The 144,179-nt window shown below is 37.0% G+C and overlaps 1 non-coding gene across 1 annotated transcript; it reads left to right on the top strand.

Annotated features, from left to right (window-relative positions):
- Positions 1-125,848: 125,848 nt before the first annotated feature.
- LOC122726995 lies at positions 125,849-125,956 on the top strand. Its single transcript, XR_006352980.1, has one exon. It is a non-coding gene; the product is annotated as a U6 spliceosomal RNA (small nuclear RNA).
- Positions 125,957-144,179: the final 18,223 nt, after the last annotated feature.

The following is a 144,179-nucleotide window of genomic DNA, read 5'->3' as shown; positions in this document are numbered from 1 at the left end:
ACACTTACTAGCTGTCACACTGGGCAAATCATTTAACCCTCATTGCCCTGCAAAATAAAACCAAACAAAAACCAAACAGCAACAACAACAACAACAACAACAACAACAAAAACAAGAGGCTATGAGCAAGTAAGTGTAAAAGACAAGAAATTGTGATCAAATTGGGGATCAGAGTTCAAGATCAGAGATAGAATAATTATAAGTAATGGTCTTGATATCTTTAGTGAGGCCTGAGGTAGAGTAGAGTTGGAAGATATGGGAGTTTAGGAAACTAATCAATTGAGAAAACAAGGTATTCAGTAGGACATCTGAATGAATATTGAAGTCATTAAAGGGTGAGTTCAGAGGATGGAGTGGGGAGGGACTGTGAATCAGGTATGAACCTTATTGAGAAGGGGGAACAAATTACCTGGAGTTTGACTAATTATAGCAACAAAGATCTGGACCAGGTGATAAAAACATATGGAGTGAAGTTCAAAGGAGGAGACAATGCTAAAGTAATTGTAGCAGAACTGTTGGCATGCTGTTTGCTTCCCATTGTTCCCCTCTTTCTAAAGGAAATTTAGAATTTTTCCTGCATGTTGATCCATTGGATGTTTGGCATGCTATTTTCTATTTCCAGTGCTCCAAATCTGATTTGTTTAAAACTTGGAGGCACCACAAGCTCCACTGCCTCCATTCCTTTCTTTCTCCTAATTAATCCCTCATTTTCTGGCTTCACTTTCTTTCCTTCAAAGTCCTGACCTTCTAGTTAACACTTCTTGAACATCATGTCTTCTTGTCTTTATATTCTTCTTGTGCTGCCTGTCCTCTACCTTTGGGGAACAGTGGGGACTGAGTAATATATCAATTCCCCAATGGGACATGGTGTATGAGGAGGGTGCCAAACATTGGAGAGTGTAGCGAGTGATGAGACATTTTTAGGAGATGATTGGTTTTCATGAACATCAGAAAACAGTAAAAGTGTTAGAGAGAGAATTCTAGGATGAAAGGGAATTTGTTAATAGAGCAGGAAATAAATGATGTATTTGTTTTATTTTTAAATCAACAAGTACAGGATGAAGAAGTTAGAAAGCAAGCAGATTATGAAAAAATGCATGGCGGTTTTCAATTGGCATGAGCTCAACATGGGCCAACAGGCTTGTGTAGTCTTAATGGCATTAATAGTTTGATGTTCAAGACAAGGTGTTAATTCTTCTAGTGTTCTTCATCTCAGTTAGACTACACCTGTATTGTATTCGGTCCTGGATGCTTCTTTATAAGAGAGCTTGAGAAAGGTGAAAGTTTTCAGGAGAGAAAGGTGACTAGAGTGGTGAAGAATGTGGAAATAATGTCATATGAGGAGCTGCTGAAAGAACTGAGGCTGCTTAGTCTAAAAAAGAGAAGATTTAGGAGGAAGATGATAGCAGTCTTTGAATAGCTGTCATGTGGAAGAAGCATACATTCTGCATGGCTTCAGAGCATCTGGACACCATGTCATTTGGACTGAAGAAACTGAGCATGCTTGCTTAGAGCAAGAAGACCTGGGTAAAAGGGAAGATGGGCATGATAGTGGTTTTAATATTTGGACAGTGATGTGGGAGAATGAATGACTATAATTGTTTATGCCTAAAGAAGGTTTGGGCTCTACTTAAAGATTAGATTTGTTATGTTTGGTCACAGAGGGCAGAATTAAGAGTGATAGGTAATAGTTGTAGAGACAAATTGAGGGCTCACAAAAGGAAAAAAAATTCCTAATAATTAGAGCTGAGTGGAATAAGCAGGCCTGGGATGTATAGGTTCCTAATTCATTGCAGCTAGATGACCATGGGGCAATATTTTTGAGGATGCTATTCATTAGGTATGGTTTGGACCAGAAGGTCCCCAATAACCCAAGTTATAATATCTCTAAACTTCTACAATTCTGTGATTTTTTGACAGAAAAAGAAGCAAAAGAGTTGAGCAAGTTTCTCTCTGTCATGTGTTAACCTTATTCCTTTTCCTTCAAGCAGTGACATATTTCTTTGTCCTTTTTACTAAAACAAAACAACTTTAAAAGGCCTTTTTTTCAATCCTGAAACCTTCATGATTCTTCATACATGTTTCTTGAATTATTGTTGCTCTTTATCTTCATTGATGAAAATTAGACCCAGAATGATAATTTTCCTCATTAGTTTTCTGTCCTTTGAGAGAGGGAATGGACTATCAGTGACTATTGTTCTCTAGTTTTTTTTTTCAGAGTGAGGGTTTCTGAAGAAATTATCTAAATAGTTGTAGACAAGTGTTGCTCTATCTTGTCCTTTTGCCAGTTTTGATATTCTCTTTTAGACATTGGAGAATGTGTCCTCATATTGACCATTCATATCTATTTATCTATCTACCATCTGTCTATCATCTATCTATACATGTTCCTTCTCTCTCTCTCTCTCTCTCTCTCTCTCTCTCTCTCTCTCTCTCTCTCTCTCTCTCTCTCTCTCTCTCTCCCTCCTTCCCTCCCTCCCTCCTTCCCTTCCTTCCTTCCTTCCTCCCTCCCTTCCTTCCTTCCATTACCCAACCTGTCAGGTCCTGCTGACCAAATTTCTCTATTAATGTAAACTGACATCTGCAATTTAATCTGATGCACTAAAAGGGTTAAGTGACTTGTCCAGAGTCTTGAGACAAGTATTGATCAGAGATAAGATTTGAACCCAGATATTCTTGACACAAAGGACATTTCTTTATTCACTATGCCTTTTAATCTTTTAAAATGGGGGAACGAAGCTATTTTAAACTATAATTACAGAATATTGATAACTGATTTAGTATTTCTAACATAGTTTTCTTGTTTTTCTTGTTAAAAGCTGGGAACTTAGGGTTGTCCATGAAATATTTACTGACATTTTTTAAAATGTCATTTTCTAATCCCCATTTATTTTCTTCCAGTGTTATAATTTGTAGGCTTTCCTTGCTCAGATCACCACATTTCCTAGGAAGCAGAGGGACTCTTTGAAACAAGATAGATAATTCAGTGTCATGGCCTAGAGTAGGACTAAGTTTGCAGATGAAAACTCAATATACATGTTGAGTTAGTTACTGTATGGGGTAGTTAGGGTAGGTGTCAGGCATGCCTTGTGACTTTTGACATTGAGTTTCTTTGCCTGGGGCTTGCTTCGTACCTTCCTTTAGACACATCTGCCAGCATTAAGCATCTACAATTTAGTAGTTTGGATAAGCACCCAGACATTCTGACATTTAAAAAAAATGATACCATATATGGGCACCTTACCACCACCATCATCATTATCATCATCATGATATCATATTTTCTAAGTGGCCAAATGTGTCTTACAGTCTATTCAGTGTAGTTTAGAAGATTAGTTGATTCTTGACCTCAGCCATGACACTCAGCCATGTACAGTGGTTTCAGAGACATACATTAAAAGGACATGTTACCGTTCATATAATTGTATACTAAACATAATGCATGATGCAGCAGCAAGAGGACACACGTAATTTAATATTTACATTACTTACAAGCCTTAGTTGAGTTTTCAAATTGTGGTGTGAATGTGCATGTATTATTTTTGTAGCACACCAAGAGGATTATAGTTAATAGGATTATAATTGTGCCCTCATCCTGTCCTAACTGCATCCAGTACAAAGAGATTAATAAAAACACACCTTCTCACCTTCTGTGCCTGCATGTGCCTGGGATTGACCAGGGATACCTTCTTGAACTCTGACCTTTGGCTAGCTTGAGCACATAGGAAACCATCAAATATCCAGAGGAATTGTTGACAATTTCCAGTCAACATTAATTGCTCAATGTTCCCTTGGATTTCAGCCACATCTTTACCTTTGTGTCCTTAATCACAGACACCCTTTGGATAATATGTCACACCTGGGACAAGAGATCATTTACCACTTGCAGATGGATTAGCATTACAGCTCACTTAGATAAATTTTGCCTTAGCCTGGGTCCCAGAGGCCCTTATTTTATAGTGCAGTTATATCCATTAAAATTATGACTTCCAAAATTCCGTTGTGTTTTATAGCTCCCATGAAATATTTATGACCTTTACTGCTTAAATAGACATTTCTAAAGATTTATTGCAGAAATGATTCAGGAGAATGGCTGAGGATAGGTACTGCTGATGATGTCCTATTAGACCTGGTGTTTAAGTGAAATTTTTTTTAAAAAGCAGAAAAATATTGTTTTCAGTTCTGAGTCTTTAAATATAACATAATGTGATGTGATAGTTTTATCATAGAAAACTTGTAGATAGCATCACTGATATTATTTAATAAGTACCCATATTAGCCATAATAACAACCACTAGAATAATAATGGTAACAATGATGCTTCAGACTATCAGGTTATAGTGAAAAGAATTCTGAATTTGAATCTAGCAGAAGCATAGGTTAAAACCCACAGACTAGATGTTTGACCTTGGACATGCCACTCAACAACTGAGTCTCAGTTATTTCACTTGCAAAAATACCAATCCTGCTTACATCATATGGCTATTATAAGTATCAAATGAGATAGCTTATGTAATCATAAGCTTTTTAAACCATAGAGTTAAATAGTTATTAGCTAATATTAGAATTTTGTAAAATTAGTTTTACTAGCTCAACAAAGTTATAAAAATCATTAAAATCTTTAATCCTTTCAAGTCTATTTATTTGTAGTATCACCATGAACCAATCTGTCCTAGGCCAAAGTGCTTAAAGATTGAAGATTTTGTGTGTGCAGAGGCTAGTGTCACCTTAGGTCCAGTCTAATCCACACCATATACGTTTACCTAGATTCTGAATGAGCAAATAACAAGGAGGTTCTTATGTGCTTGATGATGGTACAGTTGGGTTGAATCATTCTCAATTGAACACAAGATCAATATGACTTGATTAGTAGGGTCTTTAGAGGTAAATCCCTAGGTCCTTTGTTCTCATCTTTATTTTTATCGATATTTATTGATATCCTAATTGACATTAGGATATAATAATAGTTAGCACTCATATAGATCTTCAAGATTTGCAAAGTAATTTACAATATTACTTCATTTTATCAACAGAATAACCCTGGGAGGTAGATGCTATTATTATTCCCATTTTATAGATCAAGAAACTGAATCAGACAGAGGTTAAATGATTTTAACAAGGTCATATAAGAAAAACATGTCTGAGGCAGGATTTAAATTTAGTTCACCTGGACTCAAGGTCTAAAACTCTAGTCATTATGCCATGGGATGTTTATCGGACTTTAACATGATGCAAAAATGGAGGAACCACTAATATGCTGAACAATCATACTCGTCCTGCCTACATTACAGGGCTATTGTGTCAAATGAGATGAGCATAAGAATTTTGAGAGAGCTCCATAGTACAGAATCTCACTTCAGTGTGGGCAAGATTTCTGTGAGTCCACAATCCACTTATGTCAGAACAAGATCCTACATCTAAAAGGCTTTTGAAAGTCCAGAATGGCATTATTAAAACCATTTTTTCACTTTGAAGAACTTAGCTCTTGACCCAGAAGAGTACTGTCATCCTGTCCCCATTTCTGGCTTCCTTCCTTGTTAAATTTCAGCCTATTCCTTCTTAGTGTGACTCTACTTGCATTTTCATTGGATCATAAAGCTAGGGCTCGAAGGGACCTCAGAAACCGGACAACAGTCTCCTCACTCAGACCATTCTAGATCACACTTTGTCTTTTCCTTTGTATGGTGACTCTCTGAATTCTAACCCAGACTGGCTTTAACAATGTCTTTGAGAAATCTCCCAACTTCCTAGTGTTAAATTGAATCTAGCATGGACTTCAATCTTATTTTCAGCAATTTCACGAGTACTGTTAGTCTCTAGTCATGTACATATATTCAACTAGATCCAGTGTCAATTTCCATAGACAGGAAGTATAACCCGCCACTTCTTAGGACCTACCCTAACCTACTCTTTTTCATCCCATTCCCTAAATGACATAGGTGAAAGCCTGTTGAAGAAAAGTGCAGGGAACTCTACATATGGAGGATGGCAAGTAGAGCTTGGCAATAGAACTTCAACTGTTGAGCTTTTAGATCCAGGACAACTATCTTTTAAGGTATATAGATATGTGTGAATTTAGAGCACTGGCCCTGGATTCAGGAGTACCCAAGTTCATATCTGGCCTCAGACACTAGCTGTGTGACCCTGGGCAAGTCACTTAACCCCAATTGCCTAAAAAACAAAAGATATGTGTGAATTTGAATGATGTAAAAATATATCACAGAAAACCATCAAAATTAATACTTATTATAGATGTTGGAGAAATAATGAAGTGAAAAATAATTGAAATGTTGTTGATCATTATAAAAGTCAGACTCATTATTTTCATTTATATCAAGTGTTTACCAACAATTCTAAGATACCATATAGCATGCCAACACATGGATCAGGTTAAACTATTCAATTTTATTGAATTAGAACAATAATTTCTATGTATGAAAGTTCAATGTTTTGAGAGTATTGTTCATGTATTGTTGCTATCTGATACTAATATAAAAAAAATAGTGGAATGCTGCCTCCCTGGTGCTCTATCCCCATTGGTGGGGGTGGGATGTAGTAATACATTCTAGTGATTGGGGAAGCCATCCTGCAAAAGGAAACTTTTGTTATGTGGGAAAAAGATATAGGGTCTAAATCAGAATTGAAACAAGCATAACCAAAGGTTGGGATGAGTTCAGAATCAAGGTTTCAAGGGGAATCAAAATTTAAAGGAAAGAGAAAGGCAGTGTGGGGCAGGGGTAGATATGTACATAATTTGAAGGCAATAATTAAGAGCCATAGTTGCAGTTAAGGTGCAGCTATGGGGCTTCTCCCCAAGCACTGACATTTTGACATGTTTCTTTCCAGCTTCAATCCAGAAACCATGGCTTCATAGTTGTCTTGACGGCCCACATCCTAATAGGGGTTTGGGATGTATATGGGAAGAAAACCCTAGAAGAGGAAAAGGCAGTAGAGTTGTTGGCAGAGGTTGAGGAAGTAACACTAGAGTATGGGCCAGATCCCCTCAATAACAACAACAACAAACAACAACAACAACAACAACACCTGAACCATTAGCCATGCAGTTTAGTGGTTGAACTTTTCTATCAAGTCCCAAATGCCTTCCTCTCAATCTTCCTTAGAAGCACAGGCTAGATTCTCTACTGAGTATAATTTTTATTGCATTATGTTCTGAAAATAGGTCATTAATACCTGTTTTTCTGCATTTGTTTGTAAGGCTTTTATGCCCTAATACAGTTAATTTTGTGAAGATGCCTTGCAATCTGAGGAACATATATATTCCTTTTAATTCCCATTTGATATTCTCCAGATGTTTATCATATCTAACTTTTCTAAAGTTCTATGCATCTCTTTAACTTCCTTCTCATTTATCTTATGGTTAGATTTATCTAGATCTGAGAAGGGTAAATTGAAGTTTCCCAGTAGTACAGTTTTACTACTTCCTTTTTTAAACTCATATAACTATTACTTCAAATATTTGGATGCTATTCCATTTGGCATATAAATGTTCAGTCCCCTTATTTTCCCTGGATAGTGTTGCCACCCCATGTTCAACAACCACTGTTGCTTCTTCAGTGCCATCCTTCTGGCCATCCTTTATTTTAGTGTTGCTAGACCTTTCATTCTGTCTTCTTAAGCTGCCTTGGGATGGAAACATGACTCACTGATTTTTTTTGTTGCTTTTCCTGTTCAGAATTCTTTTGGCATGTGTTTAAGTTGTAGATGGAGTGTTATGGGAAAGTTTAGCAAAAATGCTGGCTTCATTGTACCATCTTGGCTCTACACTCGTGACAGATTAGGCTCTAAATAATTCTTTCTTCATTTCTCCATCCCCACAAAAATCTCCACAAAAAAATACCCAGATTCTGGGATTTCTAGTTATAACTTGGCTAGGAGTATCATCCAAATAACTCTGATAAAATCTATTTCTCTTTTTTCTAGGGCAATGAGGGTTAAGTGACTTGCCCAGGGTCACACAGCTAGTAAGCGTCAAGTGTCTATGGCCGGATTTGAACTCATGTCCTCCTGAATCCAGGACTAGTGCTTTATCCACTGTGCCACCTAGCTGCCCCAAAATCTATTTCTTAGATGCCTTTTTGACAGGGACAAGTATTTTCCTTGAGTCATAGTTAGGTATATTATTCCCTTCCTTCACTTTTTTGCCCCTCACTCTGTTTGGGATTGCAAGATGGTGGCTTCCTTATTGACCTTGTTTAATCTCTAGTCCCTGCTGCAAAGTCAAGTGAAAGAGTGATGCATCCACTGGTTTGCAGCTACTACTTCCAGCCCTAGGGCTTCAGAGAGCTTGTACAATTCAGATAACAGAAAATTTGACTGAATCCTACAATAGACCTTTGGAAAACTTATTTCTTAATAAAAGCAATTGAGCTAAAATATGATGAACATTAAGGAGAAATTATCTACATCCAGAGAAAGAATTGATAAATAGATGTATAAAATGGTTTTACATATATAATGTATATATACATATACATGCATATACACACACATATACATATACACATACATATATATGTAATACATACACACATATACACACAAACACACTTGTGTCTAATGGTAGCTTTTTCTGGGGCACGGGGTAAAGAAAAAAGTCTTATGATAACATCATTAAATATTTAAAAGGAACAGCAAGTCGCACACAATAGATTTGCAGTTTTATGGGCAATGATCTTTTTAATTCAACTGTTATGGAAATGCTTGTGTTACTTAATAAGTTAAAAAGAAAAGAAAAAAAGAAAAAAGTTACATTAGAGGCTTAAAAGGTACAGCATGCTTCCCTCCCTATACCTTTCAAAGCTTCTTGTATTCATTGCCTTTGCTTCCTCTCTTCTCTTCGGGGACATTACCAGAGCAGAAATAGATAGCTCTTCTCCCAACAGCCTGATACTTGACCTCAGTCCACCCAGAACTCACAAAGTTCTCCCCTTATCAACATTTGTGGGACCAGATCCCTCTTTGGGGGATAAAACTTGCTGCTGGATGGACATGTCCACTCACACCTCTTGTGGTAAGATGAAGACCACAATTTAATTATTATTGTTTATTATTTTATTACGTATTACTACCTTCTCACTGAACTCTAAAGACCATTTAGTCTTATCAATTACCCTGGCACTGTACCCTTGAGATCACTAGACATTGCCATTTTCCCTGTAGCTGAACTACCCTATGCATGTTGTCTCCACCAATTAGCATGTTAACTCTGAGACCAGAGATTGTCTCATTTTTTTACCTTCCCAGAACTTAGCAGAGTGCTTGACATATATTAAGAGTTTATTAAATGTTTTTCCATTCCATTGCTAGGCATAGATGGGGCCTATATTATTATATATTAATTGTCCCTCTTTCTCTTCCTCACACTCTACATATCCTACACCAGCAAGGCATTTTCATTTTACAGGCATAGAGATTGAGACAAAAATATGTTACATGGAGCAATCTTAGCTCATCCAGCAAGTCCATCAGAAATGAAATGAGTGAATTAGTGTTATATTTTCCAATGTTTCCTAGGCTGCCATATGATAGATGGTATGGATCAATTGGTAAGCTCTATTGCCTAACTTTTTAATAACCTTTAAGAAGTTTGATGATAATCATTGAAAAAATTTATAAATTTGTGAGTGGCCAGGAGCAAAGATAGATGTTTATAAAGTAATGTGTGTTTATAGAATGCCCTTCCACTAAAGAACTGAGTAGGGTTAATGAGGATACATACCTCTAGATAGGTAGAGTGATATCTCAGATTGAACCTAAGATTTTACTGGTATAGGGAAATTTGAGTGAAGAAATTTCTTTTACGAATGTGTATTGGCACTTATTTTTCAACAGAGTCTGAGAACTATGTAGCACATTCAGAAGTTAAGTGACTTTCCCAGGGTCATATAGCCAGTATATGTCAGAGGTGACACTTGGATACAGATTTCTCTGATTCTGAGCCCAGTTCTCTATACACTATGCCATGCTTACTGCCCACATAATAGAGAGAGTCCTAATTCTGGAGTCAGAGGACCTGGGTTCAAATCCTAGCCCTGACATATTTTACCTTTGTGACCTTGGGCAATTCACTTAACCTCTCTAGACCTCAATTTCTTCATCTGTAAAAGGAGTTCATTGGATTAGATCAGAGGGTCTTTACCTTTCTGACAGACATAGAAACTTGTGGCAGTCTGATGAAGACTATGGTCTCCCCAGAATTATTTAAAATAATTTGGGGAGCACACTCTGTCATACTACCTTGGACTCTAAGGAGAGTGTTTTTAGACTTGCAATATTGCAATCAGATAAGTCCTCATCACAGTGAGACTGGATAACTAGTGACTTTTGAATATCCTCTCCTCCAAGTTCTAACTCTAGAACTACAGCTTATTAAAGAGCCTCATGAGTTCATTTGAAATATGAGAAAAGTTTGCTAAAAGGGGATTGGGAGAGAGGTGGATAGAGTGGGTTAAACTCAAGAGTTCAGGGTTCTTTGTGCAACATCTTTGGTTATATGGGACATCTCAGGGATTGGTACTATCACTGACCAACACCTCTCTTCCAAAGTTACCTTAAAGTGAAAGAGTGAGAGGGTGGGTGTTGTAAGCATACATGGTATGACCTTTTTCCCGTTCCCACCTCCTTCAATTACTATAGGAGAGTGCTGGTCATTTTTTGTGGTGGGTGTTCCTGAGAGGTGGTATGTAATAGTAGGAATGAAGACAACCAACAAGTATTTATTAATGACACCTTAGATGGCAGGCTCTCTGCTGGGTACTGGGGATATGATAAAGAAATCAAAAAGAAAAAGGCTCCTTGAGGAGCTTATATGGAAGACATGACATTCTTTCCAGATTTTAGGAATATTGTAAGAGATGGAGAACTGGGCTAATGCCCAAATCAGATGTGAATAGAAGAGGAAAGTGACGGAGACAGATGTATTTTTCTTATCCCTAGAACTGGCAGTATCAAATGTTGGCAGATGAGACATGACAAATTTGAATAATAATTTATAAAAGACAAGAGAGATGAAAAGAGATGAAAAAGAATTTATTAAGTGCTTACTATATGCCAAGAACTATGCTCAATCCTGGAGAAAATACATAGAATTGCTCTCAAGAACCGCACGTTCTGACAGGGGGAGAGTTATGTAGCAGAGTTTAGCTGTAGGGCTGGTAGCTAAGGGTACTTAGGGAAGAATGCAGGGCACATAGCCATGGGGTCTTTTGGATAAGGTAGCAAGACAAATGATAAGATGCAATGACCCTTAGGGTTCAGTAGGAGGACAAATGGAAAAACCTAGTGGAGCCTAAAATGGGAAAGAAAGAAAAGAGAATAAGAAGGAAAAATTAAAAAAAAAATGGGAACGTAGAAAAGGAAGAAAAACCCAGGAGAAAGGAAAAGGAGAGTGAAAGAACATAAAGATATAGAAAAGAAGGAAATGAAAGTATTTAAGGTAAATTTAAAGAAGAAATATGTAAAAAGGCCTTATTTTCAGCAGGAGGACTCTAGTATTAGAAAGTTGGTAGTGGTGAGAAGAGGGAAAAGGATGGAAGGATTAAATAGTATTTTTGGCTAGGTATTTATGTGCTGAAGAGATCCAGACCTCGCCAGCCATCCCAGTATTGTGAAGATGCCCGTTCTGGTTAACCTCCCTCAGGGACAGAATTAACGGTGTGGTTCCACCTCTGGGCCACTCCAGGTCCCACCTAGAATTGTGCTGGGCTAGAAAAAGACATTTTTGGCAACTTCATCTAGAAGCGACGTGCTTGTTATGGGTTTGAGTTGGCTGAAAAAGCTGTCTCTGGGGCACTCACAAAGAAACCTGGGTGAAAGGAGATGCTGGGAATATGGCCAAGAGCAGCCTTTATGAGATTCTAGTATATGACCCAGGATCTCTGCTATTTCAATTGATGGACTTTTATAGCAATCCAGGAGGTTGCCGGAGAGCCTGGTTTTTAAAGACCTCTGTTGGTGTTATTTTGACTGTATCCTATTGTAGTTTTTATTGTTGTCTGATGACCTATAAAATATATTAGGTATATGTATGTATGTGTAGATAAGCTGATCCGTACATAAGTAAAGCCCCCTAAAGTAGAACATTTTATTATCCTTGACTGCTTTATAGCACTGTCTGGTATACTGTTAGTAGCACTATCCCCTTGTTCTTTCATGTCAAGGGATTTATTGAAGGAAGGCACAACAGTTAATGACTAATATGTGATTTTTTTTAAAAAAGCTATACTTAATAATGATGGAAAGGCATTGCTGTCTTAAAGCAGATATTTTTTTTAAAAATCAGTTATTTTTCTTACTATCCAGACCTATATATTACACATCTATCCTTATTTCTCATAAACATTGTGGTGCTAAATCATCATAAGTCAAATACATATAAATACAGTCATCCTTCAAGTGGATATCACTTGAGAAGTATTCCTTTTCCTTTCTGTCTCTGAACCCCTGGTCTTACCAACATGAAAGGCAGTATGAGATGTTAGATAGAAAGTAGGACAAGAGACACAGATGGGAAGACCAGCATTCAAGTCCTGACACATACTGGCAGTGTACCTTTAGGCAAGCCAATTTAACTTCTAAGTGGCCTGGGCTACTCTTTAAGTTACAGAGAAAGTGCCCTCCTGCAGTGGTAGGTAGTGACTCCTCACCTTCATGTTTCCTATATGAATGAAATCAGAAATCCAGTCCCTGACTCTCTTAATAAAACTATCAAACCTAGCATGATCTGATTCTAGTAGCCATGCCTTTTGTATCATCTGTATTATTATTATATCCTGAAACCTGTTTTCATTCAGAAAAGAGTACCTACCAAAGGTGAGGCTAAAGATAGATATTTTCTATCAAATCATATTTGAAACTTTTGACAATGAGTGACAGCTCCACTTTCAACTGTGGACAAAGCACAGCTGTAATGGACAATATTCACTAAAGATGAAATGTCATCTCTGCCCACATTACATGTAGATGGAGAAACTAAGTTTAAGAGATAAGTGACTTATTCATGTTCACACAGCATTGTGTTAGGAATTACCATCTGTGCAAAATAGCAGAAATGGTTCTCTATCCACATCTACAAGGCTTCTTTTTTGTTAATTGCAGAGTGCAATAAACTCATTCAACTAAAATATCCTTTTATTGTTTTGTTTTTTATGTGGTTGAAAAAGAATACAGCACTATATGTGTGTGGCATGTACCAGATGATGGCCTCTAGTGCAAAGCTAGAAACTTAATGAATACTGATTGAACTCAACTATTACAATGAGGTTGAATTGGCACACAAGGGCTATCACATGGAACATGCTCAGAGCTGTCATTCCTGGTTATGGATCAACTATAAGGGATTAACTTTGAACCTTGCTTCTGACCAATGCTGAAAAGACCTTACAATTTGGTGTGGTTACAGAGAGCACAGGTTTGGTTTAATATTTGTGGTCATTGTTTTTCCTTTTTCTTTAAATGGAAAAAAACCATACTTGTTTAAATGCCTAGCAATAAAATGAAATTTGCAACACACACACATCATTTCTCCTATCTGCTCCCAAAAGAAACTCTATACACCAGAGTAATGGAATCTCTTGGTCAAAGATTATAGGCATTTAGTCTCTATCTTTGCATAATTACAAATTGCTTTCCGAAAAGAGGTGTATCAATCCACAGTTATGCTTGTTGAATCTCATAAGCTCCCATGAACTCAATCATCTCTGTGTGGGTGATTATTAGTTCCACTTTTTTTAGCCCAAACTTCTCTCCTTACTTTTAGATTCACATCTCCAACTGTTTATTGGACATCTTAAATTCGATGTCCTATGGATATCTTTAAAACTGAATTCATGATCTCCCCCACCCCAAGACCTCCTAACCTCTTCACTTCCTTATTACTATTAAGGTCACCACAATTCCCCAATTCATCTTGGCTTAAAACCTAGGTATCATCTTCGATTCCTTATGTTATCTCACCCCCCCCACCACCACATTAGATCTGATGCAAAGTTTTGTTAATTATACTTTTGTGACCTCTCTCAGATCTTAAGCATGTTACTTTCTCTCCTCGGATACTACAACCATCCTAATGCAGACCCTCTTTATATCATGCCTGGAGCATTGAAAAAAAAAATTTTGTTGATCTTTCTGTCTTATGTCTCTCCCCACTCCAGTCCATCCTCCACTACCAAATCACCATCCTATCAAATTTTCCTTCCTAAAGCACATATCTGACCATGCCACTCTCCCCTCTAATTATCTAAGGTATGGGTGAATAAGTTATGGTATATAAATGTGAGAGTATTATTATGCTTTAAGAAATTAAGAAATAGATGATTTCAGAGACAAGGAAAGAATTATATGAACTGATACAGAGTGAAATAAGTAGAACCAGAAGAAAAATTCACACTACAATATTGATATTATAAAAATGAAGAATTTTGAAGACTTTTATAAATTGATTAAGAATGAAATGAGCAAAACCAGGAGAACAATTTAAACAATGACAATACCACTGTGAAGAAAAACAACTTTGGAGCTATAAGAACTATGATCAATCTAATGACCGTCCATGATTCTAAAGGACTCACAATTAAATACATTATTCTCCTGACAAAGGTGACAGATTTATGGTGCAGAACAAGACATTTATATTTTGTACATAGCCAATGAGGGAATTTGCTTTGCTTGGCTGTGAATATTCAGTATAAATAATTTGTTTTTCTTTTCTTTATTTTTTTTTCAATTAGGTGGGAGTAGGAGGGAGAGAAAATAGATATCTACTAATTACAAGTTTTAAAAATTTATAGGTTCTGGAAGAACTACACATGTGCAATGTTGTGTGCAATTTCAGATAAGATCATTATTGTTAATTTTGCTTTTTTAAAACTTTGTTTCAAGGGATTTCTCAAGAAATAGGGGGTAATCTGATATGTTATAATGTATAAAACAAAACACATCCATAAAAGTTTTTAAAAACCCTAAAAGTAGTGTATTCACTGTAGTATCAACTGAGTTCCAAGAACCTAGCCTAAAGAAACACTTTCAAGGACCCAGTGAGACAGAAATGTTTCTATTGACCAGCACTTAAATGCTTATTGATGGGTCACAGCCAGAGGAAGTAAAGATCAATCAATATGAGAAGGGATATGGCATTACTGAGATGTTGGGGAAAAGTCAGGTCATAATCTTGTGTGTCAGGCTAAATTTGAGGAAGCAGTTAAGGTCAAAAGTCTAAGGAAGAGGGTGAGCTTAATGGTCATTGGTTAAAGTTGGGCATAAGGTCTATGCAGAAACATTGTCAGGATTAATAGTTGAGACAGGGGCAGTTAATATTCATATGTTAAAGCCAGATAGGAGAATATAGGTGTAAGTTTGGTAAGAATACATGGGCATGACTATTCTCAACAATACATTAATCCAAGACAATCCCAAAAGAATATTGATGAAACATACACTATCCACTTCCAAAGAAAGAGCTGATATTAATGGAACAGATTGAAGCATGGTATTCTTCACATTCTTTCATTAAGTGACTAATATGATGATGTTTTGCATGATCATAAATGTATAACCCATATTGGATTGTTTGCGGCCTCGGGGAGGGGAAAGGGGAGAGAAGGAAGGAGGTATAGATATTGGAACATAAAAATCTAAATAAAAATGTTTAATCTGGAAAATTTTTTTTAAAAGGTGGGGAGGGGTGTGCTGGGAAGGGTTCAGGAGGTATATATGTATTTATATACACACATAAATATATATGTTGTGCATATATGAGTTATTTAGGTCTTATTTATATAGTAATTATATTTAAACAAATTTGTCAATTATGTTATTTATATAAATTGATGTGTATGTTATTTATGAAACAATTATTTAAAGACTTAAAATACTAAGTTATATGTATTAGAATACATCAAGGTATATCTAAATATACTAGTGTAGAAAATTTACATGACATATGCCATATATGTGTATGTATATATTATATCTATGTTTGATATATGTATAAAATAAAATTATATGTTGCAAATAAAAATAAAAATTTTAAAAAGAATACATGGGCCAAAGATCCCTATACAAAGGTCCAGCTGTGAAGAAGGAAACTGGCAAAAAATAGAATTTGTATCAATAGACTGGGGAAAATGCCTTAGGATCTGGAACATCCAGCAGAGGTGGCCATTCTGTGCAATCAAGTCTGGGATATCAGGCAACAGTGATGGAGGAGCCAGGGAATAGCCTGGGGTAAAAGAATGGGAAACAGGGACAAATTAGCTCAGCAATGGTTCAGAACCCAGACACAATGATTGGTCAGCAGAAAAGGACTCTTAGATAATAAGAGACTGAATAGGAAGGGTAGGACCCAGCTATTGAGACACAATTATAAGTACAAGGGGACCTGAAGAAAGACTGACTGTGATACTGTGACAACTGCTTTTGAAACAGGGGTTTACTATATGCTTTTTGTTTAGGACAGAGCTTTGACCAATAATTTTGGTAGCTGGGGCAAGTCTTACTTGAGGTGTAAAACCTAAGGAGGAAGAGAACCCCAGGATGCAGGGAAGTTTCTATCTTGCTTGGGGGGAGACACTCAACTGAGACATTAGAAGGCTTAAGGAGAAAGAGCATCCTGGGTCTAGGCTGCTCTTAGAACTATTGAGCAATGAGTAGGTAGACTAGGAAACACACTCCTGAAATAGTATTGTAATAAATGGTTTGTGCCTTGGACAAAACCACTTAGTCCTACTCTAGTTGTGGCTTTGGAAATAGAATTAGCAGATCTTTACCCACAAGGAGGGGTTGGTTTTTTTCTTTTCTTTTCTTTCTTTCTTTTTCTTTCTTTTTTTTTTTTTTTGTGAGGCAGTTGGGGTTAAGTGACTTGCCCAGGGTCACACAGCTGGTAAGTGTTAAGTATCTGAGGCCAGATTTGAACTCAGGTCCTCCTGAAACCAGGGCTGGTGTTCTATCCACTGCGCCACCTAGCTGCCCCTAAGGAGGATTTTTTAGGGGCATCCAGGCAGCACAAACAATAGAGTGTAGGATCTAGAACCAGGAAGACCTGAGTTCAAATACAACTTCATAACTTACCAGCTGTTTTACCCTGGACTAGTCACAATTTCCTTATCTGCAAAAATGAGGATGGTCGCAGTGCCTACCTTTCAGGATTCTTATAAGGATAAAATGAGATAATATTGGCAAAGTACTTTGCAAGCTTTTAAGAGCTACATAAGAGCTAGCTATTATTATCATTATTTGGTATATCTGATAAGAAAGTACTACAGGAGTAGAGAACAAAGTGATTTTTAATAGTCTCTCTCTCTCTCTCTCTCTCTCTCTCTCTCTCTCTCACTCATTGTTTTTACCTTTGAAACTGGAACTCAGAATTCCTGAGACCTTTCACATTGTTGAGTGCCCATCATCAGTCTGAGGCTGTGCCTTCATGAGCAATTTGTTGGGCTTATTTTAAGTGAAATGAATAGTTAGGACAGCCAAACATCTGGTTTCAGTTTTGTTTGGTCTTTACAGAATTGATCTATTGCTTGAAAAAGGAAAAGGCAGGTAAATCCACCATAAACAGCAGAAATGGTTTCTTTATGAATTGGATTGGACAGAACTGGGAGCAATGTGTGGGAGTGGCAGAGAAGTAAATTTCTGCTCAATGTAAGGAAAATCTCACTAACAAATAGAGCTATCAAAGAGGAATGAGCTGTCTCAGGAAGCAGTGAGCTCCTCATCACTGGAGATCTTCAAGTAAAGCCTGAATGACCACTTCTCAGCCATATGGCAGAAGTTTTTGTTTCTTATTCTGGGAACAAGGTTAAATTAGGGTCCTTTTCACTCAGATTCTGTGACTTTGTTATACCTGATTCTGTATGTTATTTGTTCTCGTCCCCTAACTAAAAATGCCCTGCCACATAATCACTCTGATCCTTTTTCTTTAAATTTAGTCCATCAATTTGAATTCAATAAACATCTACTGTGTTCTTTCTGCAAAAATCTAGGAGGGGAAGAGCTTCAAAGGGTGGATATGAAGGTAAGGTAAGACAGAATTCTTATACAAATTATAGTTTACTGGGGTTGGACTGGGAAGATGATATCAATAGAAATAGCCATGGTCCCTTCTCATTCTATACAAAAAAAAAAAATCCATAGAAATTTCATCAGAGGAGTGCAAATGTTACCCATATCAAAGCCCATTGGTTTAGACTCTCAATTCATTGGCAGAGATCAGTGACCCAAGCCTTCATGAAGAGCAGGGAAGAATTGGTGAGAGTAGGAGAGAGGTGAACTCCTCAGTTTGTTTTGCATCTTCTCACTTGCTTAATTATACTTGAGTCTCTTCAGGCTTTAGGCACTGTAGTCATATCAGACTTCTGGCCTCCAGCTTCAAGAAAGAAGATGGATGAAGCCAGTCTCACTTTAGGTTACTAAAGGAAAATACTCTGGGAAGAAATTGACATGAGGGGAGTGGGTGGTCTACATAATTTCTCTATCCCCACTTCATTACATTAGAAATTTCTGGGAATTCCCCCTTGGGTGATATCTACGACTTTCTCTCTTAGCTGAGCTGAGTTACATTGCTTCTACGGGGAGAGCATATATTCTTATGTGTATACTTTCTCTGATTTCTGTTTTGTTATGTATTTGGACAAATGGGTTTCTTTTGGCCATTTACTATGTGTATTTATTGTGGAAATAGTATTTGGTGGGAAGGTAGTCAAATCTTAGCTATGAAGCTTGGGCCCTATTCCCTTTGATTAATTAAGATCAATCAGATATCATGGAAGAGGGGAAGGGAAGGTGTGATAGAATTTGGAACTCAAAACTTTTAAAAAACTGTAACTGGGGAATTTTTTTTAAAAAAGAGAAGTTAGCAAGAATCTAAAAGTCATGTGAACTAGAATAATAATATTTAAGGGAGTGGATAGATTTGCTTCTAGCCTGGTACCTCCTTTCTCTGAGGAAAGTGACCAAGTATTAGTCCCAAATTCCTGCCAGAAGGAGAAGTATCCTTTAGATGAAGCTAGAAGGAGAACAGACCAAAGGTGTCAGTCCAGTGATACTGCCATGCTACTTGTGTATGTGTGTGAGTGTGTGGTGGGGGAGGGTCATCCCTTGCTATTCAAAGTGCTATGAAAGATCACTTGGGAGAATCAGGTAAAACTTCTTGGAGGAGGTAACATTTAAATTAGACTTAGAAGAATAACAAGGGGCTAATCAAGAACTTCACATAGTACTTGGGGCACTTAGACACTAAGTAGGCACTTAATAAAGGCTTATTTCTATTCTTCCTTATGAGTATATGCCGATGCAAGGCTCACTTGGATTCGGCAACATAGCTGCTAATCAGAAAGGGTCCTCTTCATCACCTGGTAAGAAGATTATAATCAGTTACAGAATATCTACACCTGTTCCAAATCCACATGGGGACTGCAATCAGCTGAGCAGTTTTATACATGCTTATAAGGACTGAGCTCATTGGCCAGTTCTCCATTCCAGAAAAAAAAGAAAAAAAAAGGTTTGCTTTTGGTTTTGTTTGGATGGAGGTGGCAGCAGCAGTCAAGGCAAAGACATGCTTGTGTAAAAGTGTGGGGGAAAGTTAGTTCAGTTCTTTCCATCATGTCCAGAAGTGTATAATCATTGTGCCCTTCTGGGTTGTAAGAGAGCAAATCTACCTCTGCTTAGATTCTCTCCTTTGGTCTGGCTTTTGTCTGTGAGGGGGAGAATGGTTTCCAATGACAGCATGGGAGGATTGTTGAATTTTTGTTGAGGGTGAATTCATTTAACACTCAGAAATGACTTTTCTTTCAGGAGATAAAATACTTTGGAAGGAATCATAGCACAGTTCCATTTATTTTTAACATGTTTCTCTTTTTCCTGCAAATAATAATGCCTTATAAAAAATTAAAGAGGAAAGCTGTATTTCTTTAAGGATTTGGCTCATTACTATTTTTCATTGACCTGATGGTATTTGGGTATGGAGTTCTGGCACTTATCATAGATGCTTGCCCATGTTACAAAAGCTGTGAAATGGAAGCCATGTGTGAGCTAAGCAGTGAAAGAAGGTCCAGGTTCATCCATCTGAAGACAGACAAGCTCTTCAGGAGTGAAATAACTTTAATACATCTAAATACTAAGTTATTTGCACATTCTTAACATGAGATACTCAGTAATACGGTCTGTTCTAAAAAAAATGTGCCTCAAGGCAAGTCCTGGCCATGTACTCAGAGCCAAACAACTTCATTTCTTAGTATTAGCATCTACAAAATAGGGATAATAAAAACTTTTTCTACCTACCTGGTGGTACTGTTGTTATTTATTGCAAAGTTCTTTGCAAATATTAAGTGCTATAAAAATGTGTATCACATAGCTTATTCTAGGGACTCCTTAGGTTATATCAAACATGGGCTTGGTTGCCTTAATCATCTCAAGAGTCTATATGCGATAAAGAAAAGAAGAACTTTGAATCCTAGAGTAGAAACAGGTGAGTTACAGTTAACTATATGTGTATTTTTATACTTTGATTAGCTCTCTTTAATGTTTCTCCTTAAAACTTTCTTGCTTCATATTGTAAGATGATCAGCTATGGATAACAGCTATTCTCAGATATATGATTATCCAAGACAACTCTGAAGGACTTATGATGAAAAATGCTATCCCTCCCCAGAGAAAGAACTGATGGTGTCCAAATACTGATTGAAGCATGATTTTTTAAACTGTTTTTCTTGAGGGTTTTTTGTCTGTTTTCTTTCACAACCTGACTAATCTGGAAATGTTTTATATGACTACACATGTATAACTTATATTGAATTGCTTGCCTTCTCAAAGCGGGGTGGGATGGGAGGAAGGAAGAGAATTAGGAACACAAATTTTTTAAAATGGATGTTAAAATTGCTTTTTACATGTAACTGGGGAAAAATAAAATGCTAAATAAGAATAAAAGCAAATCAAATCAAATCACTATTGGAGGGGAAAAAAAGTTCTTGCTTCTAGGAGAAAATAAATTTGCCTTTTTGTCAAATGGAAGGAGCACAGAGATCTCCTTTCCATATTTGATGAAAGTTCAAAGGAGATCTGAAAATCCAAGGACAAAACAAACAGGATAAGAAGGAGCATGATTTGAACTTCAAAATATTCGTCAACTATCAATCAACATACATTTATCAGGCACCTACTATGAGCCAGACTTTGGGTCACATTTGGGGATGCAAATACAAAGAATGATGCGATTTTTACTCTCAAGGAGTTTATATTCTAATGGGGAGACAAGTGTATGTACACATACATACATACATATGTGTGTATAAAGAAATAGTTATAATAGTTAAATATAAGGTAGTTAGAGAGGAAAGACATTAGCAGGTAGGGGCATCAGGAAAGCCTTCATAAAGAATGTGATACTTTTGATGCATTCTGAAAGAAAAGATTGATTACATGAGGCAAAGATGAGTAGGGAGTGCCTCATAGGCATGAGAGATAACTAATATAAAGCCAGAAATAGTGGGAATGGAAGGAATATTGTGTATGAGGAATGTAAAGAACATTTTGGTTAGACAGCATTGTAAGGGAAAGAGAATAATGTTCAATGTGACAGAAAAGACATGTTGTTAAAATGTTTCCAAAGCAAAACAGAGGAATTTATATTTTACCCTAGAAGCAATAGGAGGTCATTGGATATATTGAGTGATCAAATCTTTGCTTAAGGAAAATTTGGCAAAGTCAAGTAGGGAGGGATTTCGGACAGGGAAACAATTATGAGGCTGGTGAAACAGCCCAAGGGAGAAGCAAAGAGGGCCTGAATTAAGCCAGTAGCTCTGTGAGTAGAGAGAAGAGATCAGAGGCAAGAAATACTATGGAAGTGTAGCAGAAATGGCAAGATCTACCAACTGATCATACATGTGGAATGAGAAAGAGTGAGGAAATGAGGAAAATATGAAGATTACAAACCTGGAAAACTATAATAGTGGAGCTTTCAACAGAAATAGGCAAATTTGGAAGAGGGGAAGATTTGGGGAGAAAATGAGTTCTTTTTTGGGTATGTTGGGTTTGAACTCTCTCTAGTAAATACAGTTTGATATGTCCAGTAGGGAACTGATAATGTAGGGCTATAGCTCAGTGCATATATTCATCTGTGAGCCATTTATTTAGAGAGGATAATTAAAGCCATGGAAGCTGATGTGGTCAACAAGAGAGTGTAGAGAGAGAAGTACAAGGAGCAGAATAGAGGTCTGTACACAATGTTCATCAACCTGACCAAAGCCTTTGACACTGTCAGTCAAGAGAGATCGTGGCATATCAAGGCAAAATTTGGTTCCTTGAAGAAATTCATCAGTATTGTATACCAGTTTCATGATGGCATGCTTATAAACATTCTAGATAGTGGACAGTGCTCTGGCACTTTCCCAGCTAACAATGGAATTAAGTGCTGTACACTTGCTTCCATGCTTTTTAGTATGATGTTTTCAGTGATGTTGTCAGACACTTTCAATGAGGACATAAAGAGCATCATGGTCAGTGTCCACACTGATGCTAAATTATTTAATTTTAAAAGGATATAAGCCAAGAATAAAGTGGAGAGTTGGCACTCAACTTTTTTTTCACAGACGATTGTATACTCAATATAGTCTCTGAGGCTGAAAATCAATACACTATGGATCGATTCTCTGCTGCCTGTGCTAATCTTGGTCTAACAATTAACACCAAGAAAGGTTCTTCACTAGTTAACACTATATCATCTATACATGGAACCATCAATTACAACAAATGGAGAAATTCTGAATGTTGTAGATCAATTCACTTACCTTGGCAGTATATTTTCCAGAGATGTACACATAGATGGTGAGGTTGGTGTGTGCATCGCCAGAGGCAAGTCAGGGTTTGAGAGGCTTAGAAAGAAAGTGTGGAAGAAGAGGTATTAGGGTGCATACCAAACTGAAGGTGCATAGAGTTATTGTGCTGATCTCATTGTTTTTATACATGTGAAACTTTGGACAGTCTACCAGCACTGTGCCAGGAAACTGAACTGCTTCCTTTGAATTGTTTTAGGAAGATTCTGAAGATCACTTGGCAAGATAAGATATCAGACACAGGTCTTTTTTTGAGCTAAACTGTGTAGGGGCCAAATTTAATATGGGGAGAGTTAATTGGGTGGCTCAAGAGTTAATTGGGTGACTCCCTGTAATACTGGGGTTCAGAAAATAATGAGGGACCTTTAGGTCCAAAGTTTCCTCTCTTCCAAACTGCCTTTTTTAGTTATTTCTCCCAGGCCAATAAGAAAGGAGATTAACAGTCTCTTTTCCACAAACAAATCAGGTTTTATTAATGGGAATAAAATATATAATGAAGGTGAAATTAATAAAGCCAAGGACAAGGGAATAGGGGAAGAAAAATGGATAAGCTCCCTGGCTCTAGCAAAGACTGACACAATTCCCAAAGTTGCTTCCAGCTCAACTAATTCAAAGAGCTGGCCTCATTTCTATTAACTCACCACCTGGGGTCCATAGTTTCTATAGGAGTCAACTGAGCAGCCCCTCTCCAGTCAACTCTCAGAAGCTCACTCACAGGGAAGCGAGCTCCTAGTCTCAGCGTTCTCTTTTCTACCTTTTCTCTCCCTCCCCCAAAAGGGAGGTCCTTCAAGTTGCAAGGCTGAGATTGGTCCCCCTGGTGATGTCAGTAGTATACGGCACTCAGGGCAGGCCAGGTGTGGCCTGTATCTAATTATCTCAAGTAGGTACTTAGTCGGTTTCTCAAACAATACTAGATCAATCAGGTGGGACCCCTGGGCATCTGCCAAATTCCATTATTTTATCACAACTGCCAAACATTCAAACTCTACTGCAGAGAGTGCAACTCCCATGGACTAGTCATGTTGTTTGAATTCCAAATGTACACTTTCCTAAAAGACTCTTACATGAGGCAGGTGCTCCTGTGATAACCAGAAGAAGCAATATAAGGAAACACTCAAAGTCTCTCTGAAGAACTTTGGTATTGTATATTGACTAGATCACACCTAGACTATTGTGATTATTGTGACACCTGTAGTACAGGAAGGATATTGGGCAGATGGAGTAATTAAAAAAGGAGTGCAATCAGGATATTGAGAGGACTAGAAAATATGCCAAACAAGGACAGGGGATTATTAGTCAAGAGAAGAAAAGACTTGAGGGGACATGATTATTATCTTGAATTTTCCTTCCCGGGTACTTGCATTTTTTTTGCCTTTAAGGATAGTTTTAACATGGAAGAAGAATTCTAATATTTTTCTATTTGCTTTGCTTCCTCCACTGAGAAGAGGTAGAAGCAATGGCGGGAGGGGGGGCGGAGCTGTGGGGAGGGGTGTGGAAGGTTAAGAAAGGCAAACTTTAGCTGAATGTAGGGACAAACTTCCTAATAATGAAAACAATTCAAAATAGAAATGAATTGCTCTGTTAAATAATGGATTCTCTTTTTTCTGGAGGTTTTCAAGTAGATGCTAGATGGATTGATCCCTTGTTTGGGATGATCTAGAGGGGATTCCTGTTTAGGTAAAGTTTATACAAGGTGATATCAGGCTCCTTCTAACTTTAAAACTTGCCAGTGTTTGCTTAGTTGGCTTAGACTTTCAGAATGAAAGGTCACCTTCACATCACATTAAGGTAACAGAGTAAGACTTTAGTGGGAATTCCTTAAATGTACCTTTTAATATTCCATCAAGCTTATACCAGTCTACACTTTTCATAATAGAACATGGATTTGGAGATACATATCATGTATGTATGTGTATATATGTAAACATAGAGTGACAGACATAGATAAGTGTATGTATGTATATCTGTGTACATATATGTATATTGTATAAACAATCTTTCCTTTAATAAAGAATACAAGTGACAAGGTCCAATCATCATTTCTTGGAAATGAGGAAAATATTTATTAAACTCACATATTTTAAAAAGTATTAATTATTATTAATTTTTAAAGTATTAATATTCTTCAATCAGATGAAAGACTACACATTGACCTAGCAAAAAATATGCCTGACTCAGTTGAAGAAAGGTTTTTATATGAAGAAAACTTTTGATAAGACTTAAGGATTTCCTTTGAGATAAAAGGCCTTTAGATTGTAGGATCATTGATTTAGAGATAGAAGGAACTTAAATTGCCATACATTCCAAACCACAACTCCTTCCAAACTTTACAGATATAGAAACTATCTGTCCAAGCCTATTGTAGTATTTGAAATGATATGCCATACTAGAACTCAGGGACTAGGTAAAATAGATTATACCAAGAAAAGTTATACTGTTCAGGTAATACATTAGTAGTAAATGCTTAAATATCTTAGGAAGTTGATTATAAAGTACCATATTTTGTCATGCATGATTCACCCTGTCATTAAATTTCTGTGTCCTCTTAGAAAATGTTGTGTTGAAACAAATATGTGATAAAAGATGAAGTTTCCAGACCAATGATCAATTTGTAATTTAGGAACTTAATAAATGCAAATGTATAGATGCTACTGTTATGCAAAGGAAATAGACAAAAAAATAAGAAGCAGATTTTTAAAATAGGGTAATTACATAGTTCTGATTGAGGGATTAAAACCAATTCTGGTGAGATGAAGCCATAGAAAGGTGACATTAATGGATAAATGTCATATGACCAAGAGATTCATCCTCCAAGAAGAAGATTATGATATATTTAACTAATTAACATTCCTTATTCAAAGATCCTCAGTGTCTTCCTAATGTTTCCAGGATAGAATGTAAAACCATTATTGTTTAAACATCCCTTCCATCCCATTTAAGCTAAAATCCACCTTTCGATCCTTCTTTTATATTAATGTGCTTTCTTCACTCTTTTAGCCAAAATGAACTACAGTATACTCCTTGTGCAACGAATTCCAGCTCCTACTTCTGTGTATTTGTACTATTTTTCTTCTCATACCTGGACTGCATTTCCTCCTCAGCCCTGCCCTGTGTATGCTTTAACTTCCTTCAAGGCTCAACTCAAGTTCTCCCTTCTTTTCAAAGGCTTCCCTGATTCCCCAAGGTATTAATACTTTTTCCTTCCTGATATTATCCTATTTGTTTATAAGCTTGCATGTTGTATTCCCTTCTCTCCTTTATCCCCCATCCCCAACATCCAAAATGTACATTCTTGCAAAGCAAGCATAATTTCATTTTTGTCTTTGTATTCCCAGTTTCTACCATACTGCCTTGCACACAGAAGGCACTTAATAAGAGGCTTATTGAATTAAATTAATATTCAAATGTTTAATAGTAATTAAACTCAACACTAATTTCTAAAGTAAAGGTAACAGAAGTGCATATGGATTCAAACATTCTAATGATATGGACAAGCCTATGAGACAAAGTATGTTGAATTCAAACAATTGGTTGTTTTAGAAACAACTGTCTGAATTATTTTGCAGTAACTGAAATGATTCATTAAATACTGATAATTCCTTATTTTAAAAATGGGTTTTATGAATTTCAATCAAACTTTGGTTATTCAATCCTATTGTGTTGTCTAGGTGTAGACTAAGACTATTTAAGGAAAATAGTCTCATTTGTTTGTTAACACTAAAAACCCACAAATTCCTTACTTTATTTATTTTACCCAGGCTACAAAACTATTTTCACATTCTCACCTTTCTCCCTATATAGTGTAACGATTGGAATGATGCCACCTGCTGGAGACTTACTGTAGAAGAGTTCCGCCCATGAAGTGAAGGTCTTTGAGGGCAAGACCAGGAGTCTTTTCTTTGGCATCAGGAAGTGACGTCTGCTTGTGGGAGGAAGAAGGAAGAGACTGGTGCTCTTTCTCGGTCGCTCTTGCCTTGGGACTCTGGTGGAGAAGGGAGCTAGAAATGTGCTCTCCCTTTAATAGATAGGAATCTAGGCCTTTCTCTCTCTCTTTACCAAATTCTTATTCTCCTTAATAAATGCTTAAAAACCTAACTCTTGCTAAAGCTTATAATTTATTGGCGACCACTCATTCGATATTTTAGAGAGACTAGCTAGAATTTTAGCCCTTAACAATAGATTCATCCTTCCTTTTCCCCTTCTATCCATTTATAAACCACTGCCTTTGATAGAGTTGCAGAATTCTGTACTTTTAAAGAAATGAAGCAACATTAAAAGGCTGACAAATCACTTCAGTATTAGATTACATCCTGAATGGTAAAGACTGTGGTTTCCAATATGGGAAAAGTGGAAATTTTCTTGGTTTGGACATAGGCATTTAGCAATCAAAGAGTAAACATAGATGCTCTAGTGTGTTTACATCAGGAACTTTATCTGTAAGTGATGGACTAGTGCACCTGAGAATTGGATGTTGCCATTTGTGTTTTTATTTAAGGGAAATATTGATCTCTTAATTGCTAATCTAATGGCCTTTTCTAAGTCCTCATCCTTTTCAATCTCGCTTTAGCCTTTGACATTGTTGATCACCATCTTTTGATTGATTTTCTCTGTTCTTTAGATTTTTGTGACACAACTCTCTCCTGTTTCTCCTCCTACTTATCTGACTGCTTTTTTTCAGTCTCCCTCGGTAGATCCATATCCAAGACATACCCTTTCACCATAGGTGTCTCACAGGGTTCTGTCCTGGGCCTCTTTCCCTTTGCCCATTATATTATTTCACTTGGTGATCTCATCAGCCCCCATGGGCTTAATTATTATATCTATGCTGATCTTTTTATCCTCAAATCTATTTATCCTGCCCCAGTCTCCCCAGTCACATCTCCACATGCCTATCAGTTAACTCAAACTGGATGTCCAGTGGATTTTTAAATTCAAAATATACAAAACTGAACTCATCTTTCTCCCAAAGCCTCCCTCCTTCCAAACTTTTCTATTGCTATAAAGGTGCCACCATCTTCCATGTCTCCCAGGCTCACAACCAAAGTTTCATTCTCTACTCCTCACTCCCACCCCCATACTCTGTTTGTTGACAAGGTCTGTCAATTTTACCTTTGTAATATATCTTGAATACACCTTTTCCTCTTCTCTGACAGTGCTATCCCCAAGCTTGAACTATTCCAATGGCCTGCTAATTGATGTCTGTGATAAATCTCTTCCTATTCCAATTTAACTTCCATTCAGCTATCAAAGTTATCTTCCTAAAATCATTGATTATGGACTGATTATGTCAAACCCCTCTTTCTTCCATTTTAATAGACTCTGGTTGTTGTTTAGTCCTTTTTCGGTACTGTCTGACTCTTTGTGACTCCATTTGGATGTTGTTTGGGGTTTTCCTGGCAAAGATACTAGAGTGGTTTGCCAGTAGACAGGGAGAATTTGAAAATAAATAAGAATAGAAATGAAAGAGTGGGAGTTTGTTGGAGGAGATGTGTTGGAATGAAACTGCTTGTGCAGGTAGAAGAGTTGAGTAGGGCCATCTCTTCTTATGAGACAAAGGTGAAGGAGGAGGTAGTGGCAAACAGCATATGAGTAATATAAGATGAGTAAAAGGGGAGAAGAGGGAGCTCAGGCCAAGGCATTTATTTTTTCTGTGAAGGAACTGTTGATGGAGAGTGGTTTGGTGAGAAAATTCCATAACCATTTTGATTGGGTCCTCTATAAATTTATGTTATAAGACCTCAACTGGGCCCTCACTGTGATACATCATCCTCCTTATCAACTCACCATCCCACTCTCCACCAATGGCTCTTCAAAACCTTTTGATCTCTTTTCAAACCTCCCGAGTCTTCTGTTTTCCCCACCCTTTCAGCTGAAAACACTGACTCATGGTTGACAGGAAAAAAAAAATGGAGGCCTTCTAGGAATTAGTTCTAGCTCAAAACCTATAATTCTTTCTTGACGTCAGGCTCTCCTTTGCCTATCTTGCTTTTTTCCTCCCCTCTCATCCTTTTCCCTGCTCTGTTTCCTTATCGGAAAAATAAGGTGTTTGCTTTAGTGCTTTCCATTTCTAAATCTTCTTGTATCTCTTTCTGCTTTGTAATCACAAGTTGTTCAAATTCAGTGTGGAGCTAAAAATTGCTTGGGTCCCCATCCAGTGTCTACTTTATTGGTATACTAGGCAGAAAACATAAAACAAATGGAGAAATTTCAATTAAGTAACAAAAAAATGAGAAAAAAAGACAAGCAATAAGATCATTTTCCATCCCAATTTATATATGATTATAATCTCTCATCGACTTACATATTTCAGAAAGGGAATGCATCTTGAGATTACTGACTTAAAAGTGATGGAATTCAAGTCAGGAACTGGGGTCAAAGCCAGTGTCAGATACTTCCTAATTGGGTGAGTCACTGTCTGCCTCATTTTCCTCAGTCATAAAATGGGAATAATAATATCACTTATCTGCTAGGAGCATTAAAAGGATAAAATGAGATATTATGTATAAACTTTTGCAAATTTTAAAGCACACTGTAAAAATGCTAGCTATTATCATTATCTCCAGAAAACTCAGGCCTTCAATTAATGTGGGTTCAAATAACATATGGGAAAAGCATCTCCTATTTATACTTTCACATCTTCATCCCATGGTAACCACTGGTACCTTACAGCTTATTGTCACTGCCTCCTATAGCAACTTGGCATTGTTTCAGAGTTGTCTGGATACTGCTACTCTACTTTTTTCAATAATACTAATAAATAATAATTATATAGAGCTTACTATATACTAGATACTATAATAAGCACTTTACAGTTATCTCATTCGATCCTCACAATTCTGGCAGGTAGGTATTATTATTATCACCCCCATTTTATAGTTGAAGAAACTGAGGACAACTGAGATTAAGTAACTTGCCCAGGGTCACACAGATAATAAGTGTCTAAAGCCAAATTAGAACTCAGGATTTTCCTGACTTCAGGTCCCACACTTATTCACCATCAATTTACTGAAGCCTTTTGCTCCAGTTCCCCTCTTCCATCCTCTGTAACCCTGTTGATTCTCCATGAATCCTTTGATGCCTTCTGGTGAAGCTCTGCCCTGATACCACTTCTCACCAGTGCTTCTCTTACTGCCACTGCTGCTGTTTCAGGGAAGGGGAGACTACCTTGAGTCACTTTCCTTGGGACTAATGAAGACATTTTCAATCCTATTCTCAATTTGGCTCTCACAATGCTTTAAGACTTTTTCTGAGTTGCCATTCTGAAAGGAAGATTCCTTCAGCCCATGCCTTTAGCTGGGTTAGAATGACTGGATTCCATTCATTTGTTCTCTGTTTTAGGTTTTAGTCATGGTGTCCTCCAAACTTTCACCCCTTCATGAGGAGTTTCTGGGAGTGAAGTTTAACAGTCATACCCCTTTGCATTTGTTATTTTTATAATTTACATGCTCTCCTCCACTTCCTACACCCATAAATAGCATGTGGCATTGTAAATTGTTTTGAATCTTCAAGAAGCCTGAAGGAAGGGGGCAGCTAGGTGGCACATCAGATAAAGCAGTGGCCCTAGATTCAGGAGGACCTGAGTGTAAATCTGGCTTCAGACACTTGACACAGGCTGTGTGACCCTGAGCAAGTCTCTTAACCCTCATTGCTTCCCAAAAAGAAGAAAGAAAGAAAGAAAGAAAGAAAGAAAGAAAGAAAGAAAGAAAGAAAGAAAGAAAGAAAGAAAGAAAGAAAGAAAGAAAGAAAGAAAGAAAGAAAAGAAAAAAGAAGCCTGAAGGAAGAACTAGAAATACTAAAGAGGAAAGGCACAACTTGGGCACATGGCTTATGGACCCTATCTACCAAAGCCAAAAGTGTTTGTGACCTGGGGCAGCTAGGTGGCGCAGTGGATAGAGCACCGGCCCTGGATTCAGAAGTACCTGAATTCAAATCTGGCCTCAGACACTTAACATTTACTAGCTGTGTGACCCTGGGCAAGTCACTTAACCCCAATTGCCTCACTAAAAAAACCCAAAAAAACAAACAAAAAAATCAATCACATGAAATTGAAAAAGCTTTTTGGGGCAGCTAGGTGGTCCAGTGGATAAAGTACCGGCCCTGGATTCAGGAGTACCTGGGTTCAAATCCGGCCTCAGACACTTGACACTTACTAGCTGTGTGACCCTGGGCAAGTCACTTAACCCCCATTGTCCCACCAAAAAAAACTTAAAAAATAAAATGAAATAAAAGTGTTTGTGACCTGCACCAGTAGAAGGTGTAACCATATCAAAATAGATCTTTTAAGCATTGAAATATTATTATTACTATTAATTATGTACTACTGAATGGGGATAGACCTGGATCAATAGGTATGTAATCATAGCTCTACCACACTAAGAAAGAAATTGGTCAAATGAATTATTTGCCATCCTGTTAACCTCCCTCCCTACATCTGCTGCAGCCCAAGCAATGGTTAGTTTATTGAGTTTTTAACTTTTTGTTCTTTGTTTTTTGGGAGGAGAGGTGCTAAGACAGAATCAAAGGCCTCTGGGTATACACTCTTTCTAACTGGAATATAGCCTGAAGTATGAGGATCAGCGGGATTTTCTTATGCCTTGGTTTTCACTGGGAAAGTAAGTTGTTTATAAATAGAAGAAAAATTATCAAAATTGATGTTTTCATATGTTTTATAGAAAGCATAGGTCACTGGATTGCCTATTGACTCCCTATTTCTCTCCCTTATCCATGTCTGAGGAAAATTCCCTGTTCAACCTAAGCAACTCTAAAAATCCACACTGGTGACCTGGTGAATGTGTGCTCTGCCAGGATATAATTGACCTTCATAGAACTAGCCTTTCATCCTTTAAGCTATTTGAGTATCAGAAATATCACATATGCCCAGTTGTTTCAGTATCAGAGATTCTAGGAAATCTAAAGTTGCTCTTGAAGAGATGCTTTGTATTTCTCATGGCCCTCAAACTGCCCTTGAAGAATAGTTGATTGACAGCATGATACTCAACTTCATGTTTTCTGCTCCCCTCTCTGCCTTTCCCAGGGTCTATGCGCTCTTCCTCACTTATCTAACATGTGACAATCTACATAAAATTTGACATTATCTGTCATAAAGGTCTGGGTTATTTGTGTTCATACTACCCTAAGAAACAAATTGGTTAAAAAAGCTATATGGCATCATGTTAACTTCTCACCTTCCAAACTCAACCAATGGTTGGTTTTACTGATGTTTTCACTTTGTTAACTGGTTTTATTGATTGCTAAGTAAACAAAGCCCAAGAGGTTGGTTTCCCATGTTTTGGCCATGATTCATATATTGCCTAATATTGAGAACTTGCCCTTTCTGTTTCTTAGTTTCTCTACTTATGAATCCATTGATGTCCCTCATAGAAAATAGAATGCCTAAGTATTATTATACTTGAAGCAGAAAATACAATATAAAATATTTTCTGTTTTATGAGAAAGTGCCTTGCACATTAATTATAGACTTTTAGGAGGTCTTTATTGTTTCACAAAGCATAAACCATCAAAGATAGGGTCCTAGACCTAAGAAGCTTAAGCTCTAAGTTACTGGTAAATAAAACCCAAGATAATAGTCAAACACTGAGTCAGTCTCATGAGTTTTGGAGACATCAGCCTCAGGTTATTTGAAAAGAGTGGGACTTTATCTATTCCCCCTCCCATCCCCTGCCAATACCACCTCCACCCCCAACCCTCCTGCAGGGACTAATAGAACTGGGTATTAACTCTAACATAGAAAACCCAAGTAACAAAGCTAAAAATGGACTGGAACTTTAAATGGGTACTGTATTAGCCTTTCCTTCAGCAACTTCTCCCTGAAAATTGAAAAGAAAGAGCCGCACATACACTGTGAATGTGATCTCAACTTATCTGGGCTTTGATTAAACATTGCCTAAGGAAGATGATTGGTGCAAGTCTCTGATACAATTCAATTCAATTCAACAAACATTCATCTGGTTCCTACAATGTGCTGGGCACAGCGTCTGGTACTGGGAATCCAAAGACAACAATGAAACAATCCTTGTCTTCAAGGAACTCACAGTCTACTGGTGGGAGACAAAAGGTACCAAGATAAGTTAAGTACAAAATGATATGAGGTCAATAGAAAGTACTTTGGGGAGTTAGAGTAACATCCCAAACTGAAGGAATCAGGAAAATGACTCTTGTGGGAGGGTGAGCTTGGAGAAGGGGGATAGGAATTCTCAAAAGCACGGTTGAAGAAGATCATTCCTTCTTGAGAGAGTAGATAATTTATGCAAAGGTGTGGAAGAATAAAATGGAACATTATATACTAGGAATGACAAGTAGGTTAGTTTAGCTGGAACATAATAATTCATGTTGACATATACAGGGTTTTAGAGGCTTTGGGCATGACATGCATCACAGGAACATAGAAATTAGAGTTAGAAGGAAGACCAAAGGTCACATAGTCTTACCCCTTTATTTGGCAGATTAAGAAACTAAAAACTGTGAGTGCTGCCTTTGATAATTTACCTTTTGCAGTCAGGAGCCATTTTATTGCAAGATGAGCACATTGCAAAATCAATTTTTATTCAAATATGAAAAGTGATCATCAATGCTTTTAATTAGATTTTTTTGGTAGTAGTTTCTTTCTCTTTCAGAATATTCTGACTTTGATCTTTCATATTAGAATAAGAAGCAAAATGCAGCCAAAACTCTAAAAGAACTTTGCTTTTAAAAGCTTAATGTTTTTGTGTTGAACTTTTTCCTCCAGGAAGTAAATCCTTAGCATCCATCTCCAAATGCCATCTCCAAAAACATAGGCATACTTTCTTTCTAAGTATCTTTAATAAATACTTCATGATCTGTGTTACTTTCATATAGGTTTAAGAAGTGACAGTGCTGGAATCTGTTTCTTTCTTTCTTTGTCTTGACTAGACAAGGTAGAAACAGCTGCTCTGTGAGTTTTCCCACATGGTCTGCCAATGAATGGGGAGAAATCCCTCTGTGTAGCACAGAGGTAATTCAATCTCCATGCTGGATCCGACCTGGGCCATGTCTGAGTTGAGGCTGAATGTTGTATTAAATTACATTTGGTGTTTTTTGTTATACTGTAGGAACTACTGTTTACACAAACCACCCAACCTACAGAATTGCACTGAGTACATCAGGGGAACCAAAACTACAATCCTGTGGTCAAAGAGGCAGTGTGTTATCTATCACACTCTCTCTCCTCTTTTCCACAATTCCCAGTCATTTTGAATTCACTTGTGATATTTGTTTTAAAAATATTTCAGATTTCTAGTAAAACCTGATGTTTCTGGGAAAATTAAGAGAAATTGTTAAGACATAGCCACCTCTCATTCTGGACTTTCTTTGAAAATCTCAGGACTTGGGGGCAGCTAGGTGGCACAGTGGTTGGAGCACCAGCCCTGGAGTCAGGAGTACCTGAGTTCACATTCGGCCTCAGACACTTGACATTTACTAGCTGTGTGACCCTGGGCAAGTCACTTAACCCCAATTGCCTCACCAAAAAAAAAAAAAGAGAGAGAAAAGAAAGTCTCAGGACTAATCCTATGCAAAATTGTGTAATAGATAATGTTTGTCTTTGGCACCTAACCTAAACCCTGACCCACTGTTTTTTTCTTTCTTCCTATTCTCTTCTTACTAACTTCTGCCTCAGTTTCTCTTTCATCTAGAGAAAAATAAATCAGAGAGGTCAAGGATAAGCAGGGATAATTCCTTAATGTAATTGAGTTCAGTATTCCAAGTCTTTCATCAGAGAAATATATAAATGAAACAAAAGTGAGGAGTGGAGGAGATCGTCACATCAAAAGAGCAAGGGAGAACAGGTGGGCTACCAAAAGTACTAAGCTGGTATTCCCAAACTGTTAGGAGAACTCAACGAAGGCTTCTTCAGTGCTGGATAGAACCTCTGTGATGAATTAATGGAAATGCGAGGTTGAGACTTACAGAGTGTGGGTAGTCATGGATGGACTGGAGGACTGCAAGCTGCATCATTGGAGGGAATCAGTCAGTCAATCAACAAGCATTTATTAACTACAGGCACTCTGTTTAAGTGAGACATAATGAAAGGAGCTCATATTCTAATGGGGGAGAAAATGTATAAGATATACACAGTGCAAATACAAGGTAATCCTGGAGAAAATCCGACTTTGTGGGTGGAAAGGGATGAAGAAACCAGGAAAGGCTTCTGAAAGAAGGTGAGATTTTAATTCCTAGGAGTATTCCAAAAGAGGACCTCAAGGAAGGGGTCATGGGATTATAGATTTAGAGCTTATGGGGACCTTAAAAGCATCTAATTCAATGCCCTCATTTTACAGATTTGGACACTGAGGCCTAGAGAAGCTAGGGGATTGCCAAAGGTCATGCCAGTAGTAAAGATCAGAGTTGGGATTTGAACCCAGGTACTTTCACTCCATTATCTTCCCACTCTGTTAATATATATATATATATATATATATATATATATGTGTGTGTGTGTGTGTGTGTGTGTGTGTGTGTGTGTGTGTATATATATATATATATATAGAGAGAGAGAGAGAGAGAGAGAGAGAATGAGGGAGAGAGCAAGAGACAGAGACAGAGAGGGGGGAAAAGAGAGAGAGAGAGAGAGAGAGAGAGAGAATGAGGGAGAGAGCAAGAGACAGAGACAGAGAGGGGGGAAAAGAGAGAGAGAGAGTTGCTTAATCTACACACATTACAGTATGTTGGGGATGGAGAAAAGTATAAGGCACAATGTGAGCCCTTGAAGAACCTTTATGGGGGACCGAGGCCACAGACAAAGAGAAACAGTAGCATTAGGCCCCATAAGGAGGGGCAGGGAGGTATAGTGAAAAGAAAGTTGTATTTGGAGTCAGGAGACCAAGAATGCCTCTAATACTTATTGAATGATTCTTGTTATTTCATTTTTTCAAGTCTTCAGTTCTTTCATGTATTAAATGGCCATGATGATATTTATACCCTGTATCTTGAAAGGGCTGTTGTGAGGAAAGCCTTTGTAAACTCTGAAGTCCAATATAATTCTAAACCATCATTCCTTTTTTTTTTTTTTTTGGCTGAGCAATGGAAGGTTAAGTGACTTGCCCAGGGTCACACAGCTAGTGTCGAGTGTCTGCGCCCATATTTGAACTCAGGTCCTCCTGAATCCAGGGCCAGTGCTTTATTCACTAAGCCATAATTCTTGTATGATTAGGGGTACAAGAGCACAGTGCTGGAAGAGTTCAAAGGGCAGAGATGTCTGGCATTGTGGGCTAGAGTGGGCAAGGAAGGCTCCCTCTGGTCTCTCATTAGGATGTAAAGTCCTAGCAAGTAGTAGGAGACTGTTATTCTTTTTCACTCGTATCCCTAATACCCAACAGAGTGCAAGGAACATAGAATGTGCTTAATAAATGCTTGTTGATTGACTGATTCATATTTGACCTGTAGAAAATCTGTTTATGAAACAAGAAGTTTAATGGTTGGGTAGGGCCAGGTGGAGCTTGTTAGGGTAGGAAACCACACACTGGAAATTAGCTGCCAATTAGCAAGCAGGTTTCAGACAGTGACAGTCTGCTGTTTATTTGAAAAAGTAACCCACATTAGCAAAAAGTAACTTTTAATTACAAAGGCTCTAAGACATATGCTCTGGCTTTGATGGTCTCAGAAGCAAGAGAACATTTTCAGCTCCTCTGGAGGTGATGAAAATTAAGATCTACAAATACAGTCAATGCAACTTTGTGAGTGGCAAGAATTTCTCTGTACAGAAATAAGAAAGAAAGTCACTGACTCAACCTTAAAAAGGCTGAATGCTTTTAGAACATTTTTAAGAAGGGAGAATGATGTATGCTTCCTTTTCTAATACTTATTTAAATTGAGGGTTTTCTTTATATATCCCCTTCCCATTTTCTTTCATGGTAGTAGAAAGGACAATCCTGAGTCTAATCCCTGTTTCTATACCTTACCTACTCTGAGACCTCAGGTAACAGTGGGACTTTTCTGAGTCCCACGTTTTTATTGAAAAAATAAAGGCTGACTGTACTTGTCCCATCACCTTTACATGGTTGCTATAAGAGTAATAATAATAATAATAATCATTAATATTTATGTAGCACTAGAGAGATTAGGTGTTACAGTAGATAGAATGCCTGGCTAAGAGTCAGGAAGACTCTTCTTCCTGAATTCAAATCCAGCTTCAGAAACTTACTAGCTGTGTGAACCTGGGCAAGTCACTTAATTCATTTTCCTGATATGGCAAATGACTCTAGTATCTTTGTTGAGAAAACCCCAAAAGGGGTCATGACAAGTTGGACATTACAGAAAAACAAACTAAAAAACAACACCATATAGCACTTCCTATGTGCTATGCACTGTGCTAAGTGATTTACAAATATTATCTTTTTTGATCTTTAGAACAAACCTGGGAAATAGATACTATTATAATCCCCATTTTACAGATGAGGAAACTGAGGCAGAGGTCTACCAAATTGCCCAGGATCACACAGCTAGTAAGTGTCTGAGGCTAAATTTGAACTCAGGTTTTCCTTACTCCAGGCCTAGCTTTCTATCCACTGTACCACAGGAGCTCACACATCTGAAGAACTTTCACAAAATTAAAAGCATGTTAGGGAGTTATCATAAGGGCTTATTGAGTTACAAAGTCTTATTTCCGGTACTTTTAGGTCATACTTTCTTCACTTTCAGTGGAGTTGACAACTTTCTTCTGTGTGTTGTAAGGACAAATAAGACAAACACATGGTGCAAATGGGAAACTCTTGACAACGTGTTTGGCCACGGGTCGTCTATGTGGCTAGATTAATCCTTTTGTTCTGGGGCTTTGCAGCTTCTGTTCGCCTGTCTGTCTCCTGTTGAAGCTCCCTGACTGCTCTCTGCATACCACAAGCAACAGAAGAGCAGGGTTTATGATAGGAAATCAAATTAGTCTGAGTGTAATTGGGTTGCTATAAATACTACTTTAAAGATAAGATTTAAAATCAAATTATCACAATAATGACTGATAATTGACATTGCATCAAGGGCACAGATATTTGTCTAGTGATTTCTTAGTATTTAGCAACAAAGTGACTGGATTTTAATCAACCATTACAAATTTAAGTAAATTCTTTCTATCTTTTGTTTTTTCTTTTTAAAGTTTATTTTTTAGGCAAAAGCAGATTTTGTAGAGAAATGCCTGTAGTAACTCTAGGGGGAGAACTCAGGGACATTTTTCTATACATATTCTTTTTAGGGTTTGTCACATGGAATGAGGCAGTTCCCATATGGAGAGACCTGCTTCCTCAATTTCAGTGTTTGTCATTGGGAAAAAGGCCAAGATGACCCCTCTTGCTCCTGGATCATAGACTTGTCCATTTGTAATCAAAGGTACTTTGTCACTGTTGTTCATTTAAGGTAGGAGGAGAATGAGGAACACTGTCTGCCAAAGTGGTAGCTTTCCAAACAAAGATAGTTCTTTAGAAATATTTTAATGTACTTCTAAAATATGCTTAACCAGAGTTTGGGGGGTTTTTTGTCTTAAAATTATGTTTAGATTATGGAATAATTAATAAATTCTAGTTTTGAGATTTATTTTCCAACTCCCTTCCATCTTAATTCCTTTTGAGCTTTCTTCTTGATTTCGTTGGAAACATATTAATGTCATATTAGGCATATGTGCACATATAAGCACTCTATACTTATTTTCCATTTTTAAGATCTTATTATTTCCTATAAAAACTCACTTGTCTTACCCAACTCATATGCTAAGCTCATTTCATTAGGCATCAATAAAGGAGTTTCCAAATATTAATTTTAACTTCATTTCTTAGATGTGTGGGTCAGAGACAGAGAAAGCTTAAGCAATTTGCCCAAGGTCACTGGGTAATGCAATTCAAGTGCTAGGTCACTGTAATTCTCTGCTACTGCACATTTCCGTGACAAGGTTATGAAAAGCAGGATTATCCAGAGATTCTCTTTGCAAGCAAAACACATGGTATTCATGGCCTCCCCATGGCTCTTTCAATTACCAAGTGTCTACGACTATGCCAGTGAGGCCATACCCCTAGCTGCCCTTCTTTGGCTTCCTTCACCTGAGAATCTGTGGTTGTTCTGGCTAATGGTACTTACAGACCCTTTATAATGATTAAGTGGGATCAAGGAGTAATTTTACTGGAATGGAGAGGCAGCAATGGATAGCCAAATGGCCTCAGAGCCACAAAGATCTGGGTTCAAGTCCTGCCTCTGTCTCTGTCTCTGTCTCAGATGCATGATAATCAAGTTACTTAATCATCCAGGTAGGGGCAGTAGATTTCAGGCTGAGCCTGAAATCAGGAAGAAGTGAGTTCAAATCCAGACTTAGACCCTTGACTAGTTATGTTTTGTTCAGTCATGGTGGTAGCTTCTGAATCTTTGTGACCCCATTTGGAGTTGTCTTGGCAGAGATACTGGAGTGATTTGCAACTTCATTTTTCAATTTATTTTACAGATAAGTAAACTGAGGCAAACAGGGATACGTGAATTGCCCAACATCACACAGCCAACAAGTGTCTGAGGTCAGGTCTTTCTGACTCAAGGCCCAGCACTTTATTCACTAGCTGCCCAACTAGCTGTGTGAACCTGAGCAAGTCACTTAACCTTTGTGTGTTTTAGTTTCCTCAACTGTAAAATGTGGATGACAGCACTTATCCATCTCTCAGCTTTGTTGGGAGAATCAAAAGAGATGATGTTTGTAAAAGGCTTAACACAGTGACTGATTTAGAGTAGGCTCTATATAAATGCATGTTTCCTTCCCCAACTTGGTCTCTGAGTGCTCTAGGCAATTGTCAAAGAATATACCTTGTAGAGAAGGTAGAAGGTGCTATTTTGCATTGGCAGAAGGACTTGCCTCTTCCTGGTATTCCTTGTAGTAATGAAGTAGCAGTTGTTGTGTCTCTATTCTCTCCTCATTCCCAATTCCCAGCAGATTGTAAGCTCCTAGAAAGAAGTTTCATCTTTGTTTTCCCAGTGCTCAGAACAGTCTTACATAGAGTAAGGACCGAATAGATCTTAATACCTTCGAGCTGGAAGGGACCTTGGAGACCATATGATCCATCCAGTCTGTACTTCAACAAGGATCGGAATTACAACATCTTTGATAACTGAGCAAGCCTCCAGACATTTCCTGAAGGCCTCTAGTGAGGGGGATCCTACTCCCTACTGAATAAGCCTATTTCACTAATAAATATTGGTTGAATTGAATGAAACTGAATTCATTCTTGCTACTAACTTGGCTCCTTATTCATGTATGACTTTGAATGTCATTTGGTCTATCTCAGCCTCAGTTTCCTTGTAAAATGAGAAGGATGGCGTCCAAGGACCCTTCTAGATCTAAATCGCGTCTCCTATGATTCAAATATTGTATTTTGTCTTTCACTGATTACCTGTTAGTGAATGGACTTAATGACTAAGCCATAGACAGAAAGACTATTGTATTATTGTGTATGTAGTATTGTATATGTAATATGTATTAATGACTAATACATAGACAGAAGCCAATTAGGAGTCTTATTAGGATCCATTGCCCTGCCTCTCTGTCTTTAGACTAGCCTAATTTAGCAATGTACGTACAAATACAGATAATAAGCTAGGCTGTAGCCTTTGAGCAAAATCACTATTTATGGAGAGAAATATTTACTGATTAAAGATTATCTCTTTTGTACAGAAGGCAACAATTCTCTCCCACTTCCTCACTGCCCAAGAGGTTGAAATCAGTTTTAGAAGTTTTCAAAGGAAGCCAGCCAAAACCAGCCACATCACTTTAGCTTATTGTCTTTAAAAATGTCAGCACAAAATGTACCATAGCACAACTCATCGGAATACTTGTTATTATTTCTTCTACTAAATGAGATAATATCTATAAAATGTTTAGCAAAGGACTTGGACTTGGCACATAGTAGGCACTGAAAAAATACATGTTGCCTTCTCCCATTTCCCCATTAGAATACATGTGCTGAAGAAAGAAGAGGGCATTATTTCCTCCCTGGAAACTTTCAAAGTGAGTGGCCAGCCAAGGCAAATTGGAGGGGCCTAACAAAAACACCTTGGTGAGCAACTCCCGAGCCAGTCTGCATCAAGATGTATTGGGCTGAAGACAGTGATTTGATTCAGTGATTGCAACTTTCTCTCCCTGAAAATTGGAATTTTATTTGCCTTGTGGTGGGAAGAGAATTTTCCTTTACAATTCTGTCTTTACTGACTAAGTAAATGTGGGGAGTAAAAGTTCCCCATGCTGTTTCAAGTCTTGGATATTTCAAGTATGAGTCTTTGCCTAATCAATCAAGGGTCCAAGGCCCAATTAGAATCTTAATTTTACCAAGGAACTTTCAAGTAGGTTACAGTGGACTCCATCTGTAGATCTCTTCTCCCATATGAGGTCAGAAGTCCTGCAGAATAGCAGCTAATTGCTATCTAGTCATTTTATTTGTATCACGGGTTTGCTCCTAGATTTGAAGTCCCTTGAGGGTAAATATGAGGTCTTCTGCTTCTTCCAAGTCATAGAATATGAGAACCAGAAGAGATCTGAGAAATCATCTAATCTTGGGGTTCTTAGTCCATGGTGAGGAAACTTTAAAAAAAAATTTGTTTCGATAACAGCATTTCAATATAATTGATTTCATTTGTACTTTCATTCATTGAAAAATATAATTCTGAGAAGGGGTCCATAGATTTCAACAGACTACCAAAAGGGTACATGACACACACAAGTACACACATAAAGGTTAAGAAGCCTTGATTTAATCCTTTCCCTTTCTTTTAAAAATGAAAGAAGGGTGATTGGCCCAAGGTTAATAGGCTATTTTTCAGTCCTTTATTCTGTCTCCCTCATATGCACCATTTGCTCACAATGTTAGCTATTCCTGTAGTGCCCTTTCTATCCATCTTCACCTGCTGAACCTTTGACCATTATTGAAAGTACAATTCAAATACCACTGCCTCCAGAAATCCTTTCTAGACTTTACATACAATCTTAGATTTAGTCTCTTTTTAGTCTTTTTAGTCTTTAGCAAGAGTCCAATGAGTCTAGCTCCTTTTGTTTTATAGATGAAGAAATTGAGGTACAGAAAAGTTAAGTGACTTGACCAAAATTTGAAAACTGACATTCCTGACTTCAAGTCCAGTGCACCAACCGGTATAGTATTCTTCCTGAAAATGACCTTCCTATTCAGAATTCATGTACCACTGTGATTTATAATGCTCTAATGTACTCATCATGTAAGGTTCTATCTTAGAGGTAGCTATTGTTGTGTCCTTGTAAATAAGCTAGATGAAAAGCTCTTGAGGGCAGAAACAATACCTTATCTCAAATTTATCTCTCCCCTTGAGTTTATTATGATTCTTGGCACTCAGTAGGTGTTTGATACATATAGGTGATTTGACTGAGATTGATTTAGTGGTAGACAAAGATGAAAACTCAGATCTTCTGACTCCCAGACTAATATTAATTTCACTATACTACTTTGACATTCATCATAACGTATAGCACAATGATCATGAAATCATTTGGTTATATTTGTCCTCTTCTTCCAGAGAAGGAATACTTAACCTTTTTCATGTCATAGACACCTTTGCCAGTCTGGCAAAGTCTATGGACCATTTTTCAGAATAATGCTTTTAAATGCATAAAATATTACCAGGGAAGCCAAGAATATTGAAATATATCTATCAAAATCATATATATATATGTATATATGTGTTTGTATGTATATAGGTATATATATGTGTTTGTATGTATATACATGTATGTATATAGGTATATATATGTGTGTGTGTATATATATATATACACACACACATATATATACCTATATGCATATCTCTGTGTGATATGGCATTTTATCCTATCAAATGAAATACTTTTTAAAAATTCACAAAGAATAAGCTTAATGAGAACTTATATTCTCTCTACATCTTTCAATTTATTATGAAATGATAATTATGTAGTCCATTGTTGAACATTACTAATGAAAGCCTATTTGTTCTCTCTTAATACTCTTAAAGGGGATGCCATCTATTTGCATACAGATGACTTTCACAGAGATTTTTTGTAGGTGGGAGAAGGTAAATCATCAACTCTTTTGCCAAACACAATCTTGGAGAGCTGTCTGAGGTACTTAGATGTTACTCCACTTCTGCAGGGAGATAGAGAGATAGGGCTTGAATGCAGATATTCCTTCCTTTGAGTACATAATGAGATCTTGGGGGCTAGAAAGATCTAGTGAAGGTTTTATTTTATTTTATTTTATTTTATTTATTTGTTTGTTTGTTTGTTTGTTTGTTTGTTTATTTATTTATTAGGATTTGGGGTGGAGGGAGTTCATGAGCCAATCTGGAAGGCAGCCATCAAGGAGCCAAAAGATAAGGGGAGATTGAAGAAAGAATGAGATGAATGAAAGGGCAAGCAGTTTTAATACCCTAGTTAAATATGACCCCCCTCTTCACCAACCTCCCTCTTCTTCCTTTGCAAAACCCTTTGTCATGTTATTGTTCGAATGGAAGGTATTTATTGAGAAGCTGCTATGCACTTAGAATTACAATTGGTGATGTAACTAATTTTAGGAGAGAATGCATTATACAGTCACTATTGTATATGTTTCATTTGTTACCTGGGAATATTGTTCTATAAGGTAACTAGCCAGAAATAGTAGTGGAAGACATAAACTTCCAAATGCACCTTGGAATGTGTGTTGCTAGGGACTTCCTTTAGTCTCTTGCTATTTATGTTTCTTTTCCTTTAAAAAACAACAGTTTGGGGCAGCTAGGTGGCACAGTGGTTGGAGCACCAGCCCTGGAGTCAGGAGTACCTGAGTTCACATTCGGCCTCAGACACTTAACACTTACTAGCTGTGTGACCCTGGACAAGTCACTTAACCCCAATTGCCTCACTAAAAAAAAACCAAAAAAACCACCACCAACAACAACAAAAAAAAACCCAGTTTACTGGTTTCCTCATTTTAAAAAAATGAGTCACAAGTTTTGAGTGGTATTTAAAAATGAAAAGCCTCAAAGCCTTGTTCACTCTTTTATCTTCCATGATGAGTTGTTAAATAGCATGATTGTCAGACTTATATTATCGTCAGGGACAGTATTCAGGCTACTTGTTGAGCCAAACTAGATTCTGGAAGACTAGAGAAAGAGTAAAAACTAGAAATCACATGAACCAAAACATATTCTGGTCCTGGATTACCTGCTTCTCCCAAACTCAAACTTAAGTTTGTGGACTTGTGATAGATTTCTTCCCCTGCACAGTTGAGAGAGGGAGAGAGAGAGAGAGAGAGAGAGAGAAAATCTGAGTTATAAGGAAAGTTGGCCTAAAGAAATGATCATCTCCTTTAACACAGAAGGAAGAATCTGTGTTGTTTTTTTGTTGTTGTTGTGTGTCTGTTTGTTTTTTAATTTAGACTGCCTGTTATTTACAAACTAGATGCTATCTGCCATTTGTAACAAGACGGGAAACACCTAGGGTGCTAGAGAAAGAAATCACATGGAGCATCTTCATATTAGGAGACTAGGTTTGAAATACAGTATTCTCATTCTAGAGATGGGGATTTCTATGGCCCCATAATCCCATGAAAGCCTCACCAGGGCTACTTTCTTGGTTTCCATGTTGACAAAAGCCTGGTCAAGGATTCCAGGTTAGGAGGCAGTGAGTAAAGGGGAAATACCTTCTAAAATGTCCAACTTGAATTTATATTTCACCTGGGATGCCATACTTTAAAACATTTTGCTCCACAGAATCCACTTCCTGAATTTCTTCCAGGAGGTCAGCTTTCGTGTAATCTTGTCCAGAAATAAACCTACTCTTCATTTTCTGGATGTTTCTAGATCTTGTTGTTTTACTCCTCTCAGTCCAACCGTTTTGATCTGGCCGGGTACCTAGGTGATTCAGTGGTTAAAGCCTTGGGCCTGGAATCACAAAGGCCTGAGGTCAAATCTGGCTTTAGACATTTACTCGTTGTATAACCCTGGAAAAGTCACTCAACCTCTGTCTATCTTAGTTTCCACAAATGTAAAATGGGGATCATAAAAGCATTTATTGCAGTGATAAAGACCTGCTATCAAATCTGTCCTCAGATATCTGCTGGTTGTGTGACCCTGGGCAAGTCACTTAACCTTTGTCTACCTCAGTTTCCATAAGTATACAATGGGAATCAAATAGCACTTACCTCCCAAGGTTGTTATGAGAATCAAATGAGATAAAATTTGTAAAGCACAGCACAGTGCATGTTACACAGTTCATGCATAAGAAATCCTTGCTTTGGGTCAGGTAGGTGGTACAGTGGATAAAGCACTTGCCCTGGACTCAGGAGGACCTGAGTTCAAATTCAGCCTCAGAAACTTACTAGCTGTGTGACCCTGGGCAAGTCACTTAACCCTCATTGCCCCACGCCAAAAAAAAAAAAAAAATCCTTTCTTTTCTTCCTTTATTGGTCATCTTCCCCATTTAGAATGCAAGCTGAGGCCAGAGATTGTCTTGCTTATTAGCATTTGTACCTTTAATAATTAATGTGGTATCTGGTACATAGTAAACATTTAATAAATAGGTTGTTTATTCATTATGAAAAAAAACCAGACGGCCAAAATCAGACATGACCTTTCCATAGCCTTTTGTTATCCTACCAATTTGGTCACCTGTATTTGGAATTTTAGTCTAGGTTTGCAGTATCATAAAAGATAACATTACATGCTGAGTGACTAGAACTATGGCTGCTTCAGATATTTTTGTCATTTGGACATACACCACATAATGGATTTGAATGTAGAAACCTAGAAAAGGTTTAAAAAGTTATCGAAGCCAAGTTCCTGTTTGACTCATGATTCTGCCTCTGTTTTCTAGGCTAAGAAGTTTGGAGATACAGTTCTTTGATTTTTCTTAGTTGCTTTGAGTCATACAATCTTAGAAGAAGAAAAAAAAAGAACACCAAAACAATTAATTCTCTTGACTGTGAGTTAAATGTTTTCTAGAGAAGCTGTATAGTGGGCAGGGGGAAAAATCATTTGAAGCAGGCTACCTCTCTCACTCTATGGTGAAAATTCAGTCAAGACCTCGATAGGAGTCCGATAGGAGCTGTAAAACTGTGGTTATTTAAAAGTGCAAATCTGGTTTATTTTTTAAGTATTAAAAACAGACATTCCCCTTGGCAGCTGTCAGAAGAAATGTGTCTTAGCAAATTTCCTGACTAAGCTCAAGTATTCAGCATTACTTAAAGATTTTGAAGCTATGGCCCAAATTGTAATTAGCATACTTGTTACTGGCACTGAATTCCTTCTTTCCAGGAAACAGATGTAATAGCAAAGCTGAAAGTGATAAAAGTTTCATTCTTCATCAGTATGAGAAACCAGTGAATGATACTTTTTCATTCTTACCATTGTCATTCATAGTACCAAACCTCACCAATGTTACTCATTTAAGTGTGACTGGAGAGACAACAAAGTGCTGAAAATGAAGATCCCCTTGCTGATGGTGACAGAGATTAAAATTTGATCTGTGTCTTCAAAGCTGTGATATCCCAGAGAGATGCCTGGTTTTGGCAGGTAGGAACTCAACTGTGGCATTTTGGAATTGTAATGCTAGCTTCAATTCGAAATATTAATATTTATTTTAGAAGTGACAGGCAATCATTGGAGGGTACTCCAGAAACTTTGTACCTGTCAGCATACAATCAAAATAAATGTTTTATTTCCTTATTTCTAAGTGGAAATCATTCATTTGACTTTGAAGGGGAAGGAAGTTTCACTATCCTGTCAGGGAGTTATTTTTAAAAAATGTATTACTTATAACTTTTGCTTTTTTACCACATCTTTATTTACTATTCTATCCTTCTTCGATGTTCAATCCAGAGAGCTATCTCTTATAACAAGGAATAAAAAAAAAGAAATATTAGTTCAGTAAAACTAACCAACACATCAAGTGAGTCTGAGAGTAGATTTCAGTGTTCTATACCAATAGTCTCCCATCTCGGCAAACAAAGGAGGTAGATGGATTTTCTTCTTTGGGAATAAACTTGGTCATGATAATTTCACAGTACTCATTTTCCATTTTTGCTTCTGTCCTATTTATTTCATTTTCCATCACTTCATATGTAATTCCATGCCTCCATGTGTTCTTCATATTCATGATTTTTTATGGACCACCAATGTTCCTAGGGCAGCTAGGTGGTGCAGTGAGTAGAATGTCAGGCCTGGAATCAGGAAGACATGAGTTCAGATCCAATGACTGGTATTTACTAGTTTTGTGACTCAAGGCAAGTCACTTAACCCTGTTTGCTTCAGTTTCCTCATCTGTAAAATGAGCTGGAGAAAGAAATGGCAAACTACTTCAGTATCTTTGCCAAGAAAATCCTAAATAGGATCACAGAGTCAGGACAGAAACAACTGAAAAACATCATTCTTCAATTTCACATATTCCAATTTCTTTACCTATTCCAAAATCAATAAACATCTATTGTGTAACTTTTTGCTATTATAAATACATTCCCAAGTATTACAGAATGTAAGGCCTAGGAAGGAAGGAAAGTACAGACTCACCTTTAATTTCTATCCCTATTTTTTTTGGGGGGGGAGCAGGGCAATGAGGGTTAAGTGACTTGGCCACCGTCACACAGCTAATGTCAAGTGTTTGAGGCCAGATTTGAATTCAGGTCCTCCTGAATCCAAGGCCCGAGCTCTATCCACTGAACCACCTAGCTGCCCCCTATTATCCCTATTGCCCACCACTGTGCCTAAGGCAAGAAGGTGCTAGATAAATGTGAATTGATTGATTGAATGAATATTTTGCCTTCTTCTTCAGGTAATGTGACATTATTCAGCATCATTTACTTTTCCAATGAAGGCATTGATCTGCAAACAATAGCAACAATTTTAGTTATACATTAGTGACATAATTATTATTATAATCATGTTTGTCTAGATTCATTAATGAAGGGCTAAAAAAAAAAACTTGGGTGTATGAAATGAAAGTTTTACACTCACTGAAACATCTAAAAAATAAATAAACCCCAAAGATAAGATCTCTTACTTTGTAACTCAAGAGCACTTTTATGTTCTCCTACAGATGGCTTACACTGCTGTGAAACAGCATTAGTCACTTTTAATGAAAAAGACAACTCATTTTTACTACTGTTAAAATCTCAGCTTGATCAAATTCTTCTGTCAAGCCTAAGTACAAATATTTTCTGGTTTTATAAATAATCCAAACATAAAAAAGTTGCCAGTGGCTCAATTATCTGCCAGGGGGCTTATTTGTACCTTCCTTTTTAATCTTGGGAAGATACCTAGAAGAACTAATCAAGACAATTTAAGATCTCCACTATTAGGAGGGACTTAAATCCATCAAGTCTTTATAAGGAGATTATAAAAACCTGTTGGAAACCAAGTAGGGGGAAAAAAAATCTGTCCAAGAAGATCAAGCAATTTAGGGAGCTGAGAAAAACAAAATTTAAATTAAGTGAAAAGGGAGATATTTTTTCCCCTTTCAATAAATCATCAGCTTTTTAATAGAGTTGCTGCTAAGCAATCAGTTTAGGAATACACAGTCTGGATGTTTTTGGTTGAAGTTCAGAGTAGAGGGCTTCAGGGAAAGTAGAAGCATTGGTGTAGGTTAGACACTACAAAGTCAGGTATCTTTCAAATAAAAAAAGTTATTATTAGTCTGTGTATTGGAGCTAGAATCAGAAAGTCTACGTGGTTGTATCAAGGAGTACTAGCTTTTTTTTTTTTGGTGAGGCAATTGGGGTTAAGTGACTTGCCTAGGGTCACACAGCTAGTAAGTGTTAAATTTCTGAGGCTGGATTTGAACTCAGGTCCTCCTGAATCCAGGGCCAGTGCTCTATCCACTGCACCACCTAGCTGTCCCCAAAGTACTAGCTTTTGGACATAGTTCATGATAATATTTGTTCTAATGACATCCAGGAGCCTTTTTTGCTCCCTTTGAATCTCAGTCCTTTTTAAGGTCAATTTATCTGCTAGCTAGTCTTAGATTTAAAGAGCTCTCCGTAATAATCTCTGTCTAGGTCTTAATTGATTATTTCTGCTAGGATGGGTCCGGGCTTTGAATTAACTCAAAACTCAGGGCCCAGCCTTTTGCTTGTTGCAAAACCAAATCCTGAGAGAGCTCTACAGGGGGATCCTTGTATGACATGGATTTTATTTTTCTAAGATTAAAGAAAAAACTTGTCAGTTACAGCCATATGTAAACGGCACTAAAACAATCAGTTAATTTTGTTCATCGAGGAAACTCATCAAATGGTTGTTGTTTGTGATGTGGAAGGCACTGCTGTCTCTTAACAGGACTTAGAAGGGCTAAAACTAGGGTGAAGTAACTAGGGCTTTTCTTTTGGTGACCAAATTTAGAACTGACAACACATTTGGTCCTTTTCTTTTCATTGTTGTTGGATCTCTGATTTTATTAGCATTGAGAGCTACTAAGGAGGAAAGCCAGGTCCCTGATTGTGTAGAAAACAGAGTGTAACCCCTAGCTAGCAAGAATAATTAGGTAAAACAGGAAGGTCCCAGGTCCCAGGTTGGCATAAGCAACTTCCACTCCCATTCCTTACTTGGCTAAGGAATGATCTCAGTCAATGTCCGAGGGATACCTTCCTCCTACCACTGAAGAAGTACTTTCTCTTATTTGACTGAAATATAGTTTGTGCTGCTTGTTCCAGGCACAAAAATTCATATTTATTGATTTGAGGAGTGATTTCTCTTAGTCAAACACAGTTATGAAACTCCTATGGGATCTCACAAGTTATGTATGTGATTAGGTTCAAACAAATGATTTAAAAGTTTAAAATCTAGTCGATCAACTCAAAAAACCCCATAACTGGATTGATTATTTTTTTCATTCTATTTGTTGAGTTTTTGACTGAATGATTTAGATTAATTACCTATTTAACTGTTGTGTAGACAGCCATGATTGCAAGCTATTTCCTAATATTTAGTCTTAGTTGTTCCTTTTATTCTTCTATTATCCTCCTTCCTTTCTACTTATCCCTTACTCAATTCCTCTCCAATACTTAATTTAATCATTATTTGAACATCTGTATTACATGTAGAATGTTTTCATCTTTCTTCGAAACCATTAATGTTTTCCTCTAAACTCCAAAGCGTTTTGTATATGCAGAAATATTCAGAACTTCTGGAACCAGACCCCTCTTAAAAATGATGGATTATAGATTTCACTGCCTTTAGAAGAATCAAGTGAAATTGAAAACTGTTTCATCTATTGCACTAAGGAAATAAAAACACAACTGAGTTCTTGTAATCTAACCTCCTAGATGAACTAAGGACTTTTCTATATGATACCAATACAATCAGTTTTAAAGTAACTACAAAAGCAAGCTTTTTTTTTTAAAAAATAGGTGATATGCAATCTCCCCCTCCCTGCAGTTAACAGTTATTTGATTAAATTAGACTTATTCTGCTTAACTCTAACCCAATCCAATCAGTTCAACAAGCATTTATTGACCACCTACTATATACAAAGTACTGGAGATACAAGAAACAAATCAATAACAGAAACCAGAGGGCAGAACTAGGAGCAATAGGTGGAATTTTTACGGAAACAGTTTTCACCTCATTTTATTTTATTTTATTTTATTTTTTCAGGGCAATGAGGGTTAAATGACTTGCCCAGGGTCACTCAGCTAGTACATGTCAAGTGTCTGAGGTTAAATTTGAACTCAGGTCCTCCTGAATTCAGGGCTGGTGCTTTATCCACTGTGCCACCTAGCTGCCCCCCACCTCATTTTATAAAGGGGAAAATGTAATTATTAAAACTTCCCAAAAGTGGCAGGGAGAAACCATCATGAATCCTTCTTTTTTTTTTTTTTTTTAGTGAGGCAATTGGGGTTAAGTGACTTGCCCAGGGTCACACAGCTAGTAAGTGTTAAGTGTCTGAGGCCGGATTTGAACTCAGGTACTCCTGACTCCAAGGCCGGTGCTCTATCCACTTCGCCATCTAGCTGCCCATGAATCCTTCTTAAATAGAGATCTTCAGGAAGATAATGGATAGCCATATGTCAGTAATGTTTTAGTGGGGATTCCTGTTCAGGAAGGTATCTGAGGTCCCTTTGAATCCTGGGCTTCTTTAAAAATAAAAAAAAATTGTGAAACAAAACAACAGCAACAACTACAATAAAAACTATTTATCAGTAGATGCTAAATGTCAAATTACTTGAACTCTTCAACTGGCAACTGAATTACCCTTTACTGGGGACTTTGTAGGCAGAATTAATGTTCCGTTAAGAGTTTGACTAGATGCAGTTTGATGCCTCTTCCAAATCTACCATTCTATCAATGCCTCAAACTCATGTTGAAGAAGCATTTTCAGACTATTAATCACCCTTTTTTGCTATTGTAGTAGATGCTTTGCATGAAGTAAAAATAAACATATCACAAAATCATTTGGTACTCAATTGGAAATTCCCATGTTCTCCAATGGGGAATTTGTGGGAAGTGTCTTCTTCAGAAGTAAGGTGGCGTAATGTATAGAGTACTGGCCTGGAGTCAGTAAGACCTGAGTTAAAATTTGACTTCAGACACTGACTAGCTGTCTGACCCTGAGCAGGTCACTTAACCCTGTTTGTCAATTTCCTCATCTGTAAAAATGAGCAGACGAGGAAGATGACAAAACACTCCAGTATCTTTACCAAGAAAATCCCAGATGAAGTCACAAAGAGTTGGAGGACAGGACTGAAATTACTGAACAACAGTAACAATGGGTCATCTTCTCAATATATTTGGGACTCCAATTTAGACCCACAACCTTGAATTTTACATGAATGACCTCTCAGATCATTCTCTGCTTAGGTCTTCTTTTATAGCAGTTCATTAGCATTAGTGTAATCAGCTGTTTAGAGTGCAAAGTCTACATCAATACAATGAATTTTATAATTCATCTTGGTCTAGTGTCAAGAGATGAAGGTTAGTAGTCAGGAGATTTGGGTTTTAATCCTGGAGTTATCATTAACTAGATGTATGATATTGGGTACGTCATTTCTCTAGGGCTTCATTTATTATCTATAAAATAGAATGATTGGGTCAGCGAGGTGGTGTAGTGGATAAAGCACTGGTTCTGGATTCAGAAGGATCTAAGTTCAAATCTGGCTTCAGACACTTGACACTAGCTTCCTGACCCTGGGCAAATCATTTAACCCTCATTGCTTCCTTCCTCCCCACACACACACACACAATTTAGGAAAAAATAGAATGAGTATTGTACTAGATAAGATTAATGTGATAACATGGAAAGAGCTCTAGTTCTGGAGTTAGAGGACCTGATTTCACAAACTTATTCTCATGTTTATTGTTTTTGTCACCATAGCCTCTGATGTTCTTTCAGGCTCTTAACCTTTTTATGTCATGGACTCCTATAGTAGCCTTGTGAAATCTGTGGACCCCTTCTCAGAAGAAATACTTTTAAATGAATTTAAAAATAACTAGAATTACCAGGCAACCCACTTGTTTAGAAATAATGATGTTGTTTGTTTGTTTGTTTTCATTCAGGCTCATGGACTCCCTGGAATCTATCCATGGACTCAGGTCTGTGGTTCCCAGGTTAAGGACCTTTGATGTAGATCTATGATTCTATGATTCTTGTTAGCTCTATGATTCCATGATTTGAACATAATTGCTAGTACTGTTTAGTTCCTGAATCTGGCCTAATGTGATTTTCATTCCAGCCTCTTTTGTGCCAGGCTGACCAGCTAACTCTTCTCCCTGCTCTTTTGAAGATAACTTGTTCCCTTGTTTCATTTTTCCCCCTTCTAGGCTCCTTGTACCACCCTTGATCACAGGTCTAACTTTTTATTTTTTTGGTCCAATTTTGTTTGGGTTTGCCAGGATTGGTAAACCTGAAAGCTCTGAGTCTACAATGAAAATCCCCGATCCAGTCACATAATAATTGTATTATCTTGGATTGTGGTGTTCGAAGCCCAAGCCATGAGACACATTATATTTTATTTTTATTTGGGGGGGGAGGGGCAATAAAGGGTTAAGTGATTTGCCCAGGGTCAACAGCTAGTAAGTGTCAAGTGCCTGAGGCAGGATTTGAACTCGGGTCCTCCTGAATCCAGGACCAGTGCTTTATCTACTGCACCAACACATTTTAGATGACAGACCCTGCCATCTATTTAGAGGATATCTGGCAGGGAACATGCCTGTTTTGGTCCAGTAAAAGTAGTAGGAATAAGGGCGATTTGTGTTGGTGAGAACTAAGGAAACAGAAAATGTAAGATTTCTCTTTCTAAGCAAACAGATGAGTGAAGGAAATACATTCTCTAAACCCGGTAAGACATTGCTTTTTATTTTTTCTTTTTCCTTCTCTCCATTGTACAAAATACAGGAATTTTTAAAAAAGCTATTGCAAAGCATGATCTACTCTAGTTAGGAATTCTTGAGTGTGGCATATTTCACCAAGAATTCTACTAATTATTACAATGATAAGATCAGAATGGGAATAGTATTTATACATAGAAGACATCTCTAGGTACCACAGTCTCAGGATGCTGAATACATTTTTTTTTCTCCTATTGCCATATCCTGAGGGCATGACTAGATAAGCAACCCAGCTGAATGGACTTAACATTTCATTAAAGGTTTTATAGCACCTGTTTACACCCAGTCATTAGCAGTTGTTCCCTTTGATCTGTGTAAATTAAGAGAACAAGCCCAGTTTGAGCATGAGTTGAATTTTGCTTCCAGCTCTAACTCTCCCCTCCCAAACCCTTCCCCCAAGCCCCTATGGCAGTCAAAGATGTTTTCAAAAGTTTGTCTCATACAAAGTAGCACTTATGGCCATAGTTATGCTCCTGTCATTCCAGCCGGAGGAAGTAACATTTCTAGGTCAGTGATTTCTTTGTTTTTTCCTGCATTCTTGGCCACTTCCATCCTCTCTTGGATGTTCGTAATGTGCCAACTGTGCTCTTTGGCTAAAGTGGGAAATGATCCCAACATAAAGAGAACATCCAGAAGGTCATGGTAGCATTTCAGGTGAAAGATTCCATGTTCATTCATTGGGCCCACCTTTAGTCAGCTTCTACTGGATATTAAGGCAGTGCAGCTTAGTGGTCAGAGCATTGGACCTGGAGTCAGGATAGACCTGAGTTTGAATCCTACCTCAGATAGGCATCAGCTTTGTAACCCTAAACCAGTGGACTTGAAGCTCTTTTTAGTTTCATGTATCCCTTTGGCAGCCTGGATAAGTCTTTCTCAGAATCATGTGTTTAAAGGAATAAAATAAAATACATAGGATTACTAGAGAAAAAGTTTATTGAAAATAGAGATGCAGTTTTTTCCCCATTAATTGACCTCCTGAAAAAAAAAATACACCCATACATACATATACACATACACAAATATGTATGTTCATACACATGTATGTGTATACACACATGAGTATGTATATATGTCTATATGTATGTATGTATGTATATGTGTATTATGTGTGTACATATTACATCTTGACTGAAGGTTGGAATGCTTTCCCTCAGCAAACTCTTAACTTTGCTCACCCTCCATTTCATCATTTATAAAATGAGGATAATAATAGCATCCAATTCATTGAATTGCAATGAGGGTCAAATGAGATTTTGTATATGTGGTTATTTATTTATTTGTGTGTGTGTGTTTATTTATTTGCAAAACTTTAAGTGCTATATAAAATGGTTGTTGTAGTTGTCTTGCTGTTGTTGTTCTGATCTTGTAGTCAATAAGATCTGAGTTAAAGTCTAAACTCTGACACATTTTGGCTGTGTGATGATGGAAAAGTGACTGAACTTTCCAGCTCTTGCCAGCAATACTCTACAGGGTTTCTTAACCTGTGGTTCATGGATTCCCCTAAGGGGTCTATGGGTAGATTTATGGGGGTCTGTAAACTTGAAAGGGAAACAATTATATCTTGATTTCAATATTTAAAAACTTTATACTGATAAGAATTTCCTAGGCCTCACTGGACTGCCAAAGGAGTCCCTCACACGTGTACACAAATACACACACATACACAGACAGGATTAAGAAACTCTGCTTAAAGAAAATGTTACACAGGAATTACCATCTACATCAACAGAGGTACTTTCCACATTAGAATTCCCTCACCTTGATGAAGTCATACATTTAGGGCTGGAAGGAATGTTATAAGTCATTTGAGGTCCAACTCCATCCTCCCTCCCTTTCCTCCATTTCACATAAAATTGTGCTTACCATTTTTATAGCACTGAACAGAGAATGCAATAATAATATCAGCACAACTGTAAAGCACAACATTAATATGTTAGTACTATTGTCTGACATTCAACTTTATTTGGGAACATGAAGAATATGGAGTAGTGAGGAAGTCATCATTTATCCTGGAAATGGGGCAAGGCCTCTGATGTTTTCCTCCTAATAATTGAGAATCAGAAGAATTTCTCTCAGTAGAATGACTGAGAACTGGAATTGATTGGGCAATATAGTGTTAGAGGTGGGGTATAGTAATGCAACTAGTTGTTGTTGTTGTTGACAATCCTTCCTTCCTTATTCTTGGAGGACTAAGGACACATAATGAACATGCTGTTTTAACTTGCATGTGAATTGGATTTGAGTGAGGCAGAGCTTCATAAAATCATAAAACTCACTCTTTCCTCCAGTCATCAGAGTCCAGTGGCAAAACAAAGTTAATCATATCTGGATTGGAGAACCAGGTTAAGCATAAGTGATTGAAATGGAGATCTCTAGGAAGTGACTTGATGCTCTGCTAGATTGCAATATGCTAACAAAGTAACTTCCCCCTTAGTAAAGTTGATCATTAACATTTTTGTTATTTTGACTACAGAATAATGTTTAGACTTTAGAATTACTATGCTGCTTTTACCAGCCTCTCGTGGGATATGTTTACTCCCACCCCCCACCCCCACAATCTCAGTACATTTCCTCTGCAGTTACCCAACTCATCTGCTCACTTGCCCACTCTCCTTAATGTCATGTGCTCATCCCGTCCTTCTTCTAGGGCTTAATTTTCACTAGATCAGATAGCCACCAATATTGCACTTAGTTTAGGGACCTGTACTATGTAGAATACATAGCACTGAGGCATAATGGGGAAGATATAAGCACATACTCCTTCCATGGCAAACTCATACGCAGCCCTCCTTTTCAAAATATACTTTGTCCTAGCTCTCTTTCTCTCATATTCCTTCAATCTTCTACTACTTACTGAAACCCAGAATTATCCTGAAGACAGCACATTTCAGAGATGAATTGCAGACACTGTGGAAATTGTTTTTCTTGTTCTCACTTCACTGTCAGTTCATACAAGTTTTCCCAGGTGTCTCTGTATTCATCATATTGATTATTTCTTATGGCACAAAAATTCACAGAAGAAAACAAAAAGAAGTATAAAAAGCTACACAAATAAATAGGGCCGACCACTTTGTACCTGATTTATTAAATAACTCATGTAGATCATAGCATGTATATATCTTCAACCTGTATGTAACAGAAATTCGTGATTTCATATAAGCCTTTTTCTAGTTCTTCTTGGTATATTGAAATGTTTAGGTGTTAATAGTTATTAAATTTACAGCATAAAAAAAGATAGGCATTTTACAAAAGGGTCCATCATCCCCAAGGATGGCAACTTCTCATACTCCCTAACACTCAGAACCAAGAGGATGGGGCAAATTCTTTGCTCAAGATCATTACATTCACTACACGTCTCCCCTCCTCAGCTTGATCACTCAGAAACCACTTTTTTTTTCCTTTTAAATTCACTCCAACCTATATGATTTCTTTTCACTGTCATTAATAAGCCTCCAGTTTCTTTTTTCTCTTCCCTAGCAAGTTCAGTATCTGGCTTATGATCGTCTTTTCTATCCTAACAGGAGTTGCCATAAATTATATTTTAACCAGTTCTTCCATACCTATTTGAATTTGTCTGTTGGTGTTGGAATTCCTAGTTATGGCTCTGGAGGTTACTATCAAAAGCAACAAACATAAAAATAATAAAATGTATGAGTTAATATCTATGTGACCCTATTCTTTATCTATATTTTGTGATTTGAGGCAAAATTTTAGGAAAGGCTATTTCTTTTTCCTTGTGTAAGTTGTAACTATTAGGTAGGCTTATGATAACAGTTAAAGTTGACATGGAATGTATAAATCTTTGGCATTTCTGTATTTTTAGATCAGGATATAATATTGTAAAAAAGAAATAGCATGGATTAGTCCAGACTAATGCATCTTCCTTCATAATTTTGCCCCAGATTTTGCAACATGACAAAGATATCCTATGGCGCTCATCACCAAATTCTGATAGGAGCTGAATGAAACTGATTTTTAAAAAGTGACAAATTAAATGTTTATTCCCACTCCATGTTATCTATTGCTTCCAAAGAATTGACCAGCTATTTTGGGAAAGATAGCTTATGTATTGTATAATAGGAGCCTTATTATAGGGCTTACTCTCCCTACCCTCTTTCGGGGGCAGCAGGTTGTTTGAAACCGTATCCTTTGGTATTCACTCTTGTGTTGTATCCCTGGAATCTTGGACTTGGGCTTTGAAGTGGTTACAAGCCTGAAATGAATGGTTGAACTGGTGGAAGTAAAAAAAAAAAAAATCAGTTGTTTCTAGTCTTACAGAAAGTAGTGAAACGTCTCTGAAAAATTTAAAAAATCTTAACTGAGAAGATAAGTTGTGTAAAGAATTAATTGTTATTTGAGGTTTTTATGCCTCGGTGCGCACTGGCCTGGGGCTCTGCAAACCACATAGTGCTCCACCCACTGGTAGTAGCCCTTGCCAGGGCTCTGGTACCTCACATCATCACCACTTGCCCACGCCTACATGGGCCTGGCAAAATTATAATGATTGGAAGCCTAGTGAGGGCAGTCATGTGACTGTCAGTGGCCATCCCATTGGCAGGGGCTATATGGGGTGTTTCTAGGTTTGGGGGAGGAGAATTGGGCATTCTAAGTGGAAGCTGGAAAGGGACAGGCATTCTGCTGTGTATTTTCAGCTGATTCCTGGGCGGTGGTATTTTTTCAGGTATTATAATTTTCCTTTCCCCATTTTATTTCCTTTCCCTTGATCCTACTGATCCTGTCTGTGTGTGTGTTTTTTTTTAAGTTCGTTCTTGTTAAAATAAATCTTGTTCTGTTTTGAGGGAAGCTGCTGGTTTCCTTCCTTGTCCTAATATTGTGGTGAGCCGCTTAGCTAGCACTCCCCAATTAAAAATTGGTCCCCACAGTTGAAAAGTAGACAAAGGCTTTCCACCTCTCCTTTTGTATTTCTCTTCCATCTACCTCTTATATGGCAGTCAATTCCTTCATGATGTGATGGTCATAACCATCCCTTCCAGCAGTATATCATGAAAATTTTACTTTCATTGGATAATGTCATGTTTCAGAATTATTATTTCATTCCCTTCCTCTTTACAGTATCAAAACTACTATTAATTCAATGTAGTATATAATTTCAATGTATGTGTGTGTGTAGGATAGGTAATCAAAGGTATTTCCCAATCAATTTGAAGAGCTTATCCCTCTTCTTATAGAATATGAGTATGCTCATTGATCTTTCATAAGAGGAGAGTGATAATCTCTCATTAGATTTCAGAGATTAATTCTGCCCTTCGAGATGAATTGACTGGGTTAGAAGTGCTAAGGAGCATCCTATGAGATAGATTAATGAATTTGGTTATAAGATTTTGTTGTCTATGATTCTTGAGAGAATGGACTCATTAGAACCATTTCTCTATGGTGGCATATTAAAGTGGACATACTTGATTTAATCTTTTTTTTTTCCTTCTCTATTTAAAGGATAGACCAGAGTTCAGCAATAGGGATTTGCAAATAGAGTTGGGAAGGGAAGCTTATGCACATATATAGTATATATACACAGAAGGACATGGAAGTTACATGTACTCACTACATTTTCTTTAGAGAAGAGTACCTTATAGTCAATTTCCCTAGCCCCCAAAATGGTAAAAGCCAGGGCAATATGGAGTATCAGCAGTTTCTGCAGAAGTACATGGAAGTAAAGGAAAGTAGCAAACTGGGAAACAATTTTTACAAGCTGTTGTTTCTGATAAAGACCTCATTTCTCAAATATATAGAGAACAGAATCAAATTTATAAGAAGACAAGTCATTCTCCAATTGGTAAATGGTCAAAAGATATGAACAGGCATTTTTCAGATGAAGAAAATGAAAAAAAGTTCTAAATCACTATTGCTTAGAGAAATGCACATTAAAACAACTCTAAGATACCACATCACACCTATCAGATTGGCTAATATGACAAAAAAAGGAAAATGATAAAATATGTGAAAATAAGAATACTAATGCATTGTTGGTGGAGTTGTGAATTGATCCAACCATTCTGGAGAGCAATTTGGAACTATGCCCAAAGGATTAAGAAACTGTGCATACTCTTTGACCCAGAAATATGATTACTAGGGCTGTATAAGAAAGAGATCATAAAAGGGGAAAGAAACCACATATACAAAAATATTTACATCAGATCTTTTTGTGGTGCCAAAGACTTGGAACTCAAGGGGATGCCTATAAATTAAGGAATAGCTGGAAAAAGTTGTGGTATATGAATGGAATACTATTGTGCTATATGAAATGATGAGCAGGTAGATTTCAGGAAAAGAAAAAACCTGGAGATTGACATGAACTGGTGCTGAGTGAAGTGAGCAGAACCAGGAGAACATTGTACACAGTAATAGCAACATTGTATGATGATAAACTGTGATAGACTTAGCTCTTCTCAGGAATACAATGATCTAAGACAATTCCAAATGACTCATGATGATGAAAGTGCTCTCCACATTCAGAAAAAGAACTATGGAGTCTGAATACAGATAGAAGCATACTATTGGGGCAGCTAGGTGGCACAGTGGATAGAGCACTGGCCCTGGATTCAGGAGGGCCTGAGTTCAAATCCAGCCTCAGACCCTTGACACTTACTAGTTGTGTGACCCTGGACAAGCCACTTAACCCCAGTTGCCTTGCCAAAGAGAGAGAGAGAGAGAGAGAGAGAGAGAGAGAGAGAGAGAGAGAGAGAGAGAGAGAGAGAGAAGCATACTATTTTCACTTTTTTTTGTTTCTTCTTTCTTGTGCTTTTTTCCCCTTTTGTTCTTTCACAACACAACTAATGTGGGAATATATTGAAAATGATTGTGCTGTATAACCTATATTAGATTGCTTACTGTCTTGGAGAGGGAAGGAAGGGTAGGAAGGAGAAAATTTGGGGACTCAAAATCTTACAAAAATGACTTTGGGGGCAGCTAGGTGGCACAATAGATAAAGCACCGGCCCTGGATTCAGGAGGACCTGAGTTCAAATCTGGCCTCAGCCACTTGACACAATACTAGCTGTATGACCTTGGGCAAGTCACTTAACCCTCATTGCCTTGCCAAAAAAAAAAAAACTTTGAAAACTGTCTTTATATGTAATTGTGAAAAAATCAATACTATTAAGAAGGAAAAAAAGTACATGGAAATTGCACATGTTTATCAATGTGACTTAACCTGGGAGAGTTCATAGACAATATTAATGAACCTTAGCCTCTTGTTTAGAGGAAGGGTCTCTAATTTTCTTGATATCAAGGAATTTACTGATCTAGAAAAGTAGCACTATTTCTTAGACAGTATTTGACTTGAGGATTGCATTTTGAGTTGTTTGTCCTAAGTTTTTGAAGAAGACTGTGACATCAGGAGGTGATGTCATTACTTTCAGTGAAATGGATTTAAGTCAGGGAGGGCAATGCAAGGTCACCAGCCTCACTGTCTCCTCCAGAGCCATCTGGGTCCAGTAACAACATATATATCAGGATGACTGGAGATGGACCCAGATGTTTGAGGCAATCAGGGTTAGGTCACTTGCCCAGCCAGGATCACACAGCTAATAAGTATCAAGTGTCTGAGGACAGTTTTGAACTCACATTCTCCTGTCTCCAGGACCAGTGTTCTATCCACTGTGCTATCTACCTGCTCCACATTTAGAGTAATTCAAAATTGAAGAGTTAACTATCTCAACTTCTAGAGAGAAAATGGAGTTCCTGAGCAGGAAAAAAAGAAAGAAAGAAAGAAAATCATTCACCTGGCTCTCAATGCAGGAAAACAACAAAGGGTTATAAAATTGGGGAGGAAAAGATAAAAAATTTGACCCTCAACATGATTCTTATAATTTTTTCAGACAATGCAGGCCTGATGAGAAGATTCTATTCAACAACCAGTTTATTTACTTGCCTTCCATGTTGCTCAGACTTTTTAGTCTTGTCCAACTCTTGGTGACCCCATCTGGGGTTTTCTTGGCAAAGATACTGGAGTGGCTTACAATTTCCTTCTCCAGCTCATTTTACAGATGAGGAAACTGAAGCAAATAAGGTTAAAGGACTTTCCCAGGGTCACAAAGCTAGTAAGTACCTGAGGCCTGATTTGAACTCAGAAAGATGAGTCTTCCTGACTCCAGACCCAGCACTCTATTTTGCCACTTAGCTGCCCTTATTTTCTTTCCAAAGGGAATATAAACCATAGGGAGAGACAATTAACATGGGAGGAAGTGTTAAAATGCTGTGGGAGAGAAGGATTTCTCCAGAATTTCAGGTTGTTATTCTGATGGCAAGCTAAATTTCCTTTCCTTCCCAAGAGGTCCTTATGAATAACTATGAATCATTTATGTATTTTCCATATCTATTTATGTTCCCTTAATACTTTTCACTTTCTGAATTTTTCTGAGTGGTGAAGCAAAGCATTTTCAGTCATTCATTGAATAAGCATTTACTAAGTGTCTAATATGTTCCAGGCATTGTGCCAAGTGTCAGGAATACAAAGAAAGACAAAAGATAGCCCTTGAGAAGCTCATAATCTAATAGGAGAGACAATATGCAGACAAATATGTACAAAGAAGTGATAAACAGGATAAAGGAAAAATAAGCAATAGAGGAAAGACACTAGAATTAAGGATTAGGAAAAGTTTCATGTAGAAGATGATATTTTAGTTGGAACTTGAAGAAAGCCAGGAAAGCCAAGAGATGGAGATGGAGGAGTCTAGACATGGGGGACAGTCAGAGAAAATGCCTAGAGCCAAGAGATAGAATGTCTTTTTTGGAGAACAACAAGGAGTCTAGTATCATGGGATGGAAGCATATGTATGTGTGTGAGCATGGTATAAATGGTAAGAATATTGCAAAGGTAGGATGGAGGCTAGCTTATGAAAAGCTTTGAATACCAAATAGAGGATTTTGATTTGATTTGGAAGCAATAGTGAGCCACTGGAGTTTATTGACTAATGGAGTGACATGGTTGGACCTACTCTTTAGGAAAATCATTTTGGTAGCTTATAGAGGATGGACAGGAGTGGGGAGAGATTTGTGGCAGGCATATTGACCAGCATGGAACTTGTTACATTAAATGCTCACATGGTGCCTGGAAAACTGTTACCCATATTTGTGGAAACCCACAAACTTTTTTTTAGATATCCCTAGAGAAAACTTACTCTTGGTACATAAGAATCAAAGAAAAGAATGTCGTTTAGAATCAGTCTAGAGACTGGACCCAGTCTATGTAAGTTCAAAATTTGGGTGTCAGGAGGCCAGGAATTATATCAAGTAGGAAATAAGAGGAAAAAAATCTAATCAAATGTTGTTCTCTAACATGTGAATTGCCATCACTTACCATGTCCAGGATTATTTGTATGTTACTTGAAATAGAGCTCTAATTGGTGAAACTTTAGGCAGTTTAATAAAATGAAGTGAAGAATTCCAGGCAATGTTGAGAAAATACTTTTGGCCTATGAAGACATTCCTTGGAACCTTGACAGACTAATATAGTAAAGTCAGTTTTATTATTGAGTGTTTGAGGAACACTTATTTTTAGGTCTTAACATTTTTGGACAATTCTAATTTATTGAGATTTCATATATTGAATCAATAGCTGATCCTCTTTAACTTTTAACTATTGATACCTGCAAAAATATATGACAACGTTGGGGCATTGCATAGAGAACTTTATTATTGTAAACTCAATGGCTTGGATTTTTTGCAAAGTATTTCAAAATTAAATTGATATTTTTCAGAGTGATAATAAAAAAGATAAAGTAATAAATTAAATTAATCACAAAAAAATTCCTCTTGAAACTTATATATACGGAGGGTACTTTTGAAAAAACTACGTGCCCTAAGTAAATCGAATGGAAGAGAAAGTGATCCCATTATGAAAATATTAGAGTTGTGCTTAATACATTTCTGAAATATTTCTCAATTAAAAACTATCCATGGAGGCAGCTAGGTGGCACAGTTGATAAAGCACCAGCCTTGGATTCATGAGTACCTGAGTTCAAATCTGGCCTCAGACACTTGACACTTATTAGGTGTTTGACCCTGGGCAAGTCACTTAACTCTCATTGCCCAGCCAAAAAAAAAAAGAAAAGAAAAAAAAACTATCCAGTTTACAAATGAAACAAGTAATAACTTGCATATTTATTATCTAAATAGTCTATAGAAACAACCTTCATTTTCTTTGAAATACCTAAATAGTTCTAAATGTGAATGGATAAGGAATGCATTTGTCATAGACAAATAATTGGTTTTATTCCTTATGACAAGAACAGTTAATAGATGTCTTGTAAAATGGTATGTTGAAAGATGAGTTTCGAATGTGAACATCTTATGATGTTTTGACTATGTGTAAATAAAGAGTTCTCTGGTTTATCAAACAAAGCAATACAAATTATAACCACCATTCATAACCTCTTATTTGTGTGATTTGGGGTTTTCTGCTCTAGTTATTATAAAGAAAAAATTTTGATCTCAATTAATAGTTCAAAAAGAATTACAAGAAGCAAGATCATCAAGGACATGATGTTTTGAAAAACTCTGTGCTGAAAAACAAGCTTACCCATCATATTCATATTACTATTATGGTTGTTAATTATAGTATAAATGTGAAAATTATATAGCATCTAGTTATATATTTTGCATGCTATTTTTATTCTGTTAAATCTTAATTGTATGGTATTCTAATTATAATAAATTCTTTACTTTATTTGAATAAAATGTGAGCAAAGAAAATTGTGTAAGTCATTTTATCAAAAGTGTGTTAGATGATTATTTTTTTTTTTAAAGTGAGGGGTCACTAGGATTTTCCAACATAAAATTTAGGAGAAAATGCTTTAGAAGAACTCGAGCTATTGTGGCTGACTAGCCCTTAAAAATGAGATTATATGGAGAGGGGTTGGAGATGAGGAGGTGGGAGTAAAACTAATTAGCCCTGAACTATGCAAGATAAAAGAATTCTGCCTATAGAACTTGAAGCAAATTATTCTTCCTGATCATGCTTTGCCCACCTACCACTGAGGCCAGGGACCTGTTTTTGTTGTCCTTGTTGTTTTCCCCCTTTGTTTATATCTTCAGCGCTTAGCATAGGGCCTGGTACATAGTTCTTAATAAATGTTCATTAATTGTTGACCATTTCTACAAAAGCTTTTTTGTTTTGTTTTGTTTTTTGTTAGTCTAGCAAGCTGATGTATTTGGGACTTTAGACAAATGTCTCCCTTTCAGACTGTATTTCAGAAGATTAGGATGATTCTTGCTCATCTAACTACTCTTTCTAGCCACATTTTACCCTTTTAACTGACTATATCACCATTAAGCCCTGGATGAGACTTTCTCTTGACAAATAGAGAAAATCACTGGGAGACCTCGAATTCCCAGATTGAGAAAAGAAGGTTTGAGATTTACAAAATCTCTAACAAAAAATGTTCTAGTCAGCTGTTGTCTTCAAGGACATCCACTAGAAGATGTGTCAATCGGGGCAGCTAGGTGGTGCAGTGTATAAAGCTCTGGCCCTGGATTCAGGAGTATCTGAGTTCAAATCCTGCCTCAGACACTTGATACTTACTAGCTGTGTGACCCTGGGCAAGTCACTTAACCTCCATTGCCCCGGGGGGTGGGGGTGGGAGATGTGTCAATCAGTAGTTTTGATTCATTCTAGGAGCAGGGAAATGGACCCTTTCTTTGGCATCTAAGGAACTGCTCTCAACCCTATAAATGTAACCCAGAACAAATGAACTTGAAATATCTGAAGAAGCAAGATCCCATTCAGTTCAGGGCAGTGTACTGATAAATGTTTAACAATTAGCTCTCTGAAAAAAAAAAATGTAAACATGGTGCACTTTTAAGTTTAATATGAATCATTAAATACTTCTTCCTTCACTTTCTTAAATCTATACAATAAAAAACCAAAAACCAATCTGTAGTATTTGGCGATTTCCTAGGTGTAAAGTCTCATATTGAATAGCTGGCTGGAGCTGGTTGCTTCACACCACTATATCACAGTAAATTATCCACAACAGGAAGCAATAAGCACTTTGGACAGACCTCCCAACACACACTAATTGTTCTTCCCAGTTATCTTCTTAATCCATTGCCTGAAGCCCTGAAGTTTCCAGTAGCCTCACAACTACTTCTAGACATCCTGGAGATGTTTAGGTGAGGATATAGAAGATGAACTTACATATCAGTACTTTTATTCAATTATAAAAGAAGACAGTTATTTTATCTACCTAAGCCCCAGAGCATTTCTGATTCCATCAAAAAAAAATGAGGAAACTGAGAAGAAATAAAATTTTCAATAATAGTTTTCAATTTGTATTAATATGAAATTAATAATATGAAAATACCAGCTTCTCATAAAAACTTAGATAGGAAACAATGTAGAAGGTTTGACTTGAAAACCGAGGAAGTACATGAAACATGGTAATGAGGAAGCTTAACAAAATTCCTGGTTTGCTTTTAGCTCATTTAAGGAGTTCATTTTATTCTACTGTAAGGGGCCTGGGGGGGGGGGGAAATGTTGCCAAGATTAGGTATAGACATTTTTTAAAAACAAATCATCAAGGGGCAGCTAGGTGGCGCAGTGGATAGAGCACCGGCCCTGGAGTCCGGAGGACCTGAGTTCAAATCCAGCCTCAGACACTTAACACTTACTAGCTGTGTGACCCTGGGCAAGTCACTTAACTCCAATTGCCTCACTAAAAAAAAACAAAAAAACAAAAAAAAACACAAATCATCAAAGGATCAGAACTGACTAAACAGGACCTGTATACATCCTTCAATCCATCTGTTATTTCATTATCCAAATTTTTCCAATCAACTGAATTTTTCCCTAACCAGAAACTGACCAGGGATTAACTAGACATACACATCCATAAACACATCCACAAACACATCCACATATTCACATCCACACATGTGCACATGCATACACATACACACAAGCGTGCATGCATGCACACATGTACACATACACATACACTAACACATACACGTGTAGGTAAAGAATCTAGCCTCTGCTTAGGTGTTAGGATATTTTCCTAACTGGGAGTTTTGAGTGGTTGTACCTGAACTCAGAACTTTTCATCTAAAGTAAACCTCCTAGAAACAAAGAAAAAGAAGTCAAGTAGATTTTAGGGGCCATTAAATTCCCTTCCCCAGGCTTAAAATGAGATAATTTTCTCAGACTCTCTTTGATTTGGATTGGGGTCATCAGCTTCAACAGAGTGCGTTGAGGATATTTCCATTACCAGATGAATGGGCAGAGAATTCAGGGGACAATGACACTGTTTCTTTTAGGGCACTAGAAACACACACACACACACACACACACACACACACACACAAATATATTTTTAAGAACGAGCTAGTTGTGGTACTCTGAGTTCAGAGAGAGGAAGTCTACCGGCCACTGGATGAGAAAGCCAGTCATTTTCTTTAAAAAAAACCCAAAAACTTATTATTGCCTTTTTAAAAAATTACATGACATTCCATCACATGCATTTCTGAATATAGGTGCTCCACTCCTCTCTGTACCCCCTCTACCTTGCCCTACATCAAACCCCCTCTGTTTTAAATTATTTCTGGTTTTCGTTTAACTGGTCTGCTCCTCAGGTCTACTTTTCTATTTCTTTAACCAGTACCAAATAGTTTTAATGATTACTACTTTATAATATAATTGTAAATCTGGTAACACTTCATTCCTACTTTTTCCACTATCTCCCTTGAGATTCTAGACCTTTTGTTCCTCCAAATGAATTTTATTATTAGTCTGTCTAGTCCTATAAATTGTCCCCTTGGTAATTTGTTTGGTATAATATTAAATCTGTAAGTTAACTTTATAATAATCATCATTTTAAAAATTATATTGATACTGCCCAAACCATGGCACTGAATGCTGTATGTCTCCACTTATTGAAGCCTTCTTTTATTTTTGTAAAGCCTCTTTTGTAGTTATATTTATATAAATTCAGCATGTGTCTTGGTAGATTAACTCACAAATTTTATGCATTTTGTAGTTATTTAGAATGGAATTTCTTATTATATCCTCCTGTTTTTTGTTAGTACTATGTAGAAATGCTGATGATTTTTGTGCATTTATTTTGTATCCTGGTACTTTACTGAAGCTCTTAATCATCTCCATTAATTTCTTTTTTAATTCGCTGGGGTTTTCTGAGTAAAACATCATGTCATCTGCAAAAGGGATAATTTTATCTCCTATTTGTGGATGCTTATACATTTAACTTCACTCCTGTCTTATTGCTTATAGCTAGTATTTTTAGAACTATATCAAATAACAATTGGGAGATGGAAATTTCTTACTTTATTCCTGTTTGTATTAGGAAATCTTTCAGTATTTCTCTATTAAAATTAATACTAGCTCTTGGTACAACACACAGACACAGATAGACAGACACATGCACCTATGTAGGTATGTAGGCTTTTGATCATATAATGGAAGGGTTCTTCCATTAAAAAAAATCCAAACTACTTTTATGAGAAAACATATGAGAACAGCTAGGTGGCACAGTGGATACACCATGGGACCTGGAGTCAGGAAGAACTGAGTTCAAATCCATCCTCCTATTCTTACTAGCTATGTGGCCTTGGGCAAGTGACAACCCCAATTGCCAGAGAGGGAGGGAGAGAGAGAGAGAGAGAGAGAGAGAGAGAGAGAGAGAGAGAGAGAGAGAGAGAGAACTTGTGGCCCTGATACTCAAATCAATAAAAATGAAATAAATAAGAAAATAGACCTTTAGTCCAGTTAGGTCTGGTCATGGTAATAAGCTCAATTCACTCTGTGTAAATTGTCTAACAAAAATCTTAAAACCAATGATCAATTTCCTTCTTTTTTTTTTGTTTGTTTTTTGTTTTTTTAGCAGGCAATGGGGGTTAAGTGACTTGCCCAGGGTCACACAGCTAGTAAGTGTCAAGTGTCTGAAGCCGGATCTGAACCCAGGTACTCCTGAATCCAGGGCTGGTGCTTTAACCACTGTGCCATCTAGCTGCCCTGATCAATTTCCTTCTGTTTTTTTTTTTTTTTTTTGCAGGGCAATGAGGGTTAAGTGACTTGCCCAGGGTCACACAGCTAGTAAGTGTTAAGTGTCCGAGACCAGATTTGAACTCAGGTCCTCCTGAATCCAGGGCCAGTGCTTTACCACTTCGCCATCTAGCTGCCCCTGATCAATTTCCTTCTAATGGGGAAAAGAAAAAAAAATGTTCTGGTCCAAATGGATTAAAAGTCGATTTTATTATCTGACTCTAATACCTATTAAGGAGGATCAGAAAGGAAGATACCTAACATAACTGATAGAGGAGGTGAGCAGAAATATATAATAGGATTTTATTATTAACTTACCAAATTTTAGAAATAAGATGAAGTCATTCTTTTTTATTTTTTAAGTGAGGCAATTGGGGTTAAGTGACTTGCCCAGGGTCACACAGCTGGTAAGTGTTAAGTGTATGAGGCCAGATTTGAACTCAGGCACTCCTGAATCCAGGGCCGGTGCTCTATACACTGTGCCACCTAGCTGCCCCTGAAGTCATTCTTAATTTGGCTAGAACCAATGAAGATGTTTGTTTACTCTTCCCTCTCCCCCATAAGAAAAATAGCTCATAAATAAGTCATGGTTTTTGTCAAATGCTTTGGCTATAATAATGCGGGAGGTTTTTTTGCTTGTTTTTTTTTTATCTGATTTATCATACAAATTATTTTCTGAAAGTTGAACTATCCTTTCATTTCCTATATAAGTTCACTTTGGATCTATATTGCTGTGGTCTCCTAGTGGTTATTTTATTGAAAAGATTTGTATTTTCAATATTCACTTTCATTTTAATTCAATTTCAATATTCACTTGTAAAAATGGTTTATAGTTCCCTTTCCCCGGTTTGAGTATCATGATCATATTTGTCTTGCAAAACAATTTGGTAAAGAGCTTTCTTGTCCGATTTTTGAGAGTTACTTTTTAAGCATAAGTATACATTGGTATTTAAATATTTTATAAAACTCATATTTATTTAGTATTTCACCTCTCAGTGATCTAGGCAACACTTTAAGAAAATGAATTGCAGAGAAAGGGCTAACCTGCACTGGTACAGGCATTTGATAAATTAGAAGTTATCTATACCAATGAAATCACAGGCCCAGCGGTATACCCTTTCCCTATTCATAGTTGCTAAGAGCTTTACATAAATTATCTCATTTGATTTTCATAAGAACCCTATGAGAGGGAGAACAAATATTATTAGCCTCATTTCATAAAAGAGGATACTGAGCATGCTGATGGAGCTGTGCCTTGAACATAGGTCTTATTCCTAGTGCAATGAATTTTCTTCTGTATTGAATGGGTTACAGGGTGAATTACATTATTACTTTACACTGCCAAACAACAACAACAAAACAACCTACCCCCATGACTTGACTTCCAGTTGCTGAAGTTACATTAGCTGAGATGTCATATAGCCTCTCAATATTTTTGTCAGGCAAATTGAAAACACAGACAGCATGGAGTAGAAGATTGGGTGCTGGATTTCGAGTCAGGAAGATATGGATTCAAATTTCATCTCTGATATTAGCTGTATGATGACAGTCAAGTAACTTAATTCAGTTTCTCAAAAACAAAAAAAGAAGAACAAGTTGGGCCAGAAGGCTTCTAAATTCCATTCTGGTTCTAAATCTATGATCCTATGATCTTTATTTTAAAAAGGAGAGAACCAAGGTACAGAAAGTGTCTGGGGAAGATAGCAATGCTGCCTCCATGAGAAAATGCCTTTCTCCATGGGAACATTCACGAAAAAAAGAACTAATTCTGGATTTGAAGTTGGAGGCCTTGTTTCCAAATCTTAGCTATGCTACTTATTACCCATGTAAGTTACAAACTCTCTGGAGTTTCATTTTTCTCATCTGTAAAATGAGGGATTAGACAATATGACCTTTAAGGTAGCTTTCAGCCTTAAATCTATGATGCCCTTGGAGGCAACACAAGGCAATAAATGTGGTAAAAGGGAAAGAGTTTTAACTCTGAATTCAGAGGATCTGAATTCAAATCCCCTTATGAGGCTTACTGTGTGACCTTGGGTAAATCACTCAACCTTCCTAGTTCTAAATTTCCTCAGCTATAAAATGAATGGGTTGGACTGGATGACCTCTGAGGTTTCTTCCACTTCTATATCTCTGATCTATGAACTGACTGTGAACTCACCCTGTAAGTGAATGCAGGGCTAAACTTTCAGGCCATTTTCCTGCCAGAACAACATCCTTTCCCCTGCTCCCTTCTGCGGCTTTTGAAGCTAGACACTGTTGTATATTAACATCACATTTTCATTTCTGAACTTAAAACAGGAACTTTCAAAGGTGAAAAGTCTGAAGTGGCAATGGTAAATTGCAAGGGCAGCACCTATCTTGACTGTGTTCCCGCTTCTGGCCCACGAAGCCTCACAGAAGAGGGTTTATTTTATATTGTTCCTTTGTATTTTTACATTTGACTGATTAAGTCAATGGAAACCAGTCCCAATTGTTGCTTTACAGGCAGGCCATGTTTTCCATCATTGGCACATACTGAAATAAACCAATGGGGAGTAAGGCAGGGCTGGGCTGCTGTTTTCTGTTACCCTGCAAATCAGAAAAAGATTGGTACTTCTGATTAATCTCTTCTTTTGTTTAGTTGCCTGCACAACACCCTGCCAAATGACTTTATAATAAATAATAAAACTCACAGAGAACTATGTGTTTATTCTCACCACCAATCCAAAGTAAAGATTTTCTTTAAACAAGTTATTTCTAATAAGGCACAAAGCCTGCAGAGAAATATTAAAGGCTAATTTCCCTCATGGTTTCATGTTAGGAAAATGCACAAAACTTGAGAATAATTTCAACTAACAGTCATGTGGTTAAAAAAAAAAGTTTCTGGAAAAATGCTAAATTGGTCAAGGCACTCCAAATGTATCTCCACATCTTGTAAATATCCATTTGATTAATAAAAATTATTATTAGGGCACACATGATGCTGCTCATGCTCTTCACAACAGATTTCAGAAATATATTTTTTGGGATATGCCATAATAATATATTTTTTAACACGCTAAAATAAAACCAGGATTAGGCTGCACATGAGAAGAACCCTGTGTAATAGCAAACAGAGCCCAGTGTTGCCAGGCACACTTTCTCAATGGGAACATTAGTTAACAAGGTCATTCTTATGCAGGAATGTGGCAGACATCAAAGCACAATTACTATTAAGCATAAGTATACTACTTAACAAAATATAAAATGCCTTAAGTTCAATTTTATTAGCTCTTCTTTACTGCTACCAATTAGTCTCTCTCTCTCTCTCTCTCTCTCTCTCTCTCTCTCTCTCTCTCTCTCTCTCTTTCCCTCCCTCCCCCCCCTCTTTCTTTCTCTCTCTATTCTCTCTCTCTCTTTTTCCAAACATGGAAACCAAGTCATACAGGCAAGGAGGAAATTATTAGCTCAAGGTAAAAAAGCAGTAAGATGTTCTACTGAAGACTAAAGAGTCTTCCTGCAGTGGAATTTGCTTGGAGTCTCTACAACCCTCTATTTCCATCACTGGAAAGATGCAGCATTAACCTTAGAACTCAATGACCAAAAGTCCAGTTAATGAAGGCAACATCTGGAAGTTGTTTCTGGAGTGCAGAATCTTAAAACAAGTGTGTGAGGGCAATTAATTGATTTAGCACTTTTAGGGGAAGTTTCTTCTTAATTATAGTGCTTACTGGCAAATAATAGTGAATTAAAGAAATATCAGTCTTTTCCCATGACTGAAGAATCCATTAGGCCATCATCGTTTCCCCCTTCAAGCTCTGTGGGCTCTGCTCCCTCCCCCAAGATTAGGCTTTAACTTTTAACCTAGGCTGCAAAATACCATTGTTCAATAGGCTATCGGATAACTCTCTGGAAGTTTCCAAGAGGTCTACTCCTAAGGCATTAAATTATATTATTTTACAAATAGTGAATTATTTTACCTAATTGTTGAAAGTGATTGCCCTCATCTAACAATTCAAATACCTTAAAGCAATGGACAAACAATAGGCTACCCATCGATTCTATAACTTTCAGGTTTCAGGAGTATTTTTATCCAACCAAGAATTCTCTTTACTTAAAGATATCCTTATGTATCCTTAAGTAGTCAATGATATGTATACTTATATGCAGCAACTGACCTTGTAAGTATTTGAAAATGCCCAGTTCTTACAAGAGGGATAATATGTAAATTACCAATTCAGTGTGCTGAACAATGAAGCATAGTATTATAGCTTTATGTCATATTGATAACATCATAGAATGGATTTAGAGCTGAAAGAGACTTTGAAGGTCATTTAATCCAACCCCTTTTTTGTATAGAAAAAGGAATTGATACCCATGGTGGTGCTACAACTTGTACAAGACAACACAGTGTGAGAAAATAATTTAGAATAATGGATTTCTTGGAGGATCCAGAGTTCAGTTTCTCAGTCCTTTCTTCCCCCCCCCCCAACCCAGAAAGTCCAGTAGTACTCCTAGATCTGGGACCAACTCAAGGGAACAAAAGAAATGGAAATAGATTCTTCTGTCTAGATGGGTGAAGGACAGATAGGATCAAATCACACTTAGATAATGGACTTTGCCTTAAGCAACTTGAAGGAGGGTTGTTTGCATACTTTTTCCTGATGTCATCTGTAAAGTTCATTTTAATGTAGACCACCTTCAAATCAAGTTGTGGGGACCAATTTTTAATTGGGGAGTGCTAGCTAAGGGGCTCGCCGCAATATTGGGGCAAGGAAGGAAACCGGCAGCCTCCCTCAAAACAGAACAAGATTTATTTTAACAAGAATGAACTTAAAAAAAAAAAACACAAACAGGATTGGTAGGATCAAGGGAAAGGAAATAAAACGGGGAAAGGGAAATTATAATACCTGAAAAAATACCACGGCCCAGGAATCAGCTGAAAATATGCAGCAGAACACCTGTTGCTTTCCAGCTTCCACCTCGAATGCCCAATTCTCCTCCCCCAAACCTAGAAATACTCCACACAGCCCCGGCCAATGGGATGGCCGCTCTGAGAGTCACATGACTGCCCTCACTAGGCTTCCAATCATTATAATTTTGCCAGGCCCATGTAGGCTAGGCGAGTGGTGATGACATGAGGTGCCAGAGCCCTGGCAATGGCTACAACCAGTGGGTGGAGCACCAGCAGTTTGCTGAGCCCCAGGCCACTGCGCTCTGAGGCATAAAAACCTCAAATAACAATCAATTCTTTACATTGTCAAACAATAGAATTGAATGATGCTAACCTATTATCTTAGATCAAAAGAGAATAAAAACCCCTGGAAGATGCCATTATGCCATTAGAACCTTTTGGGTTTTAGAGACTCTCTTTTAGGACAGCATGGGTCTTCCGAGGCTTTTCTCCTGCTCATGCTAACTACCAAGCTGAAGCTCTCTATACCTGTATTCTCTACCATGTGGCATGAGATCATAGAAGTTAGGCAGACTCCTGGTCAATTCTTTACTGGTATATTAATAAATGAATATATGCTTACTCCAAACTGCTATCTATAGCAATAGTAGCTTATTTAAACACACACACACACACACACACACACACACACACACACCCCTCAGGTAGTAAATTGGCAATTGCTGTTGTTTAGTTATTTCAGTCATTTCCAAACACTTCATGACTCCATTTGGAGTTTTCTTGGCAAAGATACTAGAGTGGTTTGCCATTTCCTTCTCCAGCTCATTTTGCAGGTAAGGAAACTGATGCAAACAAATTTAAGTGACTTGTTCAGAGTCACACAGCTTTTAAGTGCCTGAGACACTGAGATTTGAACTCAGAAAGATGAGTCTTGGGTCACTGCTCTATCCACTGCACCACCTAGCTGCCCCTAGTAAGTGGCAGAGGTTGGGTTTAAAGAGAGGCCTCCAGTCCAGTGCTTTGGCCACTGCTCTAGTACCTCATTCTTTTTTTTTTTTTTTTTAGTGAGGAAATTGGGGTTAAGTGATTTGCCCAGGGTCACACAGCTAGTAAGTGTTAAGTGTCTGAGGCCAGATTTGAACTCAGGTACTCCTGACTCCAGGGCTGGTGCTCTATCCACTGCAACACCTAGCTGCCCCTCTAGTACCTCATTCTAACATGAAAGTGACCCTGAGATCTTGAAGGCTATGTCAACAGAATACGAACTCAGAAATGTCCACATAACTGGAAAGTCTCAGCATGGACCCATTTACAAATTGTGTTTGTTATATGAGGACCAATTAACTTCCTTTAAGGGTTATATGATGCTTTTCTAACAACAGCCCTGTGCGGTCACCAGTACAAATATTATTATTACAATTTGTAGATGATGAATTGGAAGCTCAAAGAGAGTTGTGACCTTCTCATGTCCCCATAGCTAGTGAATGTTGTAGTCAGAATGGACATATTCAAGACCTCCAGAGATCTTCTGCTTTGAATTTCACAAATCTTGACATTATAAAAAACTGAGGCCTTCTGTGCCTGAGTTTTACCATGTGTAACTTGAGGATTATATCTGTTTTATCCACTATGTAGGTGTTTTTTTTTTTTTTTTGGTGGGGCAATGGGGGTTAAGTGACTTGCCCAGGGTCACACAGCTAGTAAGTGTCAAGTGTCTGAGGTCAGATTTGAACTCAGGTCCTCCTGAATCCAGGGCCGGTGCTTTAACCACTGCACCATCTAGCTGCCCCCCATGTACGTTGTTTTATTGGTAACATGAAATAATTAATATAAAAAGGTTTTTAAAAAGTAAAAAAGGCAAAACAAAAACAAACAAACAAAAACACTTTGAAAGTTTAAGCTCTCTTTTTCTCCAGGACTGACCACTTTCCAAGAAGCATGCTTAGGGTAAGGCCTTGGATCTGGTTCCTTCTGTTAGAACACATGTGTTCTGGCCCCTTATTGAAAGATATGTGACCAGCATCCATTGGTTGGTAATTTTATATCCTTTAGAAAGGGACCAGAGCACATGTGGCCCACTAGAAGGGGCCAGAAGACAGGCTTATTCCAAAGTATGTTTCCTTGGAGGAACAAATAAAGAAAGTTCCCCTGGTTACCTTGGTTGCATCATTAAGAATTCAGTCAACTAATTCTCTCCCCAGTCCACCTAAGGGTGATAGTGGTAGTGGTAAACTATAATATTTAGTCAAACCAGATAGACCTTCTCTTCTGACCATCCCTTCCAATTTTGCTTGCTATTTATTTGGCTAGCGGTTGGAATACATTTGTTGGTGTGACTAAGCAAATAAAAATTCTGGAAATGAGAAGAGGAAGAGAGTGAATATTTATTGTGAGGGTAATATTTTCTTCCATAGAACTATTTTTATATAACCATCTCCTCTTTTTACAGAGAAGCAGACTAACTGGGAAATTTATAACAGAGAGAATGTGTGATACTCTATATCACCTAGCCATACTTTTGCTTTAGTGCTGGTTGTCCCACATTGTTGGAATGCACTCCTGCCTTATCTTATCCTCTTAGAAATATTTCTTTCTTTCAAGAATCTGCTCAAGTGACATCTTCATCATGGTCTTTCTTGATTTCCTCAGTTAGCTACTGATACCCCCCCCACCCCCGGAATTTATCTTGTATTCATTTTGTGTATATTTATTCATGCAAATACTCTCTTCCTTAGTACAATGTAAGCTCATTGAGGGCAGAAGTCGTTTCATTATTGTGGTTTTTTTTTAATGTCCTCAGAACTTGGCACTTAGTAGGTGCTTAATGAAAGAAAAGAAGCTTAGATAGGGGTATACACTAAATCATCTCTTCTACAACATGCAGAATGGTATACCTAGAAAGTTGTGCCATGGCTTCTGACAGTGTTATTCTTGCTGTAACTCTATAAATATCTTCAGTTATATTCTCTTAGTGTTTAAATTATAACCTATGGGGGCAGCTAGGTAGCGCAGTAGATAAAGCACTGGCCCTGGATTCAAGAGGACCTGAGTTCAAATTTGGCCTTAAACACTTGACACTTACTAGCTGGGTGACCCTGGGAAAGTCACAACCCCCATTGCCCGCCCCCCCATTATAAACTATTGCAAATTCAAAGTTCAGTGCTTTGTGGTTTTTCTTCCAGGTAATTAAGAACTGCTGATTTAGTATGCTTGACACTGTAGCCCACTGTCATATGAATACATATGACGATAAAGAATTCAAACTATTTGTAGTGTGACTTGAGGAAGGAGTCTCATTTCAATAAGAAAAATGTAAGCTTCCTATGATTAAGGACAGTTTTAATTTTTATCTTTGACTCTTCAACAAGCACATTTTCTGGTACACAGTAGGGGATTAATTAATTGGTTGACTGGTTGATCCCCAGCACTTAGCATAGAGGTTTGTACATAGTAAGTGCTTAATAAATGTTTGTGTAATTAGGTTCCTTAAGTTTTACAAGTTGGGATGTACCCCACTGAGAAAGTATGGAACCCTTTCAAGAGGCACATATAACAATGGCCAAAATTATTTTATATTTTTAGTACAACTGAAACATAAATGTATCCACATTTTGCAATGAAAACTAAATTTACATTGAAGTTAACAAAAGCAAAGCTAACATTTCAAATTTACTCTGACAGTGAATGCACAGCAATGATTATGTAATGTAGTATGTACAAATGAGGCTAAATTTTTGTTGGCACAAATCTCAATATAGTGTGATCTGCCATACTCCAGAAAAGCTGTATAGGCTGATGGTAGATATGAGTTATGTTAGTACATGTCTTGTTACATTTGAACTTGAAGTTATCAATATTGGTGTGGAAGTTAAAAATACTATAATATCTTACACTACTTAAATCATTTTGGTGAGTACAATATAATAGGGCAGCTAGGTGGTACAGTGGATAAAGTGCTGGACCTGGAGTTTGGAAGACTTGTCTATTTGAGTTCAAATCCAGCCTGACACTTACTAGCTGTGTGACCCTAGCAAAATTACTTAACCCTGTTTTCATTAGTTTCCTCATCTGTCAGATGAGCGGGAAAAGGAAATGGCAAACAATTCTGGCATCTGTTCCAAGAAAACCCCAAATGGGTTCAGAAAGAATCAATCATGACTCAAAAACAAATGAACAACAACAACAATGCAATAAACTCTTTTTTGTACAAGGTAAACAATTAAACATTCAAATAATTAAAAAATAGTCTTAGAGAAGCATAAACTTTGCTCATTTATATTTCATCACATTCGATTTTTATTGTATTTAATTTTTAAAAGGTAAAATATTTAATGATAGGTAAATACATAACTGTTGAAAAGAGAAGCACTTACAACTGATGAAATGGGTACAAGTAAAGGCAATAGGATCTGTTTAGTAGTAGAAATATAGAAAAAAAGAGGAAAAAGCCCCAAAAGAGAAAATAATTGACTCTGTCACAGGGATTCACAAATACTTCTATTGATGGTAATAAAAGACAGATGAGTTTGCTTTCTAGAAATACTTCTGTTACAGATAACATGAAACAAAACAGAAAATGTATATGCAGAAATACAAGACTTTTTCTGAAAAAACTTTGATTCTTTTTATAAGCAAAAGGAAACTTTTCCAACAAACCTTGGCTGTGACATCAAAAAGATTGCAATGTATAAGTTGCTTACATAATTGCAAAGTATTAAAAAAAAAAAACCTTGATAATATAAGATAAAGTTGGTGTTACCTGTAGCTCCAGATATCACTGAAAAAATGGTGAGGAAGTCATATATGCAAAGCAGTTAGTTGCAGATAATACCTTAGGAAGAGGAATTGCTCATTGTCTAAAGACTTTTTTGATCAATTAATTAAGAAACTAAAATATTTCAATTTTGCATTGTAAATGGATGAAGCACCAGATTTTCATTTGGTTATATATTTATGATATGTTGTTGAAAGTGATGTTAGGGAAGATTTGTTACTTCACAAACCTGACATCAATGATACATCAAGAGATATTTTCAAGGTAATTGTCAGATTATTTTTCAAATAAAAATAACATGGGGACAGCTAGGTGGCCCAGTGGATAAAGAACTGGCCCTGGATTCAGGAGGACCAGAGTTCAAATCCAGCCTTAGACACTTGACACTTACTAGCTGTGTGACCCTGGGCAAGTCACTTAACCTTCATTGCCCCACCAAAAAAAAAAAAAAAGAAAGAGAAAAAAAGAAATTAACATACCATGGGAAAATTGCATAGGATTCTGAACTGAGAACTTGGTTGATGTCAGGAAGAAATGCATTAGTTTAAAAATATGGCTGCTTTTGAAATTTGGACATATTATATGCTTCACTAAAAGGAACTTTTGATTAGAAATATGAATAAAACATTAGATTCAGTTTTAGAAGTTGTTTTAAGAGTCATTATGGCAAGATGGAGGTGGAAAGACATTAAACGCACAGAGCTCCTGAAGCAATTATCCCCCAAACAGCAATAAAACAACCCCTGAAGCAGCAAAACGCACAAAAAGACAGACTGAGATTATTTTCCAGCCAAAGAAAGATTAGCAGGGGCTGTGCTGGGCTGCTAGAAGAGTTGAACCCTGCAATAACCAGTATAGTCCTCAGGCAAGCTGTGCCAGAGAAACTTACCCCCACGACTCCAAATCAGCTGCAGTACCAGGATCTTCTGGAACTAAGTTTACCATCAGGTGAGAGGACTGAAAAACTGGCTAGGGGGAAATACAAGGGTGTCTGCAGGATCTAAGGAGGAATTCAGATATCCCAAACCAGTGGGGAACTAGGAAGAATTCTTGAGTGGCAAGAAGCCCAGGTGGGGGAGGGGAGCAGGCTCATCAGAGCTAAGAACCACGGCACAAAAAGTTTTGCTGTCTGGTTAACTAGCAAGTTGGCTTGAGGTTATCTTTGGACCAGAGAACAGGCCAGGTGAGAGAAAAACCTGCCCTCCCTCAAACTGCAACACCTGGGACCTTCTGAAGCTTGGCACAGTGTAGCTTGGAAGTAGGGCCCCATTGTAAGAGGGAGTTAAAAGGCAAGTAAAAGACAGCAGGTTGAGCAAGCAAAGAAAGTTGAGAACTATAGAAAGTTTCTTTAGCAACAAGGAAGATGGAGGTGCACACTCAGAAGAGGATAACAACCTCAGGGCCACTACATCCAAAACTTCCAAGAAAAATATTAACTGGTGTCAGGCCATGGAAGCACTCAAAAAGGACTTTGAAGAGAAAGTAGGAGAGATAGAAGGAAGATTTAGAGAGATGGAAGAAAGAATGGAAAGAGAAATGAGAGTGATGCAGGAGAGTCATGAAAAAAAAGTCAACAGATTGAAAAGCCAGATGGGAAAGGAGAAACAAAATCTCTCTAAAGAAAATAATTGCCTAAGAATTAGGATTGAACAAATGGAAGCTAGCGCTTTATGAGAAACCAAGACACAGTAAAGCAAATCTAATTGAATAAAAAAGATAGAGGGCAATATGAAATATCTCCTTGGAAAAACTGCTGACCTGGAAAATAGATCCAGGAGAGATAATTTGAATATCATTGGGGGCAGCTAGGTGGTGCAGTGGATAGATCACTGACCCTGGATTCAGGAGGACCTGAGTTCAAATCTGACCTCAGACACTTGACACTTAACTAGCTGCGTGATCTTGACACTTAACTAGCTGCGTGACCTTGGGCATGTCACTTAACCCCAAATGGCTCACCCCCAAAAGAACCAAACAAATAAACAAAAAAAAAAAAAAGAAAAAAATCACTGGACTACCTGAAAACCATGATCAGAAAAAAAGAATTTAGATAGCATCTTCCAAGAAATTGTCATGAAAAAGTTGTCCTGATATTCTAGAAACAGAAGATAAAATAGAAATTGGAAGAATCCACTGTTCACCTCCTTAAAGAGATCCCACATTGAGGGGATGCCCATCAATTGGGGAATGGCTGGACAAGTTGTGGTATATGAATGTAATGGAATACTATTGTGCTGTAAGAAACAATGAACTGGGGGCAGCTCGGTGGCTCAGTGGATAGAGCACCGGCCCTGGAGTCAGGTGTAACTGAGTTCAAATCCGGCCTCAGAGACTTAACACTTACTAGCTGTGTGACCCTGGGCAAGTCACTTAACTCCAATTGCCTCACTAAAACAAAAAAAAAAAAGAAAGAAAGAAACAATGAACTGGAGGAGTTCAGAGAAACCTGGAGGGTCTTGCGTGGACTGATGTTGAGTGAGATGAGCAGAACCAGAAGAACATTGTACACAGTATCATCAACATTGTGTGTTGACCTACTGTGATGGACTATATTCTTCTCACCAATGCAATGGTACAGAAGGGTTTCAGGGAACTCATGATGGAGGAAGATCTCCAAATCCAGGAAAAAAAAAAAAAGAACTGTGGAGTATAGATGCTGAATGAACCATACTATTTCTTTTGTTTTTGGTGCTGTTGTATTTCTATTTAGAGGTTTTTCCTCATTGCTCTGATTTTTCTCTTATAACATGACTAATGCAGAAATATGTGTAATGTTATTATTGTGATGTTTAAAATCTAAATTGTGGTCACCTTAAATTAGTAGCTTTAGCAACAGTCCTTGGGCATTAAACATTTATTAAAGCATACAGATATTTACAAGGAGTTCAGAAAGTTAAGAAAAAAGCCTATTTAGCCTAGAGTTCCAGCCTGGTCTGGTTCTTCCTCAAGTCCTCTGCCACAAGCCTGCTTCAATCACAAACTCTCTCCAGCAAACTTATTGTGGAAGCTTTTTATAGGTCTGGAACAGAGGTGGTCCTTACACATTGCTTTAAGCTGATTGGTTGGAGTCATCCAAATCCCTTGGTTCTGAAGGTGTTCTCAAGGTGTGATCACAATCCAGTTAACTTGAAGTAGGCTAATCAGCAGTTAATCACTCTCACTTGATTCAATCAGTCTAGATTAATCTCCAGGTGGGTGTTTGAGTATCTGCTAAATCTCCTCATTTCATCAACTTATATATATATATATATATATATATATATATATATATATATAACCTATATCAGATTACTTGCTGTCTAGGGGAAGGGGGAGGGAGGGGAAGGAGGGAGAAAAATCTGAAATTGGAAAGTTTGTATAAACAAAAGTTGAGAACTATCTTTACATGTAATGGGAAAAAAATAAATAAAATGCTTTAAAAAAAAGAGATCCCAAAAGGAAAACCTCCAGGAATATTATAGCCATATTCCAGAGCTCCTAGGTCAAGGAGAAAATATTGCAAGCAGCTAGAAAAAAGGAATTCAAATATTGTGGAGCTCCAATAAGGATAAAACAAGATCTAGTAGCATCTACATTAAAGGACTGAAGGGTTTGGGATATGATATTCTGGAGGGCAAAGGAACTGGGACTACAGCCAAGAATCACGTATCCAGCAAAACTGATTATAAACTTTTAGAGGAAAAAATGGGACTTCAATAAAAAAGAGGACTTTCAGGCATTTGTGATGAACAGACCTGAACTGAATAGAAAATTTGACTTTCAAATACAAGACCCTAGAGAAGCATAAAAAGGTAAACAGGAAAGATAAATCATGAGGGATATTAAAAGATTACACTGTTTACATTCCTACATGGGAAGAAACTACTTCTAACTCATAAGAACTTTGTCAGTATTAGGGCATCTGAGAGGAATACACTTAGACAGATGACACAGGTCTGAACTGAATATGATGGGATATCTGTAAAGCATTTATTTTTGATTATCCTTGTTTTCTTATGGGGCAGGTAGTGTGGGGTGGCTTGTGTCTGGGTCTGGATTTGTGCTCAGGGCCTGCTGGGTCCAGGGTGGGTGCTTTGTCCACTGTGCCACCTAGCTAACCCATGATTACATCTTTAAAATAGGGTTGAGGGGTAGGAGGAAGGCACTGGGGTAGGGTGAAGGGAAGATGTGGACTGGGGAGAGGTAGCTCACATGAAGAAAATAAGAAAAAGCTTATGAATTGGTGGGGGAAAGGGGGAAGGGGTGGGGGATTGAGTGAACCTTACTATCATAGAATTGGATCAAAGAGGATAAAATAATATACATACTCAAGTGGGTATAGTAATATATTTTGCCCTGAGGAAAAGTATGAGAGGAAGGAGATGGGAGGGGTGGGAGAAGAGGGGAAGAAAGGAAGGGTAGATTGGGGGAGGGAGCAGTAAAAAGCAAAGCACTTTTGAGGAAGGTGAAGTTGTTCTGCATAACTACACATATATGACATATTAAATTGCTTGATTTCATAGGGAGGGTTTCAAGAGGAAGGGAGGAAGAAAATTTAGAACACAAAATTGGCTCAAAGACCTTAATTTCATTAGAGTTGGCTCAAGGAGTGAATAACATTGGGAGGAGTACTCTAACCCTACAGGAAAGTAGGAGGGGAAGAGGATAAGGAGGGAACGGTGAAAGAAGGGAGGGCAGAGTGGGGGAGGGGACAGTCAGAAGCAAAACACTTTTGAGGAGGAATAGGGTAAAAGAAGATAGAAAATAGACTAAATATCTTGGGGAGGGAATAGAATGGAGGGAAATAGTTATGATGATTGACTACAATGGCAAAACATATAGTACCTACTCTGCTGGGCTATTGTGAATAAAATTCTTTAACAAGTTTAAGGTACTATATAAAAGTTATGATTAACAGGATGCTATCAGAAACACCTGGAAAGACCTACATGAACTGAAGTAGAGTCAAATGTACTCTATACAAATTAATAGCAATAGTGTAAGATGATCTGCTGGGAAGCATGTGACTACTTTCATCAAGGCAATGATCCAATATAACCCTGATGTGCTTATGAAAATTGCAATGCATCTACAAAGAAAGAACTGATGGTATCTGAAAACAGATTGAAACATAATTTTTTTTGGTGACAGTTCCTTAATCTGAAGTTTTGTTTTTATCTGTTTTCTCTCACAACCTAGCTACTGTGGAGATGTTTTCCATGACCACTCACGTACAACTTATATTGAATTGCTTGAGTTCTTGGGGGTGGAGGGTGGGAAGGGAGGGAGGAAGAGAAGTTGGAACACAAAGTTTTAAAAAATTGATGTCAAAATTTGTTTTTACATGTAATTTGATATACTTTGGTTTTTGTTTTTGTTTAGGATTTTTGTGGAGCAATGAGGGTTAAGTGACTTGCCCAGGGTCACACAGCTAGTAAGTGTGAAGTGTCTGAGGTCAGATTTGAACTCAGGTCTTCCTGAATCCAGGGCTGGTGCTTTTTCCACTGTGCCACTGAGCTTCCCCCTACATGTAATTTGGAAAATAAAATTCTAAAGAGAAAAAAAAAAGTCATCATGGGATCATAGAATTAGAGCTTAAAGAAACCTTGGAGACATTTTAATCATTGTACAGTTGAGGAAACTGAGAAAGAGAAAGATTAAGTAACTTTCTCATTGTCACACAGGTATTAAGTGTCTGAGGGAGGATTTGAACTCAGATCTTAATTTTAAGTCCCACACTCTACATATTGTGTCACCATCAATTAAAAGGAAAAATCTAAAAATTTATGTCCTACAAAAGCAGAAGAGAGGGTACTTTTATGTTATTGCTAAATGTGAAATTTGTGCTGAAAAGTTATCCTACTTCTCATATTATTAATTATTTTGGTTATTATTTTGAAAGAAATAACATTTGCAAAGCATTATATTAATAATTATCTGTTTGTTGCATTATTTCCATTATTTGATTTTTTTGTTATAAAAATTTTAGTAGGGAAGATTTATTTAAATAAAATTTCAACTAAAACAATTATTTGTGTAGATTGTTACCTCTTTATTTATTTAGTAAAGGAGTCAGGGAGTTCTACAAAAAGACTGATAGACATTGAATTACTTTATACTTAAAGTTGAACATAGAATTCATATGCATGAGGCAAATTTGATGGCAGGTAATGAATATTTATGCATATGGGCTTAGTAGATGTGACAGCATATCGCAAATAAGTCTATTGAACTCAAGTAGGAATGGCCTATTACACAGAATAGAGCCATGTTCTTTTTATGTCCTCCTACCCTTAACCTGCTAGTCCCTGAAAGAAAGGGAGCAGGGATATAAGAGAAGTTTGCTTTGTGGAAAGGGCTAAAATGGTGACAATACTTCATGGTAGGAACCTGTTGCTGAATAAGTGGGAACAGTCAAGCTTTGGATATGGGGGAGGCATGAATCAGAACCTTTAAGTTCTTCAGTGATATCATAGAAGACATCTGTGTGAATGAGGAATGCTCCCCAGACATTGGTGTCCTGAAACAAATCTCTAGTGACTCTTCCCTTATTATACCTACATTTATATGCATATGCAATGAACATCTTCCTATACAGATATAAAATATCACTCTTCTTCACTTTAGAAAATAACACTACTGATGGTGTTCTTATGAAGTAAGAATTTAGCAAAAAGAGTCTATGCTGCAAGACCAGATATCCCTTCAGCATCCTGTGTGCTTGAAGATTGACTTTTTTATTTTCATGGCTCCAGGGATTTTCATTTTTGGCCCCAAACTCCCATTTCTGAGTTTTTCTGACTTGTTGAAGACACTGTTGCCTTTCAGTTTTCTGTAGTCATTCTATGTTAGAAGCTTTGTTTCTTTGGTTCCTTATAGCTTTTCTTTTGCTAACTCTGTTTATGACAACTTCAGTTTAGCGAACTATGCCTCAGCTTCTGAGACAGTTCACTGTCAAACACTGTCCAGGTATAATACATCATAAGATGTTGGATTGTGCCTCAGTTGTTCTACTATTGTAGAATATTTCACTATTGTACTATAATACCACTATAATACTTTACTATTGTAAAGGCATATGCTTTTTTTTCCAGTGCAACATTTATTTTATTTTTTATAGTTACATGTATGGGTAGTTTTCAGCATTCTTTTTTTTTTTTTCTTTTTTTTTTTTAGTGAGGCAATTGGGGTTAAGTGACTTGCCCAGGGTCACACAGCTAGTAAGTGTTAAGTGTCTGAGGTCGGATCTGAACTCAGGTACTCCTGAATCCAGGGCCGGTGCTCTATCCACTGCACCACCGAGCTGCCCCTCAGCATTCATTTTAATAAGATTTAGAGTTGCAAATTTTTCTCCCTCCCTCCCTTTCCTCCCCCCTCCACAAGACAGCAACTGGGTTATATATGTACAATCCACGAGTGCTCTTTTTATCAGTTCTTTCTATGGGGGTGGATAATATGCTTCCTCATTAGTACCTTGGGATTGTCTTGGATCATTGCATTGCTGAGAGTAGTTAAGTCATTCAAAATTGCTCATAGAACAATACTGCTGTCACTATGCACAATGTCTTCCCAGTTCTGCTCAATTCACTATGTATCAGTTCATATGAGTCTTTCCAGGTTTTTCTGGTGTCATCCTGTTTGTCATTTCCTATAGCACAACACCATTCCACTACAATCATATACCACACTTTCTTCAATCATTCCTCAACTGATGGACATTCCCTTGATTCTCAATTCTTAACTACCACAAAGAGTTGCTATAAATATGATTTGTACAATTTTTCCCCCTTTTCTCTTTTTCATGCTTACTATGGTTAACTGTTTCCCTCCATCCTATTCTCTTCCCCATGATATCTACTCTATTATCTATTTTTGTTCATCCTATCCTTCTTCAAAAGGGATTTGATTCTGTCTGTCCCCTCTCCCAACCTGCCCTCCCTTCTTTTGCTCCTCTCTCTTTATCTACTTCCCTTCCTATTTTCCTGCAGGGTTAGATAGATTACTCCACCCAATTGAGTGTGTATGTTACTCCCTCCTTGAACCAATTCTGCTGAGATTGAGGTCTTTGAGCCAATTCTTATGAGTGTAAAATTCATTTACTGCCCTGCTCCTTCTCCATCTCTTCCCCCACTCCATAAGTCCTTTCCTATTTCTTTCATATGGGATTTGACACCATGCTAACTCTGCTCTTCCCCCTCCCCCAGTGCATTCCAGTCACCCCTCAATTTAACCCTAAAGATGTCATCATGGGGCAGCTAGGTGATGCAGTGGACAAAGCATCCACCCTGGACCCAGGGGGATCTCAGTCAAAACCCAGGCTCAGACACAAGACAGTCACCCACTGCACAACCCCAGGTATGTCCCCCAACTCCAATTTCTTTTATGATTATCTAGGGTCTTGTATTTGAAAGTGAAATTTGCCATTTAGTTCAGGTCTTTATTATTGATTACCTGAAAGTCCTCTTTTTCATTGAAGTCCCATTTTTCCTCTGAAAGATTATGATCAGTTTTGCTGGGTGCATGATTCTTGGTTGTAATCCTAATTCCTTTGAACTCTGGAATATCATATTTCATGCCCTCCAATCCTTTAATGCAGAAGTTGCTAGATCTTGTCCTATCCTGACTGGGGCTCCATAGTACTTGAATTCTTTCTTTTTGGCAACTTACAATAGTTTCTCCTTGACCTGAGGGCTCTGGAATTTGGCTATAATATTCCTAGGAGTTTTCCTTTTGGGAACTCTTTCAGGAGGTTGTTGGTGGATTCTTTCAATTTCTATTTTACCTTCTGCTTCTAGAATATCAGGGCAATTTTCCCTGACAATTTCTTGGAAGATGATGTCTAAACTCTTTCCTTGATCATGGTTTTCAGGTAAACCAATAATTTATAAATTATCTCTCCTGGACCTATTTTCCAGGTCAGCAGTATTTCCAAGAAGATATTTCACATTGCCCTCTATTTTTTTTATTCATTTGTATTTGCTTTAGTGTGTCTTGGTTTCTCATAAAGTCACTGGCTTCCATTTGTTCAATCCTAATTCTTAGGCAATTATTTTCATCAGAGAGCTTTTGTACCTCCTTTTCCATTTGACCAATTTGGATTTTCACGCTGTTGACTTTTTTCTCATGTCTTTCCTGAATCACCCTCATTTCTCTTTCCATTTTTTCCATTACCTAACTTTATCTTCAAAGTCATTTTTGAGCACCTCTATGGCCTGAGACCAATTCATATTTCTCTTGGAAACTTTAGATAAAGGGGCCCTGATGTTGACATCTTCCTCTGAGGGTACACCTCGATCTTCCTTGTCACTAAAGAAACTTTCTATCATCCTTACCTTTCTCTTTCTGCTCATCTTGCCTTTCTTTTACTTGACTTTTAGCTCCTTAAAGTGGGGCACTGTTTCCAGGCTGTACTATCCCAAGTTTCAGAAGGTCCCAGGTGGTATGATTTAAGGAGGAGCAGGTTCTTCACTTGTCTGGCCTGTTCCCTGGTCCATAGAGGACCCCAGACTAACTTGCTAATCAACCAGGTTTGTGTACTGTGATTGTCAGCTCTGATGAGCCTGTGCCCCTCCCTGACCTTGGCCACTGCTACTCAAGCCTACCTCTTGGTTCCCACCAGGGGTGAAAAACCCAAGTTTTGCCTCAGTACCAGCATAGACCCTTGTAATCTCCCACCTGCCAAGGGCTCAGCCCTCTCATCAGACTGTGAGCTTAGTTCCATACAACATTGGTGCTGCAACTGATTCAGAGGATCTGGGGGGTTCTTTCACTGGCTAGGTCTTCCTGGGACTAGATCTGTGTCAGGGTGACTGTGGGGTTGGGCTCAACTCCTGTCTCAGCATGGCATTTCCCTCCTTCTGAACTTCCAAGCTGTCCTTGGTTGGAAAATGATTTCAGCACATTCTTCTGTGGTTTTTGTTGCTCCATAAATTGTCCTTTGGCATTATTTGGATGGTTTTTTTTTTAGCAATCATGTCACGAGTTCAAGAGCTCACTCAAGGCATATGCTTTTCTTTTTTTTTTTAGTGAGGCAATTGGGGTTAAGTGACTTGCCCAGGGTCACACAGCTAGTAAGTATTAAGTGTCTGAGGCCGGATTTGAACTCAGGTACTCCTGAATCCAGGGCCGGTGCTTTATCCACTGCACCACCTAGCTGCCCCCTAGTGTTGTTTTTATATATTAAATCATACCCATTTCTGATATTGAACCCTTTGACCATACTAAGGACCTTGGTGGTAAGAAGGTTCTTTCCTATTTCTTGAGTAGCCATGGCTGCAACTCTGGTAGCAAAAGATAACGGATTGTATCTCCACAGAAGTTACTTGCCTGGGCAATGGGAGTAGCCCTGACTGGAGGAACATCTGGTTGCCATGGGGTCCCTGCTACTCATAGTGCTCTGGGGCTCAGGGCTATTATGCTGTCTCTACCTGCTCTGTGTTCTTCTTTTCCTTCTCTACCCGTGCTAATCTGTGGGGAGACAGTGGTTGTCATTTCATCCACTTGTTCATGCTGCCTCCTGTCTCTCTCTTCAGATACTTTGCTGTTCTGACTGGCCTGTTTTATTGTACTAAATGTTAATAGTTTTTGTTGTTGTTGTTGTTGTTCTTGTTTTTTGGTGAGGCAATTGGGGTTAAGTGACTTGCCCAGGGTCACACAACTAGTAAGTGTCAAGGATCTGAGGCCAGATTTGAACTCAGGTCCTCCTGAATCCAGGGCTGGTGCAATGTTAATAGTTTTAATGTTAATAATGACACATTTTGAATAAAATTATGGTCACAACATTATTAGACAGAATCTCATGCAGCTGAACTTGCACTGCCAAAAGAGATATAACAGAGAAAGTAGGAAGCATAGGGCAAAATTGACATTAAGTAAGTCCTACACTTTGGAGTAAAATATACATACATACATACATACATACATATACATATATGTATATGTATCCATGTATATATGTATGCATATATATTTATTTATTCATTTATTTATTTGTCAGTCTATCTGTCTGTCTATAGTTTCTGGAATCAGGAACATCTGAATTCAAACTTGACCTTAGACAGTTACTATGCTGTGTAATCGGGGGAAAGTCATTTAACCCTGTTTTCCTCAGTTTCCTCTTGAGCTGGAGTAAAATGGCAAATGAAGAATCAGACACGTATGTCTGCATGTGTGTGTGTGTATTCATTGTTTCATTAATAAAATAGATACAAAAAAGATAAGGGAGATATAACTTGCCAGTAGTTCATATTAAAAATATCTGTGGGTTGGAGGTTAGTGGATAGCAAGTGGAATGTGAACCAGAAATGTGATGAAGCGATGAGAAAAAGCTAATGTGTTCTTTCTTGATTTCATTGGTATAGGGAACTACTGGAGAGGAAACTTCTATCAATACAGGTTGGCATCTACTATAAAATATTTAGTCTTTAAGAGTTATTTGATTAATCAAAAAGTTAAATGACTTGCCCAGGGGTTGCCCAACTAGTTGGTGTCAGAATCAGGACATAATCCAGTTCTTCCTAAGTCTGAGGCCAGCTCTCAAAGCACTTCAACATCCAATTTGTCAGTGTGATATTAAGCTGTGTTATTAAAAGCATAGGGTCCCAAATAAGAGTAATTGTCATCCTGTCACATTCTGTCCTGGTTCATGACACCTGAAGTATTGTGATCTAGGCACTGATTATCAAGAACATAGTAGGAGTAGTAGGCCTCCACCAGTCTTGGACGACCATGGATCAGCACCTTGAAGAGCCACAGGCCATAGAGAGGCTATGCAGTCCAATACGGGAGCCGCAGATCCTGAGTGATTTATAACTAGTAACTGCTGCATCCCGTATTTTATCTACCCCATGAGGAGTAGTTGGAGTGTCCTCTCCAGGGCGCTGGCCTGGGCGGATCAATATAGAAAACAAGCTGTTGCCCATGCAGCAGGTTTTCCTTTTCCACGACATTGGTGGATCCAAAGGAGAGGCAGAGCCAATACAGTTTGGCACCAGTGCCACTGCAGGAGTTGCCAGAGGGATGTGATGTCCAACATCCAACTGCCTAAGGGACTCTGACTCCTGATTTTTCCTCAAGGTTAACTCCCGAAGCCTTTCCCACATATGGGTATAGCCGCAAGGCAGCAGAGGTTTAAAATCAGGGTTTCCTTCCCCTAGGTGGGTTGCCTGCCAAGGCTAATGAGCCCCACCTTCCCAAAGCGGCTGGTTTTAAGGCACCAGTGACTCACCTTCGCCCCTTCTCCTGTTACTGGGAACAGTTCTGCCACGAGAAGGCCAGGAGTTGGGCTTCGGTTGTCAGAGGCTATTTGAGACGCACGCTATTTGAGCATTTTATAGAGAGTGGGAGCTTATCCCCATTCCCACCCCGGCATGACAAACCTTTGGAACCCAAGAACATAGACAAGCAAATAATAAGAGTCCTAAGAGTCACCCCACATTGACACTTAATATACTTAGCCCGGGAACTGTTAGGGCTGTCTTCAGATATTTGGAGGACTGTCACATGGAAGAGGGATGACACATGTTATGCATGGCCCCTGTAAGGGGACCATGAGTGAAAGTTAGAGGGAAATAGAGTTTGACTCAATATGAGGAAAAAATACCAAAGCTAAGCACAGACTTCTTTAAGAAGTAGTTGAAGAGGAAAAAATGTGTATGTAGAAGTCTTCTGAACATGTAGATAGGCGAGAAAACTGGGGGACAGAATGGGGAGAATTTTAGAGGGGTATGTAGATTGGGATTTGGTAGGGTGGTGGAAGGGATGGGGTAGGGATTTTGCAGGGTTGTTTGAATTGGGATTGGGAGGGTGTGTGTGTGTGTGTGTGTGTGTGTGTGTGTGTGTGTGAGACACTTGGAAGGGTGGGTGGAATGAGGAGTGAGAGAGTAGGGAGAGAAGATAAGGCAACAGGGTTAGGATAAAAAGAGAGGCTGAGATAGAAAATAGTAGTAAAAATAAGATGGAGAAAGTAGTGAGTTTCCTGTTATTGGAGGTATGTGCAAGGAAACCGAATAACTCCTTGTTCAGGATGTTGTAGAGAGTTGTGTGTTTCATCAAGAGGTTAGGTTGTATGACCACTAAGGTCTAGTCAGTGAACTAACCTCTCTTGAATAGTATTGGAATTTATATTGAAAAGTTAAATTTACTAAAGAATTTAGTATACAAAAGAAACTTGAAAGTCATAAAATCAGTTTGGATAAGTCATTCTTTCTTCATGAAGTCTAAACAGAGATGAGAGAAGTTCTTTGGGAGGTATTCAATTCAAATCAACAAACATTTTTTCAGTGGCTATTATGACCAAGACTTACATTTATATAACTTTTTGTCTAAGTGCTTTACATCTTTTATATCATTTGATCTTTTACCAATCATCTGAAATACTCAGGACAAATATTTTATCCCCATTTTAGAGATGAAGAAACTGAGGCTCACTTTCAAAGGTGTGTTCCAAGGTCATACAGCTAGTTAAGTGTTAGATTTGGGAATCAAATTCAGGCCTTATTTAAGCTCTTGCCACTAAATTCCAATGGTAATACAGACAGGAACTAACTATAAGTCTTGCCATGACTTACATATACCACTGGGCAAATCGCTGACCTTCACCAGATTTAAATTCCATCTGTCAAATGAAAGAGTTAAGCTAGGTCAGAGAATCATAGATCTTTAAATTGGAAGGGGTTAATAGTCAGTTCTTATTTATCCTGCATATAGCTTGCTTTTTATATGTTTGTTTGCATGTTTTTGCCCCTATTACAATGTAATCTCCTTGATGGCAGAGACTTTTTGCCTCTTTTTTTTTTTTTTTTTTTGATATCCTGAGCATATTCGGGCACATAGAATGGGCTTAATAAATGTCTATTGATCGACCTCCTAGTTCAGGACATTTTTCACTATTTATCACTATATATGCCTCAGTTCCCTCATTTGAGAATGAGTTTCAGTTTCTTAATTTCTAAAATGGGAATAAAATATTTTCTCCTGAGTTTTTCAGATGATTGTTGTGGAGATTAAATGAAATAAAAGATTTTAGATAGATAGATGAGTTATAGATATAAATATACAAATATATGTATATATATGCATATGTACATATATGTATATATATGTATATGTAAGTTATAGTCATCAATTTATGTGTTCTCAAGGAATAACACTTGAAAAGAATGAAAAATTTAATATTACTTGAATGAAAACACAATTAGAAAAGTAAAAAATTTACACAATGTATGAAGCCAAGTAGAATAGGTGGGAATGTTATGCTCTTTTCAATTATCTGCGACATAATTTCTGTAGAACCAAGTGGGTAATTAAGAAATGACTAGGGGCAGCTAGGTGGCTCAGTGGATAGAGCACTGGCCCTGAATTCAGGAGGACCTGAGTTCAAATGTGGCTTCAGACCCTTGACACTTACTAGCTGTGTGACCCTGGGCAAGTCACTTAACCCCAATTGCCTCACCAAAAAAAAAAAAAAAGAATTGACTCCAAGGGCAAACTGATTGAAATTCCCAAACAGTAGAACCTTACATATCCAGATATCATGTATCGGTAAACCTCAAGTAACCAGAAAAAAGTCATGAACTAAAACAAAAAGGGCCTTGGAGCAGTCCACATATATTTCCTAATGTCCATAAATTAAAAAAACAACAACACACATACACTAAGCCTTTCACTTAACATTGTTTACTGATTTTAAGGCATAGCTCTAGCAAACCTGGTTGTCTGGTTGCCCAGATCACAGCATATTAGAAAACAGAAAATTGGGACATGTGGAGTTCTACATACAGATATACTACCTACAGCAAGAAATGAGATTGAATGTGATGACAGATATAAGAAAATTGTGAAAAAGCAGGCACAAGAACTCTAAAAAATAGCACTTTGAGGTCATTCAGTACAGGGGCAAAAGCTTTCCACATCTCAAATGCTTCTGTTCCATGACCACATTATGGTACAATAATTGATATTAAATCTTCATCCAAAAAAGTGAAATTATACCCAATATACTCTGGGAGATTGTCAGAGGACTTGGGTTTAAATTCTAGTGATATCACTTGCTATTTATATGACACAGGCAAGTTATTAACCTCTTTTAGCCTCAATTTTCTTACCTGAAGATTGCGGCAAATAATAATTGTAGTGCCTGCTTTATAGCATTTTATGAAGGAAAGTTGTTTGTAAAGTATAAAGTGCTATTGATATGAGTTATTATCATTATTATTTTCATAGTTATTATTAGACAGTGAAGTGTATAATATTTTTGTAGAAATTTCCATCAAAAATATATATGGAATGATGGCATCTTCTGCCTAGTAGACTAAAGTATAAAGATTTAAGCATGAAAATCCTCCAGAATAACTGAATTTTGGAATTGGGGAGTCAGGAGCTATCTATACCCATCTATATAAAAATGGAATCCCTCAATGGCAAATAATCATAGAGTATCTATTTCAAAACCTCCCAGGATGTAGAATCTCTTCTCCCCAGAAGCAACCCATTCCTTTTTTGGACAGCATACATCTTTAACTAGGTTTTCCTGATGTCCAGATTAAAGTGACCTCTTAGAATTCTTTATGCATTTCTCTCAGTTCTCCCCCTTAGGCCAAAAAGAACAAAAGGTAAAACTCTAAAAGGCTTCCAACCAGGAGAATGCCTCATGATCATTTGAGAATGAGTCTGAAATTTCTGGCCAAGAAAGTGAAGGGTCTTAGTGCCTTGATCCAGGGATTAGAGATCAATGAAAGCTAAAAAGTGCTGGATTCAGAGTCAGACCACTGTTTGAATCTAAATTGTCATTTACTACCCACGTGACCTTGAGCAAGTCACTTAAATTTTCTCAGATGCATCTATAAAGTGACAGCATGAAATAAGGCGCCTTCTAGCTTTAAATCTATATTCCTGTGATGCTTGGGCCAAGGCCGATGTCCTCTGGGGGGATTTTAAGCAGAAGCAGATATTCTGGGGATCTAAGTGGGATCAGAAGGGCCTACAAATCAGTGCTAGATATTTCAATGGAGTATCTCTAAATAAGTGTGGATAGTGAGAGTTTGGCCACGTCATGGAGGGTTTTGAAAGCCAGAGGAATTTGGATTGTAGAAGTGTCATGATAAACAAACAAACAAAACTCTTATTGTTACTTAAAGTAGTTTTCTTTTTTTTTTCTTTTTTTTTTTTTAGTGAAGCAATTGGGGTTAAGTGACTTGCCCAGGGTCACACAGCTAGTAAGTGTTAAGTGTCTGAGGTCGGATTTGAACTCAGGTACTCCTGACTCCAGGGCCGGTTCTCTATCCACTATGCCATCTAGCTGCCCCTAAAGTAGTTTTCTAACCTACATGCCATTTCTGATTAGGAATTTTTGTTGGATATATCAAATTTCTAATTAGATCATGGAAATAACTCAAAGTCAGATGAGCATTCAGGCCTAATTGGGTTATTTAGTGCCAACATTCCTATCATGTTATTTGGTCAGTTAGGGCTTTCATTTCTAAAAATGATGGGGTTGCCACACCACAACACCAAAGTAAACTTGTTGTCTGATAGGCTTTCTTACCTTTGTTACCCTCATTCACCTGCCTCCTTAAAGATTCTTTCTTTGTTTTAATATTTTGAGATCTGAGGACTCTGAATTTTATTGTCTTTTGCTTAGATATCTTCCACATGTTAAAATTGATTGTAAACAAGTGGGGACATTTAAATCCAAAGCAGTAAAGATTCCCAGAATCAGGTATACTTTTGAATCACAGCTATTATCACAAGCACAGTACTTACCACGTAAAAGATCCTATATGAAGGCTAGCTATAGTAGCGATATTTATTGTTATTAATAATTGCTCTGTAAATATTTAATGTATAGATAGAATATCAGTGATGTCTCAAGTTTTTAATATTATTATTTGTCTAAATACTCTAAGCTTAACAATATATTCATTTATTATTGTCCTAAAGGTGCTGTAAAAGGGAGACCTGTGTGATTATAACTTTCCTTTTCTAAGAGATGATCCAATTAAGTTCCTTATATCTGGTAAGGAACATGGGCAAGCGATTGCTACAGTTTTACAGAATCATCAAATTTGAGAGATGGAAGGAATCTAAGCAGTCATCTAGTACGATTCATATCTGAAAAGTGGGCATCCAACCTCTCCTTGATGACCTCTCCTGGCAACCAGTTTCACTTTGTTAGGAAGTTTATTTGTTTGCTTCCCATTTACAAAAGCCCAAGTTTGCCTTGCTGCAACTTTTACCTGTTGCTTCTGCTTCTGCTCTCTGGGACAGAAAAGCAAGGGTCTAACATGAGAAGTGTTCCACATGAGAGCTGTTTAACATACTTGTTTAGACAGTTCTTGTGTTACCCAGATTTCATCACCTGATTTGTTTTTTTCTGAATCAAGATTTACTTAATTTCTGAAAACATTCAATTAAAATAACCGAAATCACCCCCTACAAGTAACATTTCTTATGCTACATTAAATTGCCAATGTTTTATGACTAATCCCTAGAAGTCCAAACGTTAAACATAATAAACATCCGATCAAAAATGGCCAACACCTAACAAAATGCTAATCACCAGGAAAGTAAAATACAAAAAAAGCTTTCCAAGGTCAAAAATGTTAAAACAGCAAGATAAGTGATTCAAGTAGAGTGCTATTTTAAAGTTATTCCAACAATAAGCATGGATGCATGTTGTATTTTATAATGGTTTTCTTTGAAGCTTTACAGTGTAAAGTCACTAACATTTTATCATTGGACAATAAATTAATTATGGGTTTGCTGACTAAATGGTATTCATATAGTAACCAGGGAAAATAATAATAAGAGACCTGGATAATTCTTTTACTCCTGACTCTAGTCTCTTCCTGTTAATGATTAAATATCAATCCTCTTTCTTGTTGAATTCATACACTCGCTACATTCTTTCCTATTTTCTGCCACATAGGATCATGGATTTTGAGCTAGAAGGGACTTCAAAGGTCATCTAATCCAATCTCCATATTTTAGAAATGTGGACATTAAAGGCCAGGGAGTTTAAAGAACTTGTCCAAGTTCACATTGATTCAAATCCTGCTTCTTTCCTTTATGACCAAAGTCTTTTGACTTGAGTACCACTGATCTTTCCATGCTGCCTCCTTATTATTTGGTGGTATAATTTGGTTTGAAATACTCTAAATTTTTGGAAGATAAAAGACATTGATCTCATCCCTTTACTACAGTTCTTCTGATAACCACCCATTCTGTCTTGTTCCACAGAAAGAAGTCACATGGTATGGGTACTGGGTGGATGAATGGAATGCTTTAATTGAGGTTAGGGGTAGCAATAAGAAGGAATGAACAAACTTAAAGCTAATAATGAGGCTTCTGGAGACCCATAATTGAAATAGAGGAACACACTAAGGCTTGGGAGTGTCAATAGTTATGAAGCTGACAAGACAAGATGGGAAATGGGATAATACACTTGAAAGGCCACTATCTGTAGTCAGAGGACTCTGGTTCAAATCCCGATTCTCATAATTATTACCTTTGTGACCTTGAGCAATTCATTTGACCTGAATGGACTTCAGCTTCTTCAGCTATAAAAGAAAGGGTTTTGCCAGTAGCTCAATAATCCAATGACTAGTGCTTCAGATCATTATTTAACTTCTTTAAGAAATGGCAATAAATAGGGTGGTTGTATTTTCTTTTATTGATATCGTATTGTCAGGCATTTTTGATACTTAAAGGATAAATTAATAATGGACCAATAGTTTCACTTTTGAAATTAGTATTTCAACTGCTATTTGGGTTTACATTGGTAAATGTCAATGATTGAACTGTATTAGAATATAAATGATTAGTTCAAAACTTAATGACTAAATTGAACTCATTAGAGGATGGGGAACTATGGAAGGGAGGCAGAAGGAAGTGAATGGTCAATGCAAAGAAAATCATATCTGGTTATTACTGGTTCATTATTTAAATCTTGGTGATGTAACTTGGCAATCGCTTGCCTTTACTGGATCTCGGTTTCCTCATCTATAAAAGAAAGGGGAATTGAATGGTCTCTAAATTCCCTCTCAGTTGTGATCTTACATAGTAGACTATTGGAAAACATTGAGGCTATTGGCATGATCCAACAAGATGAGGAATGACATCATTGTAGACAGATAAAGTCAGCAAGGATAAACTAGAGTTAAGAGAAAGAAAACTAGATTTGGAATTAAAGGACACAAGTTAAAAATCCCATTTCTCCTCTTTACTACCCGTGTGACTTCCACCAAGTCACTTAGTCTCATTAGGTTTCATTTCCTTAAATGTTAAATAAGGAAATTGTACTAAAGGATCCCTAACACCTAGCTCTGAAATGGATGATCAGCTACTAATCTTATTGTTCTGATTCTGGCCTATGTCAGTGAGGCCACGGACTAAGGAGTAAAAGGAAACGAAAAAAGGGAAATTAGAAGTTCAATGCAAAGGAATAAATAACAGGAAGTGGTCACTGGATAAAAGGAATGAAGGAGAGGGGAAAGTAAAAAATGACTTCAAGGTTTTCAGCCTAAATCCTGGGGGAGTTGCAATAAACTGACTGAAATGGTGGAGGAAAACATTATGAGAGAAGAAAAAAAAAAACAAAACAAAAAATGACCAATCCCATCAGTGGGGCCTTTTTCAAATACTTTTCAAGGTCTCCTCATTTCTTTGAACAATTTAGTTGGGTAGATAAATGAAAAGGAGGCGACAGAAAAGCTTTTCAGAGGACAAGGTTAAACTCATCATATCTCAGCAGCCCTCCTTGAAAACAAAAGGCATCCTGCAATAGCAGATATTTGAAGCCATAAGAAATAATTTTATTTTAAACACATGTGCTTCCTTAATGACACTACTTATTCAGGCTCAGGGTGGCTGGCCTTTGGCAGGAAGGGTTGATTTGCTTAATTCTATTAAGCTAGGCTATGGAAGGTAAATCTGTCTTCTGAAATTAAACCACCTCTGCTTACAAGCAAATTTGACATTGGCCAATAATCAGCCTGACATTCCTGTGGCTTTTGCTCCTTTGGCAACCACTGAATACCATGATGGGGGAAAATGGAACCAGGAATACTCAGTCACTGAATTAGACCATCCAGGTCGGAAGAGTCCAATGTACAGGCCCTATCCTCACAGAAATGCAAATAAATCTTCTGCCAGTTTTGCCCATTGCCTTTGGGTAGAGTTGTATCAGGTCTATGGGAATTTCCTATAAACTCCTGATGGCAGAGGGGGTGACTTTCTCCTTGAAGAACACCAGGAACTCACCAAGGACTGATTTCATTGGAAGATTGTTACACTAACTTACAGAGCAATGTGCCAGGCTCACACAAGCTTAGCTTTGGCTCCCTGAATTTTTCATTCAGAATTACCACTACTGATTGGATTCTGGCCCCCAGATGAGTTGTCTCCAGATGGATAAGAAAATGATGGTAACTGAATTTGTGAATTCCTGGAAATCCTGGAATGTGGCAGTGGCTGGGGGTGGGGGTGGATTGGCGTGGGAAGGGTAACCACACTAAGTGAAGTCTAAGGCCATAAGGAGTTCAAAGGTACCAATATTCCGCGAATAGTTGAATCATCCCAAGGAACACAGCGGTAAGTTATTGTGCACTTTGGGTGGCAAGTACAAATGATTGCTTGACATTTATGAGGTGGTATTTCTTCACTTCCTGTCCCAAACTCCTAGGTCAAGTCTATGCTACTCTTGCCACTGCCTTTGTTTTGCAGAGGTGGCTGCAGTTTAGTTAAAAGCTGGAGTGAAAATGAAAGACTTTGGAGAAACATGTGAAGTTAGGTTCTGGATAATTCTGACCCCAACATGGAACAAATCTCTTAATAGGACAGACATACAATAGTACCTTTAGGGTTTTGAGAACAAATCAGTGATGGATCATTCTCATCATTGTTTCTGAGTTGCAGATAATGTTTCCAATTATATTCGACTATATCCTCTGCTCCACTCAATCCTAGAATCACAAGAACTACTGGGTTCAATGTGAGATAATTTTGGGAATAAGTGAGCCTTGATTGACTTAAACTCCATTCCAGTTCATCTGGGAACTTTAACATTGCTTAAGCTTAGGTTGCATCTTCTTGGAAGAAGAGTGAAACATACATTTTTAATGATGCCTTTTCATTTATGGCATGTTCATTTCTAAATATATCCTTCCCTCTCAACCCCACAGCTAGTTATCTCTTAAAACAAAGATTATAAAAGAAATATGGGACAAAAGTAGTTCATCAAAACCAACCAATATAGTACATGCAATTTTACAGACACATAACTGTGTTGCACACCTTTGCATTGAAGGGAGAGTGGTGAATTTTCTCAACTTTTCTTAGGGGCTAACCTTGGGAACAATAATTTAAATTAAGTTTTGTTTACTTCTTTTATAGTCTTTTAGAAATTTTGTATGTTTTCCCTGTTATTGCTAATTCACCCTGTATCTGTAAATATGTCTTCCCATGTTTCTGTGAATTCTTCATTTTCATGGTGTCTTATAATACAACAATATTCCATCATACCTACATACCAACATTTGCTTAACCACTCCCTGAAAGGATGAGTATTTACCTTGTTTCCATTTCTTTGCTTCCCTAAAAGTATTCCTACAAGTATTTTTGGCACATATGTGACCTTTCTTTCTGACACTAACCTCCTTGAGATATATAACTAGCACTTTTTTGCTAATTATTCTTATCTGGAATGAATAGACCAATTCACAGCTGAACCAAAATATATTAGTGTCTCATAATTATTTGTATGTGTCTGGAGTGAGACTTGGCAGATTAAGATACTTTATATACCGATAATTATTTTAATAGGATCTCTTACTATTATTTCATCCTATATTTGGAGAAGGTAGCTAATTTTGTGATCTACTACTTTTATTATTGATTTTCTCAATTAGCTTTTTTGCTAATAATCTACAGTCTTCTAAGTGAGTCATCATGTTATCTACTGATGTAGATATTTTTATATCTTTTTTGTGAATGTATCACTATGATTATGTCAATTAGCACTAGGAGGAAGCATCTTTATTTTACTCTTTTATTCATTGGCAAAAAGTCTAATGCCTCCTCATTACAAATAATGTTACTTTGGGGGATTAAATATATAATTTTCATCATTTTGAAATTTTTCTTTCTATGCTTATGCTTTGGAGGAGTTTTGGGATAAAGGAGTGATGTACTTTTTCAAAATTCCATTAAGCTACTAAAATAATCATCTGGTTTATAGAATTTTCATTTTTTAACATAATCAGGTTAATCGTTTACCTAATATTGACTTATTCTTGTATTTTTAATTTAAATCCAACTTAGTTATAGTCAATAATTTTTGGATATATTGCAGTATTCTTTTTGTTAGAATTTTATTTAAAAGTGTTGTATAAATATTCATGAGTAGAATTAGTCTAGAGGGGTTTTTTTTATGTTTTTTGCTTTATATTTCCTTAGTTTAGGTATTAGTACCATAATCAATTCATCAAAAGAGTTTAATAGAATGTTTTCTTTTTCAATTTTTGAGAACAATTTGTGTACCACAGGGCTTAATTGCTCTTTAAATATTTGGTAGAATTGACTTGAAAATAAATATGGGCAATAATTGTTCCCCCTTTGGCAATTTATTTATGACTTTTTCATCTTAAGTTTTGAGAATGAGTAGGTCAAGACATTTCTTATATGTTCTGTTAATTTAGGCATTCTGTGTACTTTACTAAATCAATAACATTCTTTACATTCTTGGTTTTGATATAATATATTTAGATATGATAGATTCTGATCATTCTGTTTACTTCTCTGTGTAGTTATTTGTTTAAAAAATATCTCCTTCTGCCTCTCTCAAACCAAGGAATAAGGAAGGAGGGAAAAACATTTTTAAGTGTCTGCTATGTTCTAGGTGCTGTGTTAAGTATTTTATTTTTTTATTTTAATTTTTTTGTTGTTTTTGGTGAGACAATTGGTGTTAAGTATCTTGCCCAGGGTCACACAGCTAGTAAGTGTCAAGGGTCTGAGGCCGGATTTGAACTCAGGTCCTCCTGAATCCAGGGCCGGTGTTCTATCCACTGAGTCACCTAGCTGTCCCTGTGTTAAGCATTTTACGAATATTATTTCATTTCATTCTCAAACAACCCTGAGAGTTAGGTCCTATTATTATCCCTAATTTACAGTTGTGGAAAATGAAATAGAGGTCATGTAATTTGCCCAGGGTCCAACACCTAGTAAATGACTAAGGCTGGATTTAGAAATGACTTTAAACCAAAAGGCTAGCTAACATCTGTACACAATTTTAAGCTTTGCAAACTTCTATCTTATCTAATTTTATCTTCACATCAGCCCTATGAGTTAAATATTAGTATCTTCACTTTGATAAATAGCATTTCTTGAGGGATAAAAGGTCAAATGGAAGCAGTTTCTTGTCGTGCAAGTCACTGTATTCTGAGTTATGAGGTCCAGTTCTACTCCTTGGATTTATTATGAACATTTATTACTCCCAAGTCCAAGTTATCCTAAAAAGTATTTTAATTTCTGTTCTTAACTATGGAGAGGGCAAGGATGTATTTCTGGCTTATCACTGTCTCATATCTCTCCTTTCTCCAATTACACAACTTCTCACAGTTATTCTGCTCACAAATAATGTCAGTTAACTTATAAGAGAATCATAGGATTTAGTCCATGGAATATTAACTCAGCTTTACACACTAACCTTGAATTGATTCTTTAAGTTCACCTTAAATCATTAGCTCTAATGTCCTTTTTCTCCCAAGATGACCTTGTTTTGTCCTTTATTTTCCTTCCAGTTCAATTTAGGCTTGGGATACTCCCTCTTTAAATTTTTTTTTTTTTTTTTTTTTTTAGTGAGGCAATGGGGGTTAAGTGACTTGCCCAGGGTCACACTGCTAGTAAGTGTTAAGTGTCTGAGGTCGGATTTGAACTCAGATCATCCTGAATCCAGGGCCGGCGCTCTATCCACTGCGCCACCTAGCTGCCCTGGATACTCCCTCTTTAAAAGATGATCAGGAAAGCAGTTTGAACCACCAAATCTTCTCCTTAGACAATCTACATTTAAAGGGCTGAGACAGAATTTGTCTGATCTCCCATTTCAGAATAGCAGAGTGTCTATTGTATTTGGAGGGAGGAAATGGAGTCATAATATAGATATATTCACTAGTTTTTGTTTTTTTTTATGAAAGTAAAAACTTGGTCCATATTTCAAAATTGAACCAATTTTTAAAATCCTTATATCAAAGGCAGTCGAAAATCATATTTCTCAGCAAATAGATATAGGACCTCCATTTGAATACCTCCAGTGATCTGGGGACTCAGTATCTATTGAGTTATTTTAGTCCTGGAGGATTCAATACCTCTTTCCACAGTATAAAACACCCTTCTCTAGTTACCATTAAACCGATATTTGTCTCACATGACCATTATTTTTGGATCAGAGAGAGTTTACAAGCATATTTTGGTCTTACACACAATGACTACTAGTGCCATATACAGTTGTACCTGACTGTATATTCTTCATCAACATTGAACTATCATAATACAGATGCTATGAAAATAGCCATTGCATACTTTGAAATATTTATCCATGTTTTGAAACCCTAGTTTTTGGAAATGAATCAACACCTATATCAGCAACCATGGTTTCCCCCCTAAGTTTAGTTTCCTTTTATGGGGAGAAAAATGCCTCCCATGAATAGCATAGGAGAATAATAAAAAAAAAAATAGTATCCACAAAAGTGGGGGAGGTACTCAGGTCAAATTCATGAATATGTTGCTCAGAAGAGAAATTTAACTTGAAAGAGCTAAAGATTATTAAAGAGTAACCAACCTCAAAAGATTTTGGAGAGATAAGTCATTATATGTAAATAGATTGCCCTGGTTATCTCTTGCAAATGTTTGGCTTAGGAAAAGAAGCCAAATATAACATCTGTAAGTAGTTAGAACCCATCTATTGTGTTCATAATCAGAGGCATCATTTGGCAGTTTGCTCTGTCTGCCAGCTGCCCATCTGGGTTGTTTGAAAAGAGGATTCTTTAGCTGTTATACTATGATAGGTAAGATCTATGATAAGGGATTTTATATATGAGAAGGGAATGTAACACTTCTATTCAAAGAAGTTGACAATACCAACATACAAATGTCTTAGTTCCTGATCCTTCCTTCCTTCCTTCCTTCCTTCCTTCCTTCCTTCCTTCCTTCCTTCCTTCCTTCCTTCCTTCCTTCCTTCCTTCCTTCCTTCCTTCCTTCCTTCCTTCCTTCCTTCCTTCCTTCCTTCCTTCCTTCCTTCCTTCCTTCCTTCTTTCCTTCCTTCCTTCTTTATCTGGAATTGGGAAGATCTGAATCTGAATTCTTCATCAATCACTTCTTAGCTAGGTAACCTCAGGCAAGGTACTTAATTCCTATCAGCCACAGCTTCCTCATCTGTAAAATGGTTTTAATTGTAGCACCAACTTACAGTATAGTTGTAAAGATCAAATGAAACTATGGGGGGCAGCTAGGTGGTGCAGTGGATAAAGCACTGGCCCTGAATTCAGGAATACCTGAGTTCAAATCCACTCAGACACTTGATACGTGCTAGCTGTGTGACTTTGGGCAAGTCACTTAAGCCTCATTGCCCTGCAAAAAAAAAAAGAAAAAGAAAAAAGAAAGGAACTATGAATATGTATATACATATATATATATATATACATACACATATATACTTACATGCATAATCTCATTTGATCTTTAATATATGCTATATTTATATATATTTAATGTATATTTATATATACATATATGCATAAAAATTCTGAAAAACAAAGCTATTATTATTATTCCTTTACTTTAAAATCTGAAGTTGTGTTTTTATGGTTACTCCCTTCACCAAAGCATACCAATAACCTTCTATAATTTAGATGTTTCTTGAGAGTTGCCACAGCTGAAAAATTCACTAGCCTGTAGTAAAACTTGTTATGGATTTGTCTATTCTTAACTGGGCAGAAGACAAATAGTTCTTCATTGGGCTGTACCTAAAGCTTTTCAAGTTTGAAAGGACATACACAAACTTGTACTCTGTTTTCATAGCCTTCAAGAACCTGGGCTCCTCCAACCATAATGAACCATCCAACAGTAAGTATGGGCAGGGTAAAGTAAATAGTGTTTATTCTATTAGAGAAAAATTGCAAAGTTTATGTAAAAATCTGTCAAAGGAACCATCTGATTATGAACAGAGTGGATGCATTCTATTCTAATGAGTGACATCTGATACTATATATAATATTCTGCCTTAGTAGTTTCCCAACTTCCTCACATGAGAAGAAAAGTGTTTTACTCTCTCTTCTGAACTTTCAATGTTTCATCATTTAATCAGAGCTTGGCTTCCTTTTAGTGATCTTTTCATTTACATGGTTGTATTCAGGGTCTATCTACATTGTTCTTTTGATTTGTCTTGTTTCACGATGACTCATTTCATACAAATTTTCCTTGTTTTCCTCTATTCCTCATATTTGTCATTTCTTACAGTACAAAAATTATTCTTTACATTCATTTACCATAGTCTTTTTGGCTATTCCCCAACTGATAGACACCAATGTATTTCCAATTCTTTGAAATCTCAAGAGGCAAAGATATGTATGTTTTATTATATACCATAGCTTTTTCCCACCCTACTTCCTTGAGGTATATGCCTAATAGTGGGATCTCTGCATCAGATAGTATTGGTGATTGTCACTTTCCTTGGCCTGTTCTCTGGGGATTTCCTCTCGTTTCTTCCTATGCCGGGAATGCTCTCTCACTTCATGTCTACCTACTGGCTTACTTTAATTCCCACATACAATCCAGTCTTGTAGAGGGATCCTTTTGTAACCCTTCTTAATTCTAGTGATTTACATTTCTTATTAATTTCCAATTTATATCATATATATACATAAATATATACATATATATTATTTATAATATGTGTTTGATTGTTGTCTCTCCCATTAGATTATGAGCTCTTGTGGGAAGATGTTGTCTTTTTCCTCTTTTTTGTATAACCAGTGCTTAGGACAGTGACCGGCACATAGTAGGTATTTAAAAGATGTTTGTTGACTCTGACAATTCTCCTTTTGGTTTCCTTAGCTATCCATCTGTATCTAATTTCTGAACTTCAGGTTTGCTGCTACTACCAAGCTCAGATATTTGAGGTTTTCCAACCCTTCTTTAAATACCCTTTCTTTGACTCATACTTGGAAAACTCTACCTTTTTGTTTTCTCTCCTGTTCAACCCTCCTCTGTCTATCCATATGTGAATGCCAAAGTTTTTAAGAAGAAAAAACAAACAAAACAATGTCATCCATTAAAAATGTACATCTGGAGAATCTACTTCATCATCCAAATGGAATCCATCTTTGATCTGGAATCTGGATTGGACCTACTCTATCATAGTGGTGAATACCTTTGCTGAGCAAACATTTCCTTGTTTTATGCCTTGCTTGAATTTTATGATCACATGGTTAAGGAACAATATTATTTCTATTATTATATCTTTTTTTTTCTCTTTCTTTTTTTTTTTTAGTGAGGCAATTGGGGTTAAGTGACTTGCCCAGGGTCACACAGCTAGTAAGTGTCAAGTGTCCGAGGCCGGATTTGAACTCAGGTACTCCTGACTCCAGGGCCGGTACTCTATCCACTGTGCCACCTAGCTGCCCCTCTATTATTATATCTTTCATGAAAGGATGGGAGACATCTTTTTGAAAAGAAACTTTAGGGACAGCTGGGTGTAGTGGATAAAGCACTGGCCCTAAATTCAGAAGGATCTGAGTACAAATCTGGCCTTATACACTTGACACTTATTAGCTGTATGACCCTGGGCAAGTCACTTAACTCTCATTGCCCCCCAAAAAAGAAGAATGAAAAGAAACTTTAAAAGAACATTTTGCTTTACCAAATCAAAAACTCTTTCTTAATCAACAAACTAAACATAATGAGTCCTATATTCTCTAAACCTTTCAGTAAATTGCAAAATGATAAAAGTATGGTGCATTGAGGAATATAATTTAGGAAAGTTTGCTTTTCTCTAATTACTATCTTCATTGATGATGCCCTTAGTTAATATATGAATTATTTATGTAAAAATTTTGCAGGTGGGAAAGTAGACATACATACTGGTAATTTAAAAAAAATATTTTTTCCAGTTATCCATGTTTTCATAAAGTCAGATTTTTCCTTATCTTTGTTATTTTTTACTTCTTTCAGATATCTTTCATATCAATCCTAAACACTCTCACAATTGAGTTTCATCTGACAGATCCCTGTAGACCTTACATTGGATCCATGTGCTTTTCCCAACTTTATTTTCTTTAATGTAACTTTTTATAAGCACTCATCACAAAATAGAGCCTGTCCAACAGTGTGCGTGTACATATACACATATACATACATATATATGTATATACACACACACACAAAATACATACGTATACACATACATGTGTGTGTGTGTGTGTGTGTGCGCGCGTAACATATAGTACAGATGGACTAAGTTGGGCAGGAAGAGGAGGGCAGATTAAGTTGACCTCATGAAACTATAAAGCTCCCACGGAAAAAAAGGTCCAAAATTTTAATGCCACTTTATGGCAAGGGTGAGGCATGATACCCAACTTTACATGAAGAACTAAAAATAAACACAAAATTAAGAACAATGGATAAGCTCATGTGAAAATAAGCACATTGCAACATATAATCAATGAGGAATTTTGAAAGTCAAATTTTCTATTCTGCTCAGATCTTTTCATCACCAATGCCTGAAAGTCCTCTCTTTCATCTAATTGCCATTTCCCCACCCTGGTTGTAATCCTTGTTCCTTTGCCCTCTGGAATATCATATTTCATGCCCTCTTATTCTTTAATGTAGAAGCTGCTAGATCTTATGTTATCCTGACTGTGACTTCACAGTACTTGAATTATTTCTTTCTGGCTGCTTGCAATATTTTCTCTTTGACCTGGGAGCTCTAGAATTTGGCTAAAATATTCCTGGAGGTTTTCCTTTTGGGATCTCTTTCAGGAGGTGATCTGTGGATTCTTTCAATTTCTTTATTACCTTCTGCTTCTAGAATGTCAAGGCAATTTTCCCTGACATGTTTTGTGCAAGTTGATGTCTAAGCTCTTTTTTTGGTCATGATTTTCAGGTAGTCTAATGATTTTCAAATTATTTCTCCTGGATCTATTTTCCAAGTCAGCTGTTTTTCCAAGGAGATATTTCACATTGACCTCTATTTTTTCATTCATTAGGATTTTTTTATTGCATCTTGATGTCCCATAAAGTCATTAGCTTCCATTTTCTCAATCCTCATTTTTAGAGTTTATTTGAAAAATTTTTTTTTTGGTGAGGCAATTGAGGTTAAGTGACTTGCCCAGGGTCACACAGCTAGTAAGTGTTAAGTGTCTGAGGCCAGATTTGAACTTAGGTCCTCCTGACTACAGGACTGGTGCTCTATCCACTGTGCCACCTATCTGCCCCTCAATCCTAATTTTTAAGGAATGGTTTTCTTCAGAGAGCTTTTGTATCTCCTTTTCCATTTGACCAATTTGACTTTTTAATCTGTTGATTTTTTTTCATGACTTTCCTCATTTCTCGTTCCATTTTTTCCTCTACCTCTCTTACTCTATTGTCAAAGTCCTCTTTGAACACCTCTATGGCCTGAGACCAACTCATATTTTTCTTGGAAGCTTTGGATATAAGCTTCCTGACATTGCTATCCTTATCTGAGGGTGCACCTCTATCTACCTTGTCACTAAAGAAACTTTTTATGGTTGCATATTTTTCTGCCTGCTCATCTTGTCAGGCTATTTCTTGACTTTTAACTTCTTCTTCTTCTTTTTTTTTTTGTGTGTTTTTAGTGAGGCAATTGGGGTTAAGTGACTTGCCCAGGGTCACACAGCTAGTAAGTGTTAAGTGTCTGAGGCCGGATTTGAACTCAGGTCCTCCTGATTCCAGAGCTGGTGCTCTATCCACTGTGCCACCTAGCTGCCCCCCCCCTTAACTTCTACTTAAAGTGGGGCACAGCTTCCAGGGATCACTGTCCCAAGCTTCAGGGGGTCCAAGGTTGTATGATTTAAGGAAAGGTTCATTACTCTACTCCTCCTGGCCTGTGGTATGGTCTGCATTCAACCACAGGCCTGTTTGCCCTTTAACCCAGGAACACAATTGTGTTTCACTGTGGCTGCAAGGTTCAGCATACTGGTGCACCTCTCCTACCTGAGTCATAGCTTGACTGCTTCCTGGGTCCAAGTGTGGGCAAAACAACAGAATCCCACCTCAGTGTCAACTAAGCCTGCAATCTCCCCCCAGCCAACTGCTCAGCCACCTCACCGTCCATGGGTTGAGTTACAGAAGTAGCTGCAGCTGCAGCCAAAAGGCTCCTCTGGAATGACCTGCCTGGGACTGGATCTTTATGGTGCAACTGTGGGGCTGTGCTCCACTCTCAGCCCTGAACAACAGATCTTTCCTGCTGAACTTCTAAGCTGTCTTTGGATGGAAAATGATCTTACCCCATCCTTTTGTGGGTTCTGCTGTTCCAGGAATTGTCTTATGGCATTATTTGGAGGGATTTGGAGGGATTTTGTGGGAGTTCTCTGAGAGGTCACTGCCTTTTCTCAGTCATCTTGGCTCCACCCCTGATATTTATTTTTAAAAGTATTAAAGAGTCTATCTGATTAAGTTTATCTGATCAATAGAATGGAGGCTACTCGAGGGCTATTTTTTTTTCATTTTTGTTTTAGGCCTCCCTGTGCTCTGCATATTAGTAACTAATTAATAACTAATTATTGAATTATACTGAGTTTATGAAAGGGGCTTGGGTCATTATTTATAGAGAAGTCCAAATGGTTTGTAGAGGATTTCATTGTGAAGAAGACATATAGCATAACAATGTACCAATTTATGGTACCAAACTACAGTAGCACTTCTGTGGATCAGCACCGAGTTTTAACAGCATAGTGTAATGCAGGGCTTCTTAAACTTTTCCACTCGAGACCCCTTATCTCCTGATGAATTTTTTATGCAACCCCAGGTTTATAGGTATATCAAAGAGGTATACAAATCAAAGATTTAATACCAAAATTTTCTCAACACCCACATTCAGTTACATGACCCCATATGGGTTCACAACCCACAGTTTAAGAAACTTTGGTGTATTGGAAGGCACATTTGATTTGGATTCAAAAGACCTGGCTTTAAATCTTGGCTTTTTACTTACCACTTGCATACCTTAAGCAAGTCATTTCTCTCTGTCTCTGTCTGTCTGTCTGTCTGTCTCTTTCTTTGTCTGTCTGTGTCTCTGTCTCTCTGTGTTTCTCTCTGTCTCTGTCTCTCTCCTGTAAGTAGTTTGTCATGTCTTTTATCCTTTCATTTGTGATTCTTTGTTTTATCCTATCTTGGTCAGATTGTTTTTTTTTTTCCTAATAAAATAAAGATGCTTTTGTTCTTAATATCCAAAGATGAAGTCAGTGAACACATTAAAGGATCAGTGGACATGACATAAATGTATTTATGTTAATGGGAATTTTACCTATATAACTAATGCTGGATAGAGCTGGGATTACATGCCATAAGTAGTTGGAGGACAAATGGACTTTTTACAAAGTGTGAATATTTTCAGAAGTATCATATTACAGGAGCCTTAATTTCTTTAAAAATATATTCCTACTTACCACACACCATGAGGACCAAAGAGTTGTTCTTTGTCTGCAATATCAGCTCCAAATCTGCTATGCATAGTCAGTTTTCAGTTTAGGTTCTCCTAGAGCAATGGATTATGTGACTAGAGAACTTTCTAGCCCCAAAACCTTATAACTATTATGTCTTTGGGGGACTTTGGGATAGGAAGTGTTATGTATTACATGGAACTTGGTTACATTATCTCTAGAAAAAGAATTATTAGATTAAAACACATAAGGTTAATAGTGATACATATTTAATTACTTAATCATTGTTTTAGTTCTATGTAATATATAGGATCTTCATAAACATATGTCATAGTCACATGCATAACTCTGATCATGCCAGTCTCCTATTCAGTAACTTTGAATGGCTCAAAATTGCCAATCTAGTAAATAAAATGAAAAGTCCTTAGCATGTCTTTCAAAATCCACCACACTCTGGCCCTAGTCTACTTTTCTACTATTTTTTTTTTTTGGCACAGCAATGGGCGTTAAGTGACTTTCCCAGGGTCACACAACTAGTAAATGTCAAGTGTCTGAGGTCAGATTTGAACTCAGGCCCTCCTGAATCCAGGGCTGGTGCTTTATCCACCTCGCCACCTAGCTGCCCTCCTACTTTTGTACTCTTAATAATAACTGAGAGTTATATTATCAATTTATATTTTGCAAGTCACTTCAAAGACAGAAAGGATATTAGCTTATTTGAGACTCAGAGCACTCTCTTTATCTAGTACTACAGGTTTTATTCCCATTTTACAGCTCAGGAATCTGAGGCTCCAAAGGGAGATATAATTAATTCATTTTCCCTCAGCTTAGAAGTGTCAGAGGTGGAATATAAACCCAGTTCTTCCTGATTTCAGATTCAGTACTCCATCCATGACAACACAGTGAATCTCTTTATTCTTTAGACTCTAGTCAAATTAAACTGCTTGACATTCCTAGAAGATGGCCCACATTTATTTTTTGGCAGAATGACTTTGCACATGCTCTTCCAACCACCTGAATTTCCTTACCTCCAGTCTTAGCCTGCCAAATTTTTATGCACCTTTTGAGGCCCAGTCTTAATATTAACTTAATATTATTTTAATATTGCTCTTCAAGGCCTTGTCTAATCTCACCATACTGAAAGTGATGTGTCACTTCTCTGAGTATCTATAGATCCATTTTCTATTACAGTTCTTTGCTTATGTCATTTATTTCCTTTGTTAGATTTTAATTTCCTTGAGTATTGTGATTATGTTCTATTCTTCCTTTTTATCCCCAGTTCTTAGCATAGTGTACTATACAGGGTAGTTACTCAATAAATATTTATCAAATTTAATGAAATCATTATATATATATATATATATATATATATATATATCCTTCCTTATTACTTAAAATTTGGCTCTCTAAAGATTGAAATCCTAGCATTTAAAAATAAAACATGGAAGCTTAGTATTCCTTACCTTTTCATATCTCTGATCATTGCAACACAACAGAAGGTAATCCTCCCTTTCAGAGCTGGAAGGGATTGTAGAGACCATTTAGCTACCCCAACTCTCTCTTTTTAAAATACTATATACTGGGAGATAGAGAGGTTAAATGATCTGTTCCAAGTCACACAAGTTGTTTGGTAGTTCCTACAGCTATAGTACAGGGCAGCTAGGTGGTACAGTAGATAGAGTGCTGGGCCAGGAGTCAAGAAGATTTATCTTCCTAAGTTAAAAAAAAAAATCTAACCTTAGACACCTAGCTGTGTGACCCTGGGGAAGGCACTTAACCCTCTTTTTCTCAGTTTCCGCATCTGTAAAATGAATTGGAGAAGGGAATGGAAAACCACTCTAGGATCTTTACAAAGAAAATTGCAAATGGGGTCATGAAGAGTTAGACATGACTGAAATGATTGAACAACAACAACAACAGCAACAATAACAGCTCTAGTAGTATGGCTTCCTTAATGTCTGGTTTTATATAATGGGCTATGTCTAGATTCTATTATTGACACTTTGCTATTACAGAGAATTTGTATAACATTTCCTCCATAAAGGACACATTCACATGGCCCTGATTATTTAAGGCTCTACTCACCATGTTGTTATTTCAATATAGTAGAAGCATTTAGATATTATATTGTGTTAACAGATTTCCTTCATTCATGCTGTATCTTCAACCCATATTTTGAACAATTATATTAGTATTTTGAGGGCCTTTTACATGCATGTAAGGTGTATTATGAATTTGGCAAAGAATGTTTCTTGCTATTGTGGTAAAAATTATTTGTGGTATAGGAAGCTTTTGAAGGACCTTCCCTTTTGGGAGAGAAAAGATTGAACACTCCCTGAAGGGAGGTTAAAGGGCACTTCCAGAATGCTAGCTCTGGAGTCACTTCCGGAACTCTAGCTCTTGAGTGACTTCCCGGAACGAGAGTTCGCTCTCTTTATGTGGCGACTGCTGGCCTGGTGGTGTGTGCTGGTTCTCGGTCTGGTGGGCTGTTCAGGTGTTTGGTGAGTTAATGATGGAAAACCCTAAATTCCTTTGAGCTAGATTAATAGGAAATGGTCTGGGGATTGCATAGGCTAAGTTTAGAGTTAAGAATATCTATCTGTATTTCTATTTTCCCTATTTCCTTATCTTTGATTTTTATTAGTTTCACCTTTGTTGTTTAATTAATTCCTAAGTAATAAAATCTGATCCTTTTGTGAACTAAAGCTTAGAGGCTCCTTTCTTATTGGCCTGGGAGAAATATCTAAAAAGGGCAGTTCAGAGGGGAGGGTTAAACCTAAAAGGTCCCTCATATTTCCTGGACCCCAATATTAAGGCGAGTCACACAAATAATGCTCTGTATGTCAAATTTTGGCCCTCACACTATATCTAGAGATCTGTTTGTTCTGAGGATGCCCAGAATTTAGAACAGAACTATTTGCACTTTCAAATGTTGGTATATTGGGGAAAATGAACATAATGGAAAAAAAAGCACATTAAATTGTAAGTATCTCCGTCATTCATTCAAGGCCCCCCCCCACCCCCATCACTTTGCTTGTGAAAGATAATGAGTTTCTGAAGTAAAATTTTAGCCTCTGACTTATGTCTTACTAGGTACTGGTAGATACTACATTTTGATAATCTACAGTGATATGTTGCACAGGTGTTTTTTTTAAAACATTTTTCTTGTAGAATCTGCATATGTCAATAAGTGCAGACTCATTAAAGATAACTTTTATAATATCTGGTGAAGATGGCTTGATTCTGAATGGTAATCATAAGCCTTTCCATTTTAATAAACCAATCTGAATGACAGTTATTTGTTCAGTGCTTGCTTATCATGTTTTTCTCTGTTGATTTCATGTTGTGGTTGTTCATTTTCAGCAGAAAATAAACCTCTTTGGTTACATTCGGCAAATTCAGTGGTTTGTACTTTTTATTAACCTTTACTATGAGGTAGCCCAGTAATGTCTGTTCTAAAATATATCTGTAAGATTCTACCTCGTCTATCATGTGCTCTGGGGAGATCTGATAATATTTTTCCTCATTTTTTTTGACAAGGAACATTGTTTCTCTAGATACCTTTGGTTAATGAGATCTGTATTTCATCAATCCTATATTTTTTTGTTATATTACCTTCCAGATATTTTTTTATTGTCATCATCATCATCATCATTTCATTCTCCATATATTATTTCAAAGGATTTCAGAGATAAATGGTTCTATATCAGGTTTTCATCCTGTCATTCTTTTATGTTGAATGTTCTGTGTATTCTTATGGAAATGAAGAAAATAAAGTTGTTTTTTTTTTTGTAATTGGCTAAAAAAATTAGGATGTATTAGAATGTAAGATCAAACTTTGTATTATTACTACCATTTTTTTTTAAATAGAGCTCTATGAAAGGATTAGAAGATTCTTGAGGGCATAGATAACAATTAATTGATCTTTACATTCCCCTCCCAACTCTATCCCTGACTTCCTGGACATTGACACCATGCCTCACCTTCCTTCTTAGCCTAGAACTTAGCTCTTTCATGTTGACACTGTCTCTTCATTTTTGGGAACTGCCCAGACTAATCAACTTTTATTGCTCTTCTGCTCTGCTTCTGACTTTTTGGACTTTGACACCATATTGTCCTTGACACCCCCATGCACTGGTATCTTCTCCCCCCTCCTTTCCCTGTTTTTTAGCTTTCTTTTGTGTGTTGTCTTACCTCATTAGAATGGAAGGTGCTTGGGGGAAGGGACCGTCTTTCCTTTGTATTTGTATCCCCAATACTTAGCACAGTGCTTGGCATTTAGAAAGCATTTAGTAAATTATTCTTGCCTTACCTTCACCCTTAGTACGTAGCACAAGTCCTTGAACATAGCAGGTGCTTAATGAATTTTTAAAGGAATGAACAGATCTGTTGGTTTATCAGTACCAATCACATTGCACTATATTAACCATTGAAGTATTTTTACCTTCAAAAATAAGATAATGATTATGTTAAAATGACTTCAAGAATGAAATCTTGATGAAATGTTAAGGCTAAGGCATTAAGAGAGACATCCATAAAGAATATTAAAACTGAAGAAAAGTGAAGATGAAAACTAAGGTCATTATTTCAAGGAGAAGTAGAAATACTATTAATGATTTTCAGGATATTGATAGTTATAACATCCAGTTTTTCTCATTTAATATTAATTTCTACATTGTTGGGCTATTCTGATTTCCCCAGAGTAGAATGCTTGATGTAAATTGCCAAGTACACTACATTCCAAATATGTGAGTCCTGCTCATATTTGAGGATAGGGATGTGTCATCTAGTAATGTTTATAAAATTTCCAGGCATCCTGTGGGTACTTAACAAATTAAATGATTGATAGCATCTTCTTTCAAGAAGAAAAGTTTTTTTTTTAATCCTGAGGTCAGTGAATTTTACTTTTTAAAGAAAGTTTTTTGTTGTTTAATAATTATATTCTCTGAAGGACCTTAAAAACATTCTGGGTGAGATATATATATATATTTTTTTTAATTTGAAAGGAAATTGAATCATTGTTTTAGACAGTAAGTTTCCAGGAAGTCATTCTCTGACAACCAAGTAAAGCATGATGTGCCAATAATTTAGAGACAAAAGAATCAAGACCAAATCTCTCAAGTAACAAATCACAAAATGATGAGAGAAAACAGAAAGGAAAAAAATTAAAAAAAAACAACCAAACCTGATAAAAACCTATAGCGAAAATAAGGACCACATAATATTCTTTGGACTTTATCAGAGTACAGAAAGGATATGTGATTTTGTTAACTGAAGGATCAACCTCCACAGAAGTACAGGATGATCATGGAAGTTAAATAACTTGATTAGGGACACACAAGTAATAAGTATCTATTCTAACATTTTTTACCTCTAAGGTCTAGGTTTTTCAAGGTCTAAGCCCAGTGCCCTATCCATTATGTCATGCTGTTATTTTCTCAGTCCAAGTCTTACTAGGTCAGACCTGAAAAGAAAATCTGGTCTCTACTAATTCTGGTGAAAGTAGAAAAAAATAATCTATGACCAAGAGTTTTATTTTAATTAGTAGAAATTGATCCATATTTCAAATTGTTGCATTAGTTTATGAAATGCATACCCCCAATGTTTTTCAGCTTTAAGTTCTAGTTTTCACTCACTAATTCATGTAACAAACATTTAATATGTATCTACTACGTCCCAGCAATCTGTGCTAGACAAGGGACTAACAAAGATATCAGTGAAAAAGCCCCTTCCCTTAAAGAAGTTTGCATTTTATTGAGGTTGGGAGCAGAACAAGAATGCTGATAAAGAAATACAACACATACAGTATAGATACAAACTAATTTAGTGAGAAGTAGTGGTGGACTAGCCATTTAGGAGATAAATATATGTTGGTCTTTTCTCCTTAGTTCTGGAAGAGGATCATGACATCAGGGGTGATGCCATGACTTTCAGTGAATTGGATTTAAGTGAGGGAAAATTGTACAAGGTCACCAGCTTCACTCTCTCCTCCAGAGCCATCTTGGTCCAGTGACAATATAAATATAAATAGATAGAGATATAGAAATATATATATATATGTATGTATATGTATATATAAATATACATACATGAATATATATACATAATGCAATCTATCTATCTATCTATCTATCTATCTATCTATCTATCTATCTATCTATCTATCTATCTATCTATCTATCTATATCAGGATGACTGAAGATGGGCCTGGATGTTTTCAAGGCACCTGGGGTTAAGTGATTTGCTCAAGGTCACACAGCTAGTGAGTGTCAGAGGTGAGATTTGAATTTGGGTCCTAAGGACTCCAGGGCCAGTGCTTTATCCACTGTACCACCTAGCTGCCCCAGGAGTTCTATATAGCCTTCTTATGCAAATTAGCACTTGAGCTGAGCTTTAATGAAAACTAGATATTCCTCAGGGCAGCTAGGTGGCACAGTGGATAGTCTGGACCTGACTTGAGATATTATTTCAAATACTTACTTGATGTATAACCCTGGGGAAGTCATTTAATCCTGTTTGCCTCAGTTCCTGATCTGTAAAGTGAACTGGAGAAAGAACTGGCAAACCACTTCACTATCTTTGCCAAGAACGACTCAATGACAACAACAGCAACCAACAACAAAAAGATTCCTCAAAATAGAAGTGAGGCAGGAGTGCATTCCAGGCATTAAATAAATCATGTACAAATAATAAGCTGTCTAATTTGGTTATAACATAGCATATGTGGAATAACCCATGCACACACAAAAAGATAAGTTGGAGCCCACTTGTGCTAGACTTTAAAAGCCAGAGTCTCCACCTCTTTCGAGTATCTTGGGACTCTATGAGTGAGAGATTGGGGGCTACCTTCTCTCCTTATTCCGTAGCAGCCAGTTCCTAGGGTTATACACAATTGTTAGTGAGATGAGATGTTTGCCTGAAGGTGTTTGAGCAGAGACATTCAGACCCTGGATGCCTATTTATTGTCTTGCTTTCTCTGAGCACAGGTGACCAAAGAGAAATTTTGCTATGGTTGTTTTGAGACTTGGCTTTCACTTAGTGGGTTCAAGAGGTCAGGAGCTCCTGGCTGCTGCTTCTTAGCAGGTGATCTCTGCAACAACTTCACAGAGGAGATAAAAGAACTAAGAAAGCCCAAGCCAGGCCCCTCGTGAGCTTCACAGACAGTGCAGGTCAGAGGTGAAAGGGAACAGTCTCCTCAATAGTTTCACAAGTTTCCCAGGAGTTTTCAGACTTTCTTCTCCTCCCGAATTTCCCCTATCCCCCAAAAGACACACAGTTGGAGTTACTCTGGGCTACTGTCTCATGTTGTATACTTGTTAACACACACATGTAAGTTTTTCATTTTAAATAGATCCTTTGTGGAGGGAAAGTTTGTCATTTATCATATAAGTACTTGAATTTCTTGTGCAGGGGAGTGACATGGTCAGACCTATGCTTAAAAAATATCAATTGGCATCTGTGTGGTAGATGGCTTAGAAAAAAGAGAGGATGGAGGGAGGGAGACAAATTAGCATTCTATTACAATAATTCAGGTGAAGGCTAATGTGGACCTGAACTAGAGGCTGTAAATGGAAAACAGAGAAATGCCAGAGATATTCTGGAAGTAAAATCAATAATGCTTGACACATGTATAACCTATATCTGATTGCTTACCACCACAGGGAGGGGGGAGAAAAGGGAGGGAGGGATAGAATTTGGAACTCAAGATTTTAAGTAAAAATGTTTTTAAAATAATTCTTGGCAACTTATTAAATATGTGGGATGAGTAAAACAATGAGTTCTGTTGTATACATGGTAAATTTGAAATTTTTATAGCTCATGCAGATGGAGGTTAGAGAAAGTATTGCTATTTCAAACATTAAGAAAATCTACAGATATCTACCCTTTTTTTTCAGGTTGAATGCCCATGGAATGAAATGTTGGGTTTTGGATTGCACTGTATGTTTTGTCACTTTCTTGCAGTAAGATCTTAAGGAATTTATTTTAGGTTCTTGGTATAAATCAAACTTAAGCTATGAATTTCTGGAAAAATGAATAATATGGTCCCTTTCCTTGTCCTAGAGGCAGATAGCATTTTGGAAGAGCACTGGATTTACTGACAGGAAGCATAAGGTCAAAGCCTGATTACTTACTAAACTGGGTGACTAAGGATATCACTTAATTACTTACGCCTCAGTTTCATCATCTATCCAATGGAGATAAAAATGTTTATAGCTCTAACCATAAAGATCTCTTGTGAAGATAGAATGAGATTACATACTTTAAGTGTTTTATATAAGTTTAAGTATCAATCATTAGGAGGCAGAGGATGTGAAAGAAAAAGAAGAGGAGGTAGTTGTAGTAGTAGTAGCAGTAGTAGTAGTAGTAGTAGTAGTAGTAGTAGTAGTAGTAGTAGTAGTAGTAGTAGTAGTAGTAGTAGTAGTAGTAATAGTAGTAGCAGCAGCAGCAGCAGCAGCAGCAGCAGCAGCAGCAGCAGCAGCAGCAGCAGCAGCAGCAGCAGAAGAAGAAGACAATGATGATGACCATCACCACCACCACCACCACCAGATGGCTGATGGAGGAAACTGGAATGATTAAGAATTAGAGAAATCAAATTTCCTTCTTTAAGAGAGGAGATTAAAACAGATTAAGAAGAAAGATGAAATGGGGCAAATAGAAAGTAAAAGCATGGGCTAATAAAATGTCTGAACCTGAGGTACCTGAGAGATAAAACCCTTCATTTTACTAAATAGAAATTGGAGGTTTAAAGCAATAAAGTATCTTGTCCAATGTCACGCAACTACTTCTTGGCAGAACTGAAACTAGAACTCTGGAATTCTGACTTCCCATTTTGTGAATTTTCAAAATAGCTTTTCAGTTCAATCTCATGATTTAAGCCTAACAGGGGAAGAATTTTTGTTCTGGAAGCTAGGTAGATAGAATACTAAACTTGGAGTCAAGAAGACCTGAGCTCAAATCCTGCCTTGGTCACTTACTAGCAATACGACTCATTTAAACCGTCTGTATGTTAGTTCTTTTTAATGTATAAAATGAAGGGGTTGTATTTGATTGCTTCCAAGGTCATTTACAGTTTGAAATCTATAATCCTATGATCCTCAGGAGGAGCACTTGAATAAGTCAAATGGGGGAAAAAGTCACATGGGGTTATTTTATTTGTATGGGGATACAGGAAAATCAAAGATATCTATCTAATTGTTGCATTTTCCTTATCTGAGCAAACCAGCTGAATTCACTTGAAGTTTTCAATTTACAGGTAGTTTGACCTCAATAGTAAGGAAAGGACATTGTATTAGGAATTAAGACATTTTGGTTTCAAATCCCTGAGCAGTCACTTTAGAGAAGTCACTTAGATCATAGATTTAGAGCTAGAAATGACCTTAGAGATCTTCCAGCCCAATTCTTTCATCTTAAAGATGAAAAAAATGAAGATTCAGGCAACCCAGGTCCTCCATATATAGATTAAGCAATTATTCCTTAATACTCTATTACTTTATCTATACATGGCAAGAACCACCTCCCACTCACCCCTTCCTCACTCTCTTACTGTGCACTCACACTCACAGGTTGGGTTGGTTCCAAAGGTAGCCGCTACTACTATTTTGTGTGTTTCAGTGGTCACTATAAGTAGCTGGGTTTCTAGTTCTGTTAATCATAAGCTCAAACTAGTGTGTTTCCAATTGATAATCAGTCAGCCAGACTTGAATTAACTTTCAGAATGTGTATCTACTAAGGTGGTATAGCAAGAAGAGTTGGTATTAAACATTCTCCTCCCAAAAGGGGGCCACTCTCTCTCCTTGTACACACTTTCCTAGGGAAAGTGGGGTTAATTAAAGTACAGTGGTAGTGGGACATACACACACACAGACACACACACACAGAGGGAACACACAGCAAACGGGCGCCTCTTGACTCCTAGCACTGGAAATTCTCCTTTGTAGAATATTCATGAGGTTCTACTTAGATGTAGCTTTGCTGGGCAAGGCATCCATGTATCTTTTGTTTCTCCTTTTGTAGCTTCTCCTGCATTGGTCCCTTTCACTGCACTCACTTTCCACCACCCCGTTGCAGACCCTCATCATCTCACACCTGGATTATTGCAGGTCTTCCTGTTTAAAGTATTTCCCTCCTCCATTCCATACTCTATTCATCTTCCAAGGTGATCTTCCAAAAGTGAAGGTCTGACCTTGTTACCCATCTACTCAATAAACTCCATGACTTTCTATTACCTTTGGGATCAAATATAAAATCCTTTGGATTTTAAAGACCTTCACAACCTAGCTTATTCCTACTTTTCCGTCTTCTTATATTTTACTCCTCTCTACATGCTATATGATCTAGTGACACTGGTCTTATTGTTCTTCACACAGTATAATCATCTCTCTACTTTTTGCCTTTTTACTGGCTGTTCCCCATTCTTGGAATACTTTCCTTATGCCTCCTGGATTCCAGGGTTTCACTAACTTTCTTCATGACTCAAATTTCATCTTCTGCAAGAGGCCTTTCCCAGTCTTTCCTTCCTCCCCCTTTGCTGTGATATTACCTCCTATTTACCCAGTATATATGTTGTATGTACATAGATTTTGCATATTATCTCTCTGATCATAATGTGAGTTCCAAGAGTGTGTAGACTGTCTTTATGCCTTTCTTTATATCTTACCGGCACAAAATAAGTATTTAACAAATGCTTGTTGCCCGTCTATTGAGTCTTCATTTGCCATTTCTCTCTGTCACTATTTCTGAAGCACTAGCCATCTGCAGTAATCTTTCCACATCTATTTGTTGATGCTTCTACTGCTATTGGGCACTACTAATTTTGTGAACACTGTGACTGTGTTTATTAATTAAGATATCTGTTTCTTCTGAACTCAGACCATTGTTACCTGGACACATTCATTCTGATATTGTTGATTGCTTATGCATGGAAGAAACACCTATCACAGTCAGATTTACCCTAGAGAAGGTATGTGTTTGAAGCAATCATTCAGTCAACTGAAAGACCAGGCAAACACCCTTTTCTCCATCCAACTCTTAAGAAGCAACTCAATGCAGTTTTCCTTCAAAGCCCAGGTACAGGATAAGAGATAGGCAGGTCAGCCCTTTTGCATCTACATTCCATTAAAGCTCAGCAACTCTTGTGTCATTAATTCTCCAGGTTCCATTAACATTTAAAAGAGTTTTGTCATTACACAGTACCAAACTCTGGTCACCATGGCCAGAAGAAGCATTACACAAACTTACATGTAGTCACTCGACTGAAACTAAGAAAGGAATATTCCCATATACTTCAATCCACCCTGATCACATACACAATACACAATGTGTATAGATCATCTAGATGATCTATAAGGCCTCTTTTACCTCAAACATTTTGTGATGTTAAACATTTTAAGGTAGATGAAGGGGAAATGAATTCTTACTAGCCTTTCCTGCCACATAATTTACTCAGACATTTAGAAATATAATCAAAACTATGGAAAGAGATTCTGTGAGAGGTTCAGTTTGGATTAAGGTTCGACAATTGATATTACTGAGGCTACATCTACACAAAACATTTCCCTTAAAATGCTGCTTGGGAAAAACATGGAAAGACTTACATAAACTGATTCTAATTGAAGTGAGCAGAACCAACACATTGTACACAGTATCAGCAACATTGTACAATGATCAACTGTGCTAGATTTAGCTCTTCTCAGCAATACAGTGATGCAAGACAATTCCAAGAGACTCATTTTGGACAATGCTCTCCACATCCAGAAAATGAACTATGGAGTCTGAATGCAGATCAAAGCATAGTATTTTTACTTTTTGTTGTTTTTTTCTTTCTTGTGTTTTTTCCCTTTTATTCTGATTTTTTCACAACACAACTAATGTGGAAATATGTTTAACATGATTATACATATATAACCTGTATCAGATTGCTTGTTGTTAGGGAGGGGAGGGAAAGAAGGAAAGGAGAAAAATTTGGAACCCAAAATCTTATAAAAATGAATGTTGAAAACTATCTATGTAATTGAAAAAAATAGTATTAAGTAAAAAAAAAAAATAATGCTGCTTGGACCAGATCTCTGTTAGAATGCTGTGTCATCAGTGGTATTTGAGATTATCGCTTATGACAAATGAGTATGCCAATTATTCTCATGTCCCCTATGTAGCAGAAATGATAAATTTAAATAAATGATAAATGATCTTTCTATGTTCTTGTCTTGCTTGCTATTATTGCTTGAATAAATATAGCTAGCATTTGTCTGGCTTTCATAGTGGCTATGTTTGTTGTTGTTTTACATGATTATGGTAGCAGCTGATCAGAAGTAGTGGGTCAAGTTGTGTACAGAAAAATTCCTATAATCCCCACCAACTTCAAATATAGTTAAATGCACATCCCATGGTGGAAATTTCACTCTAGGCAACATGAGTCACTAAAACTAGGGGAGTCATATAAGTATGGTTAACCCAGGACCGAATCTGTTCCTCAGGGATTGAAAATTACATAATTATTTTTTCCCTTTTTCTTCCTTGGTAAAATGTCAACTATTTTTTAAAAGTACAATAGTCACTAATTCTTGAAACTGGACTCCAAATGAAACCCTGCTGTACTTTATGTGCCTATTAAACAGCATTAGTAGTAAGAAGCATGGAAGCCTAATTGGGAAAGAATTGTAGCTAATTGGCAATTCCCAGGCAGAATTAATGTAGTTTAGGTGTTGAGAATCTCTTTCCATCAGTATTTAGTCACTGTCAGACCCTGGGCTCCAGGAGCTTTCAACAAAGACAATGAACAATAACATCTTAATAGCAATAAAGGACTGCTTGAGAAAGGAATGCTTTTTTCTTTCTAAACAATAAAAGCCATACTATATCGGCATGTACACATTAAAGCTATTATTATTATTATTATTACTTGAATCTTAAAGAACTTTAATCTTAGAAAGGTACTTTAATTGCAATTGGTTCTAAGTGAAAGGTACAGTGGTCTGGTAAAGATAAAACTAGCTGATTTTTTATTCTTCTCACCAAAGATCAGTGTAGTTGAGTACCAGATAGAGAGCCAACCCTGGAGTCAGGAAGCCCTCACTTCAAGCCCTATAGCTGATAGCATCTTGACCATTTGATCCTGGGTAGTCTAATTTACCAGTGCCCAGGGCAACTTTATAAGACAAAATGTCACAGAGCAGGGAGGAGCCAAAGTGCATTGACATAGGAAGCTTCTCACTAAGATCTCCCTAAATAGAAGAAATAATCTTTAAAAAAATCTTTAAAAGCCCACAACCACTACCTCTTACCAAAGTAAAAATAAAAGCTCCCTCCCTTCCTAGTGAGTGGAAAGTTGCTAGCACCTCTGGATTGATTTTGGCTGGCCTCTGACCAATGAACATCCTAGTAAACATGGCTTCAGTATTTTAAAGCTATTTTGATTTTAGCTTTTCTTCAGTAAAGCTAATTTGAGCTGGAAAGAGACATCCTAATGCTCTCATTCTAGTGATAAGGAAACAGATGCAAAGAAAGGTAAAGAGATTTGTTTAAGCCCACACAGTGAATAGATGGTAGGTAGTGCCGGAAATAAAACCTATGTGTCCTGACTGCATATCTAGCATACTTTCCAATATACCCTACTGCATATGATTATACATTTTGAGCTTGAAGGGATAGTAGAAATCATTTAGTTCAACTCCTCATTTTTCAGATGAGAAACTAGGACAGACTAATGAGATAAAATAATAATAGCAACCAAAACAACAACAATATTATTAATAGCCAACATTTATTTATCACTTTAATATTAACAAAGCAGGGTTTTTTTTTTGGTTTGTATTTTTTTTTTGTTTTTTGCAAGCAATGAGGGTTAAGTGACTTGCCCAGGGTCACACAGCTAGTAAGTGTCAAGTGTCTGAGGCCAGATTTGAACTCAGGTCTTTCTGAATTCAGGGCCAGTGCTTTATCCACTGCACCACTTAGCTGCCCCCAAAGCACTTTTAATATATTATTTCACTTGATCCTAACAACCTTGTGAGGTAGGTACTATTATTATCCCTACTTTATAGATAAACTGAGGCTGAATTTAGATGGCTTGCACAATATTATGCAGTATGTCTCTTAGACTGGATTGAAACACATTTCTTCCTGACTCAATATCCTAGGTTATTGAGCATATGTTATTCAAGATGACTCAGCAGCCTGGCCAAGAGCTGAACTTCTTCCCTCGTTTCTTGATTTGTTCTTTCCAATGCACCATTCTTTTTACTTATGAGCATACTGCTTCATGAAGATCAGGATTAAATTTTTGTAATTGTAATAGTAATGCAATATTTGTACTACTGTTTATAGTGTGATAATATAATATAATATTTAGTATAAGTTAAGATCTTAATAACTTATTTTAAAGAAAGATCTTAGCCAATTTCAAAGGGACAGAGAAATATTTGAAATGAGATAAAAACAGGATATCTACTTAAAAAAAGCAGATAAGTATATGAAGAATCTACTCTCCAAAAAACAAAACAAAACAAAAGGGGGCAGCTAGGTGGCATAGTGGATAAAGCACCAGCCCTGGATTCAGGAGGACCTGAGTTCAAATTCGACCTCAGACCCCTGACACTTTCTAGCTTTGTGACCCTGGGCAAGTCACTTAACACTTATTGCCCCACAAAAATACAAAAACAAAAAACAAACACACAAACAAAAAACCCAAATACATAAACATGTATACAAACACACAGAGAGTCACATTCTTACAATGGGAAAAGAAAAATGTTTTCTTTATTCATGTTCACACAGCAATGACAAACCTGACCTACAGGAATAGAGATTTTAAACTTGAAAGTCATATGAGTAATATCATTGGTTCATTTTATTTCTTTTGCCTGAAAGGACCAGTCAAAGGGTCACCATATGGAAGTGATTTAGGGGTTTATTCAAATAAGTTCTCACTGCCACTGGTTTCTTACTTCATCACAAATCTGTCATAAATTGGAAGTACACCTAAGGACTATATACATATTATCCTCATACTGCTAGTTGATATGTGTAGAACAGGAATCAGATTTGTTCTGCTTAACTCTAAATGCAAGAACTATAGCTAATGTGTAGGTTTTACCCAAAGTTCAGTTTAACAGAAATAGACTTTTTACTAGTTCTTAGAGCTATCCCAAATTTCAGTTGTCTATGTGGCAAGGTAATGAGTTCCCTGTTACTACAAGTCTTCAAGTAGATACTCAATTATCACCTGTGTTGAATATTATAAGTTGAGTATCCTTCAAGTAAGGGTTGATTGTGCTACATTAGAACTTGAAGGTAGCTTCTGAGGTTCTATCCAATGCTCATCATTCTGGATGACTATGATGATTTTCTGACACATTATACAATAATATTATGAGACATAATTGAGTAGTCAAAAGTTTACTGGATGCGGGGACAGATGACCTGAATTCTATGATTTTTATAATTTTTAATTACAGTTTTCGTTTTGTCTCTTAAGGTCTTGGACAAATCACTTTGGGTCTGCATTTCCTCATTGTAGTCACTAGCATTTTTAGAAAACTTTAATGTTTGAAAAGCACTTTACAAATATTATCTTATTTTAACCTCTCAATGACATTGGGAAATAGGTACAATTATTATCCTCATTTTACAGGTGAGAAAACTGAAACAGACAGAGGTTGTGACTTGCCCAGCTTCACAAAGCTAGTAAATATCTGAGGGACAATTTGAACTCAGATCTCATTGACTCTAGTCAAGTCTTAACTACATTCTATCCACTAGACCACCTAGCTATCTAGGTTATGTAAAATAAAAAGGTTGAAGAAGATATTCTATAGAGGGTCTTTCAGTTCTAAAATTCTACTAATTTGTATAATACTCTCTCCTGTCATTTTCTCAAGATTCTAACATCTAATGTTCTCTTATCATAAATGATTTTTACTTGTCAGACTCAATCTGTGTGCTGTGTGGGGTATAATTTCATACTTGGGAAATCAGCATTTTTGCTCATCACAAATTCTCAAATTTAGATACATAAGTGGTAAAGAGGGTTTATTACATATTTTTGCAAATAATGTTAAACATTTCCAATATTGAAGTTCATGGTGCCTTCATTTTGTTCTCTGGCCAAATTCTCTTACCCCAACTAGTTGATGCCCTGTCTGTCTGCACCACTCCAAATCTCATTTCCTAGTTTCATCACTCTGATTTTGTTGCTGATAAGATTCTCTAGGAAAAGTATAGGTGGTCCACAACTTACTAACAATCTTTATGTCTCAAGTATTTATTTCTGAGTTACTGTAAATACCAAATACATCTTAGAAAACTGTTACTCGTGAATAAATTTCCAGGCTAACTCACAAAAAATGACTTAATCATGCTTATTTCATCATCATACATGCTAAAAATTGTAATGATACAGAGAAGATTATCATTGCCTCTGGAGAAGGATGACATGCAAATTCATGAAGTGCTGCATATTTTTTTTAATGTAATAGAATACTTTTGAACCATAAGAAATGGCAAAAGGGTGTTGGAGAGAAACTTAGGAAGACTTATATGATCTGATGCAGAGGGAAGTGAGCAGAACCAGTAGAACAATATAACAATGGTAACATTTACAATGTTTACAAGACAATTTTGAAAGATTTAAGAACTCTAATCAATGCAATGAAGAACCAAGATTCTAGAAAACCAACAATAAAGCAGCCTACTTACCTACTGAAAGAGAGGTAAAGTATCAAGATTCAGATTTAGAAATCTAAGATTTTATGATTCTAAGTCAGCCTTTTTGTATACTCGGTGATTTTAATGGGATAGGGAAAGTTGCCTTTAATTCACATTTAAGTGTGACCAAAAAAACAAAAACAACCACAACAACAAAAAAAACCCCGCAAAACCAAAACTCAACCTTGTCATGGGCTATTTCCATTTTCAGAGAAAAGCACTTTAACTTAAATACATTTCAAACCAGTATACCAGTATGAATCAGTTATAAGTTAAATGTATGTTTGAACAGCAATGTTATTGCCCAAGCAGATTTTTCATGGTTTTTTCTATCCTCCATAGTGTGCTACAAAGAGTGCTAGAATTGAAGCCAGGATATCTGATTTCCAGTACTGACTTTCCCACTTACTACCAGAGTGATCTACTAACAAGTCACAAATCCTCTGAGCTTCAATGCCTTCATTTATTAAGTGAGCATGATAAAACTTGTTCCTGACAGGTTGTAAGGATCAGTTAATGTAAAGCAACCCACTATATAAATATAAATTCTTCATCTTGCTACTGGAGTCACTTGCTCCTGTCCCCTCACATTTCTTTTTATAACATACTTGTCTCCTTCACTCATTAAATAGTGAGTTTTAAAAACATAGTTAAGGCTGAGTAGTAGTAGGCACACCCACATTAATTTTTTCTCTCTCTCTGTCTCTGTCTCTGTCTTTCTCTCTTTGTTTCTCTCTCTGTCTTTCTGTCTCTGTCTCTCTGTCTCTCTCAGTCTCTGTATCTGTCTGTCTGCCTGTCTGTCTCTCTCACACACACAGAGACTATTTATATTTTTTTCTTAATCTTTCCTTTATGGTTATATCCTCATTTCCCTAGCACAGTATGCACACATAGTTCATGCTTAATAATGCTATTTGACTGGTTGGTTTGCAAGTAGATCTGTACTTAGTAAAAAAAATATAATCACTGGGGGGGGGGTGGAGGGAGATCACAGTTTGCTTCAGCTATCTTCTAATGCTAAAAACTAAAAACACTGAAGGGAATCTCCTATAATGTAACTTCCCCTTCATTTCAGACACTCTGGTTTTGTTTTTACCTTATCTAATTCCAAACAAGAATACTAAAGTGTTGCAATATAGGATCCAGAGATTTAAAAAGGAACTTAAAACCTTAGTTTGCTATAAGATTCTTTTTTCTCCAAAAGATTATTGCCTAACTGTAGATGCAAGTGGTGAAAATGCATCTCTGCCCAAGACTGCATTACCTGCCCACATTAGCTGATGCTGGAGACCACACTATGAAACAGTTAGAGTTTGGAGTTGACAATTACAGACAGCAGGACAATCTTGTTACTTTTTTTAAACTTTGAGCATTATTTCAGCTTTCTCCCCAAGCTTAAATGTATAGAAAATGAGATCCTGTAACTCAAAGGATTTGAGAACCTAAACTTTGTATTTGATTACATTCAAATGCAATTATAAGGATTTGTAATGTAATATTTTCTTTCTACTGGATGGGAATTGCAGATATGCAATATGGGTTTACTTACCTGATTGCACATTTACTCTAATACTTTCTGAGTATTAAGAACCTGCAACATGCACAAAAATAATAGGACTCTGTTGTTTTACTTGGATTGCAGTCAGGTATATCATTGCCTAAACATTTAGTGCTGTTTCCAAGAAAGATGCAGTTGTAATGTTGGAATTTTGCACTGTGTGTGGTTTGCTGAATTGATTTTTATACCTTGATACCTCATTTTGATTTAACAAGCATTTATTAAGTACTCATTACATGTAAAATACTGTGCTAAGGGGATAGAAATACTAGATGAAAAACAGTACAAACTCTCAAGAACTAGTACCCCTCTTATTCTATTGAGGGAATATAGCTTTAAAATAGAAAATTAAACAACATAATTTGAGGAGTAAAAGAGCATCAACAACTAAGGTATCTAGTAAATTCCTTTTGAAGGCATTGACACTTGTATTGAACTTGAAGCAATCTAAGGATTCATAGAACATGAGTTCAGAAGAAAATGGACTCCATTCATAGGAGACAACATGTACAAAGATATAGAAGTGAGAGATGGAATATGGCATTCAGAGAAGCAAAAAAGGGGAGGAATAAGCATTTTTTTTGCAAGGCACTGAGGGTTAAGTGACTTGCCCAGGGTCACACAGCTAGTAAGTGTCGTTTCTGAGGCCAGATTTGAACTCAGGTCCTCCTGAATACAGGCCCAGTGCTTTATCTACTATGCCACCTAGCTGCCCCAGGAATAAGCATTTTTGTAGCACCTACTATGTTCCTGGCACTGTGCTAGCCCCATCCCCCATTTTAAAAGAAATATTATATAATTTAGTCCTCACAACAATCTTTTGAGGTAAGTTTCATTGTTTTATCTTCATTTTACAGTTGAAGAAATTGAGGCAAGCAGAGATTAAGAGCCAGTTAGGCTAGACATAGACTAGGTGAAAAGGAAGAGCCTCAAATAGACCAGGAAATATAGACTAGAATCAAATGATGATTGGCTTTAAATTTCAAGATGATAGATTTGAAGATTACCATAGATGTAACTAGGAACCACTGAAGATTTTGAACAGTAGATGAATGACATGGTCAGGGCTGTAACATTACCAATGGAAATAATAAAAGGAAGGCACTAGAATTAATGGGAATTGGGAAAGACTTCTTATAGAAGGTGCCATTTTAGTTAAGATTTGAAGGAAGCCAAGGGAGTTAGAAGATGACTGAGGAGGGAAAGCATTCAAGGCATGGGTACAGAAATTGAAAATGCCTAGTGTTGAGAGATGGAATGTATTGGGTAAGGAACAACAAGGAGTCACTGGATCACAATCCATGTGCGTATGAATGGAAGGGAAAAGGTGTATGAATCCTGGAAAGGGGCCAGGTTATAAAGGACTATGAACATCAAATAGATACATTTAAATTTGATCCTAAAGAGTCACTGGAGTTTACTTAGTTGGGAGAAAGGTCATGTGGTCAGGTTTGCACTTTAGAAAAATCAATTCGACATCTTAGTAGATAAGGAACAAGAGTGGGGCAAGACGTAGTAAGGAACAACCAGAAATCTAATGTAATAGTCCATGTATGAAATGATGAGAACTACATCAGCACTGTAACAGTGTCCGATGAGATAAGAGGATGTATGGAATAGACATTGTGAAGGTAAAATTGACAGGACTCCGCTATAGATTGGATATGGGGGATGAGAATCAGTGAAGAGCTAAGGATAACATTGTGATTGTGATTATGAGGATGACATTGTGAGCCTGGGTAACTGGGCAGATGATGGTACCCTTGATAGCAATAGGGACTTTTGGAAAGAGAGAAGGTTTTTGGGGAAAGACAATGAGTTCAGTTTTGGACATGGGTTCAAGATGTCTGTGGGGCATCTAGTTAGAAATGTTCAATAAGTAGTCAGAGATGCAAGAACAAAGATCAGCAGAGATTTGGGGTTTAAAAAGGAGATTTGAGAACTATAATTATAAATATGATAATTAAATCCATGGAAGCTAAGAAGATCACCAAGGGAAATAATATAGAGGGAGAAGAGGGTTCAAAATACCCATTAAAGGGTATTAAGTGAATAAAGATCCAACAAAGGAGGCTGAGAAGGAATGATCATATCAGTAAGATTAAAAAAACGGAGAGAACAGCCTTATAAAATTTATCTTCTAATAGTATGAAGGTGATCAACATTGTCAAAGGCTACAGTGAGGCCAAGAAAAATGAGCAATGAGACATAACCATTATATTTGGCAATTAGATGGTCATTTATAACTTTGGAGAAACAGTTTCTATTGAATGAAAATGGCAGAAGCCAGGTTGCAAAGAGTTAAGAAGAAAACTAAAGGAAAAAAATGGAGACATCAAGTATAGATGGCCTTCTAAAGAAATTTAGCCACAAAATGGAGGAGAAATATCACATGGTAGGCAGTGAGGATGGATGGATCAAAGTAGATTTTTTTTGAGGATGGTTAAGAAATAGGCATGTTTATGCATAGTAGGCAACCAATATATGGAGAGATAGAAGTTAAGTAAGAGATTGGGGACAATACACTGGAGAAGGCAAATCGGTATGCCATAACTATATATATATATATATATATATATATGTGTGTGTGTGTGTGTGTGTGTGTGTGTATGTATGTATGTATATATATATGTATGTATGTATGTATATATGTATATATGTGTGTAGTATATATAATACACACACACACACACACACACACATATATATATATATATATATATATATATATATATATATAGAGAGAGAGAGAGAGAGAGAGAGAGAGAGAGAGAGAGAAGCTTATTTTGGCAAAAAGAAAAGTAATTTCTTATTTTGACATGGGTGAAGGAGTAGATTGTTACTGAAGGCATCTGAGTTATGTGAGAGGAGGGGACAAGGAGGAGAAGAGGGAACTCTGAGTAAATGGCCTCAATTTTTTTTCAGTGAAATATTAGGCAAGACAACAATTGGAGAATGGCTGATAAGTTGTGGTAAATGATTGTGATGGAATACTATTGTGCCATAAGAAATGACAAACAGAATGGTTTTAGAAAAATTTGGTAAGACAAAGGAACTGATGCAAAATGAAGTGAGCAGTACCTGGAGAACACTGTACACAGTAACAATACTGTTGTAATGATGATCAGTTATAAAAGACTTAGCTACTTTGGTCCAGATAATAATCTAAGACAACTCTAAAGGACTTGTGATGAAAAATTGTATCCACCTCCAGAGAGAAAACTGATGAATTCTGAATGCAGATTGAAGCATTTTTGCCCTTTCTTTATATTTATTGCTATTTGTTGTTTGTTTTTCAGTATGGCTAAAAGGGAAATATGTTTTGCATGACTTCACATGTATAATCGATATATTACTTGCCTTCTTGATGGGAACAGCAGGGGAGAGAATTTGGATTAAAATTAGTGAATGTTAAAATACATAATTAATTTAAAGTAATAATCTTTATAAGGCTGTGGAGAATTGAAAAAATATCATAGACCTGGAAGATGGTAGATGATCTGTTGATTTTTGTTTAAATATCTCTGTAAAAAGGAAAAAGAAGGAAAGAAGGAAAGGGGGGAAGAAGGGAGGGAGAAAGAAAGAAAGAAAGAAAGAAAGAAAGAAAGAAAGAAAGAAAGAAAGAAAGAAAGAAAGAAAGAAAGAAAGAAAGAAAGGAAAAGAGAAAAAAATAGCCAATGTTCCCTCACTGAGAGAGTAGCTGGAAGGGGGAGCTATGGGAGGCTTGACGATGGGTGATAAAGGTTTGGAAAAGCTGATGTGGAAAGTGGGATAGTGAGTTAATTAATTTGTTACAGTGAGGGTTCAATTAATAACTTGCAATATGTATTAATAGTTGATCTAGGCAGCATGGTTTTGCAATTTTTAAAGCAGCTTTATTCATTATTATATGAACAGGATCAAAGATATCAAATGGCGAGGGAAGAAAGCAAGATTGAGTATTTTCAAAGCATGATAAGTTCTAGAACAAGGGGAATAGGTACTCAAAAGAAGAATTGAACTGGTTCACCTAATGGTCAAAATGAGAAAAAGAAGAGAGTGTAGCTGGTGAAGAAGTAAAGAATGGAGGGGTCATTAGAAATCACTGTGAGGACAAAACAAAACAAAAAATATATGGCTTGAAGTTGCAAAGTAGAGTGATGTGGAATGATATAAAATTATGACTAGATAAAGGAATTTCATTATTTATGAACATGGAAGTGGTATATTTATGGGTTATGACAAGATCAAGGAACAAGATGTGGAACTGAGGTGGGGTGTAGGAGTAGGTCATAGGAAATAATCATGTTGAAGAACTGGGAGATTAAGGTGTTTGAGGAAGTATCTCTATCTATCTATCTATCTATCTATCTATCTATTTATCTATCTATCTGTTTAAGTCCCCTAGAATATGGACAGAAATTGGGGAGGTGATAAACTGTGATGCAGGTACTCAATTCATTGAGGAATGAAGGGTAGCATCCTAGAGATAGGTAGAGAATAGTTTCCAGAATTTTTATTGAGTGATAAATATGGATGGTAGTTTTAGAAGAGAAGTTACTGAGTGATGTTGGTAGATTGTGAGTTTTGAAGTGATCATAGGGATTAAGGAGTATTACAGCTCTACCAGTATGTTGGAAGGAGTGAGTGAAGGTACCCAGTGGTGGAAAGAGTGGCCAAGAAGGTCCTGTAAGAAATAGGGATATAGGTCTTACTGACAGCCAAAAGATGAAAGGAATGGGAAAGGAAAAAAAAAACTAAGATGAAAGCAGGTTTCTTACTTACGGACCAAGCATTCCAGAGAGTGCATTGAAAGTGAAAGATTATAATGGAGCATTAGAAGGGTTGGATTAAGAAAAATTGAAATAAGAGAGGGAGCATTTGGGGATGGAGAATGAAGTTTGAATAATGACATCCAGGGGTTAAAAATCACTAGATTGTGAGAGGTATGACCAGGTGGGAGTTTGTTAATCATTGATGAATGAGTTCAAGTACATTATCAATATTCCAAAGGAGTTGACTTCAGATTTGAGTATTCTGAGGCAATTTAGAAGAAAGGGCAAGTTGGGAAAGCTGATGGGATAGCACTTCTTTTCTTTTCTTCCAGAAAGGGTAGGTCAGGTGAGACCAGTGGAGAAACCATTACAGCATTTCCTTTCCTTGTAGTCTGGCCACACAGGCAGGAGACCAGTGGAAGGAAAATGATGGAATGACATCTTTCTCTATGCCTGAGAGTGAGGAAGAGGTAAAGATAGAATACCAGCAGGTGATTAAATGGTATTTCTCTGTAATCTGTTTGCAGAAAGGGTTACCTGCTAGTTTTAAAAAAAAGGCTAGCTTATGATGCCAGTGTGTTTTCTGTCTTAGAGAAATATCCCACAATCTTAACAGACACATGCTATTTCCATTATTATATAGGAGAGTTAAAAGTGGGACCTAGGGAAAAATTAATTTGTTCAAGGGCAAATTTTTCACAGCATTCAGTTTTATTGTAAAAGTAGAGTTTATTTCCCCCCTCATCTTATTCACTGGTGTTGTGAAAAACTGTGCCAATAAAACACCCAAATTCACTTTTCCCATAAAAAAATGTGCAATTTGACATATTCCCATATCTGTGAAACATCTACTGCCTCTAAGGATTTGAATGTAGAATGAACTTGTGCAGAAAATATGAAAAGTTGGTCTCCAAAGTAAAAAAAAATAATTTTTTTCCTTTACAAGTTTTTTCTTATTACTCCATCACTAACCCATAGCAAAGTAACCTATCTAAGTAACTTCTATCTAAGCAATTAAGGCATACCAGAACTCCATTAGTGATACTGATACTTACAAACTATGTGATCCTAGGTAAATCACTTAATCACCTTGAAGAGAGGTGCCAAACATGAGTCTAAGGGCAACTCCCAACACTCCAGAGTACAGTGCAAACCGGAGTAAAATGTCACTGGGAAATATTTAATGAAATAAATAAAAATGCAATAAAACATAGATGATATTACATTTTATAACTAAATCAATTTGCAGTCTGCAAGGATCTTTTACATATGACTTAGTGGCCCCCATTTCTATTTGAGCTTGACCCCAGTGACCTTGAACATCAGTTTCATCATTTGTAAAGTAAGCCTGGGAAATGGATGGGAGAGAGAAAATAAAAACTTTCCTTCTACATCCTCCCCGCCCTCACTCTCTACCCAGCTTCTAAAACTTGTTGATTTTTCTGCACCTCAAATCTGTTAGGATTCCAGGACTTCTTAGGTAGACCTTGGTCCTTGTGGAGCAACAGATCCTACCCTAGCCATGAAGAATTCTTAGAATTTTGAATGTACTTTGTTTTTACATATTTATAGATCACATTTTATTTTGTACTATAGATATTTATGTATAGTTTCTGTCTCCCCTACTAGGCTTTAAACTTCTTGAAGCAATAATGATTTTAGGATTATAAGATTTTAGATTGGAAGGATCCTTAGAAATTACCTAGTTCCACCCCTTTATTTTCCAAATTAGGAAACTAAAGTCCAAAAAGGGAAGTTTCTCACCTACCTAAGGTTACTGAGTAACTAAATAGCAGAGCCAGGTTTCAACAGGAGGTCTCAGGATTCCAAATTCAGTGCATTTTCCATTATACTGCCACTACAGTGAATTGGTGAGAGGGAAAAACTGAAAATGAGACTAGTTGGGTTTTTACCTTTCTTGTTTCACAGGCCTCTTGGGAATATACTTGCTGATTACCTAAAGTGGAAGAAAAATGACTACTTTCCCCTTTTAATAGAGTTTTTTCTACATCTTTTTTTACATTATGAATGCAAGCAGGAATATGACTTAATTGTATTTTTTGATGTTCGTTTCCCAGATGTGTAGTTTCAGGCTGACTGGCTACAAGCAAAATGAATCCAGCCATTGTTGCCAAACCAACTGCATTGTAAAGCATTTCTTTTAGGTTTGTAACCATCATAAACAGTCATTCCAGTTGTCTGTCCAGATAGAAACACTGACACCACTTACCAACTGCTTCTTCTATTTTAACCTTAAAATCTTTTTCATTTGGTAAATTTACTTTTTTTCCATTTATAAAGAAATGTATTTTCTTCCCCCAGTTGGGAAATAGAAAAAGAAAAGAAAAAAAAACCTCTTGTGACAAATATACACAGTCAAGTAAAACAAATGACCACATTGGTCATATCCAAAATGCACTCAATACGCTCAACCTCTCTGTCAGGACATAGGTAGCATGTTTCACCATCAATTTGATGGGATCATTTCCATTTTGTATTCCACAGAACATGATAAATAGGACATTCATGTTAGATTCAAGCAAAATTCAGACCTTCGGAAATAATGCCCTAATATAATGAAAACCCAGCTCTGAACTGATCGGTCCCACACATCTTCATTTTCTCCCTGGTCAATCTCCTGTCCTATCTCCATGGATCATCCTCATCTACCATCTTTCCAATTCCCCTGTTCTAAGAATTATACCCAAATACCACCATTAGTTCTGAAAAGGGTACATCAACGAACTGCCAATTATTCTACTCAATATCATGGTGACTTCTTAGAACCAAACATCCTTCTCTGGCCAAACAATTTCTTGGGCCTGTTGTCTCTTCCCATTGGACTGGATATTCCTTAAAACCAGAAATTATGTTGCTTTTGTATTTGTATTCAGAGTGCTTTTTCATTTATTTTAAGGTACTCACCTCAAATCTGTTTATATGTCGATAGCCATGCTGGTTGACCCAGAAAAAAATGCCTATATGGCTTTTAATTTGCAAAGAGGCAGCTTGGTGTAAGGCTAGCTGGAATGCTGGCTTTAACGTCAGAAATATCTGAGGTTGAATCCTCTCTCATTTATTAGCTTTGTGACCTTGGGCAAGTAATTAAAACCTCTCTGAACCTGAGTTTCATCTATGAGATAAGAATAAACAATAGCACAAATTTCATGAAATTGTTATGATAACCAAATAAAATACTCTATGAAGAATACTTTGCAAAACTTAAGAGATGAAATAAATGGCAATCATCTTTGCTACCTGCAACCTCAAATTGGATATTGCTTTTCTGCTTTTTTCAACCTTTCAGTTTATCACTTTTTTTTTGGTGAGGCAATTGGGGTTAAGTGACTTGCCCAGGGTCACACAGCTAGTAAGTATCAAGTGTCTGAGGTCAGATTTGAACTCAGGTTCTCCTGAATCCAGGGCCAGTGCTTTATCCACTGTGTTACCTAGCTGCCCCTCAGTTTATTACTTTTAATAATATACACTTCAATCAAATGTTGGAACTTGATATCTTCATGTGAGGGACTTGTTAATTAAAATGAGTGATAATCTGACTATGACCACATAAAACAGAAAGAAAAGAAACATGCATACATTCACAGCAGAATGTTATATAATTATGCACAAGTTTAATTTCAAAGTTGAAAAAATGCATCTCATTTCTTTTTTTTTTTAACTTTTTGGGGGGTGGGGCAATGAGGGTTAAGTGACTTCCCCAGGGTCACACAGCTAGTAAGTATCAAGTGTGTGAGGCCAGATTTGAACTCAGATCCTCCTGAATCTAGGGCCTATGCTTTATCCACTGAACCACCTAGCTACCCTACAACTCCTCCTCTTTAAAGAGGTGGGATAGTAAGGGTGTAGAGGATCATATATACTCTTAGATATAGTTAGTATGATTTAGTTGAACAGCTGTTATCCCCTTTATCTCTTTAATTTTGTTATAAAGAATGATTTACTAGGTAGGGGAGAGCAAAAGAAAATACATATGTGTGTATATATGTATGCATGTGTGAATGTATATGTGTATGTATGTAAATGTATGTATGTATGTATGTGTGCATTTCAGGACTACTCATCCACCTTTGGTTTCCACCATCACCTAACTCTGACCTGTGGCTCCAAGAAGTAGTTGCATACACAGCAGCCACACCCCAGTAAAATAATCATCTCAGCAGACATGCTAGATCAGGTTGAGGGTAACCAACAGTCTTCAAATCTATTGTTGAGTTATGGGTGCTGTCTACCCTAAACATGTGAAGACTTCCCCCAGCAATATGTCTGGATGAGTATGATTTGTTCCAATGGCCACGAAGATGGTTGAAGTGGTTACTGGAGTGCTTAGAGCTGGTCAGGAATCGGAGACAGCAAGGTCATCCACTGCACAAGTTGCCAGTCAGTCAATGTGTATTTTTTTTAGTGTTTGCTAATTGTCAGGCAATGTGCTAAGAGTTGGGGATAAAAAGAAAGACAAAATCATGATCCCTGCCCTTAAGGAGCTCACATTCTAATGGAAGAAACAACATGCAATTAACTATGTATGAACAAGTTATATATAGGGTAAATCAATGGTAATGTTAGAGAGAGGTGGAAGGAGATACTTTGCAGAATTCTTGCAAAGGGTGGTGTTTGAGCTGAATCTCAAAAAAAAAACAAACAGGGAAAATAAGAAGAAGCTAAAGAGAGGAGAGAGGGCATTCTAGGCACCACCCAAACTTCCATTTAAAGACTAATTGGCTGAGTGCTCCACAGTTTTAGGAGAAACAGGAAGTGTATAGGGAAAGAAAAAGGCAGCCAAACTTTTTCTTGGCTCAAAGGGGTTGGGAAGTGAATTTGGAGTGCATTTAGGACTAGTGTTGTTTTATTGAAAACTTCAATTCTTTGAACTGCCTTTAGTATAATGTGAAGGGAATCTTCCAAGCAAACCCTACTTCTAGCAGTGAAAGGCAAAATTTTCCACATCAGCTGATTCTGAAAAAGTTCTGCTAGGTGGCCCAGATTACTAAATCAAAACCTATCAATTAAACCCAAATAGGATGCCAGTTGTGAGTAGAAACTTTTCCTGTTGTTTTGTTTTGCTTTTAATGCATGGGGGTTGGGGGAGTAGTTATTTGGAGCTTGCAAAGACCTGACTGACATTAGCCTGACACATCTCTAACATCTGGCTACTATCTGATCATTCTCAAATTATATATCCTGCAATTTGTGGTTAGATTTGGCGCTTCAGATTGGCTTGCTCAGAGAAGTTACATCAGCTTCTAGGATCAGAAGGGGGGAAAGTATTTAAATATTAGTCAGACAGTCTGGGAATTCTTCCCTACAGTGTCTTTTAAGGGACATCATCAGGACTTGTAAACCCAATAAGCTTTAATTTGGGCTTATGAGTGGATATTGGACCATTTCTACTGTTATGGCTTGAGAGCCAGCAAGGCAATTAAGGTCACAGTTCTCTTGTTATCTCTGCTGGAGTAGACTAGAATACAGTGCACATTTTTGAGGTCAAGGAGTAAAGAAGCCAAGGTGACTTAATCAGCAGATTTCTTGTTTTTCACTTTTCATTTGGGAATGGGTCAGCTAAAATAGATATCCAAAGAAGAAAGATGGAAAAAAAAAGATACTTCATTAAATTGTCATGCCTCCATTGTGTCCCATTTGGGAATGGGGCATCATTTGGGTGGGTCAAATCAATGTGTTTCCACAAACAGAATTTTTAAGAGTACAGGGTTTGTCTTCTTACAACCACTCCCATGACTCTGCTGAGAAAGTGGTCTTATTTATTGTTAAATGCTTTTCCAGGCTTACAAAGTTTCTAAATACTCAAAACATCAATCAAGGGGTGGGTGGATAGAGGGGAAAAGCATTCCCAATCCACAAATGTCTCTTCCCACCACAGTAGAATGCTGTAAAATATGTGATGCCAATTCTCCCCAATCTCACATGGAAAGCTATGTGACTATGTTAGAGAATTTGTGGTTGACTGGACATGACCTTCTAGCTCCATACTAGCCTTCTTCATTCCATTACTTTGCCTCTTTACTTCCAGAATTTTGGATTGGGGGAAGACACAGCATCTAACAACATCCACACCAAAATTCTATTTTCTAGATAATTAAGAATTCAATCCCAAAATATGTATGTAGAGATTTCATTTTATTTTTTTAGTTGGAATTTTTTGTTGTGTGTAGAAATGCCTAGGACATTATTTGACAAATGTGACATTGTTAGGAACACGCAGATATCTGCTACTGTACAGAGAATGCAACTGTCATAGATATAAGAGGTCTAACTGTTTACCTTCTTAAAAATACATATTTGACCAATGTGACAATCCATTTCCATAAAGACCAGATGTAGAATATTTAGCTTGTCAAGGACTGGTAGGCATGTATAAAAGGCATGTGTAAAGTAAGTAATCAATAAGATAAAATATATGACCACAACAACAACAAGATAGATACCTAGATAATACTGTAGAAAGAAATCTCAAACTAGCACTCAGGAAATTGGGGTTCTTATCTGGGCTTTGTTCATCTCCAGCTCAGTGACCTTAGATTCCCTTAATCTTTTTCTATTTCAGTTTCCTCATTTATAAACTTAAAGGATTGTATGACAGAATCTTTAATGTCCCTTCCAGATCGGAACTGATTTGAGTACCATATATAGATAAAGGCATCAAGATATCTATGGGACTGTGGTAACACATTTACTCATAGAATACATTGTCTCAAAAGTTGCTACAGTCTGGAGTATACACAGATGAAGAGGAGGCTAATACTGGTCACAGAAGCTGATATTAAGCAGGGTAGAGAATTTTGTTTAATCTTAACATATGTATATGTTGCTTACTAATCTATGCAATTGAATAGAGGTATATTTATTAATTGAAAGTAAATGAACTCCTTCAAGCCAATTAAGGAAAGAATGAAGTTAGCATTTGTGTAAAATGTTTATGGTGTCAGGCATTGTGGTAAATTCTTTATAAACATTACCTCATTTAATCCTTACAACAACCCTGAGACATAGGTGTTATCATTATCCTCATTTTACAGATGAGGAAAGTGAGGCAGACACACAACTGGCATGTGCCTGAAGCCAGATTTTACCTCAGGGCTTCTTGACCTCGGACTCCATGAGCTTTAGAGTCTAGCTGTGGGGGCAGCTAGGTGGCACAGTGGATAGAGCACTGGCCCTGGAGTCAGGAGTACCTGAGTTCAAATCTGGCCTCAGACACTTAACACTTACTAGCTATGTGACCCTGGGCAAGTCACTTAACCCCAATTGCCTCACAAACAAAAAAAGAGTCTATCTGCAATAAAATATTTTATACATAGTAAAAGTAGATGATTGACATTTTAAATCTTTTAATGCTAAAGAACTAGAAAAATTGAATAGATAAATAAGCATTGCAAGCATATGCTATTTACAAAACAATACATTTTTAAAATGGAAAATTATTTTTTGAAAAAGTTCTATTTTGCATTCATTTTCCTCCTTTTGGCTCCCATATTGAATGGAAGAATAAATGAATGACTGAATGAACAAAGAAATAAATATACACATACACACATATTGAAATAGCTACTATTTTCCAGGTACTATGCTAGATTCTCAGTACACAAATAAAAAAAATGAGAAAGTCCCTGAATTCAAGGAGCTTATATTCTAACAAGAGACTAAGTGAATATAGGGGATTAAAAAAATAAATATTGAAAGAAGTTTTATTTTAAAGAGTTATAAAAATGGTGAGTAGAGCTGTTTGTCCCACACTTTCCAGAAGTAATCATCCTATTTTTAAAATGACTTCTTCTAGAGGTGGTTCTGGGATTGGGGGTTGGAGAGGGATGTTTAGTGGTAGGAAAATTTGCAAGATTCCCAGAGTGGCTGGATATGGAACATAGAATGAGACCAGTATGTATAGTTCAGACCCAGCATGGCACTCCGAAGCTGAATGAATTAATTCTCTGGAAATGAGACATGTCCTCTGAAGGGTCAGTGTGGAGGGATTTGTTCTAGGTAGAGAGAAATGACTTTGGTAGGGCCAATGACTAGAATTTTGGGGTGGCTGTCTGAGGCTGGTTATATGTTGTAGGGTTCATTTATATATATTTTTTTCCTTTGGTGAGGCAATTGGGGTTAAGTTACTTGCCCAGGGTCACACAGCTAGTAAATGTTAAGTGTCTGAGGTCAAATTTGAACTCAGGTCTTCCTGACTCCAGGGCCAGCACCAGCTCTATCCACTGCTCTACCTAGCTTCCCCTCATTGATATATTCTTACAAGATACCTTGTCTCCTGCTTTCTCTAGCTTAAGATATTTTTCAGAGTTTCAATTCTCATAAGTCTAATTCTCTTTAATTCTCCTCTGGGATTTCAGTTTTCTTTTATTATTTGATTAAATTAATATAGAGGGGCAATGGTCATTATATTCAAAGTACTCTGGGGAAAAAACAAAACAAAACAAAGCAAATACAATCAGCAATAGCCTTTTTGCTTCCTGGTGTTTTTTCTCCTTATCCTGAGATATTAGACTTTATGTGGTGATTTTTCTTTGATGCTGAAGAGAAAGTCAAGAAAAAATGATAAATTAAGATACAACTTTTATATAGTTGCATCCAACCTGAGTAAGATAATTATAAGATGGTAATCAATTATTACTTTTATTGATGAAAAAATAAAAAAAATACTTAGCAGTAATTTGGGTTGAACTGCAATGTGAAAGTAAATGTCAGCAGCTCCACCTTACCCTTTATATTCCTACCAAATGAAGTTCAAGGATAATCTGCATGTCCCAAGTGCTAGCTGCTCCAGAACATGAGTTTATTTGAAAGGAATTTACTCACCATAACGCGAATGGAAAGAAGGCCTAAGGAAATTGATATTGAAGAAGAATTAAAAAAAAGAAACTCAAAAAATTCAAATTTGATTTGAGGGACTCTCATTGTGTTACCTAATTGTAGCTATAGGAATGACTCACAAAAGAGATTAACTAACCTTGAGGTTATGGACTAGACTCATAAAAGAGCTTTCAACATTTAGCAGAAAAGAGGCTGATTATTAACTGCTATTCAATGAAGAACCAGCTGCAGGCTGTAGCAACTCAGTGGGGAACCAGCAGATGGCAGTTGTGGCAGTGAAAGCAACTTATGGGTTGAATGATATCAGCAACTCTTCAAGGAAGTAACAAGTAGGAATGAATGTCAGAGGCAGAGAGGTATCCCAACATGTGTACAACCTTGGAAATATGAGATGAATGGACTATACATACTCACTTTAGTAGCAGAGACATGACAATCTGTGGGATAGTGTACCCCTTGTATTTGTGGGAGAATGGCAAGTGTGGGTTTTCCTTTTTTAAAAAAAATACTATTGTATTTAAATAGATGCCTTGTTTTGAGTCAATGTGTCTTCTGATTTGCTGTTGTTGTTGTTGTTTTTTTTTAACCATTTGATGAAAGGCTTGTGTAATGTGTTTTGGGTAGATGCTCACCCAAAGCATTCCTTCAATCAGGTTGTAGTTTTCAAAGACACATGTTTGACAGGATCTTGTGCTATCATCAAAATAATGCTCTTACACTGGAACATTGGAAGATGCTCTAAGAAATTTTAAGCAGTATCTTTTCCTAAATGCCCTTTACCCATTGATTCTAGGACAGCTAATACAATTGAATAATTTCTGTATTTACTCTCTCCAAACACATGAATGGGGCTATTCAAAATTCTCTAAACAACTGATAAACTGTAGAGAGAGTATTTTTCTAAACTACATTTGCCCTGAATATGCTGTAATCCTTTTAAATCAATGTGAAAGTAAAGTGGAAGATGCCATCACAGATGGTAGGTAAATTGGGTCCAGTTTGTAAAGCGTATTGGCTGATAGGCTAAGGAGTTTACCCTTCATTTGTTAAGCAATGGGGTCTTGAAGATTTTGAGGGTAGGGGAGTTATGTCATTAGAGCATTCAACAAAGATTAAGTACTAACTCTGTGTGAGGCATTGTCTATTGCATATTAGGAAGATTAGAAGAATACAAATGCTGTGAATGAATTGGAACAGACTAAAGAAAGACAGATCATTTGGAAGGACAATAGTCCAGGTGACAAGTAGTGAGGAGCTGACCCAGGAAGGTGGTAGTAGGGATGGAAAAGAAAGAATATTTTTAAAAGGTAGTTCAGAGGTAAGGATGTAGGAGATAAGGAGAGGAAAAAAGAAAAGATGGGTTTGGACTATTGGCAAATGGGAGGATGGTGGTAACATCATAAAGAAGATAGGGGTGGGTGAAAGAAGGTTATAGGTTCAGTTCTAGACATGCTGGGACTTGTACTGATGGAACTTCTGGGTATAATTGTCCAGCACTTGTTGTAAATATGTACTAGAAATGAGAAAGGGTCATGGATTAAGAAAAAGATATGAGAGTTATCTACATAGAAGAGATTTAATATCATAGATTTTGAGCTTGAAAGACTCATAGCATTACAGGTGACATGGAGATCTTTTAGTCTTAGTCTACTGTTTTACATTTAATTAGACTACCAGGGATGTCATAAGAATTACTCATAGTTACACAAATAGTAAATATAACAGCCCTAGAGTGAGAGTGAATATCGCTACATATAAAAAGGATAAAGAGAGTTGGTCTAAGGATAAAGCCTTGAGAAGTGCAGAAGAGGAACCAGAAAAGATTGAAAGAATGAGTGGTAAAAGATGTAGAAGACGCTGAAGATTGCCATGAAAGGCAAAGGTAAAGTGAATATAAAGAAGGAAGGGGTGGGCACCAGTGCCAGATATTACAGATAAAGGTCAACAATGAGGACTGAAAATAAGACATTGGTTTTGTTGAGCAGGATGTCTTTAATAGTATCATAGAACAGTGGGGACTAATTCTAGATTACAAGGAGTTGAGAAGTGAAGAGGTGAAAAGATGGAGAGCAAATAGAAGGAGTAAATTAAGTTTGGTAATGGAACAGAGATTTTTCTTTGGTATTGGTGAAATCAGAGCATTATTGTGGGATGAGAAAAGGAAGTCAATAAAGAAGATAAAGCCGAGTCATGGAGAAGATGGGAGGGAATGAGATCAAAGATCCAGGTGGATATGGTCATTCTCACTTAAATAAAGGGAGCACCTCATCCTTAAGTGTAGGTTTTAAGGGATATTCCAGATGATTGGTGTGTTCAATAGAGGCATGAGAGAGGGGGGGCTGGCAAATAGAAAACCAAAGTACTGGGGATAGTTTCAGTTAAAAGTACAATCAGATACAGAGTGTTTAGGTGAGCTCTTAGTTACCAAGTATTTGGAGAACATCAAGATAGAAAGAGGCCTTCTTCCCATTTGCAGAGGAAGAAAATCTCTCTGTGTGGTCATCTTGAAACCAAACAACTTTGTCTCAGATTGGTAGCGATTATATTATGCTGATGGCTTTGGCCCCTAAATGAATGCAAAGCAACGTGCTTGAGTAGCTATCTATTTATTTTATCCTTTGCCACACAGTGTGCATTGCCCTCAGACTAGAAAACTTTCCTTGGTCAAAGTGAATGTTTGCAGAGCAACATTTTATATCCTTTCCTATATCTGTGGAATTTTGCCACAACTTGATATAAAATTCCTTTTTGCCACAAAGTCAAACGCATTAAAGTTTTAAAGACATCTTTTTTCTTGTCCATCATCTTTTCCA

This window comes from Dromiciops gliroides, chromosome 4 (genome assembly GCF_019393635.1).
Source record: "Dromiciops gliroides isolate mDroGli1 chromosome 4, mDroGli1.pri, whole genome shotgun sequence".
Classification (NCBI taxonomy): domain Eukaryota; kingdom Metazoa; phylum Chordata; class Mammalia; order Microbiotheria; family Microbiotheriidae; genus Dromiciops; species Dromiciops gliroides.
Note: the sequence above shows the minus strand (reverse complement) of the source record. Positions and strands in the feature narration are given on the sequence as shown.